The sequence below is a fragment of the Melanotaenia boesemani genome, chromosome 3, assembly GCF_017639745.1.
Source record: "Melanotaenia boesemani isolate fMelBoe1 chromosome 3, fMelBoe1.pri, whole genome shotgun sequence".
Classification (NCBI taxonomy): domain Eukaryota; kingdom Metazoa; phylum Chordata; class Actinopteri; order Atheriniformes; family Melanotaeniidae; genus Melanotaenia; species Melanotaenia boesemani.
This window is the reverse complement of record NC_055684.1, coordinates 39,292,320-39,436,498: the sequence shown is the minus strand read 5'-3', so window position 1 is coordinate 39,436,498 and position 144,179 is coordinate 39,292,320. Positions and strand designations below refer to the sequence as shown.

The following is a 144,179-nucleotide window of genomic DNA, read 5'->3' as shown; positions in this document are numbered from 1 at the left end:
CTACAGACAGAGGTCAATGTCTGCTACCCTGTAATATGATGACCTCTAAAAAAAAGATGCAGCCATTCTTCTTGTGAGCACACTAAAACTAACCTGCTTTGCCGTTTTTTCAAGTCCTATGGTGCCAAACCCATGCTATGAAAGTTAGGATATAGGGGCTAACTCATCTAAATGCCGTCAGGGCTGTTTTTCCACCCGACCATCAGTATGACCTGGCACTTTCTACAAGTTCACTTCTTTAAAAAGCCCCATTGAACTGAGCATTGCTGACATGAACTAGTTAAACCTCGACTCCAGATCACACAATGTGACCTGTCCTGCACATTACTTAATCCACCGGTGACTCTAAATGCAAAGTGTGCATTTGTAGGTTTTGGGACCCCCTTATGTTGTCTTTTATCCCTTTTTTATCCTTAACATACCATCGTTAAGCTTGCGGTAAAGTTTCTCTACATCTGTTTCTTATTCCTTGGAGGGAAGTAAGGAAAATAAATGAATCTCTATCAGTAAAGATTTAGAGGGAAGTGGTAATTGAGATATAAGGATTTTGGTATCAAGTTACTCCAGTAAAGGCGTTTATTACAAGGAAGAGTAATGGCTACCTTCAGCACATTTACTTCAAATTTAGATATATGTACGATGTTCAAGTTAATTTCTTTCAGTTGTTATTTGCTTAAATTTCTGGTTCTAGCCGTCATACTTTGCAAGTATTTCTTATGCTTTAATTTTGGATATTGTATGTTTTTTAAAATGATAAATAACCACAGTAGTCAAATATCTCAGAAAAGGAACAGTAACATACCAAAAAGAATGGGAGGAGCATTAGTTTTTTATTTGGTAGCTCTGCTACCAGTAGCGTATATTTTTTCCCCCATTTGATGCATTGTGCCAGGGTTAGGGTTAGAGGGTTAGTGCACATTTTAATGTGCCGTCCTGTAACATGAAGTTACGTGTGTAGATTTTGCTATGTGTACTTTAGCTTAGCTTTAGCACCTGTATAGAGATAGCTATGTTTTGGCCAAAATGATCTCTTCATCTGCAAAATGTGCTAACATATTTACAGCTGGCTGTTATATGAAAAAACTATTCTATTATTGATTGTTTTAGTTTTTTTTTTACTTCTTAGAAATAGATCCATGTTGACGTTGTCAGAGATTAATGAATGATTGAAGACTGAACCAAAACAACAGACTGAGCTAAAGATATAAAAATATTCTGTAAGAATCTGTCATTTTCATTCTAAAAATAAGCCAAAAACATACAATGAGCTGTTTAACATTTACTTATCAGTAGGGCTGTCATATGAATCCAATTTTTAATCAGATTAATCACAGCTTACAAATTAAATAATCATGATTAATCACCATTTGCGTTTTTACTGCAAGCTGATTCTACAAATATTTACTGTTAACTTACCTTCCTTTTCCCAATGGTCAATAAATGCAGCATGTAATGTACTTCTATATGCTGTTCTGTATCATCTCTACCATGTTCTAGATCAGAGGTCACTAACAAGTGGACAGCGGTCTGGATCCGGATCCGGACCCAGAACCTGTCCCATATGAACCCAGAGTTAAGATATAAAATATGACGGGGTGCTTTTACTTTAACTGGTGCAACTTTGGCAGTCTTCACGGTGTCGGTCAGGAAAAAAGAGGGGGGATTTAGGTCATTATTTCTGATCGCCATCAGAATGTGTACCTGCATTGTAATGAACTCAGACTTAAATAAAAGTTTTCAAGACTTCACTTGTCTTCTAAGACGTACACGCAGAGAAATGTGTGCTATCGCCCCCCCTGTGGTCACAGATTCTGATGGGTCACAGATTTAGGTGTAACACCAGCACGCCAATACCCACATGCACGTTCAGCTTCACATGACACAGCAACAGTGACAATGCCTGTGAATAAATAGGAGATGTGTAAATAAAGTAGAAAAGAGAGTGTATTGAAGGGCCCATCATGCAGCCCCTCAACAATACTTCCTATCCGCGAGGCACAAATCAGTTTCACTGTCATAACAACATAAGGAGGAGAAAGTTTTTATTTGTTGTAGGTCTTACCCCAGGTTTTTTAGAGACGAATCATGTATGTCTTATTTTCAGTAAAGTTCAATTTATTCAATGTTTTCATTGTACATACAGTCCTCTACCAGAGGCCTGGGAGCTTGAGGGTTCTGTGCAGTATCTTGGCTGTTCCTAGGACTGCACTCTTCTGGACCGAGATGTCTGAGGTTTGTCCTGGGATCTGCTGTAGCCACTCTTCCAGTTTGGGGGTTCCTGCCCCGAGTGCTCTGATGACCACGGGCACCACTGTTGCCTTCACTTTCCAGGCCTTCTCCAGTTCTTCTTTCAGGCCTTGGTATTTCTCCAGTTTCTCATGTTCCTTTTTCCTGATGTTACAATCGCTTGGTATTGCGATGTCAACCACAACGGCTTTCCTCTGCTGTTTGTCCATCACCACAATGTCCGGCTGGTTTGCCATTACCATTTTGTCGGTCTGGATCTGGAAGTCCCACAGGATCTTAGCTCGGTTATTCTCTACCACCTTCGGAGGTGTTTCCCACCTTGACCTCGGGGCTTCCAGTCTGTACACAGATGTTCCTGTACACTATACCAGCCACTTGGTTATGATGCTCCTTGTAAGCTTTCCCTGCCAGCATCTTACACCCTGCAGTTATGTGCTGGATTGTCTCAGGGGCCTCTTTGCACAGTCTGCACCTGGGGTCTTGTCTTGTTTGGTACATCTGGGTCTCTATTGCTCTGGTGCTCAAGGCCTGCTCCTGTGCAGCTATGATCAGTGCCTCTGTGCTGTCTTTTAGTCCAGCCCTTTCTAGCCATTGGTAGGATTTCTCGATATCAGCCACTTCAGTTATCTGTCGGTGGTATAGCATCTGCTGACACACACACACACACACACACACACACACACACACACACACACACACACACACACCCACACACACACACACACACACACACACACACAAATATGTGTCCTGCCGTCATAACAGAGAAATGACGGATGTATTGGGCTTGTTATGCTGTGCATACGTTAATTGCGTTAAAAATATTAATGTTCACATGTGCATGTACACGTGGAACACACGTGTATTTTCTGTAAGGGTGGTTTGATGCATGAAACAGACTGTGTAGCCTATTGCAAATAGTAGTGTCATAGGCTAGTGGCTGTTATTCACTAAAAGAAGTAGTTGTCCTAACAAGAATCAATTTTAAGGAGGAAAATTCTAGAACATCTGTGTACAAGATATAAATTAGAAAGGAGCACTTCTTAATTTCATCTTTGAGACTATCTGGGATATTGTATCATATCGTACCTCTTCTTTTTTTGACGTTGCTAGTGGTGTGCCCCAGGGTTTGGTCTTAGTACATATTTTATTCTATTTATATAAATAATCTGTGCGACAATTTATCTTTTTTCTCCTTTTTATGCAGATGACACTGTTATTTATTGTTGCTAACATTCACTTACTCAAACCTTGGTTGTATCTGTACAACAAAGGTTGTATCTGGTTCTTGTGTATTATCGGAGAATATCCCATAAACTTTAACGGCTCAGGGCAAAACAGTTGAGCTAGTCCACAGTTATAAATATCTGGGCTAAATGACCATGATCTTTCTTTTAAAGCTCACGTTGCCAACTTAGTCCACAAACTCAGGGTAAAACTCAACTTCTATTATAAAAATAAATCTTGTTTTTCCCTTGGAACTCGGAAACTTCTTGTATCAGCTGTGGGGACTATGGGGAAATCCTGTACATTAACACTTCAATGCAATGTCTCCAGTGAACACTGTTTAGCACTGTGCCCGGAGGTTTGTTGCTGGCTGTGCTCACCTTGCACACCGCTGTGAACTGTATATCAAACCTGGCTGGTCATTTAAGCTCTTTCCTTCAAAGGAAAGAGCTTGAATAAATTATGTTGTTTTTTTTTTCTGTGGAATTGTCCATCTGTCGGTTCCTCGGTTTGGACTGAAGAGGATTTAGTTTTGCTGCCCCAGGTGCCTGGATTACCCTCCAGACTAAATGAAACTTTTGGATATCGTTGGGCTCATGAAATTTTGTTCTATTTTTAAGGAAAGACAAGAATCAGTTGGACAATGTTTGTGTTTTTAATTTGACCTTAACTACTGCACTTTACTTGTCAATCTGCAGTTTTTGGATTACTATTTTTCAGTTCACTGTTTGTAAACTACTTCTTGAATGTGTTTTATTTATTGTGACGATTTTCACCCTTGAAAATGAGAAGTTGATCTCAATGGGACTTTTATCTGGTAAAATAAAGTTTTATATTAACAAAAGTGATCAGAGCTTACAAGGGCTCAACTCAAATAGAAAAGGGGTGTTTGGCTGATGGGACAAGTGTTCCTTTCAGTCAGTGGTGATGTAAAAAGGACCATAACAGACCACATGGAAACTGGTCAGCAGGCATCAGGTTCATGGCAGACCTGGGTTTTAGGGGTGTTGGTTTGTTCCTGGATAATTTCTCCTCAGCTGGCAGTGACAGTATGGATTTTTTCAGACCTTGGCAGTGTTGTTACCCCCCTCCCCTCGTAACTTGTACCTAGCCCACATTTGTAAATTGGGTTTTCTTTTTAAAAAGAATTTTCAGTTAGTGAAAAATGTCTCAAATTCATATTTCTGACCTGTGTTAAATATGATCCTCAGATCTGTAGGGAGCTCCGTGGACTTTCTTGTCTCTGTGTCTTAGTCAAACCATTGCATGTTGTAAAACAAACCCCTTTTTCTGTTGGGAAAGAGAAGCTACCAGCTGCAGCTAATTACGATCACTAGCAGGAATGAGGAGGCCCTGGCTGGCAAGTACCTCTGAATTAAGTGGGTGTATTTAGATTTTCTAATTAATTTTTTTCCCTTGTTTCAGTTTCAGAAAACCCACAACAAAGTCAAACTAATGCAGCAAATTGATGGTTTCTATCTATGATAAATGTTGTACAATCATGGCTTCCAAAACTGAAGAAAAAGAACAGTTTTGCTACTACATTCATGTCTATTAGGAGTGCACGTGAACCCCCTCTGTTTGAGCTTAAACATCCTTTAAACTCCAGACTGAGAGGATTAAGCTCATTATATTGTTCCAATTAATTCTAAAACAAACAGTCAGCAGGAATGAAGACTATGCACATCGTGAATTGCTTGCAGTATGCCAGCTCTTTTCCTTTGACTTCCATCCAGGAACTTGCATGCATGGCTTGCTATGAATTCTTTCTGCATATGCATGCAATCTTAATCTGACACCAATGCAAACATGAAGAAGTAACAAATGAGTGTAAATACTTTCACTGGCTATAGCATAACACCCCAGGTATTTAAACATGGATGTGGATATAGTGCAAAGATTCTTTTTTAAAAGGCACTTTTGTAAACACAATCATTACTTATTCTTCGAAGGTAATTTTAAGGCTCTTATAGTTGGGAAATTAATTTCAGCTTGCTAATTAAACTTCCATGTTAGGTTACTGGTGTGAAATTTGCACCATCAACTGATCAGCAGTAAAGTAATCACCTGCATTTAGCTTTGTTGTTGGGCCACAGAGACGTTTTTATCATTGAATTCAAACCTGGATTGTTTACAAGGATGTAAACGCTTTAACTAATAAAGCAAAGGAAATTGCATTGCTTTATCATTTTGCCAATGAGGCAATGCATATGCAGTGTAACTGCATGTAACTGGAATAAAATCAAAGCATTGTTTTATGAATCCTTTATACTATAAAGGAGTTGTGGTTTTACAGAAGCTAAAATGGTGCATAAATTTAAACAAAACCTGGTCCATGTTTTTAATGTTATCTGAAAGAGAGAAAGCACACCCAGTCCAGTGGAAAGTCGGACTTTGACCCTGAAGATCCCCTGATGACACTGTAACAGCAGTATTCATCTTTAGAGCGAAGATGTGAGGGATTCTCTCTTTTGATGTGTTGAGGGACAGTCGGTCCTTGCAGGCCAAAGTAATTACAGAGCTGCATGAGGAAAGAAGTCAGAGCAAAGTTCCTGGAATGGCTTCAGATTACTGCCTGCAATGTCCTGACTGGTCATACTGGAAGCAGCTCATCAGCAAGTACACCTTTGTTTAATTAAAGTGTCACTCAATCCTGATTATGGTGTGTTATCAGCACTAATTCTGGGATGTCCATTTTGAATCTGCAGAGCTCCACATACAGTCATTACAACAGACTTAAAAAATACAAGTTGGACAACCCAAATGTTGCATGTAGAAAATTGGAAGAACTAGTTCCATCTGCGAGGTGGTGAGTTTAAATTAATTTGCAGTAGTGCATCAGGCTACTGGTAGTGGTGCAGCCAATGAGAAACCACGGCTGTCCAACCAGCCTGCCGGGCAACCTTGATAATCAGTTTTATATTATTTCTCATTTGGAAAAACCTCCGTGTGATTTAGAAAACGTAATCATTAGTTTTGTCTTTACGGAATAATTTGTCAAATTATCTAAGGAGTGTGGCATGCACATTGTGAGGAGATTAACACTTTAATTATGGATTACACCCATTATGGAAGAGATTCTCAGCAAAATGCACAGTTAAAACATTTGTTAGTCATAAAAAATAAGTTAACAAGATTATTAACAGAACCTCATGTTTTTTGAATTAACAGTTTATGAATTAACAATTCAAACAGGATCGTAGAACATCAGGTTATTTGTACAATCCTCAATGTCCACCTTCTACCTTCTACTGTATTTACATCCATTCAATTATTCAGTCAAGACTGCGAACACGCCCACGCCCTCTACAAGAGAACTCCATGGTAGACAGGCCTCCTCACTGAACAATGACCAAAATCTTTCTTAGAAGAAACACATTGACAGGGAATGATTGACATTACACAAATTAGAAAACAAACAGTGGATGATGGGTGCCCATAATTCACCTTTCCACACAAAAGGTAACATAAAACTCAGGAGGGCGCCAGTGCCTCCTAACACCCACCAGTACTTACTTAACTTTACCTTAATTCAGCCGACACCACACCACCCAGGTTTCCATTGTTCCAATTACAATAGAGGGCAACAGAGGCCTCGTTCAGTGTGGGCAGGGCCATCTTAGCAAGGCAGCTAGTAAGTATTATGAGGTAATTTGTTTGCGACACAAACGGAACAACAACAACGTGAGCTGCCATTAACTCCGCCAGTTGCTGGAAAACCTCGTCATTTTGAGTTGCGCCATCCAGCTCTGGAGTTTTTGGCCTCTGTGTTGGCCCATGGTGATTGTTTCTGAAACACCATCTCTGCTGCTGCTGCCAATGTTTCAGGGTTTTAAAGATAGCAGGGTTGGGAGTTGCTCTCATGACTCATCCCATGACGTCAAATTCTGGCCAATAGTGGTCTGCTATCTCAACACATCACGATTTCTGATTTTTCTCATTATTTCTGAAGATTCTGACAGTTTTCCAGCCTTACATTTAGAGGATGCAGCGGGATGATTCATCTGATAAATCACACACTAACCATTGAGTCCACACTCCTTACCAGTGAATGGGATTTATCAGTATTGAGTATCAGCAAATACTCAAATTTAAGTACTTGTACTCGGTTTGAAAAGATGTGGTGCATCCCTATTTTTGAGAAACATCAGGAACCTTTGGAAAAATTAAATGTAACCTAAAAGTGGACTATTTTTAAGGCGTCTCCTCAGAGTATCAGCTGAATGTCTTTAGAGGAGCTTCTCTGCTTTCAGGGGAGCCCAGCTCTCCTTGATTCCTCTGTAATTCCAACCATGTGTTAGCCAATCAAGGCTCAATAAAACTCATAGCTTTGACACTGCTAGCAAAACATGGACAAATTTGTGAACGTACAGAGGGGCAAACGATGATGAATCAACAACAGAGATTTTCAGCTACCAAAACAAGTCTCAATACTGGTCAATGGTGCGTAGTGAAGAGAGACCACAGTGTGCTGTATGTCTCGAAACATTAGCATCTGGAGCCGCCTTTAGCTCATCTGGTTGAGCAGCTGCCCCATTTACACTGTTATCTATGAAAATGGGGTCCTGCAAAAAAGTTTGGAAACCATTTAGTTAACTGAACATTTAAACATGGATGAAAATCTCGTCTGTTGTACGTAAGCACTATTTAAGTAAGTCAACAGAAGATGTAGGCATGCAACACAAATCACATTTACACTATAAACAGAAGTCAGCCAGTTATGTAAATGTTTAATGCATGAATAAAAAAGGTTTTATCCCCCCAACATTTAATGGTTTTAATCAATCAAACTGATTGCAACAATTATGCGAGTAATGCAGATGTTTTTTCAAGAAGGTTTGCACAAAAATGATGAATCTGCTTTTGTGGATCCATTTAACGTCAGAGCTCGACTACTGCTGCTTAGCCAGTTGTTAGTCCCCAGCTGTCCCCCGGCTGGAAGACATCATGATAGAAGACTGTAACGTGTAACATGTATGCCAACTGTGAAGTCAGTGTGTGGGAAAGCATGTCAGGTTGAATGTAACAGGTCATAACTCTGACAAGCCGCATTTTAGCACTTTCATAAATCATTGTTTGATTAATGTTTGTGCACCGTATGTGTATGCATGTATAATCTGAGTTTAAACTGTCTTGGGCTTAAGCAGAAATAAACCCCTTGCAGTTTGAGTAAAATGTCAGCAGTGCAGCTGAGATGTGAGTGACTCTCAACCCCCCTTTCTGCTGCTGTCTGTGTGAAGCTGAGGCACATTAAAGAAACAGTCTGAGATAAAAGGGGATGTCACTCAACAAGGCTGCCCACCTGCTCCAAATACCACACAACCAGAAAGCTAATGAGATACCACACTGGCTATGCAGAGGGATGCTAAAATACAATATTTCATTAAGGGCCACTGCTGGTTGCAGTCCAGCTTTGGTACTGAGCGATGGCAGGATTTGGCTGCAGGACAATGACGTGATTATCTCTCGCTTGATGAAGCTGCCAAATACCAGCGATATCGTGTTGATTGAGCTGCTATCAAATGCCAGGATCTGTGGCTCTGGGGAACAGGTGGTAAATACTTTTCAAACCCTCTGAAGCCCCTCCGCCCCCCAAGTCCACTCTGAAGCTTGATAAAAATCCTTGAAATGGGTCATTTTAGGATCAAAACTACAGGTTTGTAGCATATCCTTAGTTTTCAGGTAGTTCATGTTCCAAACTATGAAATAATTTCTAAAAGTCACATGAAATTCAGCTCTCATGCTGTATCTAGAATCTGGCTCTTTTATTTGAAAACACTTCCGGTACTTTTTTCTCTTCTGTTTAATTTTCAGTTACATAAAAAGGTGAACTGGTGTAGCTTTTACCCATTTTTTTTTCATTTAATTTGATCATACATGAGTGATAGCTTTATTAAGAAACACATAGGTGGGTCTAAAATATCCAGTTTTTACCTGAGAGATCTTACTTTGAATTTGATAGATATTTCTGCCTCATTAAAACTTTACTTTTGTTATATTTACACACCAAAGGCACTTGGTCATGTTAAAAAATACAAAGTATTCTGTTAGGGTTGGAAAACTGCTGTGTGTACCTGCTACCTTCATAGATGCTACAGTCGTGACTGTAAACAAATACACACCAAAAAAAAAAGATAACACGCCAGTGAATGCATCATGTAAGGTATGTATTTGGGTTCTATCACTTCCAACAATATTAGAAATTCTTTACTCGCCAGGCGTTCGAGCTCATCGGCTCCCATTAGCAGCATCACTGGCTGCCACCTGGCTACCTTGGTTGCTATGACGCCTGTAGCACCTGTAGCTAGCTGCTAGTGGCTGCTTGCAGCTAGGAAGGATGGGCCAAGCCACCCCAGATTAGTTCACTTTAGGATAATTAATTTCCTTTCGGACTAAGCCCTTTCCAAAATATTTATTTATTTCGGTGGCAAATGTTTTAAAAATATTATTTAGAGGAACAGATGGGAATTCACAGAATTAATCATTTCTGGGTGGAACTTTAGTTTGTATTTTTTTGCATGCAAAAAGATGTCTGATATGTATGCAGGTCATGTTGTAGCATCTAAGCTAGCAAGCAATATGCAAATTATGCCTTAACTGAGCAGAGTGAATGAATATCTTGCTTCATTATAGGTTTGCATGAAGCTGCCAGGTATTTTCTAATTTCATAGCAATAATTTTTAGTTGCTTTGGGGCACCGCTGTCCAGTCAGCATTGATTAGAATATAATTTGGAGAGAAAAACATTTTGCACAAATAGATGAAAACACAGTACTGACACAGTGATGGCTCAAGTTCACAAGAGGCGCAGCAAAGCATGTAGATATGAACAGGTGCAACAGCTTCCACACAGCCCACACTTCCATGTCTCTGTTCAGTATGTTCACTTAAACCTCAGTGGAGTCATAACTTAGTTTGTCTCAGGCCATGAGGTGCAGTTGTCCACTGTCAGTTCTCATGAAAACAGAACATTTAGACCGAATCACGACGCTGATCAACAACCAGCCGAGAGATGGGGTTAAATACAGATACCTTGGCACAGTTATTGATAATAAACTCATTCAGTCAACAATTTAATTATTGAAAAGTTCTTTTCTTCATTCTTCATTTCTGGCTAGAGATGAACTAGTATAAGTATCTATAAAAGTGTACATATTTTTAATAAGGCTGTCACAACTAACGTGTTAATGGCGGTAACTTAAGTTATGTAATTAATGCACCCTTACCCCCAACACGTTTCCAGGTGAGAGGGTTCAGCACCTGCACCTTTTATTCCAGTATTCTTGTAGTTTTTATAAGTTTTAAATTACGATAATAAGGGTTTGATGGTTTAGTCCACACACTCGCCAGTCCTGAAGTGAAGAAACAGAATCACACACTACCCTTTGTGAGTTATTGGATCCTGTGTGTGTCTGTGTTTGTGATTTAAAGGGCAAGTCTGCTGAAGTGTATCAAATCAGGCATCTTTATGAAGACATTTATAAACACCTGTAAATCCCCTCTACAATTGCCTCTTCATGCCTACAGAGACAGTGATTTTTTTGGAGCAGGTTTGTCTTACTACTACAAGTTTGACTTCTCTGTGAGAAATGGACCATTTTTCTTCTCATTATATTTAAAAATCCAAGTTTGATTCTGTGCTGCCTTGTACCAACACAATCTCTGACAAATTGTAAAATATAAACGTTGGTCTACAAAATGAGTTAGAAAATATTCACTATCTTCATTTTGCTTTCATAATTCTCTACTCCAGTATCTACCATCACACTCCTGTTTCCATACATTCATAATGTGATGCCTTAAAAGCAGCTCAAACACCATCACATGCAAGTCTTTCCTAATTCTGATAGTTACCTACACTATTACATTCTTTTCTACTTCACTCCCACCTGTTAGCTTTTCTACTGTTAGCTTTTCTACTGCCACCAGTACTTTCCTGTACTCATTAATTATTGCAGATATTGCTTAAGTTTGTATCTATCTCTTCAACAAAGGTTCAAATTCTCTTCAGAAACTATCAGCAAGGTGTAGGAAAGTAAGAAGGTAAGCAGGTAGATGGAAATAGACCAGCATTGTTGCCAACTCCTCAGTAAAAAAAGAAGTAGCTATTGGCTGTCCTAAAAATCATCTAATTTGCATGATCGACCTGGTAAAAATAGTTGTAATGGATGCTGCCATAGAGAGGAATGTCGTGGGAAAGGAAAAAATTACTAGAAGACAACCTACAAATATTTAGAAAAGAAAAAAAAAGTAAATAGAAAAAAATAAAATAAAATATTAAAAAAATGAAAATGAATTTATGTTTATGTTTATGTTTACTGAGATCCCCAATAGCATCAGCAGCGTGTTGCATCAGCTGTTCTTCCTGGGGTCAGTTTACAGTAGAAAAAGTGTACAATTCACATTTTTCACAGATTACAAATTAAATATTAAAATAACATTTTGATCAACTTACTTTTTCGACTAATACAATATTAATTTCCATACATTATACATTTCCAATGTAGTCATACTTATCTTATATACTATCATACTAAAATACACTCGCACATTATTCAGTTTAAATCTGATTATTTTTATAGTATATCTTCAGTTGCTTTTTAAAACAATAAGCGCTGCATTGTTGTGTAATATTTTGTGCTTTTGAGTTCTACTCATGCATGGCTCTAAACATAAACGTTGGCTTAAACTGGTTTTACATTTTGGTAGAGTGAAACAGTCCTACCGCGTGCCTTGTCCAGTAATTATGTGTGTTTTTGCTAAATGGAAGTTTCTGGTAAAACATAGATGGTGTTTTTGTCATAATAATATTATTTAAAAAAATGAATCAGTGAATATAACCATCTATCCTTCACCCATAACCAGGAGAGTCAATTGTGCATTTTAGCAGCATTTGTCCTAAAACCACATTTCAGAGCAACACGAGCTGCTTTGTTTTGTACCAACTGTAATTTTCTGATATTCTTTAATGATGTATTTGCCCAAACCACAGAACAATAATCCAGATGAGACAAAACTAGAGTTTGAATGACATATAGGATTGTTTGCTTAGTTAGATATTCTGAGCATCTTTAGATAACAAACTGCTACCCGTTTTAGAAACCACTCTTTGAATGGTTATCCCAGGATAGTTTATTGTCTGTTAGAATTCCCAGCAGCTTCACCTCCTCCACCTGCTTCACAGATATATCTTTTATGTGGAGATCAAGCTGAGGTTTGTCTCTTAAAGAATGATTGGTACCAATGACTCCGCTTGTAGTTTTAGAAACATTTAAAATTAGTTTGTTACTGTCCAACCAGTTGACTATATGTTCAAGTTCTTGTTTAAGGCTTGTTTTTATGTCATTTGTTGACTTTGCTGCAAAGTTTACTGTTGTGTCATCAGCAAACATGGAAATGCTGCTTTTCTTAACACTGATGGTAAATCATTCGTAAATATTGTATACAGAAGAGGGCCGAGACAACCGCCCTGCAGCCTCCATGTTTTACAGTTTTACAGTCGAGTAGCGGCTGTTATAACAGACCAGCTGTTTCAAATAACTACTAATTAACTATAATGCTGATTCCACAAAGCCATAGGACAAAATCTTATGATCAATTATATCAAAGGCAGCTGAAAAGTCAAGTAATACAACTCCAATGATATTATTAAGTTTCATTTCCCAAAACCAGTCATCCGTCATCCCGGTTAAAGCAGTCGCCGTGGAATCATTTTCTCTAGAAGCAGGCTGATAATATGTTAATAAGTTATCTTTAAAATAGGTAATAATCTGTTCATACATAATTTTTTCCATTAATTTACTCAGAATTGGGAGAAAACTAATCAGTCGACAGTTTGTTTCTGTGAATTTCATTTTTTTATTTTTTGATAGAGGTATTACTTTGGATATTTTCCAAGCTGAAATAAATTTATTTTCATTAACACACTGATTGATGAGGTGGGTTACACTCGGAGCCATAACTGAGGCTCTAGGTTTTATCAGTCGTCCATCCAGTTCGTCCACTTCAGGAGGTTTATCCTTGTACGTTAACGATAATAGTTCCACAAGAATCAAGAATCAAGAATCTTTATTGTCATTGTGCAAGGCACAATGAAATTTTGTTTCAGAAGTTCTCGGCTTAAAAGGCACACTGTAACACACGAAGATAAAAAGTATGGAAAGGCAAAAGGGTAAATATATCTTTAGATAAATATATATAAATATATATATATATATATATAATAAAAAAAAAGAGTAAAAGGAATAATGGAATAACAGTGCAAATCAAAACAAGTATTTAAAGTGTTTAAAGTGTTTAAAGTGACTGGCATGGAAGTGATCCACATCACATGGAAGTGCAGTCTGAGTGTGTCTGCCTGTCTGCAGGAGTTTAGTGTTCAGTCTATGGATGGGGGATGGGGGGTGGGGGGAGATGGGGTGATGGATTTCACAGCTCTGGGGAAGAAGCTGTGTTTCAGTCTGTTGGTGTGGGCTTTGATGTTTCTGTATCTCTTTCCAGAGGGAAGAGGTACAAACAGTTCGTGTCCTGGGTGGGTGGGGTCTGCAGCTATACGACTGGCCCTTCTCTGGACCCGGCTGTCGTATATTGAGTCCAGGAGCGGGAGAGGACTCCCTACAATCCCCTGTGCTGTTTTCACCACCCGGGCCAAGACCTTCCTGTCGTGTGCAGTGCAGCTCCCGTACCACACTGTTGCACTCAGACAGAGAATGCTCTCTATGGTGGCTCTGTAGAAGTTCATCAGAAGCTGAGAGGAGAGTCCAGTCCTTTTGAGCTTCCTGAGGAAGAAGAGCCTTTGTTTGGCCCTCTTCACCAGGTGCGATGTGTGTGCAGACCAAGTGAGGTCAGATGTAATGTGGATGCCCAGGAACTTGATGTTGTCCACCCGCTCCACCTCCTTCCTATGGATGAGGACAGGGGTGTGCTCCATCTTCCTGGATCTCCTAAAGTCCACAATGACCTCCTTGGTCTTGCTGGTGTTCAGAACAAGGTTGTTGTCTGAACACCATCCTGTCAGGTGCTGGATCTCCGCTCTGAAGAGGGTCTCATTGTTGTCCGATATGAGACCCACCACGGTGATGTCATCTGCAAACTTCAGAACCATGTTTGTGGGATGGATATTAAAACAGTCATGTGTGAATAGGGTGAAGAGGGCCGGGCTAAGCACACATCCCTGTGGTGTGCCTGTGCTCAGGAACCGTGTGGATGATGTGCAGTCCCCAATCCTCACCACCTGAGGCCTATTAGTGAGGAAGTCCCTGATCCAGAAGCATAGGGGGTTGGACAGTCCGAGGTTGTGGAGTTTCAGTGTCAGCTTGTCCGGGATCACCGTGTTGAAAGCTGAACTGAAGTCCACAAATAACATCCTGACGTAGGTGTTAGGATGCTCCAGGTGGGTCAGAGCCGTGTGCAGTGCCAGTGAGACTGCATCCTCTGTCGATCGGTTCTCCCTGTAGGCGAACTGATATCTGTCCAGAGTAGCAGGAATGACGTCCTTGATGTGACTTAAGACGATCCTCTCAAAGCACTTCATGATTACTGGTGAGAGAGCGACCGGGCGGTAATCATTGAGGTAGGTGACAGCAGATTTTTTCGGCACAGGCACAATGATAGAGGACTTGAGGCACACAGGAACTGAAGCAAGCTGCAAGGACAGGTTGAAAATGTCCAGAAAAACTCCAGCCAGCTGCTGTGCACACAGCTTCAGAACCCGACCTGATACCTCGTCTGGTCCTGCTGCTTTGCTAGTGCTGATCCTCCTCAGGGTGGAGCTTACCTGGTGTTGCTGCAGGACGAGAGGCTGCTCCTCACGCTGTGGAAGATAAACAGTCTCTCTGCTGCCAGGTGTGTCGAAGCGTGCAAAGAAACTGTTTAAGGTGTCAGGTAGGGTGGGGTCATGGCTGATCTGCTGGCTGCTATTCCTGTAGTCTGTTAAGGTTTTGATGCCTCTCCACATTTCACGTGGGTTGTTGTCAGTGAAATGCTCCTCAATGCGCTGTCTGTACCTGTGTTTGGCCTGCTGGATGCCCTTCTTCAGTTCTGACAGGGTCCTGCTGTAGGCCAGCCTGTCACCTGACCTGTAGGCTGCGTCCCGAGCTTTGAGCAGAGACCACACTGTGCTGTCACACCATGGTTTCTGGTTTGGAAACACCTTGATGGACTTTGCGGGTAGAACAGCATCAGTGCAGAACTGAACGTAGTCCAGGACAGATGATGTGTAGGCCTCCAGGTCTGAGTCATCTTTAAACACTTCCCAGTCAGTGAGTTCAAAACAGTCCTGTAGTGCTGAAGAAGCCTCCTCAGTCCATACCTGAACTGTTCTGGTGGTTGGTTTTGTCCTGTAGATCAGAGGTTTATATGTTGGAATCAGCCTCACAGAGATGTGGTCTGACATGCCCAGGTGAGGAGCTGCTGCCGCCTTGTATGCTCCTGGGATGTTGCAATAAACCTGATCCAGTATGTTATTGTCTCTGGTGGGAAAGTGTATGAACTTCTTGAGTTCTGGAAGCACTGCTTTGAGTTCTACGTGATTGAAGTCTCCAGCCACAATCACAGCTGCCTCGGGGTTGGAGTTCATCTGCCTGGTGATCAAACAGTAGAGCTCCTCTAGCGCTAGCTTTGCGTTAGCTCGCGGTGGAATGTAAACAGCTATGATCAAAATGGAGCACAACTCTCTCACCGTCTTGAATGGCCTGCATTTCACAGCCAGATATTCCAGGTCGGGTGTGCAGTGCGTTCCGGGTGTGTGTGGCTGTACACCAGGAGTTATGGATGTAGAGTTCGAGCCCTCCACCTCTGCTTTTAGCCGAGGCTGCAGTCCTGTCTGCTCGGAACAAAGAGCGTCCCGCTAGCTTCACTGCGGTGTTGGGTGTATTGTAGTCCAGCCAGGTTTCCGTAATGATGGCCACACAGCTGTCCATCCTCCGTGAGACAATCCTCAGCCGAATCTCGTCGATTTTGTTGGCTAGTGATCGAGCATTTGTCAGGAAGAGACTGGGAAGAGCTGGTCGGTGTGGGTCGGCTTTAAGCCTAGCACGCGCCCCGCTCCTCTTACCCCGCTTTTGTTTACGTTGTCTCCTCCGTCTCCTAGGCCACAGTGGAGGGATGGTGAAAGCCGTGGTGGTTCGAAGGACCTCTGGTGGTATAAAATCCGGCTCAGGGTGTGCATAAAGTTGGCAGTTTCTTCCGAAGTTTATTAATTCAGCCCTGCCATACTGAATTAATGCCTCCAGCGACTGGAGCAACAACAAAAACACGAACAAAACAAACAAAAGCCGAGAGCCCTGAGCTGCTGCGTGCACACGCGCCGCCATCTGTCTTAACAAGTGACATAATTATATTTTTGAAAGTAAAATTGCATTTTTTATTACTCATCATTTCATTTATTAATTTAAAAGATATATTTTCCTTAGTTAACTTTAAGGTGCTTCTAAAGGAATCAATTTTATTTAAAAAGTAATTGTTTAAATTATTTGCTATATCATAAGATTTTGTTATAAATCTGCGGTTTGTCTCCAAGTAGAAGGATATAGAAGTATAGCCTTTCAGGAGAGAATTTAGAGTTTTCCATAATTGTTTACTATCATTACTAGTTTGTATTTTCTCATTATAATATTTTGTCTTCTGTATTTTGTTTTGTTTAGTTACAGGGTTTCTTAGTTTGCGATATGTAAGCCAGTCTGACTGAAGTCCAGATTTACCTGCAGTCAGCTTAGCTTGATCTCTTTTTAGCATTTGTTGTTTTAAATCATCATCTAACCATGAAGTGTTAAATTACGTACAGTAAACTTCTTTAAAGGTGCATGTTTGTTCAATATCTCTTTTAACAACTTATCAAATATCTGAAAAGCTTCTTCTGGGTCTTTCTCTACAGGAACGTTAGACCAGTTGGCTTTTTTTGTCTCTTCTATATATCTATCTAGATTAAAGTTATTGAATGTTCTTTTTCTCATAATCTTTGGACCAGTTCTTGGAATTTTTGTTTTCCTTACTGTAGTTATTAAATTTTGGTCCCTAAAGCCTGCAGGAGTGGATGAAGAGTCAGTGCAGAGATGTGACATGTTTGTGAAGATATGGTCAGTAGATACTTTAAACTTCTATAACTTACTCTAGTCGGTTCATTTATAGTTTGTGTTAGACCACAAGCAGCAGACACAGTCATAAGTTTTGATTTCATTGGACAGTTAGAAGAATCCCAGTCAATGTTAAAGTCTCCCAATAAATAAACTTCACTGTTTGTGTTAGTGACAAGATCCAGCATCTGACAAATATTTTCTAAGTAATCATTTTTAGTGTTTGCAACAGCCGATGAGTAGTGGCTTAAGGTGTTTTAAATGAAGCTGTATCCAAATGGCTTCGACTGTGTTCTGCATTAGATCTGTTCTTACATTCACTGCTATATTACGTTGAACTCCTCCCCCATTTGCATTTCTATCTTTACGAAATATATCATATCCATTTATTGCTACTGAACTGTCATCAGATGTTGAGTCTAAATGAGTTTCTGAAATTGCCAGCACATGGAATTTATTTAAAGCTATTGTATTTTCTAATTGACATATTTTATTTCTAATACTACAAATATTAGTATGTGCAATTTTTAACTTATTATTTGAAGAATTGTGTGACATCGTATTTGTTGTGTTTTGTTATATTAGACGTCTTTGATTTCATTTTGTTCATTTTAGTTCATATTGTTTGACCAAGCATCTTAACCTCACCTTGTCTGTATTTGTCTAGGTCTTTGAGTTCTCTAATAAACACCACTTTGGTTCCATCATTGGGTTGTATAGTCACCTTACAATTTCTCGTCCATGTTGCCTTGATTTTGTTTTGTTTTTTAAGAGTATGTTTAAGAGTAACTCAGTTTTATGTTTCCTATTCCAGAACTGGACAGTTGTAGCTGGCTTTGCTGTCTCATCCCTTTTAGGAAGGGGGTGACATGCGTCGATGTGACTGCGCTGCATGGCCATGTCCTTACTCTCAAAGAACTTTATGATTTGCTGTTCAAGTGTTTCTAGTTCTTCTACTGGAGCATCCTTTCCCTCCCCCCTATCAGTTGTTACAGCTCTGGCATATGTTCCATGTTTTGTTTCCAGTCCTTGAATAATTAATTCATTCACTCGTGAATATTGTTCCAGATCATCAAGTCTTCTTTTCTAATTTTTCAATTTTTTTGTCTTTTTCTTTAACAATGCTCTCTAGTTCATTAACTTTTTCCATCAGATTTAATAGTTTTTCTTGTGTTGCTACTTTAGTGATCTCACCAGACATGAAGTTTAGTGATTTTTTAATTTCATCCAGTTCCTCCTCAATTTCAGTGTTGTTCTTTTTAGGTGGCATTTTGGAATATTGTAAAACAGTTTAGAGGCTCACAGCAACAATAACACAGCTCTTCTCTCCAGCTCCACTGTAGCAGCAGTAGTGACCCAGCTAGCTACTAGCTAATTCTTCTGTCAATATTTGATTTGTTTTTTCATTAAATTTTATTAAGTGTAGTTTTTTTTTAAGGAGTCTTCAACATGTCACATTTTTTTTTTTACTTTTTCAGTGTTTTTCGCCACACTCTTAGACATTAATATCTGCCCACTGAGCGAAGTGACGTCCATACGACGTCTTTTTAAAGTCATTTTTGGACGTCCATTTTACGTCAACCGAAGGTGCAGACTGTTACTCCAGGCGACGTCTTTTCCCGACGTCTATTGAACGTCCATTTATGACGTCCAAAGTACGTCCATTTAAGAGCAATTTCGCGTCCAAATAGGGTCTTTGTGGACGTTTTTTATACGTCATTTTGCAGAGCCATTTTGACGTCATCTTCGGGGACGTCTTTTGGACATCAAATTGGGACTTATTTTTGACATCGATCGATTTCTGTAGTCTCATCTCAGGTAGGCCATCATTTGCAATAAAGATGGGGAAAAAACGCTAGATTGGATTGATTTATCACCACTGTAGTCTCATGTCCAGAAGGTAGGAACCTGTTTACTTTACCAGTTTATTTTCCTGAAGCTTTATTTGACTCACCAGCAGATGGCCACTTGAATTGTATACCAAGACATACATTTCCATGTTTAATCTGCTGCCGAGCCAAATGAAGCTTCAGTAAAAATTAACTGGTAAAGTAAATAGGTTCCTACCTTCTGGACAAGTGACTAGTCATGATAAATCAATCCAATCTAACTGTTTTTCCCCATCTTTATTGCAAATGATTGCGGATCATTACAAAACATGACCACCAAATGAATACAACAATTCTCAATGCTCTTTATTTATATAAACATGTCAATGGACAAATGACAAATTCCATTAATTAAAAAACAAAAAAAACAAGAACATGTTAAAATATAGCTGACATCTATCGGACAAACGGTCCAAAAGTTATTGGCAAATGTACCTGCAAATTTGACCTGGTTGTGGCGCTAGAGGGTTGGGAACCTGAACTTTCTTGAGAAAAATCTTGACATTTTCCCGTGAACGGTTCTATGGGCTGCCATAGACTTCCAGAGGAGAAGAAAGAAAACCTACCTACGCAGCTTGGCCCCTATTAAAACAAAAACCTACGATTAACTTAAGGTCCCTTCGCTGCTTAGCCCTTAATAAAACAAAAAAAACGAATCACTTTAGGTGCCTTCACAGGTTGTGAAGCCCCCTCCCCCACTCCTTTGCGGTGCATGCTTCAAATGGTCTGAAGCATACATCTTGATGAGCTCCACTGTGGCCGTAGTGTCAAATTGCATGACTCCATCTGTGCAAGCAGAAAAAGATAGATGATAGATGATAGAAGAAATATGCAAATGAAAACTGCGTTGATACACAAAGTCTGCATATCTGTAAGCAAAAATACAGCCTTGGAAGAAATTTACAGACCACTTGGAAATTCATTATTTTCTTAGTTTACTACTGATAGGCATGTGCTTGAGTAAAATGAGCCTTGTTTCATTTTTAAACTACTGACATTTCCTCCGAATTTCAATTAAAACGATTGTCATTTAGCAATTTTATTTGCACCACAAGAAAGGCAAGGAAAACGATAATGTTCCCCTAAACTCCAGGCCCAAACCCTGCTGAAAACCTCAGAAATGTGATCAAGAGGAAGAGGGATAGTCACGAGCCATCAACCAATTCTTGCACCAGGCCTCATCCAAAACAATGTGAAAAATTGATGGAAAGCATACAAAAACAGTAATTAAATAATAAATAAATAAATAAATAAATAAAAATTCCGGCCAATTCCACCAAATATGGATTTCTGAACATTACTATTATGGTTTTTTTTTTTAAGTGAACATCATTTTGTTTTCCTTGGCTTTTGTGATGTCTAAAAACATTGCCTCAGTTTTATTTTGACCATGTCATTATCTGTAAATAAAAGCTCTAAATGAATTGGAAATTCGGATGGAATGTAGTCAGTTGTTCAAAGAATGAAACAATGTTCATTCTACTCAATCAAGCACATGCCTTTAAGTAGTAACCAAACGGTCTTTTAATGTCCTCCAAGGCTGTATGTTGCTCATGGATCAACTAATAAAACAAAACAATCCGCCATTGTAGGCAGTTGGCATTATATTTGAAATGTTAACGGGGAGGAAATGTTTTGTCACAATTTTCAGAGATTAGCAGGACCAAAACCTTCTCTCTTCCAACATAAAATACAGGCTTACCTTGGATTGCTCTGAAAGTCTTGGTCAGTTCCAGGGGTTTTTTGGCCTTTTTCCCCCTTCCCTTCATGTTAAACTGACTCATGAGGGCATTGGTGAAGAGTCTAAAGAGGAATAAATTACATTTATAAATCAATTTGAACAATATACAGTTCAAAACGTATATTTACATACACTGTATGTGAAAAAAACACGTTTCCCTCTCATTCCCTGACTTCAAATCGGACAAAACCTGTTCAGTTTGAAGTCATTTAGAATTTATGCAGTCATTTCCAAATGCCAACATTTCCAGATCAAACAAAAAAAGTTAAAACATTGAAAAGGCACATACTACCCAGATATTACTTTATGTTGAAACATACCCGTCAAGAACTTTGTGGACACAGTCCTTGGTGCTCTTCCCACCGATTTTTGCGATTTTCGCCACCTGTTGAACCAAGTACACAACACAAATTGACTGACGCTCCCCAGAGGAATCCAGCAGTGCGCAAGTGCACTAAATCTGTATTTCCGACTTGTAAAACCTACCAGGGCATCAAAGGCGTCTTTATCACACAGCCGTTGCTCAACGTCCTGGAACTCCTCCATTGAGCCAATCTTCTCGATATGGGCAGAAGAGGTAGTAGGCTGTGCCATTTTATACTGATTTTTAAGGTCAATCAGTAAACCCAACACCCGCTTCTGGTACACTGAAATACATGGGGTCTTGTCATTGATAAAACCAAAGTTTGACATTCAATAGAGCATTTTTGTGTGATTAAAAGCAAAAGTTTTTGCAGCAACTGATCTAGCACAACACAGCTTGCTGCAACGCTAAAAGATAAATCTCTGAAATGTAGGAATCAATCTGGAACTGTAGAGGATAAGAATCACAATTCATACATGAATATATTTTCCCCCTCCCTAGAAGTCACTCATAATAATTGAAAAGCAGTTTAGGGGAACATTATCGTTTACCTTGCCTTTCTTGTGGTGCAAATAAAATTGCTAAATGACAATCGTTTTAATTGAAATTCGGAGGAAATGTCAGTAGTTTAAAAATGAAACAAGGCTCATTTTACTCAAGCACATGCCTATCAGTAGTGAATAGAGGGAGAAGGTGGTAGTTTTGAAAGTGTCTCTAGCTCAGCGTCCTGTCCTTCATATTAGACAACACACTTACCATCCCAAGGCATTGGGAACGTCCATCTTCCACTCCCAGTCCCTGCATCTGCACCACAGAAAGTATGTTTGAGAAATCACCAAATGACAAAACTTAACATATTTGGGACACATTGGAGGAGAAATACTACATCTGTAATATTCTAACCAACAGGAATACAGATGCGCTCAAAATAATTACATTGCATTTATTATATTCCACTTAGCTGACGCTTTCATCCAAAGCAACTTAGTTATTACAGGGTATTGGTTACAACCTGGAGCAATGTGGAGTCTGTGGAGTCAATGTAGGTGCCTTGCTTAAGGGCACTTCAGTCATTACCTACTGGTTAGGGTGGGATTTAACCTGCAACCTTCTGATCCATAGACATTTTAAACATTCTTAATTTTCTGTGAATCAATTATGTTTTCCAACTTTTTTTGCTTTGAAATACATGCAGTGTCCCTAATGCATTAAAGCACAATTTATTTGAAGACTTTTTCCAATTATTCACCTTTTCAAAGACACTGCTATTATTTTGAGCATTACTGTACATCAATGCCACAGAGTGAGGCGTTTTGATAAAAATGGCTGTCTTTGAACAACTCACTCGGGCTTGGTGTGTGATGCAGGGGGCTAAGATAACTCCGGGAGCTGGTGGGTGTCCTGTTGCTGCCGAACCTTTGCCTGTCTCTTGAGGACTCCCTCTCACTGCCAAATCTGTGGCGATCACTGTGGCGATCACTGGGGCTGTCAGATGTATGGCTATACCGAATGTAGTCCCTGTTGCCAAGATAACTCCGGGAGCTAGTGGGTGTCCTGTTGCTGCCGAATCTTTGCCTGTCTCTTGAGGACTCCCTCTCACTGCCAGATCGGTGTTGATAATCGCTGTAGCCGCCGGATTGGTTGGGGTGTCTGGCGTCATCACTGCTGCTGCCAGACCTGCGGCGATATCTGGCGCCACTGCTGCTGCCTGGCTTTTGGCCATATCTAGCACCACCACTCTTGCTACCAGATCTGTTGCAACGGCTGGTTGTGTGTGTGCGCTGGGGCGTAGACGTGGACCTGGACCTGGGTTGGGACACACTGTTGCGCTGGTTGTGTGCAATGGTTTCACTTCTGGTCGAGTGTCGAGATCCTGAAAAACAGAGAATGTTCTTCACAAGGCCTAATTAAATAGCAAGGTGATTAGATGAACACTAAAGTTTAAAATGACAGTTCAGACATGGAAAATGATAGAAATGTAAACAAAAAGATGGGCACTAGTTCTAATAAATATTTACCCGGTGTTGTTTCCCTCGTTTCCCTTGATCCACTGGTATCAAACAAGTCTGAAACACATGATTGAGCCCATAACTACCGCCTTGTGTAAATACACTGCTCAAAAAAATAAATGGAACACTAAAACAATACGTCCTAAATGTCAATTAATGAAATGTTCCAGTTGAAAATCTTTATTAATCACATAGTATAAGGTGTTGAGAACAAAATATCTATGTAAATATCTATGTTGAGAACAAAAATTATCTATGTAAAATTAATTTATTAACCCCTGGGGGTCTGGATTTGGAGCCCTACCCAAAATCAAAGTGGAAAATCAGAATACAGGCTGATCCAACTTCATTGGAAATTCCTCAGGACAAGTCAAAATGAGGCTCAGTAGTGTGTGTTGCCCCCTCATGCCTGTATGGCTATGTTCAGACTGGCAACTGAAATCCGATTTTTTTTCGACAGTTAGCATTGCACAAGCAAGTAGTCAAATCCGATCTGCATCTCCACGTTTCATCAATCAAATCCACGTGGGCTACCATAGTAACCAGAAGCACCATGCCCACAAATGGTAAACAAACCGCGGAAGGTATAAAGATGTTTCTTGGTATGTTGATTTTCCACTTTGATTTTGGGTAGGGTTCCAAATCCAGACCCCCAGGGGTCAATAAATTAATTTTACGTAGACAATTTTTATGTTATTTTGTTGTCAACACCTTACACGATGTGATTAATAAAGATTTTCAACTGGAACATTTCATTAATTGACATTTAGGATGTATTGTTTTAGTGTTCTTTATTTTTTTGAGCAGTGTATATGTACAGTGAATATTGCAAAGGGAGAAGTAAATACCCACCAGGACTGGACATTACATCTTTGTCCTGAATGGGCTGCAGCTTTTCTGGTGGAGCAGGGTAGTTGGGTAGCTTGACACCTTGAATTTAGTAGAACAAAAAAGAAAGCATGCTCATGCCAACATTTTCATCATATTGTAAGGGAAATTACGGCACGTATAGACCTATTTTCCATTGCTGGAAATCGTTTAGTATGGTCATGTGTCAAAATGTGAAAAATTGGTACAACCTCGGGCGGAAATGTTTAGAGACCGCATTTTAAGCAGACCAACTTATATTTATCAATTTACTCCTGCTCGCGAAAGCCCTTAACAGTTGAGTGCCGAATCTGTATCCACTCTCGTTTACAAACAGAATGCAGGGATACAATGCAATACCCAATACTAATCCATGGTGTTGGTGCACATGGAGTAAATTGACTAATGGATGTTAGTCCGCTTAAAATGCTGTCTCTAAACATTTCCATTGCACTACTGAGCTAAGGTAAAACTGATCTGATTCAATTTTTGACATATGCCAGTACTACACAGCTTCTGGCCAGGGAATGTAGGTCCATGCGTTCCAGAATTTCCCTGGAAATTCAAAGTCATGGTAGAAAAATATTACCCCCGTCACTATGCCCTTCCTCGTCGGAATCTGATAATTCTGCAAAAACGGTTAGAAACATTGCTGTGTAAAATTAGAGGCCAAAGGTATGTTAACAGATTTTATACAAATGTATTAAATACTTCAGAATGACAAAACATACCATTTCTTACAAAACCATCTGGAAGTTTTTTCTTCATTCGGTTCCTCTTCACCACACCCACACCCTCATCCTCATCCTTATCATCATCCTCTGCCTGACTGGTCAGGTTATAGTTCTCACATTGCCTATGAACATCTGGAAGCAAAATAATTGAAATTCAAAAAGAGATACATTTCAAACTTAAAGTATATTTTGACTTGGACATGCAAGTAATTTTCTATTGATCTAAATCAGTACTTGCCTGATGTAAATTTTATCTTTATTAACGGGAACGTCATCCAGTCATCCTTGGGGTTCATTTTGTCCTTAATAGCTTTTTCTGTTTTGGTGCTGCTCATCCGTGGCCATCTAAGAATTTTTTTGGTCCTGTCGATCCAGTTCTCGGGAACTACGCCCTCCTCCTCGATGTCACCCTCCTTCCACACTGCCCTCGCATACATGACCTGTAAAAGACGGCATACACATGTTAATTTAAGTTACATTGTTACTTAGCCTAAGCATTTTTACTAAGCAGAACAGTGGTTTACAAACGTACACGTATTTGATTCAAACAGTTACATGTTGAGGTTACATTTTCAACCTAGGGGCTGGATTACACATGCAAGATATATATATACCAAGATATATACCAAATGTCATGTTAGAAGACACCCCAGAGCTGGAAGTGGCAGAAATTCATAACTGCCACAATACATATTGGGAAAGGACGGATTACCAACAAGTTAATAGCACCCAGTGAGGTTAGTGGAGTTGAGCTTGAAATGGTTGGTTATGTGTGAAAGAAGGAAGATGGTTAAATTCAGAAATGGATGTTTTGACTAGAGGATAGAGGCCACAGCACGATGCAGTGAGAAAGGACATGCGGATGGGAGGATTACCGAGAATAAAACTAAAAGATGGATGGGATACGGCTTTAAAAAATATAAAAATATAAACCTTTAATATGTATTTTCCGGGCCATGGCGAAGGGGTAAGAGCACAGCACCACCAGATTCTTGTGGGAGGTAGGCCACCTTGCGGTACAGCTCCTTTTCATGCAGCAGCCCATTTTTCATCCTCACCTGACCACTTCCAATGCACACTATATTTAAAAGTGCAGAGCTACATGGTTGCTGAAATAGGGGCGAGGTGTGACGCTGGTGAAGGATTTTACAAGCCAAGGTTCCATCCGCATTTTTTTGTTGCACAAAAGCAAATCTCTCGTCTTTCAACAGAAAACAACTGTCCCTTTCTTTCACAGAAACAATCACTTGGGGGTGAGTTTTGTTCTTTTTCACAATTACATGTTCGCTTTCTGACAAACGTCTTGTCACTTGTTCGAGAGGATTTCTCCCACTTCTCACATGCTTCTTCACCTGTTGCAGATGGTTTTCAAATGGAAAACAGGAGATGTCATTGAGAGAGCAATTGAAGTGGCTGGCATCTTCATGAAGATGAGTAAGTCCGTGTACATTGTACACTGAGAATGTCTTGCCATAGAGGACAGCGCAGCTGGTGATAAAGTGTTTGATGAGGTCATGAGCATAATGAAGATAGGCGTTTCGAATCCTGTCATCGGACTCCAGCAGTATGGACATGGCTACTGATAAGGACAGGAAATGCTTGTACCTTTCAGGGGACATCACAGTTTTTAACACCACAGGTCCTGTGTATAGCAGAAACTGGCGAAATTCAGTGGCTTTCCACCTATCCATTTCATGTAGACCACGTGGTTGCCGAGCAAATTCACTTGGCATTCTCCCTCTCAGTCCAATTAGTTTTTTGGATATTGCATCTTTTTGCCTCACAGATAGTCGACATATTTTCGGGCCACGAGTCAAGTAGATCAACATTCGCCTAACTACACCAAGGCAGACCATATGCATGTAATCCAACACACACGAACTCACACAAGGAATCCCTGCAGCGATGAGGGGGCTAAGACCAGTTTGGTGGTTCCTGTACTCTACTCTAGCAAAGCGGTCATCTGTCCGAGGAGTGCATTCCTGATCACCGAATACCATTCTTCCCTCCACACGAGTACCTTGGATTACACACCTTTCACAACACTCATATGAGGCATGACCCTTAATACATTTCAGATATGCCCTTGCTGGTGCATCACAGATGAGAGCATCAATAGTAACGGTGTAGGTCTGGCCTTTATAAACTATGCCATTATCTTTCAGATATTTGTATTCGGTCAGAAAATCTTTCAAAAAGTCCTCAAGTGGACTGGGCTTACTTTTCCCACTAAACATTGCGGCAATAAAGGGATCAAAATGGCCACACTTCACCAGTATTGGCCAAAATTGCATTCCACTACTTTTGAAAAGTGGGATGCCATCGATGTTTACCGCCAGGTGCACTTCATTACTATCCATAAGTCTTAGGTTTTCACTTATTCCCTTTTCTAAGCCGTAATACTTGTAGTACCCTCCACATTTAGACTCTGTTGTGTTTTGTAGTGGTGTAGCTAGGAGTGTCCGGCAATCGACTGGCAATGGGTGCCCCTGCTTTCTTAAAATGGACAATAACCCGTTAAGTGCCCTGTGTGTCACTTTGTGCTCTGTGGCCCATTGTCTCAGGTCATCTTCAAAACTGCTAATCACTTCACCTTCTTCCTCCCCCTCCCCCTCATCATCATCATGTTCAGAATCAGTAAAGCAAGCCACATCAGTGTCAAAATCAAAACCATAAGATGTCCCAGGAACGCTGTCCCCTGATAATGGGGTTCTAGGCACACTGCTACTCCCAGACTCAACACTGCTATTAATTTCAGTTCTTTGTTCATCTTCGCTGTCAGAATAACATAGAAGTTGATCCATGTCTCGTTTGCGTTTTCGCCATTCTCTCATTTTCATAGCCATCTGTAGACACAGACAGTTCAGTTTTAAAATTTTAGTGTTTACAGTTTATCTGTGTGTGCAAAAGAACATGGAAAAACTGTACCTTGTGACTTGTGTTACTCTTACACACTTTCCAATGATTTTTCACCACCTGATAAAGGGATACAACTGAATTAGAAGCACCAAATCAAAGCTTTACAATACATAGCTAAGTACTCTTATTTGAGGTCCCTTTCAAGGTACTCAAGGAACATCATATGTCTTGTCATTATGCAATTTTACTGTGGCACTATACTTCAGTGACTATTAAAAAAAAAAAAAAAAAAACATTCATCATGGTCATACTGCAACAATGCACAACTGGCTTTTACGTAAGCAGTCAGAAGAGAGCGCAAGGGAAAAAAAAACAATTCCCTCTGATCATGTCGAAGCAATCTCAAGTCGGGGATGTTTGATACAGGGCTCTGACTTGAGCTGGATGGTGTGTGTCTTCTCGTTATCCGCAGGCGAAATCTAGCAAGGGGGTGGGGGGCATGGCAGTTTGAGGGAAGTTCGACCAAACACCACTGCCAAGCCCCCTCCCCCCTGAGCGAAATCCCCCCCATTACTTATTTTGAAATCTGAAAGTTGGCAACCCTAATTGCAGTGCATGCCGCGTGCGTTTTAAAAATAATTACAAATCAACAATGTTGCGGCATGCAACAAATACTGTTAAACGCGATTTAGAACTAGGCTATTTGGAAATGAGGAACAGGCTAGTGCCATGTGTGGTGAGCTAGCGCGATGATAACTTAGCGCTTAGTGCTAGCATGCGGTTAGTGCTAGCATGCGCGCTAACACTTGCTTCCCAGGCTGCTCACCAAAACCACAGCCGGTCTAGCACATCTCTGCCAAACTCTCTACCTTTAAGACTACACAAATTATTAACATCCACGTCGTAACATCGTATGTGTTACCAGCTTTTCGCCGGCTTCGGGTCTTGCAAAAGCACATGCAATGCTATGCCGTAGCAACAACACGTTTGAAGTAGATTAACACACAGCTAAAACGACAACGCTATATTCCAACTTGACTATCGTTGCTATTCATAAATGACGATGAACATAAACTAGGAGGTCTATGGGCAGACCGAACTTACCTGCAATCTAGTAGACAATGACAGTGCAAGAGCTCCGCTCTAGAATCTTTGGTGCAAAGTGCCAAACGATGGAGGTTCTCAGGTATGCAGGCTTGAAGCGGACGATTCAAATGATACTTCCACTGGCTGAGCCAATGGGGGTGGCTCTAGGATACACGTTATGATATGCCACTCTTCTTTTAGAATTTTACATTGTGGAACCCTGTTTTCAAGTAATGAAATATACCTATAACATTGTTCTCCAGAATGCCTTTGTATCTGCAATTAAGATTTATCTCCAAATTCACTCACCACATACTGTTTCCCCCACCCAAGTTCTTGAATTTAACAGCAATTAAATAATTATTATTTCATACATTTAAATCATGTCAATTACCTTAACCTGTTTTAGACGTCCAAAAAAGTGACGTCCAAAAGATGTCCAAAAGACTGACGTCCAAATTTTCAACTTCATTTTGACGTACAAATGGGGTCATTATTAGACGTCCAAATTGTGGACCTAGTTTGGACGTCATTTTGAGGTCCAAAATTGGTCATGGACTGACGGACATGATTTAGACATAATTTCTACGTCTATACGACGTCCAATGTTTAGTGGGTGACGGTAAAGTGACGTGGGATCATCCAGCAACAGCTTTGCACGTTTAATTTAACCTGGTCATGGAGCAGAGCTGAACGACTCCTGCTCTGAATGCAGCTATGAGCTGTTGCTGCTGCTGCTAGCTGTTGCTGCTCCTGCTGCTAGCTGTTGCTGCTCCTGCTGCTAGCTGTTGCTGGTGCTGCTGCTAGCTGTTGCTGCTGCTGCTGCTAGCTGTTGCTCATTAAAAAATTAACTACGTTCTTTCACATCAGTCTCCAAAATCTCCAGTAACACCAGAAAAAGTTGTCAGATTTGTCGCTAGTCGCTTTTGTGAAAAGAAGTCACTGTAGGGGTCTGAAAACATGTAAAATACAGCAACAAAGTTGCTAAGGTGGCAACACTGTAGACCAGCTAACTGAAAAGCTAATAGAAGAAAACCTCCTTCATTAGCTTTTCTACTCCTACTTACTTTTCTACTTCACTCTCACTTGCAAGTGTTCTGCTATTAGCTCAGTAGATAAAAGTTATGGATAGGACTTAGTTAGGTCGTATAGACTAATCTGGTGACTGTATTGGGTGTTGCACCATCTAGTGCCGCTACTATTACTGAATGGGCCAGTCAGTCAGCTTTCCACTGTTCCACTGTTTCCACTATTACTTACTTTTCTACTTTTCTAAATGTGCTAATGGTTACAGTTATTAAAAATATATGGTTAAGTTTGTAGTTAATATACATGGGTAGATTTAGGTGTTTAAAACTACAAATAGGTCCCATTAACTGGGACAACATAGTTCCCCTAAAATGATGTGAGATTGGGTTGTTTACAGTAGTAACAGCAAACATGAAGGTAGAAGTGGCCAAAAATGTTGAATCATTGCTGCATGAAGTGGCTCTCTAGACTGAATACACAGAAGTCTCAGCATCTCAGTCAAAAAATTTGATTAAGAAATATATGTTTAGGGTTCTTTTATGAAATAACAGGAGTTATTTTACATCACAAAAATTCTTTAATCCTGGAAACAACAAGGAAAAAAGCTGCAGCTTTCGTGGCCTGCTGATTTTGGCATCACTCTTTTCAAACAAATTAAAATGAAAAGCCGAGTCTCTTTTTCACAATTACCAGTTGCTATGGGCACCTCACAATTAAACTGAGGATAAGCTGAGGGCCGCTAAAAGTAGCATTAGCATGGCTCTGATGTAGTACATGAAAGCAAGACACAGCAGACGTGCTTCAGCGACTGCAGACACTTAGATGGTCTAGACACACAATGCTGGCAGAGAATCTTTCCCTTTAACTATGGAGTGGTCTCCATGGATACCACACTCAATACCAGTTTCTTTTAGTCTCCACACGGCACAATGTGAAGGCCACACCACCTCAGAAATTCAACACAAAGCATCAGAAATGAAAGCTTTGAATTTTTGCCTGGTGAATATCACAGCATGGAGGTCATGATCAAAGTGACTGTTATTAACCTCATGTTGTCATGACTGAGACATAATTATGGAATATGGTAAAAAACTGGTTTATGACTGGTTTGAATTTGGTTTAATTAGATATTATCAAATCCAGCTTTACTACAATTCAACATACATTCACAGCATCTCTGCTCATAAAGACAATCCTATGCATTACAACTGCAAAATCATTCAATAATTTAAACCCCAAAGTTTCTCTGCCTCTGTCTCCTCAGTGTTTTATCAGATATTCCTTTTGTTTAGTAGCTCTCCTGGGATGAACACTGAAAGGCTGGAGAATTTCAATCTGGTTTATTCATTTTCTTCCCCTTCCATGTCAGCCTTCATAAAACAGCGTCATCTAGTTAGTTCCAAGTCACCTCACTTCTAATAAAGTGTGTGTGTTTATGGATCAGCTGAGAAGGAGGAAACTAGTGGATCATGGTTCACGCCGTCACATATTCACCCCCATATTGGCAGGACTTTCTCTAACACAGTAGCTGGCTGGTGGTAGACAGGGTTTATACTTCAGCTATGCAGGGGCGGGTCTAGAAAAATTCTTATGGGGGTGCCATGTCTTTTTTAAAATAACTAAATAAATGATCCCATTGTCACAAAAAACATGCGAGCATGACTGCTCTTGGCTTCCGTAGAATTTGCCGCTCAAAAACAAACAAAAAAAGCACCATCTGGAACCGCAACCTTTTTAGTTCAACCACATACCAGGCAAGGAGAACCCCACGGGCAGACTATTTTACCAACGAGAGTCCTGAAGAGGGGAAGTGTGTGATGGCCAGCCACACATCCACATCTCACCACCAGCATATATCCACTTTAATTTTATTTGCAGCCAAGTCTAAACACTACAAATTCCATTTCACCTTAATCTTTACTAAATCAATTTCTCATACCATACAATGTTGGCACTGTAAGGTCTAATGTGTTTGCATTAATATTTGTTTTCTTTGAGTTATCAGACTGAAGCAAGGGTCAGACATGGCGTGTCCCTTTCTTGAAGAGCCAGTTGACATTGAAGCACAATGACTCCGCAGATATCTACGTCGGGAAAGGGTGACAGACCCCGCTTGGATGTTTTATCATTCCCTCATGATTTTTTTGTTTGAGCGTTACCGTTTTTCTAAACAATCGATCTTGCATCTGAACAATATTCTCAGCCCTCATATTGGCCATATGACACATTGTGGACTTGCTCTCAGGTCAGAGCAGGTTCTTTGTGTTGCATTTCGTTTTGTTGCCAACGGGAGTTTTCTTTATAACATAGGTGACGCTGAGCATATTCCAAAGGCAACAGTCTGTCGGGATATGGGAACTGTCACTCTTACACTGAAATGTTTGCTCTACACTTTAGTGGTTTTCCCAAGTCACAGACAAACAAGATACATCAAAGAAGAATTCCACAGAATTGCAGGTATTTGTCTAAGCAATAATGAACTTATTTTAAGTGTGGAACACATCAGTTAATCTGATATATTTTAGGCTTTCCAGGTGTGATTGGCTGCATAGATGGGACTCAGATTCCTATCACAGCTCCTTCAGGAGATGAAGGTGATTGTGTGAATAGGAAGTCTTTCCACAGCATTAATGTGCAAGCAAGTAGTAACCTTTAGAATCCCAGATACTTCACATTACAGCTACTGCAGCTAATTACTTTTCTGTACTTTGAAGATCATATGTGATCCAGCCAACATCATCAGTAATGTGGAAGCAAAGTGGCCTGGGTCTGTGACGACTCTCCAGTCTTTCCTGAGTGTACACTGAGCGCTAGATTTGCCCGTGGTGCGTTATATACATTAAAATCAATATTTTGTTTGACCTATCACAACTTGTTACGGCCCCTGCTTGTTGCAGACAGCTGTGGCCATTTGTGCCTCTGATTAGGGACTGCAGAGCGCTGCCTGGAGTGGCTGAAGCCAGCGTCTCTGTCCCCACCCCCTCTGACTGGCATTCCCCTGGACCAGTCAGGCTGCTGCTCGTGTGGAAGCTCTGGCTGAAAAGGCTGCAGCCGAGGCCGGTCTGGAGGGAAGAAGCCAGAAAGGCTCAGGCCGCTTTCCCCCTCACATTGTGCACCGGGTGTGTGCGGGTGTCGCGACAACCTCCTTTGTCACTGTGGGTGCTTTAAGGGTTTGGTTCCTGTGTGATTAAGTTTACTTTTGTGTGATTGTTTTCAGTGCTGGGCTAGGTTAGTGTTTTATTGTGTTGTGACCACGGTCACTTTAGTTTATGGGCCTGCTGCTTTTTGTTTGGTTATAGTTTCCTCACCGAGTTGCGGTTATGTCTTCGTTTGCACTCGGTGAGTGTTGGGTATATGTTTTGGTTTGTTTCTTTCTGCAGGTCCGCTAACCCCAGCACACTTTTACCTTGTGTTACAAGTTTTCATTCACTGTTTCATGGGATTTTGTAATAAATGTGCTTAATTTTAATTCACCACCTGTCCTCACCGTTTTCTTTTGTTACGCCCTTTCATACCCCTGAGTCGGGTCGTAACACAACTAACAAAATGTAATATTGTATCCTGTATTATAGGAGAGTTTGATGGTTACCTGCTGGGTGACAGAGGGTACCCCTGCCAGCCTTAGAGGGGGTCAAGTGCACTTGTGTCATGTGCCGTGGGTCTGGGCTTTACCGCTGTCCTCCACCCCCTCCTCTCATTTACTGCTAGGAATGTGGGGGTGGGTGCCTTCTGGGGTTGGTGGCGGCTCATTGGCTGCAGTCCCTGAATGACCCGGTCGTGGAGGGCCACCTCTCCCGGCCTGTCTTGGCCTGGGGAACCTCCCGGGGAGCGGGGGTGCCTAATGCCACCAGAGGCTCACCACCCAGAGGGAAGCTTGCTTCTCGCCTCTCAGTTTTCATTGCATTTAGACACAAATATCATCTGGGGGCGTGTCATGCAGTGCATGGTGGGCGGGGCAAGTTAGGTGGCTTCACTCCCAGCACAGTTCGGTCACTGCCTCTTAATTTTAATTGCAAACAAAACACACTTCATAAACAGTCAGCAGCGGGGAGGGAGAGGGTAAAGGGGACCCCTCACACCACTGTTCCCCCTGTGTGTTGCCGGAGATGGGTGGGGGGAAGTGGTTGCCCCAGGGACCCAGATCGGCTCCACTAGTGGGCTGCTGGCTCTGGGGGGTACTGGGCCTGCCTCATCTGGGTTTGGGGGGTGGGGTGCTTGGGGTGGTGGTGTGGTCCGTGTTTGAGGCTCGCTGCTCTCTGGTCCGCCTGGGACATCCCCCACGGGGCATGGTGAGTGGGTTATGTGTGACTGGGAGTGCTTGTGGGTACGGCACAGGGGAGGATGTGAGTGTGGGGTTATAAGGGGTGGAGATTGGAGTAGGTGGAGGGTGGGGGGAGGGGTCGATGGCACCCTGGTTCCCGGGGTGTGCTGCTGGAACATTGGGGTGTGTGCTGGCCTACGCCGGGTGGTTGTCTGGGGCGCCTGGTCCTCCTAGGCACGGTGTGGGCCCTCTGCCTTTGGGGGGTGGGGCGGCCGCCTCTGGGCTCCTGGGGCCCTGGGCCCTTTGCTCGGGCCGCCCTGGATGGCCGGTCCCGTTGGCTGCCAATCTTGGCCCACTGGGACATGTGCCCCAAGACCACGGGGGGCTCTTGCTGGGGCTCTCCTCTGCCGCCCTTCGGGTGGGGCTGGGTCGTCTTCTGGGTGGGGTAGCTTGGGTTAGTGCTCCAGGGCTGCTGCTGATGGCCCGGGTCTCTGGGCTGCCCTGGTCTGCCTCTGACCTTCGTAGAGGCGTGGTCGCATTTGCACGATCTCACTCACCATTCTTCATCACTGATCACTCCTCTTCCTCATGCTCTGCGTGCTGATACAGTCACTGAGTTTTCCAGCAGGTTTATATACTAAGAGATAAATTTGTTTTTTTTTCTGTAAGTGTGTATGTAGTACTTCAGTTGTTGTTGTGATGCGTCTTTTTGATTTTTGACCTTCTTAATTCTTAATTAAAAATCAGGCCACAATACAAAAAGAAAAAAAATCCTCTGGTTATCTGTCAAATCTTAAAATTAGGTAAATAGAACTTTAGATGAACAACAGAATACATGTATATATGATGGGTGATCTACAGGTGGATCGGTGCAGCGTCTGCAGTGATGTGGATTCTACATCGGTAAAGAAGGGGCTGAGCTGAAAGGAAATGCTCTGGATTTATCAGTTGATCTAAGTTTCTCACGTGAGGTCACCAGCTGTGGGTAGAGACTGAAATGAGGGTGTCTGGACTCCCTTAGAGATAGGGTGAGAAGCTCAGTCATCCAGGAGGAGATCAGAGTAAAACTGCTGCCCCTCCACATCCAGAGGAACCAGATGGATGTCCCACTGGGACAAGGCCCCAGGGTAGACTCAGGACACGATGGAGGGATTATGTCTCCCAGTGGGTGTGGTAACTTCTCAGGATTCCCCTGGGGGAGCTTGAAGAAGTGGCCACGGAGAGGGAAGTCTGGGTTGCTCAGCTTAGGCTACTGCCCCCATGACCTGACCTCCAGATAAGGGATGGATGGATGGATGGATGGATGAGTTGGTGGATGGATGGATGGATGGATGGATGGATGGATGGATGGATGATGGATGTGTGGGTGGGTGTGCGTTGAATGGATGGATGGATGATGGATGGATGTGTGGGTGGGTGTGCGTTGAATGGATGGATGGATGGATGGATGGATGTGTGGGTGGGTGTGCGTTGAATGGATGGATGGATGGATGGATACCCAGGTGTCCAGGTACCGTGGCTGCAAAACAAGCCCAAATCATCATTCCTGCACCACTGTGCTTCACAGTTGCTCTGAGGTGTTTTTGCTGATATGCTGTATTTGGTTTTCATCAAACACGGTGCTGTTCATTATGGCCAAAAACCTCCACTCTCATCTTGTATTTCCAAAGGACATTGTTCCAGAAGTTTTTTCCTGGAACCCTTCCAAGCAAGTCCCAACTAACCGAGGCCTGTAGGTATATAATTCTCCGATAACTGCTGTTTTTACTCTATGTTAACACATACATAGACCAGCAAACTACATGAGTTGTATTTCATCTGAGGTTGTAATTACATATCTTAAGACCTGGAAGACCTTAAGACACCCTAATTAAAAGAGGGTGTTCTTTCTTATTCAGTAGCATAAGTTTACCAAATTTCTCATGTTAATGAACCTCAATAGTTTGACATACCTAAAGCTAAATAATTGTGCATTTTTTGAGAGCAAAGATTCTTATCAAGAAAGTTTTGTGTTGTCACATTAACATAATTAACAGAATTAAGGAAGTGAAGACTTAAAACATCAATAAAAAGTTATTTAATCAAAGTTTACAGATCAGTTTCAGCTGGTTAAAATGCTTAACTAAAACAGTCAGCAAAGGTTCAGTGACTAACTGGCTGTACCAGCCAGCTTAAGTTGTTTTTCTCAGCATGTTGCATTTAAAACAGCCTCATAAAACTACTGCCATGGCTATTTACTTCTAGTCTTGTGTACATACTTTTCATTATCCCATTATCACATCTATCAATAAAACACACACTCATGCACAGTCTCAAATTTGAACTGGATCAGTGCATTACATAAAATTGCAGCCATTCGTTTTCTGGCTATAAAACTACTTCTACCAACCATGTAGTGATTTACGTGTGATGACAGGAAAACAACATGTGTTGCTTTATGTCAGCGTACGTCTTCCTCGTCCTCTCGTGACACAGAATGTTTAATCTCCTCTATCTCTCCTCGCTCATCGCTGAGCTGTGTCACCATCCAGACCTCCATCAAAGAGGCGCTTGCTAATACATGAGTGTACGGTCGGGCTGCTCTGCTGGGATAGGGGGATTATCTGATCACCTGTTCCTCGCTCTATCTGACAGAGCTGCAGGTTGTAGTTACAGGTGTTGTTTTTTTTCTCCTCAATCCTCCCTCCCTCCTATTTCCTTCATTCCCTTTTGCTGCCTGCTTAAGTGGTGACAATTTCCCAAATTCTTACCATTACGGGTCACAATTGATAGAAATTTCCATGAACCCCTGCAGGTATTTCTCTCGAGAAAACTTTGTATGCAAAAGAAAGATGTCCCTACATGGGCAGAATTGTTACCTCCATACCCAGCAGAAGAGCCTTTCATCCTTTCTAATGCATGAGGAAAACAGTCCGTGTGCCCTGGGGGTAACTGCTATATGTTGGGTCATTTCCTGATGCAGTTAAGATGAGCTTGTGTTGTAAAAGTTTAAGACAGATGGCACAATGTTCTATTAGAACTACAACAATAGAACTGTCCTTTATTTCTCTGTAGAATATTTCAAAGTGCTATTCTGTGCATTGCTGTTGAAGCTGCTGGTCTCTGCAACACCTCAGGGCACACAAACGATGATCCAGCTCCCCATCAATGACAACCAGGCCAGCGTTCACTGGCTCAAGCTGTGCTGCTGTGCACTGCTCATCCATCACACTGAACTCTGGGATCAGAATACTCTCCAAACACACTGGATTTATTTATTTATTTATTTTTAAGAAAGCATTTGTGAAGTGAGCTTACCTTGTCATAAATATCTCCTGGAGAGAACCAACAACAGCAGATCCACATTTGGAAATAACTTTTTCTTTTTTGTTTAATGACTTGACTTTGCTCTCACTATATGCTGCATAATATAGAAACTCCTGAGGCAGTTGCATTTTTTCTTTTCTCCATGCAAAACAAAAGAAGTGGCTTTGAAGTTAGTCAGTATTTTCTAACTGGGTGAAAGGGTGATTGTTTTTGTGAGTCCTAGCCATGTTGCCAAAAGCTAATTTCATGCCTTGAGCTAATGTTTGATGCCAGGGAGCAGATCTTTGCTGGAAAATCCTCTTAAGGTGACACTTCCAATGGGTCGTATAAAGAGAGCGAATAGGGTTTAAGGGGAAGGATGGAAATCCAGCCAGGACTACAAGCCAAAACAGTTCAGTGGTTCAGAAGGTTCATGTAGAGGGCTGTTCGATAAAGTCTCCTGCTTTAGTACAAAGGGAATAAAAAACAGGATAATTTCCAACAGCATTACCGGCAGGACAAAATTCTGATTTAAAAACTGCTAAAAGACATGACAAATGCTATTTAAGTGAGTGGTTAGCACAGGGACTTCACATTCCCTGCTCATATGTCATCCTGGTAGAGTGCGATGCATGGTGGCACTCATCGCCACCAATAAGTAGAAGAGTATAAAACTTGATGACTCGGTCACCTGGAGACATGGGTATAACATCGGTACAGTACGAGCAGTGGATGACATCTGATCATGATGACTTTTACAGCCGTCTGCTGGGTCTTCGGCTCATATCTGAACAGGTTCTCAGCAGCTCTTTGTTATTGCTGCACATGCATTTCTGCCCCAAAAACTCTGGTTTGTTTTTGGAGTCCTTGACGCAACTGTTTTACTCTTTGTAATTGAATCTGAGAGATTCCTGCAGACACCCCATTAAAATACAGTTACACTGCATTTTGTGCATTTCATTTGGCCCATTCTCAGCATGCTAATAAGAACAATATGCAGGCAGCACTTATTTTTATCAATACATTACACACATGAAATTAATTCAACAGATCAGGTGGAGATTTGGTGGGTTTTTATTGTGAAGGCAACTTCACTTTAAGCAAGGCAAGTTTATTTGTAACACAATTCATCAACGATTCAAAGAGCTTTACAGAATACAAGAAGCATAATTTTAAATTAAACGAAAAGGGAAAAGAAAGAATATTAGATGAAAACAGTATTAAAACTTGATCAAGTTTAAAATTTCCAGCTTAAAATAAACAGATGCATAAAAACTTCTTTTTAAAAACTTTTGATGTAGTTGCACAGACGTTGCTGTTCCGGTGGTCCCTGCAGCTGTACAGCACATTGCAGCAGCCTCCTCCTCTCCCCTCCCTCTCCTGCTGTGAATCATGACGGCTGCCGGTGATCAGCTGATCGGCTTTTCTCTCTTGTTGTGTTTATGGATCAGCTGAGAAGGAGGAAACTAGCGGTTCATGGTTCACACCGTCACATATTTACCCCACAGTGATGTTGTTGGCAGGACCTTCTCTAACACAATAGCTGGCTGGTGGTAGGCAGGGTTTATACCTCTGCTATGCAGGGGCGGGTCTAGAAAAGTTCTGATAGGGGGCCAGGCCAGGTCAGAGAATTTACAATGTAAGTTTGAAAAGTATTGTTGTTAAATTGCAGCTAAATTCATAGATGCAGTGTTTTATTTTTACAACTGACCCTCTGCCAGTCTGACTTCTGAGAGACTCTCTCTCTTTAAGGTGCTCTTTTCATTCTTGGTTGTTCCACTTATTAAACATTTGTATCATGTTACCATCCATGTTACTTTTCCAGCTTTTTGCTGCCCCAAGTCTCTTGTGACATGTTGCTTCTATCAAATTCAAGTAGGACCAATATTTTTCATGGAATAACATGTCTTGCTTTCAACATCTGATGGGTCAACATTTCTGTGTTTTATTGTGTATGAAATATTGGTTTGTGTGATTTAGAAATCCTTTCATTCTGTTTGTATGGAAATTTAACAGCATTCCAACTTATTTGGAATTGAATTTGTAAAGTTAAAACTCACAGATGACTCATATACGACTCTAGTTGCCTGCATTTCGTGGTTGTTATTATTTCAAGAGTATGCTATTTTTGGCCTGATTATCTCTTCGTATTTGCCACATTACCAAACTGAGAAAGTGTTGTTTTAGACATTCAGAGGCACACAATGTTCAGCACAGCAGCCACTCCTATGACATCATGCAATCCCAGCGTTCACACCCAAGCACGGTTTGGATTTGCTATGTTTGTAAAAGCCCATTTTACTGATTAGACCCAAGCTTGAAACTTCTGAAGTATGTGTCACTTAATGATGCTGACATTGTTACTCAGTTCCCAAAGAAATTAATTGAATCCAGGCTTTGGCATTTAGCGCTATTGGCAATGTGTAGTCTGCAAACTGAAGTTGATCAGCCCAGACATGCAAGGCCCACAGCCCCTCAAGCATTATGGCAGACAACACAAGTTTCTCACATAGAGACCAACAGCTTTCACAGCATTTTAAACACAAGGTTACACAGTCTCCTGTCAGCCTCAGATCTCCCATGCAGGCCCTGATGTGCGCTTCAAGAAATGGGGGGTCATTGTGCTGTACTTAAACCGAAGGACATCAGAGTGTGCATGCATCCTGAAATGCTACAGTTACTGATGCTTTTTTCAGATAAAATTAAGCATTGCTTTGCATATCTGTCCTTTCAGTTTTTATTGGAATCTTGCTAAGATATTTGTAGGTGATAAAGCACAGGTATGTGTGTGTTTCCTCAGGCTCACACTGCATGGCAGTTACAGTAGCACAGGCACAGAGTCATAACATGAATCAGCGTGCATGGATCTGGCACAGAGGAGAGCAACAGGTTTCAGGATGCAGTGTCACAACAACTTAGCCCCTTTGTAATAAAAATGGAGGATGGCGTGCATCCACATGGTGTAAAAGGCACACCTGGCAGCACTGAAACCGTATCCATGGCAGTGGCTTCCTGTGAGCTGGTAAAGCCAGAAAACATAACCAGGGAAGAGGGAAAAAGAGGGGTGTTTTTGCTTTACTTAACATCTTTTCAGAAGCGTTGATGATGCAAAGATTTTTGCATCATTATACTTGATCCTGGATCTACAAGATGGAAGTCTCATAACTTTTTGTTTCATTACTCCTTCTGGTGATTCCCTGACCAATCAATGCTCTGCAGGCTTTCAGTGTCGATACTGGCAGGCAGGGAGCCACAGCTGAGTTAATGCCGAAAATTGTATAGGATGGTATCAGTTCGACACAAGGAAAACCAAAATAAGTGTGTCAAACTGATGAATGAGACCATGTGAAAAAAGTTCCATAATCAGGGAGTTCTTTATGTTAAAGTTCACTTAAAATAACTAAGAAATACCATAGACTGTACATAAAAGGTGGAAGGAGCCTCCGTGATGTCATCCATAGGTTTCTGAAGAGCAAAAATGAAACTCTTTAGGTGTTCCCAACGTCGCCATCTTGGCAGTGTCACACGTGTCGTTAGGCTGGAAAATCCAAAAATGGGCAAAGAGGTGGAACTGAGAGGGGGACTGTGAAGGTGGGCGTGGATGATTGACAATGATCAAACTCCGAGCTACCTGTAGCTAAGAGCTAACTGAGCTAACCCCAAGCAACGATAGCTAACCAGCTAACGGAGGTAGGCGAGCCAAAGCTAAAGCGCGCTGTCAGTCGGCTAAAAACCGTGGTTGTGCTGCACTCTCCCTTCTTGCCGCGGATATTAAATACCTGTCAGTCAAAAGGACACGCCCCTAATTATGCAGAATTTCAAGATTAAATAACATCCAAACGGATGGGTTAGAAAAAAATTCACCCCCCTCACAGTTGTCATGAAGGTGAACTTGACCTGTTAATCCTAAAATGGATTTTTGTACCAGGCTTTAAACATGTTTTTTTTCTGCTGTAAAGTTGGTCTTTTTAACATGGGAGTCTATGGGGATTTGCTCTGTTTTGGAGCCCCTAGTGGACGAGGGGGGAACTGCAGTTTTTTGTACTTCCACGTAGGCTTCACATTTTACAGGCAGAGGTTGCTGCTTGAGAAATACACACATCCTAGAAGCTGGTTTTGACTTGTAATCATGGCTGATCATTAAATGGGTAAAAGTAATGTTGCTGCAGCTCTGCTGCCTTGTTCCAACTTCCGCTGGTGGCTTTCATGTTTTTTGTGTGCCTAGATGAGTTTATTATGAATACTTCAGTTTCTTCCTTGTAGGTCAAAAGCACTCATGTAATGTTAGCTGGTTTAAAAATTAACTTTTGGTATGAGCTTGAATGTAAACAGTCCTTATGTTAGCTGTGTGGGGAAAAGCTTCAGCCCACTGATAGACTCAACAAGCTGAAGCAGAACTGGGTGGATAAATTGTAAGTCAAAGAAACATGACTAATTTGGTTTTTTCCTCCACAGATCCACGGGCACTTCCTCAGCAGAGGGTGTTTAGTATAATTTGCTAGCTCCTGGCAAAACCCATTTTAGATCTCAGTTGCAGCTAAATTTCTCCACTGATTACAGTAATGAGCGAGGCCAGACTTATATTATCAGGAAAACAGAAAATGATGTGGATGCAACATTTTGTTCTTATGAAAATTGCAAAAACAGATAATTATCTAATTCCATATCTCTTCCTTGGGTGTTGCCTTTTCTTTTTTACTCTAGATCAATGGTTCCCAGCCTAGGGTCCCTGGATCTTCAAGGGGGTCCCCCAAGGAGCACAGGGGGCTTTGACTGTTCAGAGCCAGAGTGATTTAAATGAAGTCCATGTCCACACAGAGACGAGTTGAGGTGTATTCACTTACAGATCACGTACAGTGGTGTCCTGCAGCCTAAACACCAGAGATAAAATAGAAAATTAACAGCCTTTCCAAAAGTTTGAAGCTGTTTCTTTGCCAACTTTTGTTAAATTATGAGGAAAATATTTTTTATATTCCAATGTGGATTGTTAGTTATTAAAATGAGTTTCAGTAGATGAATGTCAGCAGGCAGTAGCACATACGAAGTAAGATTTACCACCACAGTAAGGTGATGCCACGAGATGGTGAAACACATCTGCTGGATTTGTCTATAGCTCCTTGTCGTTGTTCTGTTGGTGGCAATGGAGATTAAACTTCTGTCCTGGTGGTTAGAGCAAGTATCCAGCATGTCCCACAGAGTTTCAGTGTTTGTGGTCTCCCATCTCTCTTCTTAGAGATAAGACAGTTCTCTTCACTCTTAGAAATAAGGGTTCCAAAAGGATTGTCAGTGAAGGGCAGAGGCTCTACCCAGAACCATTTGTGTCTGAAAATCCCCTTTTCATTGAAAGGTTCTATCACGGGTTCTTCAAGGGTTCTCTGTAAGAATTAGGGTTGCTATAGGAATCCCTTTAATGCAGAGAACCCTAGTGAAAGTATAGGTGTTAGGAGATCATCCCCCTCAAATATTCATGTTTTTAAAAGTATGTTTAATGCATGGATGCACAACGAAGCTCACCCAGAAAGCAGAATTTTAGGGGTTTGCTTCTGCCAGTTAGCCTGCAGTTTAGCTGCTCTCTTAGCCCAGATTTTATTTGAACATAAACTTTTTAGTATTGATTAATTAGCATTTTATGTTTTATATAAAATGTGTCTCATTACTAACACAAATAAGTTGTTTCTAATATTTTCTATGTCGTGCAGTGTAATAATAATGATTAGCAAAGAAAACTGAACATGTTACTTTTCTGTCAGAAAGGCCGGGACTACTTTCAAAACCCAACATATCTGGACCACAAAGGCTCATGGGAAATGCCAATTCAGCTGAAATTGAACTTTTTCAATTGCTCTTCTATACATTTGAGTTCTGTGCTTTAATTCCTGTGCTATGTTAACCATTAGACAATGTTAGAAAGTTCTGAACTGCTTGAATTTTAAAGTTGGTACCATGAGTTAAATGGACAGTACAGGAAAAGAAACCACCACCAATGACATGCTGATTGTATTGCAAATTGTATCATGGGTAAAAAGGTGGTGGTTACTGACATAACATAACCTACTGTTACCTTTTCCTTTTCCTTGGTAGTTCTGCAGTTAGCAGTGTCTGCACAACTCAAATCGACTTAAGCAGCTTAAAATGCGGAAAGTGCTTTTAACATCATGGGCGAGGGTGTGGGAGAGGAAGGGAGCATCCTGTCTCTGCTAAAACAATAGTGGTACAGGGCAGTATGGAGAGTTTTCCAGAATAGTTTGATTAGAAACTTCGTGATAGCATTTCAGTTCTGGTGGTTGCAGCTCCCAATTCCTCAGCCAGGCTAGTTTACATGGCCGGCATGGAAAGAGGAGAGAAGAAATGTGGCACCACTATTATGATTGCAGTGGGTGGGTTAATTCCACTGATTGTTGTCACCTTACATTTACTCAGCTTCACTTTGTGTAGGAGGATGTTAATGTAGTTATTTTGGAGCTGAAATTCATGCATAAAACTGATCTGAACACTGAGGCTGTTTCTTCCTTCAAACTGTGTAATCATGCATATTTATTTAGACTTTTTAAATCTGGATTATATATTTTTGTACCCTGCATCTAAATGTTTTGATTTTTGCTGAATGATGTTCACATTTTTGCAAATTCCTTTGTCTTCGCTGATTATATCTACAATCAGATCATGACATGCAACAAGGGTGAAACTCATCCAGCAGGTTTGAAAAGTTATTTTTGCCCTCTGTTGAAAACATAAGAAGAGTTCAGGCATCTCAGTCAAACCTGAATGGGTTCAGTAGATGAGGTCAGGACCTCAGTGTCCTATCGAAAGGCAGAAAAGATTCCAGAGGAAGTATTGCACTCTTACCCAAAGGTCCCATGACATCCTCAGGAAGCATCCTTTGTGCAATGCAGTGCCAAGTCAACAGCGCCATAGATAGCAAGCAATCCAGAGAGATTGTTCTTCATATCACTGGTTTCTTCCACTGTTACCACTGATGCTGGGAACTCACTGCATCTGTTATCTTTTTGGCCAGATTACCTTAGTTAAGGGAAGGCTCCCCGAATGGACCATCCAAAAGTCTCAGTTGTTGACATAGTCTAAAAGACTGCAGAATGTAGTTTTACAGAAAGAGAGAAAAAGTTAAACATCTCTTTTTCATGGATTATGATTCAACCTAAACTTAAACTAATAAGTTAAATGAAAAGTGATCTTTTTAGAGTTGGAATCCCGTCTGATACCCAACGAAGACTCTAAGACATCAGCTTTTCTTTTAGTAAATCAGTTAATCACATACAGATTCTGCTGTTTTGGTGGAAATTAAATGATCAAGCGAGTTTAAGAAGTCCTACATTGTAAAAAGTGAATAACTGAACCAACTTAAATTATTTGTTTAGATTAGTAACACATGGTTGAATTAAGTTTATCCAAATCAACAGTTTTAGATCAGACCTAGGATGGATTTATATTAATGTGTCGTCTGCGTATGGTAGGGCCAGCATCTGCGTACATTATGGCTGCCGTCTGTGCACAGTAGGGTCGGCGTCTGCGTAAGGTATTGCCAGCATCTGCGTACAGTAGGGTCTGTGTCTGCATACAGTAGGGTCGGGATCTGTGTACGGTAGGGTCGGCGTCTGCGTATGTTAAGGCTGGCGTCTGCGTACGGTAGGGTTGGCATCTGCGTACGGTAGAGTCTGTGTCTGCATACAGTAGGGTCGGGATCTGCGTACGGTAGGGTCGCCGTCTGCGTACATTATGGCTGGCGTCTGCGTATGGTAGGGCCAGCGTCTGCGTACATTATGGCTGGCGTCTGTGCACGGTAGTGTCGGCGTCTGCGTAAGGTATTACCAGCATCTGCGTACAGTAGGGTTGGCGTCTGCGTACGGTAGGGTCGGCGTCTGCTTATGTTATGGCTGGCATCTGCGTACAGTAGGGTCGGCGTCTGTGTCTGTGTACGGTAGGGTCGGCGTCAGCGTACGGTAGGGTAGGGTCGGGATCTGCGTACGGTAGGGTCGGCGTCTGCGTATGTTATGGCTGGCGTCTGTGTAAGGTAGGGCCGGCGTCTGTGTCTGTGTACGGTAGGGTCGGCTTCAGCGTATGGTAGGGTCTGTGTACGGTAGGGTCGGGATCTGCATACAGTAGGGTCGGGATCTGCGTATGGCAGGGTCTGTGTCTGTGTACAGTAGGGTCGGGATCTGCGTACAGTAGGGTTGAGATCTGCGTACGGTAGGGTCTGTGTCTGCATACAGTAGGGTCGGGATCTGCGTACAGTAGGGTCGAGATCTGCGTACGGTAGGGTCTGTGTCTGCATACAATAGGGTCGGGATCTGCGTACAGTACGGTCGAGATCTGCGTACGGTAGGGTCTGTGTCTGCATACAGTAGGGTCGAGATCTGCGTACGGTAGGGTCTGTGTCTGCATACAGTAGGGTCGGGATCTGTGTACAGTAGGGTCGAGATCTGCGTACGGTAGGGTCTGTGTCTGCATACAGTAGGGTCGAGATCTGCGTACGGTAGGGTCTGTGTCTGCATACAGTAGGGTTGGGATCTGCATACGGTAGGGTCTGTGTCTGCGTACGGTAGGGTCTGTGTCTGTGTATGGTAGGGTCGGGATCTGTGTACGGTAGGGCCAGGGTAGCTGACGCTGGTAAAATGTGCTCTCGCACTCGAGTGCAGGGTATTATGTTGCAGGTTCTCTTCTGCGGTTGCCACACAAATTCAGCAAGAAGCTCCAGAATTCCAGGAACACATAAACACAAACGGTCCTATCACGATACGTTATGTTGCAGTTTCTCGTCCAAACCTGAAAGTGGCGTACTTCAGTTCGTGGAGGCATTTCCTCTTTTAGAACAACAGCTGACCACCATGCTCTTTACATAAAAGCACAAATATTTGTCAGAGTGAAGCTATTCTATTAAAGGTCTACTGTACAGGAGGTAGTGACATCTAGGGGTTGCAAGCAACTAAATTTGTGATTGGGCTCACATATTTTATACCAAATAGTTTTATTTGTGAATAAGGCAGATCAAATCCAAACCAATCAAAATTTGGTTGGATAGTAAGTCAGGTAATGGTTTTCTCTTTATTCTTCTTGAGAAGCTTTTTGATTATCATATTACTAGAAAATTACTCTTCTTAAAACTTTCTGGAGACCGGATCCCCTTTCAGACATGCAACACTCATGTCTGAAAGGGGATCTTGGTGATGCTTTTCTGCTTTTCTGCATCTACAAACTGTCGGGTTTGGAAATGGCCACTTCCAACACAACAGAAGTCTGAACTGCAGGCTGTCACATTAACAGATAGGCATGCATTGGTAATGTCGGGGTCAACCTGTAACCCGTGGGTCAGGGAGTTCAGGTCAAATAGTGACAAAGCAGGGTGACAAATAGCCTAACTTATAGAAACACTGAGGGTGACAGCATACCTCACACTTTCACTTCTCCTACAAGGGCCAAAATGCAACTGCCTTGACTTTAAATTAATCTACATTACTGACTTATAAAGTCATCTTTTCCTGCAACTGCTTCATGTCTCTCTGCACCTGGAAAGTTAATAAAACATCATGAAAGTAATCAAGCTGGATAAAATGCAGCACCATCATAATAACAACTTTACTCTCAACAAGTGGCTGGAGGAGAAACACTTATTATTCTAAGTGCAATAAAACCTCAGTGACTGAAAAGCAAAACAAGCAACCAACTCTACAACATGCGTAAGCATTTAGAAAAACTATATTTTCTACTGATCCTGATTGTAAATTGAGTTTAGGAGGGAGAGCGATGCATGATTGTCTTGTTTTTCTCTGTGTTAGCCTTGTGATGAACTGGTGACCTGAACACGGACCACAACAGATCTGATGGAGGGCTGGATCCTCCCCAGTATCCCCACCTCAACAGGCCTGATGGAGGGATGGATCCTCCCCTTCCATCCATCCATCCATCCATCCATCCATCCATCCATGTTTCAATAAAACAATCATCCTACTACATGCATGTCTAAATGCTTGTTCAGTATTCAGTGATGTAATCCAGGTTTTACTTCTCCCAAGTCTCAAAGCTACACAACATTAACTTTGTCCTGGTACCTCCCAGAAAGTTGGTGTTAAAAGGAAGTATGACACATGCTGGGCATGAATCATATATGACCCACCTCAAGAACATGGTTGAGTTCCTTTAAACAAAATAAAAAATCAGAGCGGTTCCTTTACTGACTGAAATTCCCATTCAGACTTTAGTGGATGTAGTATTTGTTCAGATTTTGTCACTCAGCATTACAGTGACAGCCAGAAAATACCTCAGACAGCCACTTCTGGAGAACAGGGGTGCATTGAGAATCTGCTAGTGGGTTGGAAATTTCTTACCAGACTGATGTTGCGGTTTGTGATTTTATTCAATTACAGAGTATTTACCTTTCACATAATTTCAGCACTGATGCAGAGCAGGGGAGGGGTAGAAATGAACTCACCTTTTCCTTGACACATGCAGGTTCAGCTGAAATAAATGCACATGCACGCTGTGGTATGAGCTTCTTTATGGAGCTCGGTCAATACCAGGTCCCTCGTCCCATTTGATGTGTGAAAAGTGGAAGGAAATCAAAGCTGTTTCCTTCTCTCTGGCTGTGGTTGGTTGTGGTTCCCTTGGGTCGGGGGTGGGGGGGCAGTAAAGTATTGCTCAGCCTTCAGAGTCTGGGAAGTGGATGGAGCTCCTCATGCTGCCATAAACAGAGACCCCCAACCACAGGTAGGAGCCAAAAAAAAACAAAAAAAAAAAACAACCAGAAAACACTCGGCTGTAATCTTTGTTTCAAGTCACATCCTTCCATTCAGAGTCTTGTTTTAGTGACTCTAACTCCCTCACACTCAATCTCTCACCTCAGGAGATGAGAAAAGTTTGTCCTAAACACTCTTAAAGTGTTAAACAAGTTTTCCACTTGCAAACAGTAGTTCTGTGATCTTGATATGACACTTTTCTTTTCTCATTTAAATGCTAATGACTTGGAGGACATCTTGTAGAGAAAGTGCTGGGAGCAAAGTGTTTCTCCTATCTGGCCTCAGCACCAGGTGACTGCATGTCTGCTAAATGCTTGTGTATTTTAAGTCCTAGTGTGTGGTTAGTGTGTGTGAGTGCCTGTTAGCAGCAGGAATCAGGTTCAAGCCTGGCAGTGATGTAACGAAGCCCGTGTGAAACAAAGAGCACATTGTGATTTAAACACCCCACGTTTTTATGTCTGTGATGGAAACGGCTTTTATAATGACAGAATATGTGTTTAGTAACAACCGTTTTTAAAATATTTGAGGTCAGCTTGTATTGGCAGAAATTTGATGAAACCTCTGAACTGATTTACCATTTAAATCAAGTCAATTATGCATCATTTAGACATGAGAGGAAAATGGGCTCACTGTTGTGTTCAGAACTTTGTAAAAGTACACCACGATATTAATCTAGAATATAGATTTTATAATGAGTGAATAAAATACTAAATTAATTACTTAGGTTATTACGTTCATCTCGCTAGTACCGGGTCAGACCCCCTTTTTATTTTTTAGTGTGATAGATTCAACAATGTGCTGTAAACATTCCTCAGATATTTTGCTCCATATTGAAGTGATCAGGGGTCTCCAAGCCCGGTCCCTGCAACACTCCTACAACTTTTACATGTCATTCAGCCCTGCAGAGGCTGCAAACCAGACTTTCATTTGATTCAGGTGATGGAGAACAGATGCATCCAAAAGTTGCAGGTTAGGAGCTCTTGAGGACTGGACTTGGTCACCCCTGGACATGACAGCATCACACAGTTGCTGCAGGTTTGTCGGCTGCATCCATGATGAGAATCTCTCGTTCCACCACATCCCAAAGCTGCTCTACTGGACTGAGATCTGGTGGCTGTGGAGGCCGTTGGAGTCCAGTGAACTCATCGTCATGTTCTAGAAAGCAGGTGGAGATGATCTGAGCTTTGTGACATGGTGCATTATCCTGCTGGAAGTAGCATCAGAAGATGCTCCACTGTGGTCATAAAGGGATGGACATGGTCAGCAACAATACTCAGGTAGGCTGTGCTGGTTAAACCAGGACACGTTGGTACTAAGGAGCCCAAAGTGGACCAAGAAAATCTCCCCCCACCATTACACCAGCAGCAGCCTGAAGCGTTGATCCAAGGCAGGATGGATCCATGTTTTCATGATGTTTCCAGCAGATTCTGAGCCGAGCATCTGAATGTGGAGCTGAAATGGAGACTCATCAGACCAGCAACGTTTCTCCATCTTCTATTGTCCAGTGTTGGTGAGTGTGTGTGAATTGTAGCCTCAGTTTCCTGTTCTTAGCTGGCAGGAGGCACCCGGTGTGTCTTCTGCTGCATCCTGGTCCAGACAACTGCTGCTCTGGATATTTTTATTGGCTGTTTTCAAAAATCCGTTTATATTTGGGATTTCTGATAATTACATGATTTCTGCCATTTTTGCAGCAGGTGTTGATCTTAAGGATTTATGAGATGCAACTGCATCCCAGCAATTAATAAGCCTAAAGTTATAAGTTACACAATACACCTCTGAAATGCAACATAGCAATAAAATGTGTAATCATGAAAATCGAGTAATGTGTAATAATGAAATAAAAGAAAATAAATAAAAGATCATTAAATCTGAAGCGAAATAAAAGTAATGCAAAAAGCTTTAAGAAGAAATTATGATTTTAGATTTTAGAGAGGTACAGAACAGCATTCACATATCATAAATGTGAAATCAAAACAGTAATGTATTTTTCTCCCATTTATATCCACAGCTGGTTCGCTTCGTCTCAGCCATGTTGCTCTGGAACATTTCTACTGTAGGCCAGAATGAAACCAGCTAAGCAGTAAGAGTGCATTTCATTTCCTAAACAACCTTCATAGCTTGTCCTTCACTGTCAGAATGGGCGGGTCAGGAGGTGGTGTTGGTTGTAATCCACAACTTTACCACTAGATGTCGCTATGTCCATCATAGTGGTCCTTTAAAAGAAAATGGCACAAAACTAAAGTAGACTCAGAATTCTGATAATATGGTAACAATAATTACAAATAACTCCTGTTTGTTATGTTTTTTCTTTTTCTTCTTCTTTTTTTTTTTTTTTTTGTCCTGCAGATGAGCTGACAGCTGTGTACAATCTGCAAGGTGGTCGCGTCTTAAATAAAATCCCAGGTCTTCTGAAATGGTGGTAAATATCTGAGTTTCTAAATAATTTTATCAGTATTCCAGTAAAAGACTAATACTTGAGTGAATAATATTGTAATTTTCTGTTGAATGTGACTTATACAAGAGATATTCAAAACCAAAACATACGATTTCCCCAGAAAATCTTTTTGTTTTGCTCTGTTGTGGATTAAACGACTCCAAATTTACACAAAGCTCACTTAGTTTGACCTTTCCATTTTACAGATTTATAATTAATTCATTTCATTTGCAATTTTATTATAGATTTTATGCCTTTAAACCTCTAATCTGCTTAACATGTCCTTTTACTTTCATGTTGCATCATTTATTTGCCAAAACTTCTTATGATTATCTTGTTACTTTTACTGGAAGTAAATAAGTTGAATACTAAATATATATTTTCACCTTCACAATATCAACCCCCTCCGCCCCTCCCTCACCCTTCACACCGCCGCCATACTCGTTCACAGTCTTGCCACCTCCCGTCTCGACTACTGTAACTCCCTTCTGTTCGGTCTTCCCAAAAAACGCTTCATTAACTTCAACTGGTTCAGAATGCAGCAGCCCGGGTCATCACAAGAACCGCCTCCACCCATCACATCACCCCTGTCCTGCAGCAGCTCCACCGGCTCCCCGTCACCTACCGCATCCACTACAAAATCCTGCTGTTCACCCACAAGGCCATCCATCACCTCGCTCCTCCCTACCTTTCTGATCTCCTCCATGTCTCCATACCAGTCCGTTCCCTCAGATCCTCCTCCTCCATCCACCTCATCGTCCCCCCGCCCGCCTTGTTACTGTGGGGAGCAGAGCTTTCAGCTGCTCTGCTCCTCATCTCTGGAACTCCCTCCCCCCAGACCTCCGTAACTCTGATTCTATATAACTGTTCAAATCCAAACTCAAAACACATCTGTTCAAACTGGCATCCTCACTGTAATATTTCACACTACTTTTATTATTGTTTTATGCATCCTTTAATTTATCAGTGTATTTATTGATTTGTTTTATTCTTGTCGGGGCGGCAGTGGATCAGGCGGTAGAGCAGGTCGTCCAATGATCGGAAGGTCGGCGGTTCGATTCCCGCTCCCGCAGTCATCTGTCGTTGTGTCCTTGGGCAAGACACTTAACCCTCCTTGCCTCCAGTGTTGGCATCGCTGGTGGATGAATGTTCGGTGATGGTCGGAGAGGCCGTAGGCGCAGACTGGCAGCCACGTTTCCGTCAGCTTGCCCCAGGGCAGCTGTGGCTACACACGTAGCTTACCATCACCAGGTATGAGTGAGGAGTGGATGAATAATGGATTCACACAATGTAAAGCGCTTTGGGTGCCTTGAAAAGCGCTATATAAATCTAATCCATTATTATTATTATTGTGTTTTATCCTGTAAGGTGACCTTGAGTGTCAAGAAAGGCGCCCACAAATAAAATGTATTATTATTATTATTATTATTATACTAAATATAAAGCTGTAAGACACCTATGAGTCAAACAGAGCAACACACGCTGCAGAAGCACGGAGTTCTAATCGGAAGTGAGGGGGGATGATCCTGAAGTTGTGAAATTGAAGACACAGAATCACTTCATACCTACCTTGTGCTGAAACTCAGATTGTTTTCCAGTTCAGTGCAACAGAAAGTCACAAAGCATGCAGCGTGACGCATCTCTCCACACACTGAAACTTGTTTTTTTTCGTCGCAGATGATCTCTTGCACTTTATAAGGATCACAAATGCTGATATGACACCTGGCATCTATTCAGAGCCCTGCAGGCAGAGCCACAGAGAGGAGAGTTCACACCCCAGCTGGAATGCAGGTTCCTCTGCAGAACAATGAAAAAGCTTTAAAAGCCGCTTCGATGGACGTTATGAGAAAGAGGTTCTCCTCTGTAATGCACTTCACGTTCTCATGAAGCAGAAAAACATATGCACAGATGGAGCAAATGCAATCAGGGCTGACAACAGGTTGTTCTCTTCCTTTCAGAAAAGTAACAGGAAGGCCCTGACTCTCAGAAAATCAGCCGTGTCTTATCTGAATGGACAAGTCATCCCAAAGAGGAAGATGTCTGCTCGGACTCATCACACTGACGGTTTTCCATTTGTCCTCTGCCAGGTCACTTTTAAAAGACAAACCTTTATGTCAAGTCAGGCTGCAGAGCGCCAACCCTGATGGCTTCACATGGAAGCAAAGTCGAGCTGGACAGCTTCTTTTGACCCCACTGAGCCGACGACTGAACACCTCAAACTTCCCCTCCAGTTTCCTGACAGGCTTAATTGTGTTTCCCCATTAAAGCTCCACAGTGAATGAAAGGCAGATAATGCAGGTGTGAAAGGAAACTGAATAGAATGTGATTAAATTGTTTCATTTTCTCAATGAGCTTTAGAAACTCTTCCCAGGCAGAAAACTGGGACTTTGAAGTATCTAATCAGTGTTTGAATAGGGGAGCAAATTAAGCATTTTCATGTCATTTCCCATGCAGCATCAAATGAATTACATTTCTTATCCTTTTTGTAAAAAAATAAAAGAAAATCACTGAGTACATAAGCAAGATAACACTTTTAATTTATGATAAGTCGGGCCAACAATGTCAATATTCTAAGTCACTTAATTGAACTTTAAAGGTCAAATATACACAAGCAGAAGAATTCAATGTGATGCTGTGCATGGACATTTTGAGTTTATAAAAGTTATTCTTTATCTCTTTAATATACTTTTAAAGTAGAACTTATGTAAGTAAATGTGAAAATGTCAACGTGTGAAGGGCATGAGAATGATTTCATTTAAATCCATTCACTTGTTGAGAAAAGGAACACATGCAGCCACCATTTAAGCCAGTAACTGTTGAAAATCTTTCCTCCACACCTCATGTGTGGGTGGCAGATGGTGGCTGGCTGGTTGTCACAGAGATAGACGATGACAACCCATTTAAAGCGAGCAACTCTGTGAACGACTGCTGCATTATAGCAGTTGCAGAAAGGGTGGGAGACCTTTGCACACAGATGATTAATGTGTACATCCACACATCGGCGGCTTTCTGTCGCCTGACATCAAAACACAAACAACCTCATGTTATAAGCAGACATGACTTAAAGACGTTTTATATCATGTCAGTTAAAAATGAGATATTTTGGTCCTGATCAGCTTTTCAAACAATATAAATACAACCTGAAATGAACAACACATGACATATACTATGTAAGCCGAGCTGCAGAAGTAGTGTGTGAACAACTGGGTTATAGTTTTGTTGTAATTGTGTAATTAAGATAAATAGAAGCCAAATGCTTGTAATTAGATAAACTTCAAAAACTGCTCATCAGTGTGTCTGAGCATCACAGCAGAAGTCTAGAGCATTCGTGTCTGCGCCAAGGAGGAAAGACATCAGCAATGACGTTAGAGAGGCAGCAGGTGCTGTCCATCAGTCTGGGAAGGATTAGAAGCACATTTCCAAACGGGTTCATCATTCTGCAGTTAGAAAGATTATTCCCAAGTGGAAAACATTCACCAGCCCAGGAATGGACATCCCAGCAAATTCAGCTCAAGCTCGGATCATGCCATGCTCTGGAAACGGAAAAAACAAAGAAACAAAGGCTGCTCTAAGAGATACAGCCCAGACTCTACAGGCCTCAGAGTGACTGTACAGCCAGAAAAACGTGTCCTCTTATTTATGTTCTCATACATTAAACCTCATATTATTCTGATGTTATCCATACCTGCATGGCTTCTTTGTGCTGGTTCCATTATCTTTTTTTTCCTCTTGTTTCTTTTTATTTTTTATTTAACCAGGAAAATCCTCATTGAGATTAAGAATCTCGTTTACAAGAGTGTCCTAACCAAGACAATCAAAACCACCAATAAAATTACAAACATGCATCAACTCTTCAAGTTACAAAATAATCAAATAGTCAAATAGTCAATAGTCTGGTAAGTCAATAGTAAATAGTCAAAACATTTACAACCTAAAGACTCATCATTTAATGCTCTTAACTTACTTTTAAAAAGGTGTAAGGAGACCAGTTCCCCCAGACATAGCTTATCCTGCAGCAAATCATTATCATCATCATCATCATCATCATCATCATCATCATCATCATCATCATCATCATCTTTATCATCATCATCATCATCATCCTTCTGCTGAATTAAGACACAGTTGTGTATCATTAAATATGACATAACCATGTTTTTATTATGTAGCTTTAAAGATAAATGCATTTAATGAGAAAACAAGAAAACATTTTCCAAACCATCACAGTAATAAGCAAAGATCTCCAAACAAACGCTTCCAAGAACAAACCTGCTAAATTATGAGAACGCTGTCGCTTTTACTTCCTCATAACATCCAGCACTTCTGCAGGCTCATTAAACAAACAAACAAACAAACAAATAAACAAACAAACAAACAACCATTATAGTTAACCCTTTAAAGACTGACCCAAGACTGACATATCTGTCTTTATTTCGCCCTTTAATAACAATATTAATAATATTAATAATAATAATATTGTAATCACATGTTTATAACTGTGTGATGTTAAAATGATTGTAGTACAAAAGGTGTCCACTAGGAGTATCAGATTACTCAGTTTTTACCACACAGTGATGTAAAAGGTCTCAGAAACTTTATGTTTCAGACATGATACATACAGGATTAAGGGTTAAAGTTTTCCTTCCAGGTAAGCTGATTTTCTAAATGTTTAAGCATGATGCAGCGCTGCTTTTACAAAAATGATCTTCAGTTTATTTTTCCACTCCGGTCCAGGTCATTTATAAAGCACATTTAAAACAAACAACATTGTACCAAAGTGCCATCCAAATTTAAGCAAACAATGGAAAGTTAAACCTAAAAAGTAAAATAAGTAAAATAAAAAGCTAAATGAGTTTGAAATTGCAGTTTCCCTCTGGAATTATTCAAATATTTTCATTTCGTTTCCGTTGCATAATGCTTCAAAGCTTCTGTAATTATGATCAACTTTAAGGATCATCATGATTTAAGTGAACAAAGTCCGAGGAAAAGCTGTTAAAAGCCACTTTCTGCTCAGAAATGCTGAACAAACCACTCACCTATACCTTTAAGTTTGAGAAACAGACTCTTGGCTGGATAGAAAAGTGCAGGTGACAGTAAAATCTTTACCTGCAAACTAGAAAAAATTAACGGCTTAAACCCAAATAAAAGTTGAATCAAAGTTAATCTCTGTTATTATTATTATTATTGTGTTGCTGTTGTGCTAAGTCCTGGCCCCCCGCTGGCTGCGTGGCGCGGCGCGGCGCGGCGCGGCGCGGCGCGGCGCGGCTCGCTCCTGCCCGCCCTGTGGGTGTGTTTTACTCCGCGTCTCCATCCACCTGCTGACGTCCTGACTCTTCAGTCAGGAGCTGCAACTTTCCAGCGGAGCACGCGTCTCGCGCCTGGACCTCCTCACGCCTCGCGGGGAATTTCTTTCTTTCTTTTTTCTTTAACCCTCGAGATGTTGACTGCGCTCGTGCGACGACAGCGTCCACTCTCCACGCTCTCGCGCACAGTGTTGAATTAGAGAAGCATTTTCTACATTCTGTAATTTCCTCACAACTCCGGGCCCCACACACACTCACACACACAGACGCACGCGGCGCGCTCAGGTACGGACGACCCCTGCACCCCACCCTGAACGCAACACGCCGCCGCCGGATTTTCTACTATTATTGATCTCAAGTTGGACCGGCAGTGATCGATCTGTTGGAATTGGCTGTTCTGAGGTTTGGATCAGAACTTGTGTTCTGAGAAGGATCCGGTGAGCCTGGTTTCATTGTTTCTGTCTCTTTATTGATTTAAAAGAACCTGCTTTAGTTTGGAGATGAAAGCATGAACCCTTCTTTCTCTTCTCGTTTCTCCACGCGTCTTCACTGCCCGCGTTATCTTGTAAACAGCAGATCCAGTAACAGTCATTTCTGAGCAGTTTCCTATTGATCCCACCTGCTTTTTTCAGCGTGAACGGGGTAAAAATGCCGTTTCTGTGAGCTGTAATACCACCAGACTGTTTACAGTTCTGTCTTCTATGTGGAGCCAAGGCTGCCAGGCTGGTAGATTACAGCAAGTCTCAGCAACATTCACATTTTCTGCGTTTTTCATCGTTTATTTGAGGTTTTTGTGTTAAATGTCATATTTCCACTCTTCAGTCTGAGACTTTTTTCTTTATTGTTGTAGAAAGCAAATATATTTGTATTAAATTCTGTCTGTAGATGAAACTTTGCCCTTTAACAAACGTATGTTTTTTTCTTATTTTTGCCCATGAATGATCAAATTATTTACCAACCATGTATCAGTTAATACTTCAGAGCATGGCTGACTTGTTTAGACTACTTGGATTAATGCGATAAAGTCTGGTTGTTAGAGGGTTCTGCCTTCCCTTTTGTTAACTTTATATCATCAGGCTAAATATATCGACTCCCTGTGAGGCATGTTGAATACGAAGGCTTAATGTGTTTCACAATCCTTGTATGTGTGAGTTGCTCCTTGTTTGGTTTCATGGGCTTGTGTGAAGGACTTGGCCTCTGTCTCAGAATAAACAGCTGGATGCTTAACAAATTGTCAGTAAACAGTGTGAGGTTTAAACAGCTGCAGCATGCTCGTAAATGGGCTCCAGCCTTCGGGTCGAAGACTCGGTGGCTCTGTCGAGGTCTCCAAAGGTCCATCCAGTGTTGGGAAGAAAAGCCTGTGAGGCCAGTCAGTAGGTAAAGGTGAAAATGAGTTTGATTAGGCAGACTGACGGCGAATCATCGGTTGCTCCCTGATTTCTGTTTTTTATGAACTCGAGACTTATTTAATGGCCACGACTGAAATGTTTTGGGAGCCTGTAAATCTCCAGTCATCATTTACTGAAAACTTCCCCGATTGCACCAATCACATCGTTATTTTTAAGGATGTGTAATCTAGATGGAGGTGGTGTAAGCTGGTATTAGCAAACCTGTAATTACAGATCAGGACTGTACACATGTGTCGTCATGAAGCAGGAATGAGCTCTGGATGCGGAGGAGAGCTCCTCATCGCCATCTTCCCATCACACTGAAAAACAAAGCTGGAAGCGTGCATCACCAACAGCTTGGCTCATCACTTTTTACGATGCTTCTAGAAATCTGGGTGTAATCTCTACACCTCAGTCACAGTCATGGGGCCCCTGGGAGCCCCTGACTTGACATGTCACATAAAATGAGAAACAAAAACAGACCTAGTTTTGTATTTTTAGTAAAACAAACAAAAAAAGACGGTGCAGCATCTTCTCACATTTCTGGTTTTTCCCCTGCAGGTATAGAGGAAGTTAGACCCCTGTGTGGGTGCTACTGGAGGCTGGTCCGCCATGCAGCTGGACGGTCTGTGGACGCTCCACGCCCTCCTGGCGATTGCCAGCGTGGCTCTGGGGAATCAAATCAGCACTGACCCTCTCGCTGCACCCCGAGTCTTCATCTCCTTCAAAGGTAAGAATCCAGGCTTCTCCCTCCCTGCTGGTCCTCACTCCTTTGTCCCATTGTTGGTTTTTATTTCCATGTTTGGGCTCAGCGCTGGCCTCTCGGACCCCTGCCACGTGTTCGCTCGCTGAGCGACGGATGCATGATGCTTGTGTAACTGCTGCCATTGCAGCTTTGATTTGATCACCAGAACCAAACTGAGAAGACCACAAACAAATGATGGGATTCTCCTTTACTGCCCCCTCCCTCCTCATCTCAGGCCTCCAGGCTCTTTGATAACCACCAGATGCTTCCAGTGATTGAGCAGATACAATGAAGATCCTCTTCACCCTCAAAGTGATGGAATATACATCCAGGATTGTTGTTTTAAATGAATGCAGCATCTTTATCTTCAGGCGTCTTGATAACAGACTGCAGTAAGGGGCATGGAGCTGCGTGGTCATTATGCCATCATCCCCTGTTGAGCCACATGTGTACTTTAGGGAGATGCAATTGTGGGTTTTGCCAGCTGTACGGGATCTCTGGGGGAGCAGAAAGAGGCAGAGATATTATGGAGAGCAAATTGCCAGGATGAGGCGAGCAGAGCGACGTCCCCGGGGCCCGTCCTGCACCCAGATTCAGTCTTTGATTAGCATCCAGAGAGAAGCAGGAGCGAGCGGGCAGCAGCTCCTCTGTTTGCTTTGCTTTCCGTCTCCCAGCTCCTGCTCGCTGAAGTTGACTTCATTAAGTGGACGGGCGCTGCGTTTTCCTGCTTTAATCAAGTGGGATTTTACACATCAGTGAGTTTACATCCAGAGCTCAGCAGTTCTTCCATTTTCCAGATATCATTTTAAAGGCTGTGTTGATTTTGGAGAAATTGTGTGGGTGTATATTTTTTATTCTCTTTAAGTGAATCTAAAAGCTCTTTGATTAGAACAACTTGCAGGAGATGTCTGATCTCATCTGAAATGTGAAAACAGAGAAACACTCCTTTGGCTGATGAGGAAAGAAGCTGCTTACCTGTGTGTGTTTGCCTCTCTAGTCAATACGAATTTCACAGTCTGCTGCTGCTGCCTCTCTCAGAGGAATGCCCCCCCCTCCATTCAATACTATGGCTCTCTCTGCCTTAATTGCTTTTTGAGAGGCCCATGTAGTCCTTACCTCGGCAGCTCGCTGCACTTCCCCTGATGCACCCGCGATGTGTTAAGTTTATTTTCTTCCTTTTTTTTTTTTTCCTGGAGCTGTTTGGAAAGACAGTTTGTTTGGAGCTGCAGCTTTAACTGAACACAGCCTGAAGACCAGCACAGACAAAAAGCAGGAAAACTGCAGAAAGGAATGTTTTCTCATCAGGCTGAGGTCCATAATTGTTGTTTAGTCACAATGAATAAAGCCTGAAAAACCCAAACTGCATGTTAGTGTTGAACCAAGCACATGTTCCAAACTGATTAACTCAGTAGCTGAGGAGTGAGGTTAAGAACCATGACCTCCATCTGGGAGGCCCTCACTTCCCTATTAAAGCAGGTAGAGTGAATCATGAGACCTAATTACTCTGCTTTTGCTCCATGTTGTCTGCACAGCGTTTATGATGGGAAACCACTCGCTCTGGTATATAGTAGAGAATCCATCACTGCTGGGATACTCAGAAAGTCTTTATTTACACGGATTTTAATGAGGATTAGTGTTTGTAAGGAGCTGCAGATGAAACTTGGAAGTAGACTTTGTTCAGGCTTATCACGTCGTCTGTGTTGGTGAGCTGAGAGGAAAGGCCAGCGGAGGGAGGCGGGCGCTGTTTAAACAACAAGCAGCTGTAACGATGAGGAAGCCGAGTCCTTTTTAAAGAAAGGCTGGAAGGAGTGAAGCAGATGCACCGTATATAATCAGCTGACCCATAAGTGTGAGGGGCGGGTGTCAGACGGTCTAGCTGACGCTGATGAGGAGGAAGTTTGTTTGGTGGAGTTGTTTGCGTTTGAGTTGCAGGTATTTTCTTGTGCATGAGGAGATTTAGCACCAGCAGTAATAGTTGTCATATTATTGTGTTTTCTCTCGCTGGAAACTGGGATGGAGACCTGCTGTATTCAGCTCTGCAAGCCCCCCCTGGAGCCACGTAAATGTGTTGTGCAATGGATCAGAGTCATAGCGCAGTAAAGACCTCACTCTTGATTTAATTCTCTCTAAACCTTGCACCACCAGATTGCTCCATTTTGGTGAAGCTGCCGTCACTCCATTAACATGTGAAAGGCTCGTCCGGCCTCTCTGGGATTTCAGAGTCGTGTGAGTGCTGTTGTGGCATCAGTCCATTCCAGGCTCGACTGATTTGTGCACTTTTTCTTTCCTTCTGTCTTCTTTTTCTTTACGTTCCTTTTGGCTCACATGGCGAGGCAGAGAAAACACAATATTTTCTAGATGGACTAAACACCCCTGGGAAGTTGTTGCTATGTTTTGTGAAGTGTAACGTTCCAGATATGACATATGTGACTTCATGCATTCTGCAGATACAAATCTAAATCCATTATTATGGTTTTGATATTTCGAGCGTCGTACCTCACATGAACCTCGGCCTCATCTGGAGCCCTGTGACTTCACCCAAACATCTCTTGGCCTGTGCCATGTTCACTCTGCAGTGGTTTACGGGGAGGGTGTGGCTGCCTTTTCACACTTTGTTCAGAGTAAACAGAGCAACAGGGTCAAGAAAACTGTAAATGTTCCCTCAGAAAAGCCATGCTGAGGGTGGAGCCGTGTGTGAGCATGGGTGAATTTAAATGGAGCACCTCTCACCTTTCCTTAGTGTTAATGAAACCTGAAACGGCTCTGACATCCACAGCAATGGCATTATGGTGCGTCAGTACAAAGGAAAAGTCCTTTAAATGTCATCGTAAGGATTACAGCATGCTCCCTCCTCCTCCTCCACCCAGAGTGTAAGGCCAAATCCACCGGGATGACACAAGAATGTGGGTCAGCTTCACTACGATATGCTGGCAGGCTGCAGGCGGTGCAGGTGGCAGGCAGAGAAAGCAGCTTTGGCCCCTCATTCTAAATATTTCTCATCTGCATGCCCTCTGTGAATGGCTGCAGACTATTTTTACTCCTTTGCAAAGTCTTCAATCTATATCGGGTGTGTTTGGGTGGGTGGGCGGCAGCATAGAAGCTTAGAAACTCCCCTTTGGGGTTTAAATGACAGGCATTCCAATATGAGCTGGATGCTGCTGTGCTGTCGTTTTTCACAAGTTTATTTATGTATTTGGTCTTAAAATTCTGAAGTACAACCACAGAGGAGGAAGTCATGAAATATGATTTAAAAAGCAACCCTGCACGGGGAGACTTGTTGATAAATCAGCTCTGGGTCAGCTCTTTTACTGCCACTCTGTCACACCAGTAAATGTTTAAACTGGTATTACTGTTGCTCACAGCCCAGTTTTTTCTTTGTCTTTATGCAGAGGTGAACATTAGTGCTCAGGACTGCATTAGTTTCTTGTTGACCTGATTGCCTCTGACAGCCAGAGCCTTGAATGTTTGCACAGTATTGACTGAATGAGAAACCCAACTTTGTATCTGTTTTTTTTTCTTTTCCTTCAGATTTCTTTTTCTTTTTTTTTTTAATCTACCTCCTCAAATACAAACATGATTATGAAACCTCTCAGCTCAGCCTTCCCCTCTGTTTTGTGTTGCATGTGTAATTTACAAACCCCACATCTAGAAAGTTTGGACATTTTCTAAAATGCAGTTTAATGCAAAATGTTTTAATCATGTAGGAAGTGCCTGCAGATAACTTGTTACTCGAGTCTTTTAATCTCTTTCAGTTCTTCCTGAAATAGAAGATTTCAGCTGTTCAGCTACTCGCAATGCATGGGGCGTGTTCAGTAGGAGACAGATCTGACTGCAGGAAGACCAGTCCGACACACACACTGTGTCTATGAAGTCATGCAGACTGAGGTCTGACATTGTCCTGCTAAAATAACCAATGACTTTCCAAGGACGGGTGTTACCTTGATGGTGTTAAATGTCCCTTTAAAATGTCTTCATCCAGCTCTGCATCATTGATACTGACCACGCTGCAGTATGTAAGCCTTGCCAACACAGATGCACAGCCTAGGCGGTCTTTCTTTTAGCATGTACAGATGATGCAGAGCCAGATTCTTTAGATCCTAAATAGCAGCTGAAACATGGACTCATCTGGCTGCAGAGAGTACCGTCTTTCTGCCCACCTGAGATGAGCTTGTGCTCAGTGAACTCCGTGATGCTCTTGTACAAAGTTGATATGCGGCTTCTTTGTGTACAGTTTGCATTTCTGGATGCAGCAATGGAACATGTATGGATCTTAGTGGCTTGGTGATTTATTATGGTCAACAGTGGTTTCTGTTCCTGACCTTTACTCGCCGAGACTCTGTTTGCTCTCTAGATGCTGAAATACCAAACTTCTTTTTAATCATGCATGGAGATTTTTTTCTCTTACATGTTGATTCTCTGGTTACCAATCCTTGCTTGGAAAGACTTAAGTCTTGGATGGATGCTCCTTTTATACCAAACGCTGGCACCCTCATCTGTCAGCCGTTAATTTGGTGATTGTAGAAGTTTTAACAACAGTTTTGCTTTTTCTATAACTTATTTTATAAACTTTTTTATTTTCTTTGTGTTTTCCGTTCTTTGGAGGCATGTCTGTTAGATTTAAGTTCAGATAAATTTACAAATGACTGATTTGAATTTTTATTGGATTTTAAAAAATTTCCCAGTGTGTGTAAATGGCTTGTGTAGCGCTAGCAGACTGGCAGACCTTCGCTCTAGCTGAGATTTTTCAGCTTGTAGAAGCCGTGAAACCACTGGCCCGGCAGTCTGGCACTGGTGCTGATGTTTGGCTGGGATCTCTAATTACTCGTTGAGAGGACTGAGCCCATATATCCCCACAGTAGGAGAGTAATGACTGAAAGCTTTGAAAACCACCGTTCCTTTGGCCATGTCCCAGACCTCAGCTTGTCTCCACAGTGGCTGAGCCCAGTTCTTCACCCCCCAGCAGGCAGACACAAGTCCTTTGGAGCGCAGTGGTTGACGGCTGAACGCAGTCGGCAGGGTGGTGATGGTGGTTAAGATGCACATGCAGCTCGGTCTGGAGCGGCTTGCACTCTGCTGTGACCCAGCTGCCTTAATTGTGAGGTCCTGGTTGGAAAGAAGCCATTCTTTAACTGTGCAAAGCATTTTACATTAGAGTGGGTGTAGAGGGGAGTGCACATAAAGCTCAGAGTTTATCCTTCCAGGTAGAGCACATGACTGGAAAATAGTCTTTTCTGTGGAGGTGAATTAATTACATGTTAAATTCTTGTCGGGATGAGATGCCACCAATTTAAAGTGCATTCTTCTCTCTGAGCACATTGTGGAATATTTTCAAATAAATAAATGTGATTTTTGGGCATTTCTCACCACAGTAAAAGCATGGGTTATTCTCCAGTCACAGAGTCCGAGGTAATCTCTGAACGGTACACAGTACACGAGCAGTCGCCTCAGACCGCCGGCTCAGTAATCAGGATTGATTTGCTGTCTGTCTCTGAGCCCCGTAACCTTAACTTTGGCCCTTATTTGGTAGGAAACTGATAAGATTCTGATTACATTTTATATCCAGACCAGTAAGTAAATTGTCTGGATGGGAAAGAAGGACAAATGAAAATGAGCAATGTTTTAATGAGGTGATCACTGAAATAGCATTTCTGTGCATCTGTATGTTTTCTGTAAACCTTTATTCGTTGCTTGTGGGTAGGTTTGACACTTCTTACCTCTCACCAGTAATTGGAAGTCATGTAGAGTTTAAGCATGAAAGAAGCTGTATCTGAACGTCACGGCTGCCGCTCATGTCTGTGTGGGACAGGTGATGTTCCCTGAAGGGATGGGCATGTTGTGCCTTTCAGCACATCGTCTCTTTTATGGTCTCGAATGGTGCCAATGTCTTTCAGGGAATAAAAATCCCAGTCATGGTGTCATCTCATAGCCAACCATTAGCACCGTCTGCGCCTCCCACCTGCTGCTCCTGGAAGATCTATTTTACTCTGTCCCTTCATTGGTCATTCAGTGAACTCAAGCTTTTCTTTATGATGGTCCATGAACTGAGTCATTGTGTTTTAGTGTTATAGAATATAACCACTTGGCACGTTGTGCCGCTTCATTCCCATGCCATATGGTGGAAAAGTTGTAAAGTGTATCAGTGACTGCTTGGGTGGTCCCAGTGATTGATAAAAGAGGAAGTTGTATCATTGCTTGGATTTTGTTTCCCCTGCATACGGACAACTGTTGCTCAGTATATTGGATGTGCTTGTGCAGGGGCAGAAGTGTTCGGAGACAACAAAGTACTTTCACATCTCCAGGGAACTAGCATAGCCAGGGTGAAACTGGAGGTGAGAGCGGTTTGATATAGTTTAATTACCAAAGGGCTGCAGCTACCGTCTTTTCTACCACTAATCTGATGATTATTTAACATAGAAAATGTTAAATATGAATAGCAAAACTTCTTTGTAGCAACCAGTAATGTAATGCCAGCCAATAATGTAATCCTACCTGTTTTTGATCAGCAAACTGCACAAACACCTCTAAAAAAACGTGATGTATTTGTGATAAATGCAGTTTTGTTTATGCATTATTACATTATTGGCTGCAGTTTTTACATTTGCAGGATTTTTCATGCTAGCCCAAAAATAAACCAAAAGTAACCTTTTACATTTTTTGATTAAATGATTAAACTGGAAACCTATTACATTATTGACTCTGTTACATTTACCATGGCCAAAATGAATTCATGGTTGGCCATTATTACATTACTGGTTGCTACGACAACTTTAGAAACTCCCAGAACCCCAGAAGGTCATGATGGCACCAAAGTCCAAAGATATTCAGATTTTTGTCAGATATGAGAGAAGATGGACCCAAAACAATATTACAATGACTTGATCTGTAAAATAAATATGGATTCATTCAACAAATGAATTAAAAGGCTGATAATTGTTGCTTGGACGTGAAACCAGATGTTTCAGCAGTAGAAGCACAGAGTGTTTGGGATTCCCAGCATGGCAGCTATCTGCAGGAGGTGGGATCTGCTGCGTTGAGAGTGTGATGTTCCATGTTGGGTGAGGTCTTCACCCGTGGAACAGCCTCCTGAGTCAGGTTACTGCTCTGTTGGTGTCTCGCCGGCCAAACCAAGATCATCTCTCAAAAAGACAGAAGCGCCAGCGTTGTCAGTCCGTCTTGTCTTTCACTGACATGTTGTTGCATCTGTTGCCCCCTCCCTCCTTCCCTGAAGTCCTCTCACGCACCAGACTGGAATATACCAGCCAGATTGTTCAAACACTGAATCAGTTTCCATCCACCAGTGCTGCATCGTTTCCACATTTGGATTTTTGTCTGAAGCAACAGTTATGTTTCTCCATCTGCATGTTGCTGCAAAGCTGCAGCATTGTAAGTAAACAGGAAGTGAAACTGATGGGCTCAAGGTCCAGAATACAAACATGTTGGAGCATTTAATGAAGCCACATGCTATAACCAAGTCAAAACCCAAAGTTTTATTTCCTGTAATCCAGCTGCCAGGGTTTGCTTTTCTCTGTGTGGTAGCTGGAAACTTTGTCTGTCACATCACAGAATCTCCATTTCGTCTGATTAAGCTTGAAAAAAGTTCTCAGTAACGTCCCTTGTTATCCAACTCCTTCGTCTTTGTTCAGGAAGCTGTTAACAGATAATTCTGCAGCCTTCTCAGGCTCGAGTATCGGCAGCCGATCGGCATGTAGCACGGGTTTAAGGCAGGTCCTTTTTCTTGGTGGCATAATTAAGACTTCCTGTGGGACTTTGTGTCTTTTTTCTCACCTGTGAAAACAGGGCATTAGTACAGACTGGATGAACTGGTTGAGGACTCAGACTAGCTTTGTCCCTGCACTGCCGCTGGGGTTTAACATTGTATATTTTAAGCAGTAGTGTTTCTCTTGTGGCAGATTAAGGTGTCAGGTAGAATAATGGCCCAGGCGGATTAATGTAGATGAGTTACTGGATCCAGTTCAAACCTAAACCCATGTTTCTCACAGTGTTTATGCTTCAGGAAGCTGTTTTGTGTGATTTCTTGCACAGAAGTGCCCCTCCAGAGAAACAGGATGAATTAGTGGAAAAGAAAGGCAGCAGTTCATGAATAACTCTAAATTGGGGCCCCTGTTATGCAACGTGTCCTAAGATGAATCATTTTATGTTAGATGGTTAGAAAAGGGAATTGCTCTTGCTTTTTGGTAGATCAGATTGTGGATGATTCTCTAGTTTAAATCATCTTGCTGCACACATTGATTGAATCAACCTGTCATGGCACTCCTTTCGATCCCGGCACAGCTCATCTGGCTTACAGCAAACCTCCTTGTCTTCAGCCTCCTCAGTTTCTCCCCTCTGACCTCCCTCTCTTCACTGGCTGTCTGTATCGTATTTACAGCCCAGAGCAGCCAGGCTAGCTTTGAAGGTGGATACCTCGTACCTCCAGGCCTGTAGCTTCAGCCCTACTCTCTGTTAAGGTAAAAAATATTCTTGGCTCATGCGTTCCTACCAATATCCAAGTCTTCACTTGTTCGCTCTTGTTCTTCCCGTTCAGCGCACATATGGTTTAAACCTCGCTCCAGCCTGAACAGTACAGACACTCCCTTTCTGCAGTTTGAGAGAAGTATACACAGAAAACTACGGTTTGCAACGTATACTTCTCTCTCTCAATCACATCCATGCAATACTTTTATTACTTTTAGATTGGATTTAACTCAGGAGGAAGAAAAGCTTCTGCACCTGAATGAGGACATTAGTACGAGGAAACTTGCTGTAGTCACCAAAACTTCAGCAAACATTAACACACTACTTTGTTTAATCTAAACTTTTAATTAAATAGAACATAACAGTCTGAAAACAAGGAGTTTGTGACGGTGATTGAACTGACTTTGTTTTGCAGCCAGACTGGGTACATTATTGTCCAAATGAAGGCATGTTGCCTGGGGATTGTGTGCTTCCTGGTTAGTGGAGGTGCTTGTGAAGGTTTGTTTAAGGCCCGTCTCCATGCATGCGTAGATCCCTGAAGACATTTAGTAGATGAGAGTTTCTCTGAAAGGTCAAGTGGGAGGGCATGAGCCTGACTGGGGAGGTCAAGGCCACTGCCCCCCTCTCTCTTCCAACCTCAAAGTAATTTCTCACCCTCTGTCACTAAGAGATTGAGTTTCAGATGCGTCTCGCTGCCTACACCGCTCAGACTCGTACACACTGGTATGGCCTCTTGTATTTAAAGCTGATAAGAAATACACTGATCAAAAATCTGCACAGTCTGCAGTGGTTTTACAGAGATATTCATCTACAACAAGTTGGCTGCTCACAATTTACCATCTAATTTTCATTGAGATAATTATGATCCTGTTTGCACAATCATCATCATCATCCTCATTCAGCTGCTTTTAAACAACTGGATTATATAAAATAAATGTCATATTTCCACTTTGGGTTTCATGCTTTTTATAGAGTTGACTGGATAATAGTTATTGTTGGAAATTATACACCACCTTACCAAAACAACAAGGTCATCCACTCTAACATCTGGTTGGACCTCCTTTATCTCTGATTCCAGCAGCTTCTCTGTGGCATCGTCTCTAGAAGCTTCTGCAATGTCACCACATTTATTTCCATCCAGTGTTGCATTAGTTTTTCTCCAAGATCTTGTATTGATGATGGAGAGTCCGACCACTGCACAAAGTCTTCTCCAGCACATCCCAGAGATCGTCCATGGGGTTCAGGTCTGGACTCTGTGGTGGCCGATCCATGTGTGAACATGATGTCTCCTGTTCCCTGAACCACTCTTTCACAATCTGAGCCCCATGAATCCTGGCACTGAGCATTGAGAAGAAGGAATAACTTGCTCATTCAGTATATTCAGGTGTCAGCTGACTTCATTCTTTGGACACATTATGTTGCTGAACCCAGAACTGAACCTAGAACTGAACCTAGAACTGAAGCTAGACCTGAAGCTAGACCTGACCAACTGCAGCAACTCCAGATCATAGACTGCCCCCACAGGCTTGTACAGTAGCGCTAGGCATGATGCTGCATCCCTTCATCCTCCTCTCTTCTTACCCTGATGCTCCACCACTCTGGACCAGAGTAGATCTGGACTCACATGACCTTCTCCCATGGCTCCAGAGTCCAGTCTTTATGCTCCCTAGCAACCTGAAGCCTTTTTCTCCTGTTAGCCTCACTGGTTAGTGGTTTTCTTCTGGCTCCACAGCTGTTCAGTCCCTTGAGTTCCTTCACATTGTTCACGTTGAAATGTTCTAACTTTCACTAATAAACATCGTCCTGAGTTCTACTGCTGTTTTTCTTACATCTGGTTCCATCAAACCTTTGAGTGATCACCAATCCCCATCATTCAGGATGTTTTTCTGACTACGTTTCTTCCTGGAAGACGATGGTTCCCACCATCCTTCCAGTTTTTAATAATTTGGTGGACACTTCTGAACCCAGTTCTAGTAGTTTCTGCTTCTCCTGAGATGTTTTGTCTGCTTGATGATCTGACCCTTCTGGAACAGACCAACATATTTTCTTCTTATTAAAATAACATTTAAATAACAACTTACCATTGCAGTTGATCAAGGTGGAGTACTTTTTAGTTGTGTTTTGCTGATTCATTCAGTCATTCATTTTCTGAACTGCTTAGTCCATTAAGGGTCGTGGGTGAGCTGGAGCCTATCCCAGCATTAACAGGTGAGAGGCAGGTACACCTGAACAGGTCACCAGTCCATCGCAGGGCCAACACATAGGGGACAAACAACCATTCACACTCGCACACACTCTCAACTAACCTAACATCATGTCTTTGGACGGTGGGAGGAAGCCGAAGTACCCGGAGGGAACCCACGCATACACGGGGAGAACATGCAAACTCCACACAGAAAGGCCACCACCCTCAAGGTTCGAACCCCCCCCAGCCGAGATTTGAACCGGCGACCTTCTTGCTGTGAGGCTGCGGTGCTAACCACCTGGGTACTCCGGCTTCCTCCCGCCATCCAAAGACATGCATGTTAGTAGCAGTATATTATTTAGTTTGAAATGATGTTTGGTTTGTTTGGTTAATGCTCAACACAAAAGTCCTCGTTAGGAAAAGCTGAAAACTGAATTATCAACAAATCTACAGATCTGTACTAAAGCATTATTTAGCATAATTAAAAATAGGTTTTGTTTGCAAATGACTGAAAATGAAAGTAACTACAATCTTAAGTTATCAAAGATATAGAGGTAAAAAATAAATTTCCATCAGTACACGTATAACATGCAAATTCCAGTGTAGTTGGATTAGTTTGAGTCAGTGGAATGTCAAGGTTTTATTTGGATGAAATGCATTGTTAAATAAATTGCATGCAGTTCACAACCACTTAATCTTTGTCACGATAATCTTGATAAGAGTTTCCGAAAATGCTGATTACAGAAGTTAAACAAACATTATGTCATAGCAGCGTTGGTGAGGTAATAGATTACTCTGGAACGGCTGAGTGTGTTCAGAACATAAAGCTACAGCTTCGTGCATAAATAAGCTTTCCGTCTGCAGCTTTTGCTCCGTGTTCGGGGGATCTGGCTGCTGTTAATCAGCACGGTCGGTAACATTGATTAGGCTGGATAAGGTATCAGATAAAAAGGTGAAACTGAGTCAGACCTGATGTAATCCAGCTTTCTGTTGCAGATTTAGAAAATTCTTAGCTGTGTGATTAAATACAAATAGAGCAGTGATGGACTTCCTTCATTATAAGTTTCTCTTTTATGTTTTAGATAAAAGATTTTTTGATGGAAAGCAGTTTGCAGTTAAAGTTTAAGACTCAGACTTTGCACCAGTTTCCCACCTCGGTCATACACTCTTCCACTTGGGTGAGGGGAAACGATGCTGTTTACCCCCTTAAGAGCACTCCTGCATCATACAATGCATGCACTTTGAGGCCTTTGTAGTGGTGTGGTTTTGAAATGCTGATTTGGATATTCTTCTTGTTGGTAGAGTAGGTGTTAATTGTAGAATGGGGAGATGGATTCACCCACCGAGGCCCAGCCGAGGTCAGTGCTGACCCCCCAGTGGGCTGTTTTTTTGTCAACAACCCATCCTTTCAGCACCCTCCTGTGGCGGAGCCTCCTCCTGATTGGTGAAGAGGTGAAAAAAGAGGGGGACCCTGGCATGCAATGCAGTTCCTCCTGTTGTTGTTGTTTTTTGGTGTCGCCCACACACTCTTGCCCCGTTAGGGTCCTATAGCTACAGGGGCGTTTGTGTAGGTTTGCCTCCTATTCACAGAAGTTCATTCACATTCTGGGAGATCTGGGGGTGGGCGTCAAACTGGCATCAGGCTTTTTTCTGTCAGTGAATGCAGCACACAGCGTCCCGCTGGCTGTTCTCTGTGCTGCCTATAGATTCCTGGCCCAGGTCTGAGAAGCACCGCTGTGGAGCTGCAAAGGGAGGACAGAGGTTTAGAGAAGAGGTGAGAAATGAGGTCCTCAGATAGAAGGAGTTAGGGATGAACGTAAAGAGGAGCAAAGAGGACTGTTTACATCCTCAGGTCCAGGCTGGCATGCTGCCAAACCAAGAGTGGGTGATGTGTTGCAAAATGAAAGCAGGGAGGATTACGAGTATTAGCGGGATGTTTGTCAAACTATTTGCTAATGCCCTGTTGCTCTGGCTCACATTGTTCAGTCACTCACTTCCTTTTTGTTGATTCTCTGATCTCCCTGCTTGTCTGAGCAAGATGTACATGCTGTGGAGCTCTCTGAGTGTCTCATTGTTCTGTAAATCTTCAGATGAGAGGACGGGGCTGTTGGTGTGTGTGCTAAGCCCCTGTTTGACTTCTTAACATAGTTGCTTGTTTTCCTGCTTCAGTAGAGGGTTAATGAATACTTTATTGCCACTTTACTGTGTAGATCTTAGTGGCCTTATTTAATTTCCCCCCCCAGAGACGTCCTGTGGCGTTTCCCAGAGATTCGAAGCGGCCTACTTTGCATTTCTTTTCTGTTAGAAGACAAACAGGCGTAGAGTCCAAGATGAAGCATTCTGATGGAGGGAGGGCAGGACAGAGAAAAGAGCACTGAGAGGACGGAGCGCAGGCTAGGTTTATACTCCTACTTATTTCCCTCCGAGCTGTGAAAGTCTCTCTCGTGGGTTCACGTTTTACTTTTAAGTTTTGACAAGCTTGGTTACCCAGGTTGGAAATAAATGACGGACAGCGAGGGGGCACAGGATAAGAGCTATCAGGGTAGAAAGCAAAGTTGTGAACAGAAATTTCTGCAACTGTAACTGAAGCCTGTTGGACACATTTATATTCTGTCATTTAGCTGCAGTTCAGCTCCAGTAGTGTGTCATCAGGCAGCCATCCATGCATTTATCATCGTTGTGGTTTTAAACGTCCCAACTCTACCTCAGGTGCTTCATGACTGATACCGTCACCCACCTTTTAAAAGTGTTTCGTCTCTGCTGCTCATAACTCTGTCAGACAGATCTCAGAGCTGCAGCTCGGCCGTGACCATTGTTTGCTGTTTTAAAACCTGTAATTAAGTCAGTTAACCTCCCCTTTTTCCGTCCTGGTGCCCAACCAGAGAGGGGTTCCAGAGGGTCCCTGCGCCTACCTCTGTCACAAGCTGGACCCCATGGTGAGCGATGGCTTTTTAATGGAAGCCTCCCAGCAGAAAAAAAGGGCTAGTGGAAGCAACCCGAGGGAGTATTTAAAAGACCGGCAAAAAGAGCAGTAATGAATAAGCAGCCCTTCCTGTTTTCTTTAACGAGGAAGCAGCATTGAGTAAAGGTAATTGATCGGAACTAATTAGCGGTGGAGAGATAAACGATGCTTAGGTGAGATGCAGGGCTTTAATGACACACTATGGAGATGAAAAGTGGAATTAACTCTTAAGTTATTGTGTTGAAGCTGCGAGCCGGTCATAAAGCTCAGCCGTGGGTTTGTGTTTGATGCTGAGTCCTAGGCGCACCCTAGGGCCCAAGCACATGGGAGGTTTTTTTTCTAAGCAACTAAAAACTTTAATTGATTTTGTAGTTTCAAGCAGTTTTTGAACATTTTTGTGTAGTATTGCACAGGAAATGGAGAAAAAATGCTCGGACAGAGCTTGGAATTGAATATAATCTGAGCCGGTGCTCTCAGTTTAAAGTGAAGTTGGCAGGCTAACAGTTCCAGTAGAGCAAACACGTACCGAGAACTTGATTTCAACAGTTATGCCCATATGTGAACTCCAGAAGAGCTGCAAACTCAGAATGACTGTATTAATAACACACATGTTCTCCACACAGGAGTTTTGATGCCCAAGAGGTTGAAAATGTAAATGCACAAGCACATGACAGCCTTGTACTTAAGAGTCAGATACATATATGTGTATACACATACAAAGTTCAAGAATTGAGAGAAATATGGTGCATCAGAGAGAAATTAATTAAGGGTGTAATTAACATATTTTCTTGTTTCTTGTGTTTCTTTCCCCCCATGAGAGGATGGATGGGCTATGCATGTCTAATCAGCAAGGAATTATTTTAGTTTTTCCATTACAAAATCAGAGACTGAAGACACTGTCAGAGGTAATTATATGATGGCTCCATATAATATGATCTGCGTGGCTGCAGGGAAAGCAGGAGTGCCTTGTGGCTGGGGCTGAAGCAACAGTACAGGTAAGCTCCACGAAATAAAATCAACACAGGAGCATGAGACCATGGGTTTTTAAAATAATACTAAATTTGAGTGTATAATCTTTGCTTGCTGTTTTCACCTTGTCAAAACACGACAGAAAGAAAAGAACATTGTGTAGAATCCAGCAACCAGGTCGTGTCAAGTTCTGACAAAGCTTTTTAAGTTGCTGATAGATGAGTCTTCTCCCAGCTGGGGCCAACCTCTGCTTCCTCAGCCTTCCAGGTTTAACACGTCCCCAATTTTCTCTGCAAGCCACAAACTTCAGCTGCTTGGCAATGGCTGTGTCTTAAGATGTCAAAAAAAATTCACTTTCATCTGTTAAATTAGGGGAGGGAAGTCTGAGCTAGTCCTGAAAAGAACTGTCATGACCCCAGACAAGCAGTGAGACACCTGATAGTTTACTCATCAAAGAGTTTCCTTTCCTTTCTAATTTTCCTGAATAATTTCAGTTTAATGGATGCTTTTATGTGATATTAAATGCCTGTGGATGTTATTACTGTCAAAGGTCTGCAGCGTGCAATTCCTAACAAGGCAATCTACATTTAATTAAATGTTATGTGAAAAAAAACTCCAACACTATAGCAGTGTACCTTCATTCGGCTAGTCTCTTTAATGTGGCAAACAACAGCTTTAATCCAAGATGGAGGCAAAAGTCTGTAGCAGATGCTTAACTGCTTCACATCAGTTAAATTTGGTTCTGACTCAAGCTTGTTAGGAAATTAAAAGGCCTTGAAGCTTATTATGATAAATATGTGAAAAATGTGTCCTTGCCAGCAATACATCACTGTTAACCTGACTGGGCTGCAGAGGGAGCAGATATTTATAGCTTATCTCTGTTCTGTCAGGAAAACCACTTGGAAAAAATGATGCTAGAATATTTATGTTCCGGCTTACCTTGGGAACATAAAGTCAGATGAAATGCAATAATGCCATTAGTTTTAACTTGTCTACGTTCCAACATGACAAGTGTTCTTCGAGCTCCTCGGTAGCACGTAGCAGCTCACCCACATTTCATCGCCGCCAAACCAACTGTGGTCTGGAGAAACAGAGAAAGGGAAAATCTGCTAAGGATGCAGAATATTGGATCTTTGCTGATGTCCGATATGGTGTTATTTTCCAATTCATTTTGTGTGATTGCAAATGTGAATTCACTCATGAATTCCTTTTGAGACCAAGATTACAGGCCTACATACAACCCTTGTAGTTGTGAAGAATTAGGCCATGTCCACATGGCACCGAAGCCGGTTCAGGTGTGAAAACGGTGGCCAAAAACTAGTAAAAAGGCTTCAACATCCCCACGACACTGCTGTAGTACATACTACAGGCTGTGGGGGCGCTAAAGAGTAACAATCCAAAACGGTAGAGGACTCAAACCGATCCACTCTGGTACCTGCTTCAGACCTGGTCGTTTCGTGGAGGCTAATTCCTGCTTCGCGGCGATGAAAGGTGGTTTGCTAAAATACTTTTGTGGTTGTGCTGCAATCCGGCGTCGTGGGAACGGCCCCTTACTGGATTTATTTTGGGAATGTCATCTCAGACAGAAGGTAGAAAAATAAGTAGAAATATGCATTTAGAAATTTAGAAATATGCATTTCTAAAATACATGAATGTTTTTAGTGTCATGGAGAAAATATTTGTTGGTAATGCTCTTGAATGCCGGCTTTTTCTTCTTTTTTGTTCTTGTGTGGTAACCAGTGTGACAGCAAAGAAAGAATGTCTTTGTACAGGGAAACATGTTTCCTTACTGTTCATGTGACAATCACCTTGATACTGAAACTAGATAAAAATTCCAGTATTGCTCATGGCTGTGTCATTGTTTCCGACATTGTTCAGTTTTCTTGCTGGCAGACTTTCTGAATATCTGTATCCTAAAACGAATTTCTCCAGATCAACTTTCAGCCACCGAGATCTTTGTTTACATGTGAATGAAAAACAAAAATACATAAAGACAGTCATTTCTTATTAAAAAAAAGACTTATTTTAAGTATAAGCTCTTATTTACATCCCTGTACACCTGTTGTGTGTCCAAGGGAAGAGTTTTTATTAAGAAAGAAAGAGAATGAGAGAGAAAAAGGTTGAAGAGACAAGAGAAAAAAGAGAGAAAAAAAAGACATGGATATACCAGAAATAAGGTAACAACATCAGCTGTTCAATCTTAGTAGAAAAAAACACCCAACTGCTACACCTGCAAGGAAACAACAACAACAAAACACCTGCAACATGTTAAAAAAACAAACTGAAAACCATCAGAAGCCCCTAAAAAAGACAAGCTGTAGAAAAAAAATCAGCAACACAAAGAAAACGTGAACCCACAACACTGATGTTAAAAAAACATTGATGAAAACCTTGTGAGAAAATAAAGAAAAAAATAAGAAAGGCATAAAAATAAGTAAATCAGTCATCTGTTTGTAATTATTTGTGTTAAATTAATCCACAACATACAGTATGAGCAAAAAACAGAAAAAAGGGCTTGACTCTGTAAAGATACACACCAATTAATTTTCTGCTGCTCCCAGTGCTAATTTACTGAAGTTAATCACACATTATTTCCAGATATTTTCTCTCTCTGGCTCAGACACAAGTTATACATCTCGGATGAATGCTCCACATTCTCAGGTTTAACTTGCCCGGGGAAAGTAGCCTGTAATGCATCCCCATCACACCGAAGCTCCAGAGGAGCGCTGTTTAGACTCGTCCTGCTTAATTGCCATGTCAATTAAGATGTTTTTCAGAAACATGGTGGAGGGCAGGGATTTGCAAGTTCAATGGCTTGTTCACAGCTCTGTGTTGCCCGGCTGTGATGATGAAGAGAAAGTAGGAGAATGTATAGTTCAGCAGTTGAGGAGCTAAAATGTTGATCAGCCAAGCAGGTATGAGGTGGGAGGTGCCTGGGACTGTTATAGTAAAGTGGGCACCGCTATAAGTTTTTGCATTTTCTCCAGATTACGGTTGCGGGGGGTGCTGGAGCCCATCCCAGGTGGGATACACCCTGGACGGATCACCAGTCAATCACAGGGACAGAGACAAACACTCCAGCATGTGTGAATTTGAGCCGTTTTACGGTGAATTAGAGCTTCTTGATAGATGTATAACAGATTCCAAGAAGATAATATCAAGATTTTACATAACTTTCAGTTTCCAACAATAACACAACAAATTAAAAACCCACGCTGGAGCTCAGTGTGGTTCTCTTTGGTGATGTAGAATCCATACATGTGGTCTCTCTTGGGACACATTAACCCCCCGTATCATCAATGAATATCTAATTGATGGTTAGCTGCCAGGCCAAGACAGGGTTTAACCAGGCTGCATTTCCAAAAAGAGCAACATTATCAGGACATCATTTGAAATAGAGCAACAAAGAATTTCTATTTCTATTTCTATTCTTATTTATGTGTGCTTAAGCCGAGAGACTCCTCAGAATATTGTTATGCTTGCATAGTGACAATAAAGATCTTAAAGGTCCCATATTATACACTTTATTCCCAATCTGAGACCATTCATTAATATCTAAATGAAATATTTCCGCCATGGTATGGACAAATCGACCCTCAGTTTGAGTGCAGCGGCTTCTCTTCACCTCCCTCTTTTTAGCAGCTTCAGAAATGTGCCGTTTATGGTGGGCGGAACCCTGGTGGAGCAGCTCAGCTGTTGGCTCCGCCCATCGCATCGCCCGTCATGAGGTGATTGACAGGTTAGGCCTTAGCGGTAACTAGACGCTGATTACAGCGTAGTGAAGGATAAACAAACGCCGGAACACCGGAACCCATTCCTGAAGCCCCCATTACCGACCCAAACCGTGACGCACGGAGAACACAGCTAGCTACGCTCACCAATCTGATGCACAATGGCACCGGATACAAACAGTAGAAACAGTTACTTGGCTACATTTACAACAGTGCTAATATATTTTCAAGCTATCAGACTAATAAGGCCGAAACGATAAAATAACTGCCAGCTCTTACCTCTCCAGCTGTGTCACGGACAGTTGGTATTGAACCTGGCTTCAGCTTCAAACGGTTGGCGAAGCCTGCTTTCCATGCCCCCATGTTGTGGAAACAGTCCTCTTTGAAATGCTGGCCACAGACATGCAAAACCTTTGGAAGTTTTCCGGGTACATTTCCTCCAAAAATAAAATTAATCCACTCAGTCCTCGTGGGTTCAGTGGATGGAAGTAAAAAAACGTTTTCGTGTTCATTTATGCAGCCACAAACAGAACAGTGCTTCTGTCGCTTAGCCATGTCCGCTAACGAGGGTTGCCGAAGAGGGAAAAACACTGGGCGCTAGGTGATTTTTAGAGGGCGGGCTTTGAGAGCCGGTAAGCGGGTCCGTCGCTCTGTGGGGAGTGGTTATTGTCCCTTATGACGTCATAACGTACACGCTTTCAAACTCTCTCAATTCAGCGCTTACTTCCCTAGAGGTGGAGCAGGGGGGAGAGAGAGCGCCTGAAAGAGTTTCACACTTACGGGTCTCCTACACATGCGGGGGGACCAGTATGACTGTTCCAAAACCATTAAAAAGTGAATTTTGCATAATATGGGACCTTTAAATCTTGAAAGTCAAGTTTCTCTTTAATGACCAGGTTAAATTAGCATGTAGAGGAGGTCAGGGTGGACGAACAGGCCACGATCTGGATGCAAAAGGAGTCTTGTTTCAAGTTGAGAAGTCAGAACTGTATTTTCTTAGTTTGACTGGAACCGTTCCTTAACCTTCCCACATGTTGATTATAATCTTGCAAGAGAATGACTTTCCCCAAACTTTAAAGACTTTTTGGCTGTTGCTTGTCCTGGATTGTCTTTTATTCTAACAATGTGCTCTTCAGTCGGAATGGTAGCTTTTAACCTCATGAAAAGTTGTAAACATTGCGTTTGTAAGTTTGCTAACATTATTTTTAGCTCTCTAGCAAGCAGCTAAACCTCTACAGTGTGCTTTGTTGGCTCTGATCAAGCTATCAGTTCTTTTGCAAGTTTTACAAAGCCTAATATTAAGCAAGGTCAACAACAAAACCAAAGTTCAACAGGAAGGGAGGCATGCCAGTGACAGTTTTTTATTTTAAAGTAAAGCTAATGGCTAAACGGCTGTACTACATTTATTCTCCTCCAGCTTTTTGTGTAGTCACTGTTCATTTCTTTGATCAGCTACTTGTTTGGTCCTCTTTGGCTCTATAACAGGGATCACCAACTCCAGACCTTTTGGGTCAGTGTCCTGCAGGGGTCACACCTGATTCAAAATAATGGGACACCAGGAGGCCTGTGCAGAACTTGACAAGCTGTTGAAGAACCTGTGATTTGAATCAGGTGTGTTACATCAGGAAAACATTTAAAAACTATAGGACACTGTGAGCAGTGTTTGTTAATCAGCCTGTCCTGCATGTTTTAGATGTTTCCAACTCCAGCACAACTGATTCAGATGAACTGAACTGCTTCCTAGTAAACCTGCAGATGAGCCATTCATTTCATTCAGGTGTGTTAAAGTATGGAAAAATCTAAAACATGCAGGACAGGTGGTCTAGAGGACCAGGACTGAGAAACACCGACTGAGAGTGTTGGAGCTAACTGGCTGAAGAACCAGAGTTTTTTTTCTTTTCTAATAAACTTTTTCCATTTTCCTCTTTCAACCCTGAATTAGTCTGTTTGTGCCTAAACAGCTGGTGCCTCAATAAATTATTTCCTGAGTTGTTCGGCCTTGTTTCTGTCTGGCGATCAATTTTCTGCTTCTCAGTGAGTGAAAACAAATGTTTGGACATGGGCTGCCTCCTCCCCTCTTGTTTCTTGTCTCAACCATCTAGGAATTCACTCTGAACAAAAGCTGTATTTTAGCCACTTTGCAATCCATACTTCCGACTCTCCTGTAGCTCATTAACTTCTGCCAGAAGTTCCCAGGAGGAAGTCTGCAGGGTCAGAGAGTGGAATATCCTGCCTGTCAGTCAAACGTCAAAGCTGTCAAGTGTGTCAGATTTAAACCCAAGTGGAGAGACTGACTGGTCATTAAAAATCTCCCATGGAGGTGGAGAGTGCCTGGTGTCACAGCTGTCAAGGTGTCTGTACATCTGCTGCCATGTTTGAATGTCACCTCAGGCATGGCTGAGTCCAGAGAGACAGGTTTCCTCCAGATTAATGAGGAATAATGATGGAGTCACAGAGACGTGGAGCTTTTTTTTCTCTGTCCTTTTTGGTAAACTTTAGTGGACTTGTGTCAGTCCCAGCACTAATTTTTAACATATAAGACACTTAAAGTGTCTGTGGTTGGATACAGAGACATTTAAGGACATTCGGAGGAGATACACCACAAGATTTGGAGTGGCAGCAAAGGAAATTCATTCAGGGTTGTTATCAGTCAAGAGATGCAGAAAGAGCATGGTACGGAACAAAAAGAAGTGAGTAATTCAAAGGATTTGTGTAATATTTCTGACAGACTAGTCAGTCAGTCATTATCTGTACTGCTTTGTCCAGTCAAGGGTCGCAGGGAAGCTGGAGCCTAACCCAGCATTTAGCAGGTGAGAGGCAGGTACCCCCTGGACTGGTCACCACTCCATCGCAGGGCTCAGACAGAGCAGTTTCATCTAAAAAGTGTTTTTATTTGTGTTTGCCAAGTGGGAAAACAGCCAAACCAAGCTTTCCAAAGGATGTGTGAAGTTGTTTCCTCCATTCAGGCCTCCCCTCCTCATCCTCCTCCTGCCTGCTGTGTGTCTGCTGTCAGCCTCAAACGTTATAAACCCCGGTGGATTTGGAAGGCTTTTCAGGGGGTTTGTGATGGAGTCCCTTTTGTAAAGCTTCAGATGTTTGGGGTCAACTCCGGGCTATCATGCACCCAGAAGAATTATGGACCTGCAAAGTGTGAGTTTGTTATTGAAATGATAAAAGAAGTCCTGTAGGGATAGTATATCACAGATACCGCTCCACAGAAAGCTAAAGAATGTTTCTTAAAGGTGAGAGTGGACTCCAGATACAGCTCTTTTCTTCTTTTGTTTTTGGACCTGCTTACAGTGGTGAATAGCACCGCTGGCCTCTAACTGCACTCAGTGGTGAAAGCCTGACAGCCCAGGATGCCACCCCATCATCACAGACAAGGATTCAGAGAAGCTAGAGATCAATGAGTCATTACGGAGAGCGCAGACTGGGAAGCTTCCAGTCATGGCTTAGCTGCAACGCCGCCTAGCGATCCCTCAGCTGCTACCCTCCAACCCGCAGTGATAATAGAAAAAAGCCCTAGTGGGATTTTCTCTGGATTAACCGTTGAGTCCATGTCAAATATACTGTGCAGGAATAATGAGACGGGGCATCAAGCATCTTACCTGACACTTGGTGGGTTTATACGCTGCGCTTGGTTTACTTTCTATTTGTGGACTCTGCTTTTTGCTGGAATGTAGTCGTTGCTCATCAGGACTGGCGGCCTCCTTCGCTCCAAGGTCTCAGGTGTTCATTCGTGTGAAAAGGATTCAGCTTCCACAGAAAAGAAAACTGGCTACTGAATAAAAGATGCTTAACATGTGATTAACCTGGCTGAGGACCTTCTAAAAAGATTTTGTGGGATAATTCCTGTAATTCATGTTTGGCTCCTTTTTCTGTTAAACGCTGAGATTTTGAGAAAAGATTTGGGAAAAAAATGACACCTGTTCAGGTTTTAAAGTTTTATATGGACTCGTGTCTAAGGTATAAACTATTTCACAGAATAAATAAAACACATTTCATAGATTTGTGAGGCTGCTTGTGTTTATTTTCCTCTCTATCGTCTCAACAAATTTTAATTCATGAGCATAAATTAAACATTTTTTACAAAACTAGAACAGGCTGCTCTGATTGGTCAGTATCTTTGGCCACACCCACCATTTAATTTCATTAGCTAGATGCTGTGTCCCAATTCAGGGTCTGCACACTTCGTAGTGTCGATTCATCGGTTACATACGCCATCGTGGCGCCAAGCACTGTCCCGATTAGAAGGTTTGACCTCAAACGAGGGCGGCTGGTGATGCTTCCTCACGACCTCTTTTCTCCCAGAATTCATTCAGATCAGAAGTACATTTTTTTAACTACACTTTAATAGAAATGTGACAAAACCAAGTACATTAAAAACATGTTTGTTAAATGGTGGCATTAAAATTCTGTAATATTTGCTATTCGTGGATTTTAAGGGGTTATTGAAGAGTGTACCGGCTGGAAAACAGCAGCAGAGCTTCAGCAGAGACATTTTCTTTTTTTAACATTACTATTTATGTGTCCTATGATGCAAACAATAATTATAATGATTCAGCGTCCTGTGTTTTGTGAAATTTGGTGTTTTGTGTTTGGAGACCATTGCTGGTCCCATTCTGCTGCATACCCTGTCGGTCCTGAGGCATAGTGTTTCCTTAATAGGTACTCCTGTGTGTGTCCCGGACTACTTTTTGGTTGATATTGATCAAACCTGAAAGGGGAGCCCCTAAGTGAAAGTGCAAAACATCCCAGTAATCAATGATTGACAGTTATTATTTCTCTCATTGAGGTCACCTTGCCAATTTCAGCCTGTAGCAGAGCTGCAGGACAATCAAGCAATATGCTGGGAAGAGTGTGTTTAGTCTCCTCCTCAGATTTGTCTGGACCATGATACATACCTGGATATCTTGTGCTTATCCTGCTTTACTGTTGGTGTTGTATTGCTGATGGTACCCAAATTTCCTTGAGGACTCTCCAAAGGGATTAATAAAGTATTTCTATTTTATTCTATTCTATTCTATACAAGAGGGAGGTAAAGGTGTAAGAACATATTTCAGGCTCAGCGGAACTTCAGCTTCTAGAGGATGAAGGAACCAGCATCTCCTGATGGCCAGACACGATGCTGCGGGGATATTTTAGCTACAGTTGGGACACAAGTGCAGGACTATCTTGGACTTACATTCAGTCTGAGTTAGTACTTTACACTTTGAGTATGTTTTTCATGGTCATTTGAGTCATTGTTGAAAGAAGATGTATATCTGTAGTCAGAGTTCAGCCAAAATAACCTGCAGGCTTGAATTTTTACCTCAGAAGTTGCTCAATGTCACTGTTTGACCTGGGTGCTCCTGAACACCAAATACAGTTTGACATGCACATTTCCTTGAACGTATTTGAATAAAATCTAGTTGCTAAATGAGGTTCTGCTGGGTGGAGAGTGAAATGTGAGACCCATCAAGTTCAGCTTTTATGAGCTCCACACCAGTAGAGGTTTGTTCATAAACATTCCAGTTCTTTAGATTAATTCTGCTTGGCTGGGAATGTGAGAAGAACAGGAGAGGATTCTGATGATTTAGAAAACACATTTCCTGAGTTGGGAAAGAAATGAAGTGTTTACGGTGGGGGTGAGTAAAAGCTGTGCTGGGGGGTTATGGAGGAAGACATCGGGGATACTTTGGCTGCATATCTTTACTTTTTTTCCTGCGAGGGCCGAGGTTTTGGCCGACACTGCCAAATCAAACACTTCCATACGGCACTTTGGAGGAACCAATGCAAACCTTTCACACGCTTCTTTCTTTCACCCTTTCTCCTCCGTCTGGAGTTGCCTCATTTCTGGTTCATCTGCTTGTAGAGGCGCTGCTGTCATGTCCACGTGCTGCATCCGGAGTCTGGTCCATCATGGGTGACACTCATGAACAAGACGCATTTACTTGGGCATGGGGATATCATGATTATAGTTTCTTAGTATGATTTTTGTCAAAAAAATAAAAGTGATTTTGCTATTATCATGATTATTGTGCGTTTCTTCCACAACATTATAAATGTGTAAAATTAGATGAACAGGTTCTAATTATTTTTAACTTTTCATGCCAACATAAAATAATATAGAAGCAAAGTAAACTAACATAAACGTCCTCTGCTGTGTGCAGAATAAATAACATATTAACTGTGGATTTCTCTCAGAGAGGGCAGATGAAAGGCTAAAACAGCTCTACCAGGACTTGGGAGGTTCTTTCTGGAAACTACATTGTAAAAATACTTTTGAACATTTCTTTAGAAAGCAGGAAAACATCCAGCTTTGACTTCCAGCTGCTGTTTGACACACAAATAAGTGGAACAGTGGAAATAAAGAAACTAAACCACATATCTGGAATTAAATATGCTTCATGGGTGTTTAACTTTGGTCCTTGAAGGTGTCTATCCTGTAGGTTTTAGTTGTTTTGCTGCTCCAACACACCTGATTCAAATCAAATTGATCCAACAACTTCTTGTCAACTTTTTCACAATGACCCATTGATTTCAGTCAGGTGTGTTGGAGCAGGGAAACAATGAAAACATGCAGGATAGCAGCCCTTCAGAACCAGAGTTTAACCTTTGTTTTAGTGTATTTAAGTCTTATTTTCCTTATATTTATTTATGTATTTTTATGTCTTTTGTTTTTGTTCCTTGTTTTTTTGTGTGTATTATCGTCATTTTAGTCACAGACTAAAACCAAAGCATCAACCTGTTTGAGTCTGTCCTGGCAGCTACTAGGTGTGAAGCAGGGTACGCAGGTCGCCAGTCCTTCTCAGGGTGAAACATACTCCACCCATTTCTTCCTTTCACTGCATCTTTTTAAAGGCTCATTTTTTCTACAACTAAAACAAAACCAGGATGACTTAATCCATTTGTTTGGAGGGAATAACGCTTCCTCAACCATAGTTTCCCACTCCGTTGAGGGATGTTTACGATTACTTAATCATGGCATTTAATACCATAATTAATTGTGAAAGAAATGAAATGATGACATCCCTACTTGTGTGTGTGTGTGTGTGTGTGTTATCAGACATGTCGGTCTGCTTCTTCTCTGTTCTCCCCTGCAGCCATCAGGATGGTTTTATCACCCTGTTAGCTGCAGGGAGATTACCAGTGACAAACTGGGATGGCTAAATCGGCTTGGTAAACTCAGTGACCCTGCTAACCGCCACCCATCCCCTGAGCCTTTATATCTCCTTAACACCACCTTACATGGGCATAGCATGTGGTCTTTCAAAAACAGCATTAACACAGATAAAGCTGAGGTTGTGTGGAGGTGTGGACTGCACAGGAAGAAATATTTAAACATAAGTTTTCACTTATACAATGCAAACAAGATCACATTATGGAAATAAGAAAGGACTAAAAGACAGGAGCTAAAGTTCTTTTCCTTTTTTTCTTTGTTTTTTATGTTTTTTTTTAAACAAGCTTTTTAACGGAACATCTGATGAGCCCTAAACCTTAAATTGGTCAGTTGGGGACAACCTTCCCCAGCAGATGGGATTCCACGGTTCTTATGGGAACCTATTATCTCGTTCTGACTCAGAATGAGGATAAGATTGCAGAGCCTACGGATGCCCTTTAAAGCGACCGCAGTTTACAGACAGCAGGCTTATAGCGTCAGAGGTCGTGATGGAACCTGTAATTTTCTGAACTTGTTCAGAGCAGAATTAGTTGAGTTTAGAAAGGGAAGATGGTCATGTGGTTCTCATGGGTGCATGTGTCCGGGGTGCTGCTTGTTACGGGCTTATCACGGTAGACGGCCCAGCTAGGCGGTGTTGACAAAAGGGTAATCGTCTTTGTTTCAGATGAACGCCCCGACAATAGAGAAAACAAGAGATGAGGCAAAGTGAACATATGCATGAAAAAATGGGGGTTTGTTTTCTAATCCCATTTCCTCTGCCTGAGGCCTGGGAATCAGGGACGCATCGGAACTCAGCTGATCATCGGCAGTTTTCAAAGAGGGTCTCTGTCAACAAAATCTGCCTCCTGTTTTATTTAATCTCCATTTAACCAGAAAAATTAACTCATTGAGGTTAAAAATCTTTTTTACCAAACTCGACAATGAAGCTTTTCTTGCCTGCAACTTCTCCTCCACCCTGCCCACCCATGAAACAGGAAGACGAGTGCTGAGGTGGTACCATCCACTCCTATCCAGGATGAGGGAGCTGTGGGAGACTGGTGGGAGGAAGAGACCTGGAGCTGAGCCACAATGGCTGCTGTCACAATCTGTCGTGCCTCTCAGGAAGGGGCTGGACTCCTACAATGTGACCCCCACACCAGTTAAACAAATAAGGCATTCTTAACCATGATAGTAGCCCACTGGTGTCATCTACATGTGGTTGCTATATCCTGTGTCTTTCCACTGACCTGTTGGGAGGCACCTGAGAGATGTATTGTTGCTCTGAGACATTTTCCTTTCTTGGTTGTCTCAGTGGTGGACTCGCCCTGCAAAGAAAGCCCCTTTTTACTAAATATACTGAACATGTTTACCCACTGATGCTTATAAAATCAGCCATTACTGAGTGGAAACGGTGAGACTGCAGAGGAAAATATTCACTTCATCCAAGCCATGAAGTTCCCATCATTTAAAAGAACCTCATGTCAGCTGAAATTGGCTCTCTGATGCAGCTGTTTGTGTCTGACAAAGAGGGAATATTACAAAGATAACAATTAATAACATTCATGGGGTGCTGAGCATTTCTGGGATCCCTGAGCAGATTTTCACATCGGTGACAGATCCACAGTAGTTTCAGCTATTTAAAAATGGCTTTGTTCTGTAATTTGACACCAGCTTTGAACCTGGAGGGGATTTAATGAGCTTCTGTCACCTTCATTGTCATGACACCCACAGACAAGTTTCTGTCGCCATTTTGCTTTATGATTACTTACAAAATAAGGTGAATGGAATATAATAAAAAAAAAACACTCAATTGCATCTGAGTTTATTACACACTTGAGGTGCTGTGCTGTTTCTGGTATGAGGTGAGAAACATTAAACTCCAGACATGTCCGGAGGGGAAGGACATTTCTGAAATGTAGCTCATGTGGATTTTAACTGAATCTGTTTGCCTGTTTGTTTGTTTTTTTTACCCTATAAGTTTTTTTTTCTTTTAATGCACAAAAGCATCTTGCTGCTGCAACTTTTCTGACTGTCTTGGGTTATAGAGATGTTCTGTACCCGTGTTATCCCTGAGGTTTAGTACAAACTCACAGCTGTGAATATGTCTCTGTGATTTGTACTCTCGGGTGGGGCGTCCTGCTCTGGCCACCTGAAGTCATTGTTAGAATTTCATATATAAGGCAAGGAAGGTGTTTTTTTGTTTTTTTTTGCCCTGTCCTCTCCAGCATGGTAGCAGCAGAATGATGGTCTGGTTGGTCTGTTGTACCAAACAAGTTAGATTTGCCAAGAGGAGCTTTATGGGTATAGGGTTCCTCTTGACTGTCTGATTTTTTCTTTTTATTTATTTCTGTTAAATTATGGACTTTATGGAATCTTGATGGACCTGACCGGAGAAGACGGAAAAAAGAGAATGAACAGAAGTAAAAAGGATAGTAGAAAAACGGAAGAGGAGACAAAGATCCAGCAGAAAGAAGCAACGAGCGTCAATCCAACCTAACAGCAGACAAGCAGCTGCTACACCTGTACAGAAACACAACAGAGAATTTCCTACAGCTTTTACAGGTAAACTAAGCAGACAATCATCAAGAGTTCCTAAAAAATAACCAAGACAGCAACAACAACATGTATCACAACAACAACCAAAGAACCAGAAACACACACACCTGACCCAAAGCATCTCTTAGTGTGTAAACCTACTGGACACCTCAGTGCTGAGTCAGCATGCAGAGGATGAGGAATGAGGAGGATCAGAGATGAGTGTGATCCTGCAGATGTGACCACGCTAGAAAGGTCCCAGCCAGAGCCCCACGCGGTCACAGGGCACAGGCCCCATTGGGGCAAGATCGGTCATCCAGCGCAGGGTCCAGGGCCCCAAGAGTCCAGAAGCCATCCCTTGGTCCTGGGGCAGCAACCAGGCACCAGGGCATGCACCAACCCACCCCATGGTGGCACATCTGGGCAGACCCAGACCCCCCCAGCACTGACCAACCCCCCCATCTCCAAGAGACTGGGCCAGCCCTGGCCACCAGAGCCCTTGCCCAGCCCGGCCACCTGGCTCAGAGCTGGGCATCACTGACCCAGGCCCAGGGTTAGGGTCAGTGTGAAATTTGAAGCTTGTCTGTGGTAATACAGACTAATTTCTTTCCACCAGGTCCCCACAGCTGTTGTTTGTCTCAGACTAGCAGCAACGTTCTGCCCGGTGTGATCTGGAAAGAATGAGTCTGAAGACATTTCGTTTTCACGTTGAAATCCGAGTCGATAAAATGTAGCGCGACATTTCTATGCTGCTCTATGATACGGCTTCACCACAGGTCTGCAGCGCTGGCGAAACATTGGACTGTAGCCACGTCCTTCATGATACCCTCACCACACTCATCATCCAGAGCAGGGAGAGACACTCCACTAACATGGAGATGAGATGGCAGTGATGCCGTTTGTCCAACGAGTTGATGAGTTTCGGGTTTAAATCCGGGTTGTTCACGGTGTTAACTGAGAAAAAGTTCTGTTTGTTTATAACTTTTATCTCTGTGTCTTTAGATTATTTAGTCGCGACTCACATTTTTCTATTTTCTTGTGTCGCGTTGCAAGCCCCCGTGTGCACGTCTGCGTGAACGAGCGCAACATTTCACATGTACGAATGTCGCTTGGCTGGAGGAGGGCAGCGATTTCCGCCTCATCGAGCAAGTTCGATAGAAAATGAATGGAGAAGGAGCGACGTCGCCTCCCGTGTGTCCAGCCCACTGGCGAGGTGTTTGCAACTCACGCTGAATAAAACTAAAACAGACGGGGCTGTGGGAGGAGTCTGCAGCTGTGGGAGGAGTCTGCAGCTGTGGGAGGAGTCTGCACCAGAGCGCTGCAATGCCTGCTGCACTCGATTTGCAACTGAAAACAGCAGAAGAAGAAACTGCGAAGGACATAAATAATTGGATCCTTTCATTTTTATGATTGTTGAAAACCCAGATCATAATTGCTATTAAAATTCGATTAATCACCCAGCCCTAGTGTGAGTCCAGTGACTTAAACCAGTTTTAGGATGGTTTAGTGGGTATCACTGAAAACGGAAGCTTGGAGAAGTCTGATCATTGGTCTTCACAAATGCATTTGGGTTGTTATATAATATTTTTATTCAGTCTATGAAAGATGACAAATTTGTTTGATGTTGAAATTTTTAATAAGTTTACTTGGTCAAATGCTTTTTCTGCATCTAAGGGCATCTAAGGAAATGAGTGTGGATTCCAGATTATGTAGAGTAGAATAATCTATTATGTTCATTAACCTTTAATAAAGCCTGTTTGGTCAGGATGTATTATTAGAGGGGTTATTTTTTCTATCCTCATTTTAAATTGGACGGTAACTGGATGGAAGTGTCGGGTCTTTTCCTGGTTTTAATAGTAGAGTAATATTAACTAGGTTCATATTTTTTGTGGGCGGTCCTGAGTTCTGACGTCGGTTTCAAACAATATCAAACATGGCAATGGTGCTGAAGATGATAATAATGCACGCTCTCAGAAAGAAGTATAAAAAGAGTGATTAGGTGCTGGTGGCCTGTGCAGCCATGCTGGAGCTATACTGCCCCCACAGTTTCCAGCGGTGCTGCTCCATTGGCTCCACCTGGGTGCGCATCTGCAAGTGCTCTGAAAATGGACTGAAACACATATATAGAAGGTGGACAGGAGACTCAGTCTAACGTAGATGATGAAAAAAAATGCAAAGACCAAAGCTGGAAGCTTCTCTGATGGAAAGTGTTTGTTCTGCTGCCGCGGCAACTGGCTCCGCTTGTTGTAGTTTGTTGTTCTGAGCAACTGATCCAGAGATGGCAGTGTGTCTCTACATGTGAGTGCGTCCAGTATGTGGGGATTATAGTCTGACATTTAGCCAAGACATGCCAGGTTAAGATAAGGGGACTAAAGGTACTACAGCTCTTTGAGCCAGGGTTTTATGTTTAGTCTTTGTAGCTGTTACTCTTTCTTTGTGGTATGCAGACTCTTCTGGGCTCCGGATAAAATTAAATTTAGCATACTAAATGTTCTCAGGAAACCAGAAGGTATGCATATAACTGTGGCTAGACAGATACTGTACACTGGTGCTTGACCGGGTCATGGGGTGTTGTAATTCACAGTCTGAATGCATGCAGAACTCCGCTGAGCTGGAACTCTGTGATGACGTAAAACAAGCTAACAACCTGTCAGCCATATTGGATGTTCACTCTCAGGCCCATTGCAATTCTGGACCAACCATCCAGTAATGCCACTTTACCCCAGGCAATCCCTGTTTCCTGATTCCACTCAGACCCAGGAGAGATAACCCTGACTCTGAGCTAATCCCAGATTAAACGAGAACATAAAGCACTGCCACCGCTGACCAATGACCTGTGATCTCTTCGTGTCTCCTGGCTCACGTATGAGCAGCCCTGCTGATCATCCAGAGAAGTAAACATCCAATTGTGACATTTTCTGAAGACCCCAGGCCAATTCAGACAGCAGATTGACTGGGAAGGATTTGTAGGAACATACATGTGGGATGGGAATGAGGCAAGCCGTGTCACTGTTGAGATGCAGACTGTTAATAAAAAGCATGTCCATTAAAACAGAGCCATGTTTGTGCAGATGTGTGCTATTAGATCAAAACTCTCAAGGGAGGATTTCCTGCCCTACCAGTTCTCACATCCTCCACAGCTGGACCTCTGCTTTTATATGTTTCTAGCAGACTGAGAGAGAAGGCCGTTCATTTGCTTTGACAGAGGCTGCAGTGCCAACAGCACGTTATTGACCTAAAATTAGTTCTATTTTGGATACGATGCAGGGCTGTTAGAGGTGATAAACTTTCTATTGTGTATTATTTTTTTTTACCAAAGCACACACACACACACACACACACACACACACCACCACCACCACCACCATGCCTGCCCATCAGCTTGCTGGACTCGGTAGACAACAGGAGAGGGGCTTAGCTGATGGGAGCCAGAGGCTCCGGTGATAAGGCCATCTCTCCGCATGAGTGCTCATCAGAGCTGACAGTGAATACAAATTGCTGCCATTAGCGAGGAGGGGCAGTAGATGCAAGCAGGGTAGGGCACAACAGTGACTCCTAATTATAGTGCTGGTGAGCCCCCCCAGGTTGGTAGTGGGGGCGCTTGGTGCAGCAGTAACGAGGCGGCGGCGGTAGTAAACGATGAGGTGTCACATCGCCCTCTAACACAAAGCATCTCAGATGCTGTGAGGACGAATGTGCTGGTTAATGATGTGTGATATGGGATGCTTTTAGTGCCTTTCTGACATGACCGTTTACATTTAACGCAAGTTGAGACAAGAGGGGGTCACACCTTCCCCCCGAGAGGGAACACGCAGCAACAGAGCACACATGGCAAGTCATGAATAGTTAAGTAGCTTCATTTTTCTTATGATGTAGCATCAACACGTTTATTTCTGGCTATAAAGATGTCTTTTTCCCTGAAACAAAGGCAGTCATTAGACAACTAAAGGCTGCCATGTGCATGAGATTCAGCGATTTTGTTTGTATTCAATGGTCCTAAAAGACTTTTCCCACCCCAGTCTGTGGTTCTTTCAGCCTGAAAACTAAAACAGAGACTCATGAGGAGCTTTTATTCTCACTCCATAAGGCCCTTTAACCAGAACGTGCCCTACCACCATGTCACTGTGTCACTTATGTAGCTTCGTGGTTTTGTTTACTACATTCATTTACTCCTGAACATTCTGAAAATAATGAACTGCTGTTTTCATATTTAGCATGCTTACTCTCATTCCTATTTGAACTTTTTCTTATTGCTGCTTTGCTATTCTTAAACTTATATTTCCATTCTGGATCTGATTGCGTTTACATTTCACTGCGTATTGAGTGTGTGAAATAGAGCAAGTGACAAGCATCTTGAATCTGAAAGCATCTACACTTTTTTAAAACCTGTTAGGACCAGGAAAATGTTTTATTATTTTATTTTTTAATTTAACATCTTTAAAGTCATAATGTTGAGCAGGGCTCTAAAAAAACTTTTCTGATCACTATCAAGTGGCTGGTAGCTTCCTAAAGTTACCGGCCAATCAGACTTTGGGGTAAATGAAGCCAGATTAGCAGCACCCTCACTCAGAATGTGACAAATCTGAGTGATGCTCTAGTCAAAGACTTTGCAGATGTAAATGAATATTTTCAAATAAATTCACAGTTTGTGTTTGTAGATCAAGTTTGTCATCCTGCAAAAAATAAGGAATGCGGAAGGACAGGAAGTTGCCTGTTCTCTGATTGGACAGTTTGTTTGGTCACTATCCAATCAGACTGACGTTAAAGACGGACAAAGTTTGAGTTCTACACACAGTTTAGTCCTTCACATCTGTGGACAGGATGTTTGCAGTGGACTTCTTTTATTTTTATTACTTTTTTTTACAACCATGCAAATCCTTTTTGGGCATTTTTTTTTTTTTTTTTTTTTTTTTTTTTGCAGGATGATAAACTTGATCTACAAACACAGACTGAATTTTACAGCTGTCATTTCCAGCTGTAACATCTTTATGACTTTATATTTGGCCCCTACTAGCTGATGTGACGCTATGACCGAGCATGGCGCTTTTTGACCTCACAGAGACGAAGGCGAGGCGAGCAGCCGCTGCGTTCTCACATCGTTATTGTTTCTTCGTATTTAGCAGCAAAGCTAAAGCTCACACATCATTCTGTAGCAACACCGTCACTCAGCTGGCTTTGAAACGTAAAGCTTCCACAAACCCAAATAACTCATGTAAATGTTTGACACGAGCACAAGTTGTGTTGAAAAAAGCTGTTTAATGAGTGAAGGAAGGCGCGGTGGGTCCCGGAAGTCGTGAGAGCAGGTGGTAGCCCAGGCCTCCAGTGGCCGCACGCTGGGCCACAAGCACGAGAGCTTTCCTTAATCTCCATCTGCATGTCTGTGTGCTTAGTAATTGCCCCATATCAGGTGTTTCCTTGTCCCGCTGATAGTTGTGCTTGATTAAATGATAAGAGAGAAAATAACAGCCACTGTCAGATAGTGGTGCTTGGATATGAGCTAGTACCATTCCTACTCTGTAAACACAGCAAATTCATGTCTTTTAAGTTTTATAAATGAAGTGTAAATGTGCTTTTTCTTAATTCTTTTGTTTTCTTTTTTCTTATATGTGTGTGTGAATGAGATTATTATGATGTGTTTTTTTAAATTGCTATACACAATTATACTGCTATTATATGCTATACACTTTAGTTTTATTATGTAAAGAACTTTGTGTTGCTGTGTTGAAAAGCATGTTATAAGTTTGATTTGATTTGAAATGGGCTTACAAAAAACTCACCTGAAAACACATCAGCAAACATCCATTCAAGTTCTCACTAAACAACTGTTTTTAGAAAATATCAACAAATCCTTTTTTGTCATTAATATTTAATTATTACAATTTAATTTTTGAGAGGTGAAGCTGTTACCATTAGCATTTTTTTTCAGAGGATTTTGTCTATTTTTGGGGCCAGAACAAGATTTTAGCTGCTCAGCAATCAGTGGCTGTTGTTTTAATAGTCATCCTTCCAGTATAGTTCACACACTCTGTCACTAAAGTGACAGGCAACATGAAAATTACGATCTGGCTCTGTGGTGCAGATGTAACCACTGACCTCCCATGAGGAGTTCTTAATGGTTGCCTATGCTTACTGATTTGATGTTTTATTTGTTGTCATTTTATCTGTACAGCACTTTGGGTACCCTGGGGTATAGAAATAAAGGTTGATTGATTAATGCATCAGTGGTACTTTCAGAGACCTGCAGGTCAGTAGGTCTGTGCATCTTCACTGGTCTCACGATTCGATTAGATTTGATTCATCACTATCTATCGCACCCTCAGTTTTCTTTATCACTGCATGTTGCTTCTTTCTTCATCAATGAATACAAGTAGTCAGCTGAGAAGAGAGTCCCTTCCTCTTCACCTTCCCGAGGAAGAAGAGCTGTTGTTGGGCCTTCTTCATCAGGTCAGAAGTGTTCACAGTCCAGGAGACGTCAGAGGAAATGTGGACGTCCAGGAACTTCATGATGTCCACACGCTCCACTGCCTGCCGAGAGGAGCGTGCTCAGTCTTCCTGGACCTCCTGGAATCTACTAGGACCTCCCTGGTCTTGTTGATGTGAAGAACCATATTGTTCTTGGAACACCATTTTGTGAGACTCTGGACCTCTTCTCTGTAGTGGGGCTCATTGTTGGATATGAGACCCACCAGTGGGATCATCCACAGACTTCCCAGCCATGGTGGTGGGGTGGATGGCTGAGCAGTCCTGTGTGAAGAGTCTTTCCATAGTTCAGACAGAATTTGGCCTGAAAACATTTGCCTGTAGGTATTCTAGTCAAATTGTTACTGAACACAGAGAATATTGTTGAAGTAAACATTTGTTGATGGACAAAGTTGTTGAAATTCCTTAAATCCCTTAGTCCATGCTAACTGCTAGCTTTCCAGTGGTATTTTCCGTTAGTCTTAAGCTAACTTGTCAGTTTTTATACATTTTTATGTGTAATCTTGCACAAGTTCCTGAGACAATGAATGTATTTCCAGTGAGATACTGATGTATTTTCTGTATGCTTGCTTAGTTTTTAGTTTTCCTAAGTAAAGTTTTCAAAATGAATTCAGCCTCAGATCTGCGAGCTGTTGCAGGAGCCACATCACGCCACACATAGCAGACAGCTGAATATATACATTACATTATTATAATTGATTATGTTCTGTTGCTGCATCGTTGCACAATTGTCCACAGCGGCATCCCGATCAAATTCAACACCCCTACAGGTCGCCCATGGCATGAGCACCAACTCCCCCTGATGCCATCATAGGTGCTGGCTCTGCCACCTTTTGCTGATAACAGCCTAGATGGTTATTTTGATCTTTGAAAGATAAAATCACATTTAATTCTTTTACTGAGATGAAATGTAGACTCATCTGATCACAGAACATATCTTCTTTCTTCCTGTCCGTCTGATATTGAACTCAGCACTGTTTCTGCACAAAGTTGATCTGCAACTTCCCTCTTTTCAGGTTACATGTCTGAATGCATCAACAGACTGGACTGAAAATGATTTTCCAGGTTTCTCCTGAGCTCAGGTGGCTGAATTGATCATGATGGCATGCCAGTTTCTCATGCAGTGTTGCCTTTGGGCTCAAAGGTCTCACACATCCAGTATTGGTTTCATGGTGTTTACACACTGAGATTTCCCCAGACTCCCAGATTTATTTCAGAATATTATGTACCATAAATGTTGAAAGACCCAAGTTTTTTTGATCATTTTCCATTGGGAAATGGCCATAGTTGCTTTCTGGAAAGAGTTTGGCGCAAAGTAATTTTTTCTTGGAAAGACTAAACCTTTGGTGAATGTTCCTTTTATATCCAATAATGGCACCCTCACCTGTCATCATTTAACATGCTGATTGTAAAGCGGTTACTACTTTATTCTGTAAACTATTCTTTCTTCGTTTACCTCTCAGCTCTTTTTGAGTATGTTGCTGGCATTAAATTTTCTAATTACATTAGGTCAGTCAAAGAAGATTAATTTATCCACTCAATCATTTTCTTACCGCTTCGTCCAATTAAGGGTTTGCTGGGAAGCTGGAGTCTGTCCCAGCTATTAACAGGTGAAACGCAGGTACACCTGGACAGGTCGCCAGTCCGTCGCAGGGCCACACAGAGAGACAAACAACCACTCACACTCACTCCTACATGATGTTTGCTTGAAACTTGAAACTTGCCTTGCCGCTTATTCTCAGCATTTCTGGGAAGGATGTTTGCTAATTGTGAGCTTTTTTGGCCTTGTCAAGATACTTGGTAAGAAAGTGCAAAATCTTCAGTCACCCAGCAGTGAAATCCCACACTGCCATTAAAATTTAAACATTTATGCTGGATCTAAGGAGTGATGCTCAAATAAAATGAACTTTGCTTGTACCGATTAGCAATTTCATAAGCAAATTTAAATGAGACCAAAGTGCCGCCTGCAGAAACAGCCTAGAATTCTTCAGACAGGGAAGAGTATTGTGTCGGGTACAAATATAAGAGCATAAATGCAGCTTTGTGCAGGTTGATGTGCAGCAGATATGAATATTTCAGTGACTGAGGTTCACACAAAGTAATGAGGATTGTGTCACGCCTAACGAGTCTCAAACCTGTGGCACTGTCGCTGGTGGCATCTCCACTCATTACTCCACCTCATTAAAAGTTGACCCAACTGCCAAGTGCATCAGCCTCAAAAACCATCTCTAAAGCTATTTTATGCTGCTGCACCAGTGCCCTTGCAGTGAGGTGAGACTATAGGCCTACAGAGAAGCAATAAGTCTCTCTTAACTGGAGTTTTGCTTCTTTGCATTGACAGCATTCCAAATATTTGGCGAGGGTTCCTGACAAGTGCTGCCTTTGATGTGTGAGAGCATGTCACCTCTCCGCCTTCTCTTAAACACCCAAATTATCACTCCTGCCACTCTGGTGTGTGTGTGTGAAGTAACACACCTCTTTCTGACAGGTTGGAAAGTGCCTCAGGCCGCTGCGCAGGTAGAGCAGCTTGTTTGTGATGTGCCACAGGCTAACAGGGTATTTTTGTCTCTTTATTACACGACCTAAGAACGTTGAGTCTACCCTTATTTAGCAGAAACACCCTTTAATTTAAAGCTGCTTCAGATAAAAAGATCCTGTTTTGCTTTGGTCTGGGCAGGACAGACCGATGCAGGCGGCAGCTGTGAGCTGAGAAGACTTCAATTCCTGCTCATCCATATTGTTCACTGCTCCTTTCCTGCTGAGGATCAATGAAACCGACCCCAAACTTCTGCCCTCCCCCACCTCATCCTACCCCTCTCTTCTCCACAGGGAGCATTGCAGGCTTCAAGCAGGGGCATGCTCTGCACCGACCTTGCCTGCACTTTTAATTTACCCAATTTGATACCAGAGAAATATGCAGCGGGGTGGAACACCCATATCAGTGTCATGTAACAAGCGAACACCAGGCTGTCAGATGCCAGGATGCTTATCCCCCCCGATTCTCTCCCTGTCAGCCTTCCTTGTTCATACACTTTAATGTCACAAAGTAGATGCCCCTGTGAGATTACCGTTGCTTGCCTGGTTTGAACATCATCGATTCAGTGACTACAAATGTGAGGACACGCACCCCCCCCCCCCCCCCCACCCCCCCATTTTTTTTTTTGTGATTTGAAGTTGGTGAGATAAAGGTGTAGCATGTTGTAAAAGTCTAAAAAGTTTCACAGTCCAACCACTAATGCCATGATTCCTGAGAATTTGCTCAGAGTTACAGTATGAGTTGAAGGGGCTGTGTACTGTTCAGCCATGCTGGATGCAATAATCTGTCCATAATTAGAGGAAATTCTTCTATAACCGATACACACTGAGGAGCAGGATGCATTAACAGCAGAATCTGATCCATAACATTCAGCCTCCTCTTTCCCTTGTGTAATGACATGGTGGGAAATCTTCTCGTATAAGACTGCAGCACAGTGCACCTTCTTATTTCTCTGCTCTTACTCTGTGCCAGTAAACTCTTCCTGTCCAAACATATTTCCAAAGTAAACTCGGTCCGTTGGCTATTAATTTAAGATGGAGAGATATGCTATAACATGCAGGCCTGCAGCCTCAGAGATCATCGTCAGCAGCCAAGTATTCTCTCAGGAGGCGGAGGAGGGGAGGCTGGCTCATTCTGACAGTGAAACATGTCTCCTCTATGTTTCCATACCTCATTTAAAGTCAAAAGAGTACTAAAATACATGCTTGTAACAGTATGAGGGAATTCATCCAACACCCTCCAGTTCTACAACTGCATTGTGGTGCAACTCTGGCAGCATGCAGACAGCCTGCAACTGATTGCATATAGAAAGACGAAGGTTTGGTTTCCACTGCTGTTTTTAAATCACATTTAGAAGATGCAGAATAAAAAAAAATGTGTAAATAAAAACACTATTATCCCCACTCTAAGTCTCCAGAACGATAAAGAAACTTGCATGAGCAGCACATGGCAGCAGTGCACAGCCACAGGCTGACTCGGGGCATAAAGACTGATGTTGCAGCAGAATGTGTATTTATTTGTGTGCATCTTGTAGTGAGCTTATGTGCGGGGTATGTACTGTGTTAAACTATTTGACGGCTTTGGGTAAAGACTTTGGGCTTTGCACATTTTTAAGTTGACCAATGAATGAAAACAAGAAAATGGGAATTTATTTCCTTTAACACTCCACTATACAGGCCTACAAATTTCACAGGTAATAATGATCAGAGATCATTTAGAATGACTTCTAGAAGTAACCCTGAGACGTCCGTAACATCCTGTTTGAGAAGGTAGATTAGTTTTTTAAAGATTTGCTTTGGTAGAAAATGGAAAATGAATTATTGTTGTACTTAACCGTCTAGTCTCTAAATGAAGGAGGAGCTTGGGAATTTAATTCTGAAATAATAATAGTTTCAGAAATAATTGCAATGCATGCAATTTAATGAAATAAGATAAAACAAACCACAGTGTTCTTTTTGCTGGTTGTCAGCGCTAGCCCAGCTTTGCTGCTACAGGATGCAACAAATCTGTTCATATTTAGCAGAAATGCATTCAAGCCCAGAAATGATATAAAGTTCCTTCCAGCCTCTTCTCTGTGACTTGGGCTTGTGATTATTTGTGAGAAGTTTAGGAGCTTTTTAAAGGTTAAACTTGTTGGAGAGAGACTTATTAAGACGTCTCAAATTGCAAAGACCATGAAAAGATTGACGATCTAAAAGCAAAAAGTCTCAAACCTTAAATATTAGTGATGTTGGCGAAGTGTGACTGAATGAAGAACATTTCCTCAACAAGGGAGTCAAAATCATATGAAAATACAGTAAATATTATTTCCAAGAGCTGGAGCTGCTTCATCTCTGCCGGTCTCTTGGCCGGTGTGTTATCTGCAGCTCTGCACAGCTCTGGCCTGGAAGCAGTAGCCCAGTTCTCTGCTCTCAAACATCAGCGGACACCTTTCTTGCGAGCGGCGCGTTGAGCTGTGAGAGCAGGCAGGAGGCTGATGGTGGGAGAGGAGAGGATTGTGTGTGTTCAGCAGACTGAGGACGGCGTCACCAGTCTTCATCTTTAACTTCCTCTGCATGGATTCACCTGCATTACTTTACACAAAATGAACACAACAAATTTCATTAGAAAACAAAACAATGATGTTTTCTTTTGCTGTTTTGTTACTTTTACAGCCTCAGTGAATAAAAAAAGGTGAATGAGTAAAGTTGGAGACTCGGTGAGTGTGGGGATCATGTTCCCTCGACGACTCACTTTCACCTCTAATAGAGCCATTGCCATTCCCCAGGGGGAGGAAGCAACGTGTTCCTGAAACAAAGCCCCCGCTGTGTGTGTGTGCAGACCCCCCAGAGTGAACCTACACACAGTAATGGGCTACTTTAAGAGTTTATCTGGCTTTAATAGACACACTGGTACTCTGCCTCCAGGTTTTAAATCTGCAGGATAAGTCTGTGTGCTGTAATGTGGCTGAGCAGCTCAGCCTCTCCGAGCCCGTCCTACAAATGTAATCTGCTGCTGCAGGTTAGCTGATGAGGCTGGGGAACACTGCAGTCTAATATGTTGAGCTTAATAAAATGTGACTGGCTGATAAGATCAGAGACCATTTCCAAATTTGATTTACCTGCCAGCATGTCAGCGTCTGGGAATAACAACATGCTTTCCTCTCATCTTTCCAAGCTGTCGGGACTCAGACCCATTTACACGACGACTCTGACACAGAAAACGCAATGGTTTTGATCGCTTTTGGCCCGTTCGTTTCCACAGTTTCTCTATACTCTAAGATGGTCCACTAGCAGTGAGTGATTTGGGACCGAGCCATGCGTTTGCCTGGCATCGGCTTCAGCCTGGAGACGAGCTGGGCGGGCTGACCTCCAGAACAGAGCAACAGCTGAGCTCAGTCTGCTGGCATTATACATCTTTAGTCAACATTTCAAACAAGCACAATACCCAGTGGCCCCGCCTGAGGCGAAGGTTGACTTTGGGGTTGAGCTGAGAAAAGACTGAGAGAATAGGGAATGACGTGTAATAGTTAAAATGACTTCACTCTGTTTGGACCGCCTTCATGGAGAGGGTTGGACAGCTTAATTCTCACGGTATTAGAAATAGCATGACTGACTAATTCGAGGAGGATGAGCTGTGAGGAAATTCCATTATTCATGTTTTAGCAGTGACAGGATTCAGACGTAATGCAGAGTGCACTTAGACCAAAATGTCTGGTTATCAGATGACTTTGAGATTAAATTACACGTTTGTTTCTTAATGCGTGGCTCTCTATATGGTGTGTTCCCATCGCCTCCTCAGCTGACAGATGGCCCCATCCAGCTTCCCTCTGACAACAAACACTGAGGAGTCGCTGACAACCTGCTTCAGGAAGGGCTTCCACAGGGCCTCGGGAAGCTTGTGCATGTACAATTCGTTCTTATTTGTGCACACAGACACACAGGGGCTCATCATTCAACCTGAGACTCCCAACACAAATAATCACAGGATCCAACCACATGTTGCAGAACTGTGACAGCTGCCAATCACTCTGCTGGCCTGTAAACATCCCCTCAGCAGACACAATTATTAAATCAACCTATACAAATATAGAAAATCTAATGCTATTAATCTCTGCTTATTGATGTAACCCCGTGTTAAATTTAGAAATCTGGCTGGAAAGATATCAGATTCCATAGGGAGTCTGTTTAAAAAGCGCTGGAGAAGGTGTTTATTTTAAGGCCCAATGTCGGAAATGTTGATGGCTTGGCATGCCTGAATGTCCAGACCTCTTCTTCAGAAACACCTAACAGTCTCACAGGAAGCCAGAAATTCTGCCCTGTAACATTTTAGAATCTGGAAATAACTCCTATGAGCCCAACTCCGGAGTGGCGTGCTTCAGGCCCCACACTGACTACATTTCCTGCTTTAATTATACACTAGCAGCCCTCTGTTCGGATGCACATGCAACAGTCAAACAAGGCTAACAGTATTTGACAGTTTATTCTCTGGTTTCTTTGCACCACATTTTGGCTGCATAATCAGCACAAAAGAACTCTGAGTAACCTCAAAGTGTGGTTCCGTCCTAGTTGAGAGAAAAACGGGACTTTCCTGCTCTTCTGAGTTAATGCTCTGTTTGTCCAACAGTACTTGAATGCCTCCCGTTAATGCTTCTCCCTTATAGATTGCGAAGGAGTGTGTTTGTCTATGGTGGGGCATGTGACCTTTGCTGTGGGAGCTGTGGCCTCTCCACTCTGCCCCTGCACATAGTCGCTGAACTGAGAACATATCAAACAAACACTCCAACATGGAGCTGACAAGAGACTGGATTACTCTTAGCATGTGAAGACATGTCAGCAGCATTGTGTTACCAAAGGCACAAAACTCCTCTGACCTTTTAGAATCTGGTGTCTAAGCAGGGAATAGAAGAGTTTAAACCCATCAAAACTGTGTGAATAAGCTTCATATGACTTAAACTACCGTGTCCTTGTTTCCTGACCTCCCACTGAAAGTCACAGCGAAGAGAGACCCTCTGGCTCCTTTTCATCCACTGAGGAGGTATTAGGCCATCAACACAGTGTGGCAGAGACTCAGTAGCACTTGTCTTTGAAGTGTGGTGTTAAGTTGCAGCAGTGTTGGTGGAAAACCATTAGATAAATCCAGGCAGAGATGCAGGAGTGGCATGAAGAATATGCCAGTTGGTTATGTGTGTGTATGTGTGTGTGAAAAGTGCAGCTGTCATTATCGGATTCGTTTCTGTCTCCACGCAGAGCTGAGATCTACCGGTACCGCTCATCACTTCGCCTACCTGCTCAACACATCTGACTACCGCATCCTTCGCATGGACGAGGACCACGATCGCATGTATGTTGGCAGCAAGGACCACATCCTGTCCCTGGACCTCCATGACATCAACAGGAGCCCCCACATTGTAAGATTCCTCTCTTCGCTTTGACTCTGTTACACTGGGGTAAAGCAGAAGTCTTTAGCTCAGCACCCCCGGAGCGAAGCGTTCTGTTCTGCTGCCCCGGCAACAACCTTTGTCTTTGTCAGTTGACGTGTAGTTCCTGGTGTCGGCTCATTAAAACACTGGAACTATGACAATCCCAAAAGGACTAATATTTGTCTGGGTGGATATTTCTTTCACAGGTTAACCCCCAAAACCCAACGTTTGCCACTGATGTATAGCAGGTTGGATCATAGTAATAAAAAGTTTTCTGCCCCCCCCCCTTTTTTTTTTCCAGATCCACTGGCCGGTGTCCGAACGGAGAAGGATGGAATGCCTTGTGAGTGGGAAAGATGCCAATGTAAGTATGCGTGAAGACAACGTTTATAACCTCAGCAGGGTCGTTCAGCTGCGGTGATTTCCATCGACTTGATGGGCACAATTAAAACGGCACAATTCCCTCCATTGTTCCCTTTGGTTTTAACGTGGACAACCTGTTCAAATAGCAGTCACCTGTAGGTTTTGGATTTGGCTCCATAAAACACTGGTTCCCTCCTGTCTAGCCAAGGAGACAGGAGTAGACAGGAGCAGGGGAACCTAGTCAGCCTCACCATCCTCCTGGTCTGACTGGCTGATATTTTGCTAAAGCAGCACGCTATTTTTAAATTAGAGTCACTCCATATTCTTTAAATCTGCCAGAGGGGCTCCAGTAAAATAAGGCAACACATTTCTTTTTATTTGGACGTAAACTGCATTTTTATTGACTTCAGTCTTTGTGCTTCCAGGAGGAGTGTGCAAACTTCATCCGTCTGATCGAGCCGTGGAACAGAACCCAACTGTATGTCTGTGGAACTGGAGCTTACAATCCAGTCTGCACCTTTGTCAACCGCGGACGCAGACCTCAGGTTAGAAAATACAGCCTGAAGAATGTAAAGGCCAAGTAGGTGATCTCAACAGCAAACTGTTCCCACCTGCACCATTAACGGCAAAGCTTGCCTTTCCTTTTTTCTTACCCTCCATCTTTACATTAGCCTCCCTTTATGATGGTGGCTTTCCTCCATCATTAAACCTGCTTGTGGTACCATGTGTCCTCATGTGGCAAAGCAGCCACACCACCATACAGCTGTTGTCCCCAGTGAGCCTCTAATGCTACTCTGTTTAGTCTCAACTTTTAATGGCACCTCTAAACCAAGCCAGGCAAAACTACCTTGCCACACTCTCCTTTAACATGTTGCTCTTCTTTAAATACAACACTTGTTCCCTAATTACAATCAGGGGGCTTTTATAAAAAGCAATAAATAAGAAGTTAATATTCCTTTGTCACTCTCCCTTGAGATGATAGAACGACTGCAAAGTCAAGCACTGCTTGTACAAGCCCCTTGTTGCATACTGTTCCTCTAAAGAAGGGCTTCCATCCAGCTTTCACTCGCCTATCCATCCTCCCCTTCATGCATACATCCAGGCCACCCGCCAGACTCTACCATGTCAGACGTTAGCTAATTGGAAGAGGGAGCTCCCATTATGGGGTGCAAGAGGAATGTTCCAGTTCTAGTCCATTAGTGAGAAGGCTGTTTTCTCTGCAACACTGAACAGGCAGGTCCAAGCTGTACCACCGATAACACCTCTGCCAGGAAGGCTGGGGGTTGAACTACGAGTCAAAAAACACGAAATGTGAAGCTGCACACTGATACATAAACACACAGCTGGTCACTTTTATTTAATTACAGCAGGATACATTAGTGCTTTTTGTAAACTTTACCAGTAAAATGTTTCGCTTTGGCAGCAGATTTTAGGGCTGCGTTCAGTAAAGCAACACACTGTGACAGCCGTTATTGACTTAACAGCAGGTTGGAGGACTATTATTGCCTTTTCCACCATCTGGTCAAATAAAGCGGCACACGTTCCCAGCGTAATATTCCATACACACACATCTATATTCAAATCCCAGTTTTAGAAAATTTAGGTAAATTGTTACAAATGCAATTGTTAAACTTTATCAAGCATGAGTTTGAATAAATACTTTTCGGCATTTTCACTGACCTAAATATTTGCATTTAGAAAATATAAACAAATTCAAAAATTTTATGCCAGCAAAAGAAACTCAAAAGAAACTGGGTGATAGGTTAAAAAAGACAGAAATTTGAGGAATATAGAAGTAAAAGTGTTCTGGAAGATTAAATAATCAGCAGATTCATCTGTGTTGGGTGAGGGTGCCAAGATTTGGTATAAAAGGAGCATTCACCAAAGGCTTAGTCTTTTTAAGAAAAGATGGGTCATGGTTCACTACTTTGTGTCACAGAATCATCAGTAAGCTCCAACAAATATTTCTTAATACAAAATTGATTTTTTTAACATTAACACAAGAAAAAAAATTATTTATTAACTGTAGAAACAGAGCTTAATTCTCCAATCACAACTTCATCACAGAAAAACAGACGACACCTGCTCTGATATCCTGAGTCTTCTTCCCAGCTGCTTGTGGGAAAATAAAACATCTGTTTCTTTATATATGAAACAACACCCCCCCCCCCCCCCCCCCCCCCCCCCCCACCAAATGTACGAATCCGTCCCAATACAGCGATATTTTCTCGAAAGCTCTGTAAAAGTCCGGAAGTCTGAAACTACTGAACCTGCAGCAGATAACAGTTTAGCATCCGTACATGTGTTGGTGGGCGTGGTTTTAATGCCTGCAAGGTATAGTATAGGTGGTTTATAGCTCAAAACACACACTTTAGGGTGCACTACCCCTTCAAAAGGAAGAGTGATTTGTTGCTGGTATTAGATTTTAATTTTGGTCATACTTTCTAAATGCAATTACATTAATCTGTATAGACACAACAAATCATTTATTTGGATTTTTGTCTGTTTAACAAAGGTTCAAACTAACAAACAGACAAACTTTCCTCATTTACTTTACTTTTTCCTCATGTACTTCAGGAGTTTTTGACCATGTGTGGGGATCAGACCAGGGTCAGGAAGGGTCTTGTTCCTTCATCAGTAGCATAACATCCAGACTGTATTGCTGTTTCCCGTTTTAGACGTCCATGTATCTTCAGATGGCCAGAGGAAGGGCTAGCCGCGCGGCTGAACCCAGTGCGGTGCACGAGACACTTGGATTGAAGGTGCGATGTGGACCCTGTCTGCACCGCAGCCCTGCATTCTGGCTGGGCTCGTGGTCACCAGCAGCATGCTCTCGTTCTTTATGTCTGAGCACATTGTGTCAACTCCATCTTTAATTAGAGCATCATTCGTTTATCTCTGTAACATTTGGCATGCATCCTTTTCAGTCTGTGCACAATCTGACATAAACTGAAACACGTTTCCTTCATACAATACTTTTAAAATTTTTTTCCCATGTTTCATTCTTATTTTCTTTGTGTAATCCTCGTGGTCTGAGCACCCTGTCTTATTCCCCATTGTCTTTTGGTGCTTTGTATCTGTGCTAAATGCCATGTTTTGCATGAAAGCTGGGTAATCCTGTGGAAAGGCCATTACAGGCTGCTTAAAAAAGATCATTAAATTAGAAATGCATGACATATTAATTTTCATTTAGCATATATTTAGCTGCACCATGATAATATAATCATTCATCTTGCTTATCAGAGTCAATGCAGCTTGTCCCACCCGTCAGTCCGTCATCGCACAGACCCCCCCCCCCACCCCCCCCCCCCCCCCCCCCCCCCTTCAGGAATGTGGTACAGACTCTCCCACAGAGGCAGGACTAGTCAGCATCAGACCCACACCCACAGCAGGTTCTGTTAGCCCAGAGCAAACATCAGCCATCTGTAGCCAACTAGCTATGTAGGAAAGGAAATAAAAGAGCCACATATTTGAACATGTCTTCACTGTTTGAGCACTCTGAAACCCAGAAAGCAACTTTGGAAGGATGTTAGGACTTTTTTTATGTCATTTTTCTCCCTGCAAAATTCAACTTTTCTGAAGGGGCCATATTTTCTGGCAGGGTCATAACAGCACATTTAGAGGACAGTTTCCCTCCAGTACACATAAAATGTGTTGCTGTCTAGCATGGCTTTGAGTCAACTGTCAGCACCTTCTTATTTAAACAAGGGGTGATTTTAATCAAAGATGAGTAGGGAAGGACTGTGTGTGTGTGATCCAGTGAAGTGAGTGTGGCAGAGTGCCATAGTCTCTCTTGCTTTAGTGCTGATGGACAGTGACAGAGATGTCTCCATCTCTGTCTCCCCTGGGAATGAAAAACAAGGATTGGACATGCTCTGGTTTTTGAGGCAGGACCACAGGACATGTCATCGCATGCCACTGTTTCATTTTCCCAACTCATACGCAAATTCCTGCCAATGCTTGTAAGCGAGGATGCCATGAGCAGAGAGCATCAGTCATCCAGCCTCCATCCTTGGCTTGTTTTTGCTTTGCTGGATTACAGGTGTCAGCAGTAAGCCTGCACACCCACTGGCACCAAGAAGCTGAGAAAAATTTGGCCCACAGCTTATTATTCAGAGACGCAGCCAATGACACATTGTTTCCTGAAGTAGAGTGGCATGGAGATGGATTAGAAATCCCCTACTTTCCCTGCATGCATTTTTCTGTATGAACATGCGCTCATTATTCTAATACTTCATCCCCCTCAGGCCCCGTAGGTCCCACAGGAGTTAGAGACAGTGCATGTGCTGCCTCATTTTCCCTGCACAAGGGAATCACAGTGACATGATGAAGAGTGCTGACTTCATCGCCATCTCCATATGACTTTTCCATTTCAGGAAGATATATTCCATTTGGAACCAGGCAAAGTGGAATCTGGGAAGGGAAAGTGCTCCTATGACCCGAAGCTCAACAGCGTGTCGGCTTTGATCAGTGAGTATTGTACAGTTTGGTCATGTGAGTGTAGACATGGCACAGTCCATCCCACATCCATGTTTTTCTTTATATGCTCTTCTCCTCTGGCAGTTTTTATTTCTGGCATATTTTTTTTTAAAAGGCTGCATTTATTTATCTTCACCCTGTGACGCTCATCACATACTGACTCTTGATCTAAATCTGACATCTTAACACACTGGCTGCACCTAAACCATAAGTGCAGGAGCTATTTGAAGACTTAGAGATTGATTTTAGTATTTAAATTCAATTACATGACTTCTACTTAGCAGATCTATTGAACAGAAAATTTGCTAACTCACATGTGTCAAACTCAAGGCCTGCGGTCCACATCAGGATCATATCTAATCACTATTAGAGCCGGCCTGCTGATAGAGTGCATGCACCACTATAATACAACAAGTCCCACAATGCACTGCCAGTGCGTTGGTGCGTCAGTCGCATACCTTGCTTGTTTTCTAGCAGCCTGATGGAGTTGCTCACCTTTGTCAACAACCCCTCTCCCCAAAAAATGGCTAAAGGAAAAGTGGACTTTGAAAACAGAGGAAATGTTTCAGATGTAAAGCTGCGTGTCTGTGTGGACACACTTTGAAACCAAGCATCTGGACCGGAAACAAAGGAGCGGTAGAAGAGTTATTTACCCTTTAGGCTCCAGACTTTTAAAAGTTTTTAAGGAAAATGGTAAGTGAGAAAAACATTGAATATGAACCAACTTTATGGTGGCAGTAAAATTACTCATCTAAGTTCATGATGTGGTTCAGGCTGGCAGCCGTATTAGATTCCATAACTTTCACTTTGAACTATAACACACAAACACACACACACACACACATATATATATATATATATATATATATATTTTTTTTTTTTTTTCATTTATTTATTTAATGATTAATGTTGTTTTACAGTAACTAACAGGCTCTGTTAGTTCCAGGTTGTGTACAATAAGATCATTTTAAAAAAGGTTTTAATATTTTAATAAACATGGAACCAATACGACCCTCAGCTTGTTCCAGTTTCGTCGTTTTGGCCCGCTGTGTATTTGAGTTTGACATCCCTGTCCTAACTGGTTGCACCAGTACTTATTGTACTTATTGCTCTGTATATAGTAGACACTACTATACAAGAGTCTGTTTTATCTATTACCTGCTACTTATTTTATTCTTTTACTTAGTTTATTACTTTTTATTTATCCTAATATTTCCACTAGATTGACAGCAAAAATTTCCTTGCATGTGTTCAAACTTGGCGAATAAAGCTGATTCTGATCTGAGGCTGAATCCCAGTTCCCCTCCTTGGCCCTTCCTCTTCATTGTGCAGAGGCATGTTGGCTGCTTTTTCTAGGAAGTCTTATGGACTTGAGCCCTTTAGCGAGAGTGCTGTGAGCCATTTGGACCACAAGATGGAAACTACTCCTTGAACCTTTAAAAGAGCTGAATATCTGCAAAACAGATGTTTTGTTAACTTTTGTTGTCTCATTAAGTTTACAAACAGAACTAGGTTCAGGAAGACATTATGGTTGTGGCTGATCTTACTTCATTGTACTCCAGTGGTTTTCAAAGTGATGTGTCCAGGCGATCAGCACATCACGTGTGCCACCAGAGGGAATAACATCTTGGGCCACAAAGCGGTGTCTTTGCCTCTTTTGAAAATCGGACCACAAGCCATTTTCCTTGTGCCAAAGTACAAAGAAAGGATGGCGCAGGAGGAGGTCTCCACGAGGCAGGTGAGGCACTGGAACGACCAGTCGGAGGCTACGCTGCAGGACACCCTGTCGGACATTGACTGGGACATGTTCTAGTCCAGCTCGTGGGATGTCAGCGACTTTACGGAGGTGACAACAGACCTCATTGCTAAGCTGGTAGATGATGTCATTCCCATGACGACTGTCGGGTTTTTCCAGAAGTTGAAAAATCTCTCTGCAAAGCACTGAGGGAACATGCTGCCGCCTACAACTCTGGACTTCTCACCCAGCAAGATGGAGGACTACAAAGTGACCTCATACAGACTGCGACGCACGGCGAAGGATGCTAAGCAGAGGTACAGAGACAGAGTGGAGTCAGTTTTTCCACCATCACGGGTCCAGGAGTCTGTGGCAGAGGTTGCAAAGTATAACGGACTACAGGAGGACAGCCCTGCTCTGGTGGCTGCAGACGCTGGTCTGGCTGAGAACCTGAATAGTTTTTAAGCATGGTATGAGGCTGGTTCTAGCTCTGCTGGTGTTTGCATGCTAACTGCTGCAGCTGTCAGAACTCCTTCTGTCGGAGCAGTACAAGCACTCACCCTGACAGAGCATGATGTGAGGAGAACACTGAGGAGAACAGCTGCAGGAAGGTTAGGTTAGGTGGATTGCAGGGCCGTTGCCTTCCTTTTGCTGTCTTCTTTTTCTGTCCCCTCTGGTCAGGTCCAGCAAGATTGCACAGGTTCCATAATTCAAAGTAAGTAAATAACAGTAAATAAATGAATCAGATTATCAAGAGGAGCTTTATATCCTTAAACCTCCCCATGGCAGAGCAAATTTTTTTCAGCACACACAACAACCAGACTATCAATCGACTCGCTAAGATGCTGGACAGGATGGGTAAAAAAAAAAAAGCCATCACCATCCCTGTGCTGAAGAACGCTGACTGGTCAGGGGGCATATCAGTGCCTCCCTGAGTCTCTTCAGTTTGCTTATCATCCAAACAAATCCATGGACGAGGCCATCTTCCAGGTACTGCACACCACCCTCAGCCACCTTGTCAAGAGCACAGGGGACTCTGTAAGGATGCTGTTTACACTGACTCTAGTTCAGCTTTTAGCATTATAGCTCCACCACGCTCCACCCCAAGCTGCTCAGTCTGGAGCTGAACTCCACCTTGTGTGCCTGGATAATGGTCGTCCTGTCAAACAGAACCCTCAACACTGGCGCTCTCCATAGGGCTGCGTCCTCAGCCCTCTGCTCTTCTCCCTGTACACTCATGACTGTGCAGCCATGGACAGCTCCAGCACCATACTGAGGTTCGTGGACAACAATGTGGCAGCTGGTTGCATCAACAACAATTATGAGAGGGCGGATACAGGGGGGGTGGAGCAACTGGCAGAGTGGTGCCATGCTAACACCCTCCTACTAAATGTAGACACAACTAAGGAGAAGATTGTTGACTGACAGGAGACAGCAGAGGAACTACACCCCTCTGAGGATTAATGGGTTTCTGGAGGAGAGGGGGTCCAGGTTCCAGTACCTGGGTGTGCACATCAGCGAGGATCTATCCTGGACTCTGCACATAGACAGCCAGGTGAAGAAGGCGAGGCAGCGACACCTGAGGAAGTTCAGAGTCTCTCTGAGGATCATGAGGATGTTCTACACTGGAGTGGTGGAGCGAGTTCTAGTAACACCACCCAGTGGTACGGGATCAGGACTGGTCAGGACCAGAGGGCCCTGTAGAGGGTGCTGAGGTCAGCAGAGCGTACCATGGTACAACCTCATTTCAACTAAATTTCACTGTGAGCTTGTATGTGCATGTGACAAATAACTGGAAACTTGAAAAATACGTCACTAGCAGAAAACCACCCAGCAAGTCAACGATAACTCCAGATGTTGAATAAAAACGGGCCACCGTGGACGAGTTGGAAGTGAGAATGGATTGATTCCCTGCAGTGAGCTCCAGATGAGCCTGCTCATCCTAAATCCAAAGGAGTTTGTCTTTATTATGTTGGTAATGGGTCAATAATATGTACCTATTAAAATGGGAATCCTGCACTGGGGAGTTGGTGGGTTGAAAATACTGACAAGAGTTCAAATTTCTGGGAGCTAAAGCTGTTTTACCTGAGCTTGATTGTACAGCGGATTATACACAACAGTTTATAAAGCTGTTTCTTTATTCATGAGCCGGCCCTTAAGTTGCTGTAAATGTGTACTGCTGTTCAGTCTGGATGCTGCATCTCATCATCTGCCATAGCGCTCATAAAGTCGGTGTCCTCTGTCCTTTGGACCAAGGTCTCTTAGTCAGGATCAGGCCACACAGTTGCCACTAGTGAAAGGCGATCTTCTCTCAGCGGGGTGGGACAGCGGGTGTAAATCAATGGCACCGCTTTCCCACATTAGCGCTGTGCCAGCTGACCAGTGTGGAATCAGGACTGTCATCCAAGATGGATTTACCTCCCACTTCCATCAGTTAGCATTATCCAAAGGACACTGTTGTTAGTAATGATAAGGATTAAGAATCCTGTACAACAACAAAAGATTTAGCTTTGACCACAGACTGCTCAGCTTCTCACCACATTAGACATCCAATCATCCGTGGACATTTTAATGATGTGTCATCAATCTCCCGTAGCTCTGCCGGGGACCGTGACATTGAGTGTAATGGTGGTAAAGAAGTGTTTCTTGTCCCTGCTGTCTCCATGCTCGGAGACTCACACCTGCTGTCTAGTGGGCCCCATACAGCAGCTGGAAGGCTAACACCTTGTCTTCCTGTGGCTTAACAAGGCTTTTATTTATTTTTTTCAGGCTGCACACATGGATGTGTTCATATTTTATATCTTTATGAAGTGCATGAACTTTTTAAGTGTTCTGTAATTCCTTAAAGACTTTTTAATAGGAGGCTTGCTGGAGCACTGATTGTTCTGAACCAGTGCAGTCTAGATGTGTGTTTTTTTTTTTTTTAAGGATTTAAAAATAAGAGGTGTTGTTGGGTTGGATGGAGTTTATGCCACTTTTGATATTCACATGAATTTCTTTGAACTGATTAGGGTAATGTAGGTAAGGCAGTTGAAAAGAAGTGCTGTAAATACTGATTTATTTAGCCTGAATGTTGTAAAGAGGGTGGCACTACATGTTGATCTGTGTTAATCAGCATTATATCTTTTTGAACTTAAATGATGAGGCCGGCCAACTATTGTCTCCTCTAATTCAGTACCATCGAATTTATGGGAAAAGCTCAGTGCAGTATAAACCCCTGGGTGATTAACAGTTATCAGTGTCCAGCTGTTTCAGTAAATTAATTAGCCTTTTCTGATAATTAAACTAATCCGCACCTGTTTTTAAAGACATTGGTAATGTTTAGGACAGCCTCTCCCAGTACGTTCACACAGCCTCGTTTATCCACTGCATCGTGGAAACAGGTAGAATTCCCCTTTTTTTCATCCAACTTTCCAAGACTTTCCTTTGGATTTGCTTTCATAATAAATGGAAATGTGGCTTTTGACATCTAATTGTCACATGCATGTAGCAGTAATATTGAGACAGTATGATCTGATTGGGAAAAGGACCATCTGTATGACTTGTTTTCTTATTTATATTTCTTCAAATTTACACTTTGTCAACATGATCCATCAGTATACTCTATAGGCAAGAATGTAGTTATAAAACAGAAATTTCTACATGTAATATGTATACACACATCAAGAGGAGGTCAGCTGAGTTTATAAAGCTCACTAAGTCAGTATGAAATGCTCTGACTCTGCTGTTCATGTAAAAACAGGTTATTTCCAGAGATAAGATGTCCCAGATGTCCCCTGGACCCAAGAAGACATAATAACACAGAGAAAATTAAACATATCTAAACATCTTTAATGAGACGTAGTTGAAATTGTGTTTAAGCTTTAAAGTCTACAGTGTAGAAGTTTTAATATTAGTGTTGACGTCGCAACATATTTTACAAATTAAGTCATTTAAAATGCAGTTAGTTCCATTTTTATGAAGTATTCATGTTTTGTTTCCTTGAATGAAGACAAATGTGATTTTTTTTTTCTAAGTCGCTGTACTGTGAAGGAAAGAACCCTTAGGTGGTTCTAAACATACTTTTTGACACAAAAGCCTGTTTTTAGTGCCAGAGGTGGTGGATGAGTTATGTCAGAGTGAAAGAATTTAACTGGACTGTTTTCTTTCCTTCTCAGATGGTGAACTGTATGCTGGGGTCTATGTTGACTTCATGGGAACAGACTCGGCCATTTTCCGAACTTTAGGGACAAAGACTGCCATGCGAACCGATCAGTACAACTCCAGATGGCTGAACGGTACGCTCCGATGCCTCTGAATTTTATCATTAATATGCAACTCCTTTGCATCAATTGTCAAAACACACACACACACACACACCAAAACAAATAAACAAAAGGAATAAAACTATGTAACATGGCTGAAATCTATTCTGGTGCTTTTATGTGTTAGAATCAACCAGCAGGAGAGAAACAGGAAAGGCTGAGGCTTAGAAAAGATCATGCTCCCCCATCTAAACATCTCTTCTCTTCACAGACCCCACGTTCGTCCATGTGCACCTCATCCCCGACAGCTCAGAGAGAAATGATGACAAGCTGTATTTCTTCTTCCGGGAGAAGTCCTCAGAGATGGGCCAAAGTCCTGTGACCCAGTCCCGTATTGGACGCATCTGCCTGGTGTGTACACAGTGACGAGTGTTTTTGCTTTGTTTAATGAAGGGAAAGCCTGCATCTATACGAGGCAAGTCACTTACAATGGGCCCGGGACTTGTAGCTGACGCTAACATGCTAGAATCCACATGTGTCTTTAACCTTCCGGTCCACAATGCGTCTCTCTGTTTGTCAGGCTTCTCTCTGACCTCTGACCCTGTGATCTCTCGGCCCTGTCTCCTTGTCTGACGTTACTAGAAGCTTTTGGTGTACATTGTGGCTAGAAAGCAACTACCTTTGTCCAAAAACATCCCTCTTAGTGAAATTAGACTTCCTACACAGACGCCTGTGCACCTCAGAATTCTAAAGTAAACTGAGCCAGAAAATAAATCATAATAAATGTCTCCAGAAAGCTGGTGGGCCATCTTTCTGGGCTGATGGGCTTTGTTCATCACGCGTGTGTGTTCTCCCTGCAGGTTTGCGTGCTCGTTGATACAAGAATGGCCATGAGTGAGAAATGTGGCGTACGTGTGCTTGTCGTCTCAGCTGTTCTCAGTTGTATTTATTTGAGGGGGTCAGGCGGTGACCCGGCACACAAACACTCATCCCCCTCCCAGCGGAGTCCGGCGTGGTCCTCCAGAGACGCGGTCCTGTCATTCCTACTTCACCGCACATCTGGATGCTCTTATAGTCGTTCTTTACCACCAAAAATATACTCAGTGTAATTACCCCGAAAACATTTCGACTCCCCGAACGGGACTGCACGAAGAATGTGAAGACCACCAGAAATGAAGATGCTGGTTAAGGAGAAGAACAAGCTGGTCCTGTACTGGGATGGATTCTGGCTTTTCTCCATCACAGATGGATGTTAGGTTGTTTATCAGCCACATCCCCACCCCTTCTTTAGCTTCCTAGCTTTGCAAATCTGCATGCACTCTGCACACGTGTGTAAATGTGTGTTTTTCATAAGGGAGGATTAAGGAGGATGCAGCTGATGGAGAAATTTTCTCTCAAAAACAGAACGATGACGGAGGCCACTGCTGTCTGGTGAACAAGTGGAGCACCTTCCTGAAGGCCAGGCTCATCTGCTCGGTGCCCGGGGCCGACGGCATGGAGACGCACTTTGACGAGCTCCGTAAGTAGAACTTCACATCTGCAGACTAAAACCCAGCTGTGATTGCTTGCAGTGTTCTCAATTGATGTGGCAAGGTGGAGGTTACTTGTTGGGGGCAGGGTGGTGTTTTATAGACATGCTTGTCAATCCAAAAAGCTGCTAAGAGGTCTGATGCTTTGTCTGTGGGTGGTGCATCACCACTAAGCTAAGTCTTTTTTTTTTCTTTTGCAGTGAGTCATAATCACAGAAAAGGGGAAGGTCTGGATTTATTTCAGACATTTTTATTTTCATTTTTCTTTCATGCATGATCTCATCTTAAATATAATGCAGAGAACAAATGACTGCAGCACCTGCAATGAATAAACACACACACACGAAGCTCAATCCCTCCTATCATATGGCTCGTGCACCCTACTGTATGGTAATGTGAAGGACAGTCATGATCCCAGCACTGCAGATGTCTTTGTCTTTCAAGATGCCTTAAACAAAAAGTCTGTTTCCTTTCCTCTGTGTGTGAGTGTGTAAGGAGGCGGCCTGATGGTGGAAGGATCAGATCTCTGAGGCAGAGTTCTTTCCTCGTCTGTCTCCACCAGTTTAAAATAGAGCCAAAATGTGATAGAGGGCTGATGCATGAGGCTCCTGTTGCTCTTGTCTAATCTCAAGAATGAAAAGTGTCTTTCCATGATAGATTTTTTGTCTCAGTGACACAGTGACTCCTTACTTTTTCTGCACCTGCCTGCACCCCTAAAAGCACCACTTTGTTAGGATATGCATTTTGAACAAGAAGGAAAGTGGTTCAGACTTCAGATATATGTTCTCTGTTTTATGTGCAGCCCATTTAAATGACTGGGAATAGGCTGGCTTTGGTTTTTACAGGGGACGGTTCTGTCTGTGCTGGTTAGGTCAGTGGTGACATTGAAACACCAGAGCGGGGTGATTTAGTTGTCAGCATTTGGCACTAAGAATGAATTTTAGGATATTGCTTGAAGAAGCTGTAAATATGTAGTGGAACAGGCTGGTGAATGAAAAAGGACGGGGTGGGGGGGCTGCAAATCACACCAATCAAAGTGGTTTGATTGATTTTAACGTTGATGGCCTCATATTTACTGGTTTGTTTGTTAAGAGTTTGATGCTACTGAAAAACTGGATAGACTATTTCACATCAAATGGTAGCCAACAGGAAACTAAGGCTATGTCCACCCGGCACCAAATCCGGTTCAGGTGGTGAAAACTAGGAGAAAGGCCTCACCATCCCTACAAAACAGCTGTAGTACATACTACAATGCTGTGGGGGGCGCTATGGGGATTAAAGAGTAACACTCCAAAGCTAGAACAAGACGTAGCGTGTACACAGAAAGGCTCACTGCGTGTTGCAGGAAGTTCACATTGGAAGACGAGGAGAGAAGATGGCTGAGGATTCAGTGCGAGACAAAAGAGAAACATTTGGACTGATGAAGAAGTCGAGCTTCTTCTTCGAGGACTACAAATCAAAAAAAGTTGAGGAAGGCGTGGATTGGGACTCTGTTGTGTTGTTTTTGGTCGTTGTGTTTGGCGCGTGTTCGCCACACTGACGTCATATCCTGCAGTTGTGCGGCTATGCTGTCCTGACGGAACACGGATGGTAGAGGTTTCGAACTGATCCACCTTGGTACCTGGTTTCAGACATGATCGGTTTCATGGAAGCTAATCTCTGGTTTCGTGGGGATGAAACGGCGTATTGCTAAAATACTTTTGTGGTTTTACTGCAATTCAGCTCCGTGGGGACGGGCCCTAAAGTAAATCCCAAAGGACAGATATATAATAGCAGATGCAAATCATCCACGACTGTCTATGTCAGAGTAATGAAGCTACAGCTTAGCTTAGCATAACCTAGTATAGGTTAGCTTAGTGTAGAGACTGTACAGCTAAGAAAAAGCTAGTCTGGTAATCCAGTGTGTCTACCAGCTCTAGTGGAGTTCATAATCTATGGTGCCGTTTTGTTCCCTGGTCCACTGCCATATTTCTCCTCGGGAGGACTTTATTGCGCATATGCAACTCTGAACAGAGATAGGGAAGAAGACAATGTCTCACTCTGTAGGTTTTTTTTTTTTGCCGACAATAGTCGACGGTTAAATTTGTTCTCGACTGTTTTCACTGACAACTATTGTCGACAATGTCAACTCATCGTTGCAGCCCTAGTTGATATATGTTTATTTTTTATTGCTTTATAAAGGGACAAATGTTGAAGAGAAAGAATGAACACACAGTCAAAAGTTATCTTCCTAAAGCACCACACCACACCATCACTTTATTTAACCTTTAAAAGAAAAGGGAGGCAATATAGATTCAGTAAAAAGTTCAAGGGTTCAGTGCAGAGTAGGCCCATTGGCCACATGTTCTTAAAGCTTATTATCACACTAAAAAGCCTTAGCTATGGACATATTTATCTGTATTCACACGGTCATGGTGCCACATGTGATGCAGTTCACCAGAGGTCCTCAATCCTGGTCCATTAGGGCCAGTGTCCAGCAGGTTTTAGAGCTTTTCCTGCTGTAACACACCAGATTCAGACTTGTGCAGAGCTTGATGTCAAGAAAAACTTCTAAAACCTGCAGGACACTAGGCCACAAGGACCAGGACAGAGGATGGCTAGTGTTGAGTTTGACAACAAGCTGTTGGATCCATTTAAATGTGTCATGGAGCAGGGCAACACCTAAAACCTGCAGGGCTGTGGCTTGCAGGACCTGCAGTGTGAGACCCCTGTTCTAGGGCTTTATTTCTGCTGTGTAGTGGTGTCATTTTCTCAGTGGCGACACCTATTGTTCAGGACTAAGACTGCAGTTAGGGGAGTGTGCTTCAAACACCGGAATAAAAGATATGACCGTGTCCTGATGTAACACTTTGCTTGTGCAATGATCAATCCAGCAACCGTGATCAAAGATTTACCCTTTTACCATGGAGCTGTCCTTTTGTAATGCATGTAAACTGCAGTTTGACTTAGGTTTTGGTGAAATAAGCAATGCCTTCCTTGGTGTGCAGCTGAGTTACCAATGCATCATGAACTAATGAACCAGTCTTCCATCACAGTTTCTGACTTTTGCACTCAAACTGGATGATTCCTGTGTTTTTAGGGAAATTTGAACTACTTCTGAACTCTGTGCTCAAAGTTGGTGTGGTGAACCCCTCCCCATCTTTACAACTAAAAAACTCACCTGTTGCTAATAAACTGGATTTGTTATGAATATCTCAGGGGGAAAGGGGTTGCACATACAGCACTGTGTAAACATTAAAAGAGTTACTCTAGATGCTTTACTCTGTGCAGCTAAAGATTGTTTCAAGCCCAGACGTGTATTCAGAGCCGTATTTGGAGGAGTCATAAATCTTCTCCCCGTTTTGTAAGAGGTTTAAATGAACGACTCTACAGGTCACTTCTGAGAGCTTTGTTGAAATGTCCAGACTAGATGTAGTCTTTCCTAGAAAGTCATGCCAAAGCAAGCCTGAGACCTGGAAAAGTTTTAGTTGGATATGTGGTGTCGGCTCTGTCTAAATTTTAATCAGAAAAAACATGTATGTACAATACCAAATGAAAGGACTTAGTTTTATATGAGGAATACAAAATAAAAATATTTTGTTTAATGATCAGGGCAATAGAAAAAAGAAAGAGAACAATGCCAAATAGACTATAAGACAGGGAGAAAGGGACTAATCTAATACCCAAAGACTGATGAAGCAGAAAATTATGTTTTTTGGAGGAATTGGGATGTTTGGTAGCCAAGATTTCGTTGCCATAAAAGCGATAGAACGATAGTTGTGGAATCGGGATCCCCTCCTAGTTCTTACTGGCGTGAGAGTTCCCCAGAACAAACCCATCATTGTCTCATCACAATATCTTTTATTGTAGATCATCAGCTTTTTCCCACCCTGAGATCTGGATCCATTTCTCTCCTCAGATGGATCTGTCTGCACTTGTGTTGTCCTGCGTGCAAATGTCTCATATCTGCTGTACAGCAGCTGTATGTGACGTCATGTTGGGGGTCATGTGTTGGGTGACATCCATGGCAGCCCATCGGGCTGAGGCCATGCTAACCCATGCCCGTCCCACTGCTTTGTGGCAGCTGAGGGAGATGGCATGTTGGGGTGTGAACCTGGGACAATGTGCCTGCTCTCTCTGAGCTGTACCGGCTCTCCTGGGATGAGCTCAAGACTCTAGACAGGTCCTGGAGAAAGACTACACAGGATCCTAACCCAGCAGTTTAGAATCAGAGGACTCTCACACCAACCATGTATCATACTATCTGCATAGCAACCTGACAGCTAATTTCTCGTCTATATGAGCCCATAAATCTCACTCTTTTTTAGCATTTGATCAGTTCACCTTTTGTTCCACACTTTCCGAGCTCTAATTGTGTATTTTTAGCTTTTCTTTCTCCATCGCTCACTTCTTGACTCTCTCACCAGTCGCCCTTTTCCTCCTGGTCATTTCCCTGCACAACTAGGTCTGTTTCATGCTGATGGCCCTTGTCTAGGTGTAGGCAGTGAACATGTTTTCTGGGACTAGAAATGAGGTCAGGTACAGCAGAGAAAGACTTATCAACCAAAGGATCATCTAAAATCTGGAGTGTCAGTGTTAGAGCCTTGCAGGACAACTAGGTGTTTGTGATTTAATGACCGCCCTGCCTGCCTTAAAGGTATATGACACTGTTCTCTGGGAGAGAAGAGATATTTCTCAGTATATGTTCATTATAAAGTCTGTGTGTACTGAGCATCCACAGTTAGAAAAAAGAACTACATGAGGAGTGATCTACTAACATGAGACCTGCCAGATTGTAGCACTGTAAATAACTGTAATTGCATGAAGTGATGTAAGTTTTTCTACGGTTTAGCTAATCCAATCCACTTTATTTATGAAGCACATTTTAAAACACATGGCTGCCGATGTGCTGTCCATAAAAAATATAATTGTTGAAACACAGATGTTCCACATAGCCAGAAAATCTGCACCTTAAAAAGACTTGAGAAACAAAATTCAATAATCTAAATTATACCAAATGAATCTAAAAACTACAAACTAAAAACTTTAAAAGAAGAAATGACGGTGTGAGTCACTCAGTCTCCGTCTTATTGCTGCTTATTATGATCCAGCTGAAGTCAAATTCACACAAAACCTGATAATCAACACAAAACCTTCTCACATCAACCCTGACTGTAGTTTTTAAGAGGGAATTATGGTTATCAGGGACCTCACAAGAATAGGAAAACTCATTATTCAGACACACTAGTGTGTACCATGTGAGTCTTTTGTGTGTGTATGTTTCAGTTTTTCCAGGGAAAATGATGCATCTTTCACCTTTTCTGTCTTACAGGAGATGTTTACATTCAGCCAAGTCAGGATATAAAAAATCCTGTCATATATGGCGTTTTCTCCGTCTCTGGGTATGCTCACTCCAAACGTCCTCGCTGTTCGCTGTTTCTGCCGTCGTATCTCCCAGATAAATTTACCCCCCTTTTTTTTACATTTATCCTATAGATCTGTGTTTAAAGGCTCAGCGGTGTGTGTGTACTCGATGGCTGACATCCGCATGGTCTTCAATGGACCTTTTGCCCACAAAGAGGGTCCCAACTACCAGTGGGTGGCCTACACTGGGAAGATCCCCTACCCTCGACCCGGCACGGTGAGCCTCACCCCGCTTTGACCCTGTGCATGAATCGCACAGAAAGCTGACAAAACAGGGGCTTCTCCCCGAAGTCAACCTCAAACAGAAACCACCTGAACGAGATTCAGGCATCAGCATAAGCAGCTCAAAATCTTACTGCAAGACTTTTATGTGCTCAGAATGTTAATGTTTCCCTCCCAGTGCCCTGGAGGTACCTTCACCCCCAACATGAAGTCCACAAAGGACTATCCAGATGAAGTAATTAACTTCATGAGGAATCACCCTGCCATGCACAATGCAGTGTATCCAGTACACAAGCGCCCCCTGGTGGTTCGGACAAACGTGGACTATGAGTTCACCGCCATCTCAGTGGACCAGGTGACTGCTGCAGACGGCAACTATGAGGTGCTCTTCTTAGGAACTGGTAAGTATTTAGCTTTCAATGTGATTTTGTTTTCATTTAGCCTTTAAATCTTCGCAGAGTTGTTGGTTATTTTTACTCTAACAGAGGTGAGTAAAGGTAGTCAGTCTAGACCCTTGAACCTTTTGATCAGAGTGGACATGCTGAGCGACAGTGTCAGTGGGGAGCTGAATAATGGAGAACAGAATCCCCCTGTGGAAATAAATCCCATGTAAGTGGGGGACTTGTCTCCTCTGCAATCATTTATCATTAGGAGAAAAGCATTCTTGCCTATTGTGCTCGAGTGGAAATTTAACCAATCAAAGGGTTTGTACCTCACTCTGCTACCATGAAGCAAACAACAGGAGACTTGTACCTGGAGGGCAGGGGTGGATCAGCAGCAGGAGGGAGAGAAGAGAAGCGGTGGAGGAGGAAGGAGGGTTGTAGTTAGCATATCCATCACCTTAATCTTGCCACTGGTGTAGGAGAGACTATCTGTTTGCCTGCATGCCTTCAGCCTTTAATGAGGCCTCCGTCTGACGGTAACCACCACACAGGATGCTGCCCTCACATGTTGCGTATGACGCCTTTGAAGTGGCTTCTTTGTTGGTTACGGAGAGGAGTCTGATGAGCTTGTGTGCGATGGCGGCCACCGTGGAGGAATGTGTGTCCTTTCAGCTGCTGTCAGAGACGGTTATTCAACCCCTCACCAGGGCACAATTCAGAGGAAATAATAAATCTCAGGTATCCAGCTCGCAGGAATTCTTTACAGAAATCTCAGGGAGAAGCCAGAGAATGTCTCATAGCGTCCAAACTAATAGGTCAAGGCAAGAGTGACGGAAATGGTTTGTCATGGGGGACTGTGGCAGATCCTCACGTCTTTGAGTAAAGGTTAAACTGGAGGGAAGCATCAGACAGAGAAGCAAACTGTGCAGGATTATCCTTATTTGATCCAGGGAGCTGTTGACAAGCAGAGGGGGTGTGTGGCTGCAGGTGTGTAGCTGACAGGTGTGTGTTATGGCCCACAGACAAGGGCTCTGTTCAGAAAGTGATCGTGCTGCCCAAAGACGACCTGCAGACTGAGGAGCTGGTCCTGGAGGAGGTGGAGGTTTTCAAGGTTAGTCTGTTTTACTCTCCACACACCTCCTCCTTTCTAATGTGTCTATTGCACTTTCTTTGGCTTTAAAGTTAACTTCCTGTCCTCACCATGATTATTTTCTCCCCCAAGGTCCCCACTCCTATAACAACGATGAAGATCTCCTCCAAAAGGGTAAGCATGTTTGCACAAGACATTTTCTTAACCTTTGCTCACACAAGCAGGAAGAAAACCTCCCTCCAAAGAATTCATGATAAAGTTTGGAAAAGGTCACAAGCTGTCTGTGCACAGCTGTATTTTCCTGCTGCCTCCTTCCTCATAATTCATAGAAAAGCCATAAGTCGAAGAGACAATGAAGAAAGAAATATGGAAAAGACATCAAAAGTTCAGTGTCCTCTTTCAAAGTGATTAAAATACTTGGCCTCCTCTGCACGTCATGACATCAGTCTGCAGACAGTTCGGATTACACTCAACCTGCCAGATTGATGAATTTCAAACAGCTGATCATGAAATTATGAACCCAACCTCCATAAGAGATCAGTGTTATCCCAGATGATCCACAGCTTGCTGCTGTTTCTGAGCACAACTCACTCAGTTTCATACTTACCTCATCATCAGTTATCTCATACCCACAGAATGTGGATCAAATCTTTGCATGAAGGACTTCACAAGCTACTGATGATCCTCGTGTGAAACTCCAGTCATAAACATCGCTTGGCCAAAGAAAAAGTTGCCACCAAATTAAATTAATCAAAAAGGTCCCACTCTCTAATCTTTAGCTTTTATTCCAGCAGCATAAGTTCATTTATCCAGTTGTGCTCAGCAAACATCTCTTTCCTTTGTTTCACTGTCATCATCAAAATGCTGCCAAACGTTGCATTTAAGTCTATTTTTCTGCTTGTCTTAAAACAGCAACAGCTATATGTGTCGTCTGCAGTGGGGCTGACGCAGTTGGCTCTGCACCGCTGTGACATGTACGGCGAGGCCTGCGCCGACTGCTGCCTGGCCAGAGATCCTTACTGTGCCTGGGACGGCAAGTCCTGCTCCCGGTACTCATCCTCACAGAAGAGGTAAGCACCAGCAGCAATGTTAGCATGAGCATTGCTAACGCTGGCTAACAGCTTGCTGTCTAGTTGACTGGTTTGCAGATCAAACTGCCTGAATGGCTGAATGGCTGTTTGAATGTTGTTGTAAATCAGGTGAATTCACCGCCATCTTTGGATGAACGGCGCTTAATGCCCCAACTAAATTACATATTAACTAGTAAATGATGTCAAACTACAGGATACAGTGACATAAAATAACATGATGGTGGTTTGTTATGTGGCTTTTTGTATTACTGAATGGCTTTGAATGGCTTGCGGTTGCTTTATGATGTTTTTCTCTCCTTATTTGGCAACACTGGTCTGACCCCTTTAGACGTAGCCGGAGGCAGGACGTTAAGTACGGGAACCCCATCCGACAGTGCAGAGGCTTCAACTCCAACGGTAACCGAGCTTATGAACTGAGACCGTTTGCACGCGTGTCTTTGTTTCTGCTTCAGAATCATTCAAGCTTTAATCTGCAACAACCACTTCGCAAAATACTCATTGTCATTAGCCAGAAAGGAGATTTTGGTTCTAAGGAGCCTTGTGGCAATGAGTGTTTTTGTTGCTATGGAAATCTCTGTCTCTGCCCTGCAGCCAATAAGAACACTCTGGAGATGGTGCAGTATGGGGTGGAGGGAAGCAGCACCTTCCTGGAGTGTCAGGCCCGATCTCCACATGCTGTCGTCAAATGGCATCTGCAAAGAGACAACAGCGACCGCAGGAAAGAGGTGAGGGAATGTCTCACTTTTAAAGGCATGTTGGCTGTGAAGTAGTTTACTCTGATGGATATAAATGATGCATTAACTTCTTAATGTATTGAGTTTACATTACAAACAGGTAAACTCTTCCTCTGGACATCCACCGCATGATTTCACTGCATTTAGTTCCTGTTGTTGCAGAGAGATGGGGATATATTTCCCAGTGCAATTCACTCCTGATTATCTGTTTGTGTGATTAAGGGATTCCTGCTCTGACTGAATGATGAGACAATTGTCTCGCAGGCCCAAAGAAACGACAAATAAAGCGGAGCTGCTCTGATATACAACCCTAAAGCACTAGTTAAAGTTTTATTGTGAGGCGATGTAACACTGCTGCCTCTCTTTTATTGACTGTTCTGTTGGATGGTCTCTTATTCCCACAGGCAAAGCCAACTTTGCTGCTGGATTCTGGAAAGGAAAAAAAAACAGATCTAATCATATTTATAGAAGTACAGAAACTAGGAGGTCTGCTGTACAGGTCTCTTTAAAAACCCGACCAGTCATTTTAGTGATTTTTCTTTTAAAGAAAATACCAAGAGTAATCTTATGTCTCATGATCTTATTTTAACCTGGACTACCACCTGTAACATATGTAATGATTTTAAAGAGCGGTGTATTTATAATGCTAGAGAAATATATTTTTACATGTCCCTGTTTCTTTAAGACCCACCTTCAAGACTCGATCTGCTGTGATTGGTCAGTTAACTGGTTAGGAATGGTGCAGGTGTGAAGCTGCTTATTTTGTAGCTCCTTTAAGACCTGCAGTACTTACCTTTCATGTTTCCTCCTGCTGAGACTTTTCTGTAACTCTGCTGCAACACATCGCTTTCACCACAGCGCAACTTCTTCTGCACTGCAGCAGTTATTCACAAATAAGAACACTCACCTGAGTTCAGTTTCTTTGCCTTATGAGCAGAAGTTAAGACGAAACCAGCAGATAGTGGTCTTAAAGACCATTGTGTTCCATGAAGACCAGTAGCTGCAAGCAACCCCCTCCCGCTGGCAAAACCATAGCAGGCTGGCCCTGAAACCTCCTCCCCGTCCTGGGGGGAAAGCCAGTGGTTGCCTGGAGTCTGTAGCTGTGCCTAGAAACAGTATACCTCAGCAAGGATTTCCTCCTGGTGAGGCAAAGACTCAAGTTCTTGGTCCTTTATAAAGTTTATTTCTATTTCTACAGTCACTTAGCAGATGCCTTTTTCCGTCTGAAGTGATAGTATTAAGGGTTAAGTGTCTTGCCTAAGGACCTTGGTGTGTTGAGGGTCTTGTTAACATTTGTCCGCTGGGGGACTTGAACTGGGGTTTCCCATATGGCAGACGGATGCCATATGGGAAACCCAAGTATGGGACCGAGTAAGTCTGCCCAAGTATGGGACTCATTAATCTGACTCATGTGCTGAAGCAGGAAACAACCAAAACCTGCAGGACAGCCGCCCTCCAGGACCAACTTTGGACACCCCTGATTTAATGTATCATCAAAAACTGTGTTTTTATTGTTATCTAATCAGTTATCTAAAAAGTTTTTATTCTCTTAGAATAAAGCATTTCTATCTACTCGCTGTGGGTCCACATACATGGCAGCTGCCACCATTTTACTACGGTGTCTCTAAAAGGACAAACGAGCTTTAAAACTGCAGTAGCGGCTTTGTTTGATAGAAACTGGAGCTCTGTTTGGGATGAGTAACACCTTAAAAGCACCATAGAAGAAGACAGTACGCCTATAGTTACCTGTAGTGCAGTCATGGCTGCACCTGAGGCCGCTGGATCCACTCACACACATCTTTTTGACTGAAAGAAGTTTGGCCACTGACGGTCACCGTACATTCACAATTGTGCTTCACCCATCTTTACCACTAGAGGGCAGTAATTCTACACGCTGGACCTTTAAGGTCTTGTGTAAGCGTGTAGTTTTTATTGAGCCTGTTTTCATTGAGCTGATATTGTACCTAATCTGTTCTAGTAAAATTACTTTTCATTAAATAAACATGGTTTACCCCGGTAGAAAGAACATTAACAAAGAAAATTCAACCAAATTAAACTAAATATTTATTTCTTCGTACAGATGTAAAGAAATTAAAATGTGACCCTAAAAGTTGCTCAGCAGCTGTTTTTCTGTGTGCAGGTGCGCACTGATGGGAGGATTTTAAAGGCAGAGCAGGGTCTGCTGTTGCGGTCTCTGCAGCCTTCAGACTCGGGCATGTATCAGTGCACGGCCACGGAGAAGAACTTCAAACACACGCTGGTCAAGCTGCAGCTGGTGGTGCTGTCGGGCCGAGCCGTCAACAACGCCTTGGTGGATGGTGGTGGAGGAGGGCTGGTGCCGTCGTCTCTGCACGCCAGCGGCACCCAGTGGACCCCCAGCGCAGGACAGTACAAGGACTTGCTGACCATCCTGAGCCAGCCAGAGATGAGCCTGATCAATCAGTACTGCCAGGACTACTGGCAGTTCGGAGATCCTCTGCTGGGGGCCCTCAAGGGCAAAGACCTGAAGGAGCTCAAGGAGCAGAAGAAGCCTCGAAACCGCCGGCATCACGGGGACAGAGAGGAGGAAGACGAGCAGATGGGAGCAGAGACATGAGGAGGTTCAACCTCAAATCATCCCCACGAAAACTGGGAGAGACTTGATGAGAGTAGGAACATAAAAAAACAAGATATGAATAAAAAGTAAAAAAAAATAAAATCCAAAACCCAGAAAAAGAGAACTGTGAGAAAAAAGCTTACAAACAAAATTCCACATAAAACCCCTCAAACAGCAAAATATATGAAACACAGTATTTATTGTAGGTTGTATATAGTATCATTCTGTGGATTTCTTTGTACTCATAGAAAAAAGAAAACAAGCTTTTTGTGTATAAGTACTTTTGGGGCAAATATTGCTGTTGTTAAATTTATTGTTGCTGTTAACGTTATGTCAGCATCATGTGAAATGTTTGGGATGTGTTGTGAGGCATGTAAGCTGGAAGAAGTGAGCTACGAGAAGCCTTCTGTACCAGGGTGATGGGATCTTCATTCGTTTTCTTCTGTTCTTTTGCCTGGACGACAGACCTGGAGGACAGACTCGTAAACACTGCCGGAGCACCTGTGCTGCAACCGCCTCATGGCTGCAGACAGAGTTTGTGTTGCAAAAGGACCATTTGACAAAATGGTCTCAGTTATTGTGGCAAAACAGCCCTTTCTTCGTGGAAAACCTTGTTTTTTGACATCCATGCTGATTGGAGAACTTATTATAAAACGGTCACTTCATGCCAGCCCAGACATTAATAACAATCAGTGAGAAATGAGAAATTCTCAAACTGCTCCCCGTCATTAACCTGCAGCATCTTCTGGCCTTTAGCCCAAACTAAAAAGCACAACTTAACAGTAATTTAGGATCAAAGCAAGCGTCGACTCTATAAAGAAATAAAGCCGTTGGTTCACTTTGAAATGAGACTGAGGTGCAGCAGTGGTCAAGGATTTGCACACAAGGGCATTATTCTTTTGTTTTCAAGGGGTCATTGGCAGGGGCCCAAAGCAACAAGCAAGCTTGGACAAGGTTCTAGTGGATTTCTGTGAAACAAAACCAATTTACAGTGAAAGAGTTGTTTGCAGTCTGACCACACATGATGCATATGTTTTTATTTCCTGTTGGACTTTCATGTGAGGGAAAGAGAAAAAAAAGCCCACATTTACAACAGCATTGTAAGAATACCGTGGCACTAACCAAAATATTGAGTATCAGGAAGCTGGCTTTCATTGTGTGCATGAATCTGTATTTGTACTGTTAATCTAATAGTGCGTGGTAGTTTTTATTTCTCCTGTTTTTCATCTCTGTGGATGTACAGTATGATCTGATGTACTTTCTTATTACAGAGAAAACAAATGCTTTAAAACGCTGTCATTTGGAATATCTCCTGTATAAAGCATGATGCATCTTTTCATTGACATAAATCTAGATTTGTGTCAAAGTAAAAAGTGAAATTATTTTGCTTTTGTGTTCGGATCGGAGAGAATGTCTGTAGGGCTGCTCTAATTGGGATTTTTTTTTACTCCCTTTTTAGTAAACCAAGCTAATAGCAGAGTCACACAAAGTAAAATTAACTTTATTAAAACAAATGTAAGGATGTGTGACAGAAAGCAAACCTGATTTCCTTTCATCTAACTTTCAAGTGAAGGGGCTTTAAATGCACCAGAATCGACCTCTGTGAAGATGCATCTATATTTCATGCAGGGGTGTTTGCATCTGCTGCTCCGTATGGAATTTCTCTGCATTCCCACATTCAAACAAGTCTGTTAATGGTCTTGTTCAAAGAGACAAGGAGCAAAAAAAAAAAAAGCACAGAAAGGTTGTAAAATTTATTTTTTAAAAAAGCGTGTCAGTTAAATGTTTTGTACTTTTCTTTTCGTTAAAAAATGCACAGCGGTGATGCTATTGTAATGACTTGTGTAAATTACTTCATCTTCCCTTTCCATTGTTGTTGCTAACTAAAAAATTAAAGCTCTATATTTTATAAGAATGGAATGCTCCCCCTTCATTGCTGGATGTTTTCCATTTCTGCCTGAAAAACTTCTGGATCCTTGGAATAAAGTTGTACCTGTTAAAGACATGTATGCACATTTTTATAAAAGAAGCACACCACATTTTAGATGGAAACTACTGTGATGCATGCAGATTGAAAAGAAATAGATTTGCTCTGTTCATTTCAGATCATGCGGGCACTTCACATTACCTGATGTGGTTGCCTAAATGTGGGATTCGGTGCTCAGGCCCACTGTCCTGCAGACTTTTCATGTTTTCCTGCTTCAACACACCTGAATCAAATGAATTGATCAACAGCAGACTGTTGCAGAGCTTTTCAGAGATCCATTTCATTTGAATCAGGTGTGTCGCTGCAGAGAGACACCTAATACCTTGAGGATCAGGGTTGGGTTCACTTCTCTAAATAAATGACAGAGATTCCAGCTGTGGCAGGCGAGTCATCAGCAGCAGATCCAGTTGAGACCGGGTCCTCCTGAGCCATCTTCAGAAGATCAGACAGCCATCCAGGATCCGTCTTTAGGAAACCAATCTGTTGTGCAGCATCAAAAAATATGGACATTCACTCAAGAGTATGTGGGGCTAGATGTATCGTTTGTAGGCAAAATACACTCACCGGCCACTTTGTTAGGTACACCTGTTCAACAACTTAACACAGATGTCCAACCAGCCAATCACACGGCAGCATGTAGACATGTAGACGTGGTGAAGACGACTTGCTGGAGTTCAAACTGAGCATCAGAATGAGGAATAAAGAGGATTTAAGAGACTTTGAACGTGGGGTGGTTGCTGGTCTTCCTTTTTGTGCCATAAACGCCGCCTGTAGTTTGCTTTGCTACACACAGTTTGATAAATGAGGCCCCTGAACTGCTCAGAAGGACTCACCACACTGAGCATCCAGAAAGGCTCTAATGACTCAATGTTTGTATTCTGAGCAGCTCATCTAAAAAGGGACCAAATCTTTGTGATGATGCCAGAACAGCAGGTGTGATAAGACAAAGCAAAGAAGTAAACAAGCAGCATCTATAAAGGAGTTGAAGCCCTTTTAACTTAAAGTGTGACCTTAGATGTTATAAAACTACAAAGAAAATCTATTTCATTTACATGGTATACTAGTACATTGGCTTATGGAAGTATTTATGCATGTTTTCATAACTAAATCTATATATGAACATGTTTTTGTACATCTGTGTACTATCATTAATTCTGCTGTAAATATAGTCTATAAAACCATTTGGAAGCATTTGTCTCTTTTTCTTTTAGTGTTTGGCCAAATCTCCAGATAGAAGCTCAGAGCGAGGCCTGCAATATTATAGATGTCTTCATGTTTGGAGCCATACAGTCGATAAACACTCATTAAAGAGTTACAGCACAGTATCTTCATACGTACATATTCAAATTATATTGCAATGGCACTTGTTGGTACTAAGTAAACGTATAAACACTGCAGTGACACTCATGCACTGGATGTGCTGGCGCTGCTGGAAGATTATGCCAATGGCAGGATCAGGATGGAGAGAGTTTTTAGAGAGCATGAAGATTTCCTGGCCCATGATGATGACTGGGTAATATACTGATTTAGATTCCCTGGAGCAGCTATGCGCTGAACTGGGCCCAGTGTTAGATCAACCGACCTGCCAGAACTTTGCAATCCCGATGCATCTGCAGCTGACCTCTGTTATGTTTCTGGCAACCAGCTCTTTCCGGTGGGAAAAGACAGACAGGTAGACTGTGTGTTTGATATGATCATTTTCATTTTCGCATATGATCACGCGCTGGGGGCACACTTGTGCTCGGGCAGGCCATCCCTGCAGCTGCATTTTGACTTGTGGCACAAACCTCTCCATCACACACATTTACCTCTGCAGGAACGTGCTGCTACTCTGCAGTCTTTTGTTTATTTGTGATTCCACTACTGTGACCCCTCAAATAAAACATTATTGTGAGCTTTGACTTCACCTACAAGCACCTCGACTTCATACCCATGAAATTATGTTTTTTTCATTCTCAGTTCCCATGATTAAGCTTAAAATGCCACAGATCGGCTGGCTTATTTATATGCTTAAGGTACGACTTATGATAGAATATGGGTGTATAGGGCCGGGATATGAGCCAAGTTCACCTGCGCAAACTTCCAGGAAGAGTGTGATTTATAAAGGGAAATTGCCTGCACATGTGCATACATAAGGTTTTATACATTTTTTGGCACACACAAACTTTGGGTTTTGAGTGCAGGTACACTTTTAGAAAGTATCCTATGCACAGTTTTACAAATGAAGCCCAAGCTCCTTCACGCTTGGGATGCAGCAGTCTGTCCCTGAAGGAGCTCTGCAGTGCTGCTAGTGTTCGGGTGTGGGGCGGTGGGAGAACTCCAAAGAAAATGTTGGTTTGAAAGACAGCTGATTCTCATTTAATATGCAAAAGAGATGAGGAAATTTACCTCTGTCATAAATTCTGATTCATATTCAACATTTTTCTCATTGACACAACATATTTATCTCTAACCACTTCCAGGCCACAGACTTTTTAGTTCTTTATCAAAATTTAACATTTTCTTTGAAAACTCCAGAGACTGAAGGGTTGAAATGGCTATGTGTATGAAGCTTCTTGTATGAAATGCTGCAGGTGTGGGACAGTGTTTGTGGCATTAAAATGTAAAGTGTAATATGTTATTGGAACAAAAAATGTCACTTAAAGCAGTAAATATTAATTATTGGGACAGCAGTCGTGTTATTTAAATGGTAGAAAAAATTACTAGATGTCCAAGATTTCTAAGTAATTGAGTATTCGAGGTATAAAGTGTTTTTTTGGACACAGCTAAGAATTTAAACTAATTAAGATGAACCATGTGGAATTGCCTTAGGACAGATGAGAACGAGGATATCGCCACCACAAGATTAGTAAACCCTTTTTGAGTATTCTGCATGATGGACCTAAAAGACCCCAGTAATTTGATGTACACTACCTGGCCAAAAGAACGTGTCCACCTGAGTTTAACCAAGCTAACATGTCGGAGCCTCCTACTGGATCATTCCTGCAGGGTGATCATCTTCCAGCTGCAACTAGTTATTTAACCCCAACTGATTCAACGAGCAGCATCCCATGTGGAAAGACACATCCGTGGTCACGGTTCTCTATGAAGCCACACCTCCAAAGTACAGAAACTCGCACTGCTTGTTCCCGAGGGTTCGAGAGTGCTGGGCAGCATCGATTTGCTAACGCTGCTCTTGGTCCGCTCTCCCTCAGCGTTTTTCTTGGAAGAAGCCTTTTCCAAAACAGCTTTTCTTTTCCGACTCGATATCGGCACCTTTTCTGCCATAACATCCCTCACGTTTATGTGTGTACCGTATTTTGATGTAGTAAGCTAGCCAAGCTCTGGCTCTCGCTTTGTTGCCTCTACAAGTGATCCAAGCCTCTGAGAGTGCAAGATACGTGCACAAAGAGGGCCACGCACAGAGGGTCGAGTTTAATATACACATCACCAACCAATTTTTTAAGAACAGGTCGATTAAAATTATTTAAATGATTGGACTGGATTGTTGACTCAGTTCTGTCTGTTCCACAGGTGACTCAAGTTTTTTATTTTCGTGTTAGAGCATTTAATTAATTGGCTGCAATCAGGATGTAAAGGGGATTTTTAAGCAATATAGTAAAAAAAATGCTCCTGAACAACATCTCCAACCCTACTTTTAAATGTTTGGTGGAACCAGGTGGAAGAAAAACAGCAGTAGAACTCAGGACGATGTTTATTAGTGAAAGTTAGAACATTTCAACGTGAACAATGTGAAGGAACTCAAGGGACTGAACAGCTGTGGAGCCAGAAGAAAACCACTAACCAGTGAGGCTAAACGGAGAAAAAGGCTTCAGGTTGCCAGGGAGCATAAAGACTGGACTCTGGAGCCATGGAAGAAGGTCATGTGGTCTGATGAGTCCAGATCTACTCTGGTCCAGAGTGATGGAGCATCAGGGTAAGAAGAGAGGAGGATGAAGAGATGCAGCTTCATGCCTAGTGCTGCTGTACAAGCCTGTGGGGGCAGTCTATGATCTGGAGTTGCTGCAGTTGGTCAGGTCTAGGTTCAGGTCTAGGTTTAGTTCTGGGTTCAGGTCTAAGTTCAGGTCTAGGTTCAGGTCTAGGTTCAGCAATATTATGTGTGCAGAGAATGAGGTCAGCTGATACCTGAATATCCTGAATGAGCAAGTTATTCCATCTTCCCTGATGGCTTAGTGCCAGGATTCATGGGGCTCAGACTGTGAAAGAGTGGTTCAGGGAACAGGAGACATCATTTTCATACATGGATTGGACACCACAGAGTCCAGACCTGAGCCCCATGGAGAATTTTTGGATGTGCTGAAGAAGGCTTTGTGCAGTGGTCGGACTCTATTCTACTTTTCCAATCTACAATAATTTAGTGTTTGATACAAACGGTATCAGTTTCCTTCACTGCTGCAGCAACACAAATAACATAAAACAAATCCAGATTTCTATCAGAATTATTGCTTGGAATTTCTCTTTTATGTCTAAATCATCAGAACTAAATTTAAAATTTTGCCTGAATGAGTCGATCTTGTAACAAAGCTGAGAGACAAGATGGCGAATTGGTAGAGGGAAGCAGGCATGTCGACAGTCTGCCATCTCTCTGGTGAGATCAAAGCCTGAGATATACACTGCTACTGATGGCAAGATAGTTGTGGAGGATGAGTTTTTAAACTTTTTAGTCATTAAAATGAAGACAATGGCCCAGGACGATTTGGTGTTACTGGCCACAAGACATTTCTCGTCTGAGTGGATTGCGACCTCAAGAAAAGTCTTATTTGAACTTTGCCCTGGATCTACACAGAGTTTAATCCACCACAGAGGGGAACAAAAAGATAACTAATGGACTACTAAACGAGCTCGGGCATAAAATCCCTTGTTTTGTATCACGTCATCTTGATGAACTCCCGCCAGTGTCCTTTAACAGCAGTGACGTTTATTTGCTCAGCTTGAGAGGCTAAAGTGCGGACATATCTGCTGTTAAGCAGGGGATTAATGTGCAGGTGAAAGTGTCAACCGATCTTTTTGCATCAACAGAGGACCTAAAACACTTGAAATAGCTTGAAAATCCAGGCCCCAAACCAAAATAATGACGAAGAAAAAGATGAAGAGGACATGCATGTGTAACACTTACTCTTGTTACTGTGGAGTTATCCACTAGGTTAAATTCCACCAAGGATTAAGGAACCTAGATGACTTTTGGGCCAGAGGTTCGACTACTTAGAGGAGGAGCAAAAAGAATGAGACTCGTACACAGGCTTAAATTTAAATTCCCGGGTTGTATTATTTTAACAGAAAAATAGAAAATTTGCAATAAGAAAACAAAGGGGGAAAGGAAAAATAAATAAAATAGTTTCAAGTCAAAATCCTTTTTGGTACCAATAGTCAATAATCAACTCTTTCACAGTCAAGGAGTGACTGTAAAATTCTACCAGGGTGCACCCATCTAGTTGTACAGATCCAGCTTAATCCAAAAGAACAGTTTCAACTGTAATGATATTCTTCACAGAACATGAATCATAGCATTTCAGTGCCACACAACCCTTGTTTGAAATATGTCTTTCACTATCCCGCACCGAATCCACTTCCTTTGGGTGAAAGTGTGTATAGTCAGCAAAAGTCTTTAAGGCCTTCAAATAAATGTCCAAAAGTCTCAGTGGAAGATGTGTGTATGTGCAAGAAGGGGGGGGTCTTTCCTTTTTTTGTTGCAATTGCCCTACCACACTGCGCTGTGTGGAAGAGGAAAATGTCATCCGGTTCATCCAAGGAGTTGGCTCGCCATCAACATCGATCCACCCGATAAGGGAAGGAAAGGATGGAAAAAAAACCTGACCTGTAAACAACAGTGTTATAAACACACTAAGGCTGAATCCCATTTCCCCTCCGTTTTGCGCGTTCACGTGTAGGGGTAGGGGTGTCCCAATTCCTTTTAGGACAGAGGGGTAGGGGTAAGGGGTAGGGCTATATATCCCTTCAAACGAAGATTTTTCAGAGGCCCACTTGAAACGGAGGGGTATGAAAAATTTCCTGTTCTATATGAGAAAGCAAGTGTTTCTGCGCACATCACGCTTTCTTGAGGTGCAGGGCAACACACACTCGCACAAAAAAAAAAAAAAAGCCACAGAGAAAAAGAGAGTATACCAGCACACACAATTAATTTTAATTGCATGCAAAATTCGTACATTACGTCCCACATATGCCTGTCGATAAGCAATAAGTCAATTAATTGCACTGTAACAAAAAAATGAGCGCAACAAGTTTGCCGCCGCGATAGTTTTTATTAGCCCCCCCCCCCATCTTACTTCACCATAGACTGTGTATGACAACAGGATTTGCTATGCAGTATCTCGACTCAACGCTCTTGCGGATTGATCTCTCTCATGTCATATTTGACAGCAGCACTAACCTGTGCGAGCCGGTACGCTGCGTTTGTTTACAGGGCCACTGTCACGCATCGGCCGTGAGACTCATGCATTTGAGTGGCTTCTTACGCTCTCACGCTAAACCTCTGATTTCTCACGCTGGAATACACATCAAGAGCAATGCCGGCTAATGGAGAGGTTCTAGAGGATTCCCAGTGGGCTGCATTACTTTTGTACCGGTGTCCCGGCGTATATGTCAAAAAGACGCAGCGTCGAGTAGCAGCAGCAGTTCGCTCACTGCTCATAGATCAGACTGACACGCAGTGATGAGGGAGATATTTCAGCTTCACAAACAGCAACGATGCACAATATAGTTTTTCCTAGATTTTTTAAATACAGCCGGCAGTTTTGCTGGTTTTTCCTGTTTGAGCCCATGTTTAATATTTTTTAATATAGCCTATTTATTGTTTTTTTTTTTTTATTTAGTTTCTTCCAGTTCCTGTGTAAAATGTTCTTTAGTGACTACTGATGACGTATGTGACTGTTGAAGGGGTGTCCCAATTCGTAGGGGTTGACTTTTCAGCCCTACCCCTTCTAGCTCCGTTTTAAGGGGTAGGGCCAAGGGGTGAAATGGGATTGGGCCAAAGTGTTCTAATTACATTTCACAACTTATCATATAAAACACTTCTTGTAACATTTGACATGTTGACAATAAAAAAATTGTGCAAAATCTAAAATATGCATTGTCTCATGCACATTTTTCTTCTCAACACCATCTAAATGTTGGCATATTATCAAAACAGCAAAAACAAAGTATTTCTTTCAACAAACACGGTAAATCTTTTCAACCGTTTTTTTTACAGTTATGTGTTTCACAGTTTACATTAACATCACAATTGTACAAAAACTGTATAAACCACAAACATATGAATTAAAGTGCTCACCAATCTCACAGGAAGACAACACAGAAGCACAAAATGGCACAGCCTGGAACCTTTGAATTCCTCTGATTAAAAGTACAGAAAGAACCAAAGCTAATGAATATTTTTCAACTAATTGCATCCGTTTTTGTTGTAAGAGGTTTTAAACATAATCCAACATCAGCAAATGACTCTTAACTCTTCACTGAACATCATTTTGTACCTTTTTTCTGTGAATCTCCGTCTCTGTGTTTAGCCAGCTTAGAGTTCGTGGCAGGAAGAAGGCCAACACTCCCAGACGGAAGTGGTAGGCGGGACAATGCGCCGTTTTACAGCATCTCATTGGTCAAGAATTTATATGCTCTTCCAGAAGAATTAACCCTTCAATTGCTGACAATTTATTTACCAGAAAAAAACACAACTGCCCAAATGGAAATTTCAACACATTTGTGGAAGCTTTTATACCGTTTATCACGGCCACATTTACATGGGGGTTACACCCTCCCCACATTGAGGGTATGCACGTCCCTGTGCATCTAAACGGTTAAACTGTTGCATAGAGCTTGTAACAGCTTCATTTAGACTGTTAAATACTACATTAACAACATACAATAGGGGATTTCCCAATGTTGAATTTTGCAACTGTTGTGGTCTCTCATGTGACCTTTGAGACCTACAAGGGACATGTTGACTTTCTTGAGAGGTGTTCTGCGGATCAAGGGAACTCAGCTGCTCAGTTATAACGGTTTCTTGCTCAGTAGGACACTTTGACAACGTCACCTCATCACTAAGCAACATTTGTTCAGTAGTATGACAACTTTCTTTCACGGACTCATCAGCATTAATGTCATGGACTCAGGTGAGTACTCAAGATCGTGTAGGTTCACGCTTTCTGTAATTTCCTCTTTCCAGTGAATTGTCACATTCAGTAGGGTTGTCATTTTTGGTAGAAGGATCTAGTACAGATTGGCTAACTTGTCCAGTTCAGTTGACTTGTTTGGTGTTAGTACAAGATGAAGAAGGTCCTTGCACACCTTCAGCACTAGGCACAAAGAGAGCTGGCATTCCCTGTGGTTTGTCAAAAATGGAAGAGGACAAGTGTGTCCAGGTAGGTATAGGTAAGTACTCAGACTCAGAGTAATAGTCATTGTCACTGTCATCTCCCTGAACAACGCTTTGCTTCGTCTTCCGCGTAGTCTGAGGTTTTTGAGAAGTTTTTTCCACTGGGTCTGTGGTAGGTATGAAATTACAGGGGAGGAGTAAGTCTCGGTGTAATGTTTGGACTGGTCTCTCCTTCCTTTCCGGTCCAACAGTATAGACCGGTAGTTCACCTGCTTTCTTCACAACCACATAGACATCATTTTCCCATCTGTTTGACAACTTGTGCTTTTCCCTTAGTCTGACATTCCGTACGAGGACTCTGTTGCCAGCATTGAGGGTTGAGTCAACCACTTGTTTGTCAAAACGGGTCTTATTGTGTTCAGCACTCTTTTGTGCGTTTGAGGCTGCAGTCCTGAAACAGTTTATCTGGGATACCGTAATGAACAGTAAGGTTTTCCCAGAGGGCCTTTGCAACAGTACAAGCTCGTTGGTTGGGTGTAGGGACAGCCACCACAAACTTCGTAAAGTGATCAGTCATGACAAATACATCTTTTGTGTTAGACTGATCTGGCTCAATAAATAGGCCGACCTTGCTAAGCTTGCCAATCACGGGGTGTTAGCAAGCTTAGCAAGGTCGGCTAACCCCCCGGTCAAGCTCAACAACTCCACTGTTCACTTCGGTCTGCTCAACATCCGTTCTCTCACGAACAAGGGTCATCTCATCCAGGATCTCCTCACAGACCATAAGCTTGACTTTCTTTGCTTGACAGAAACTTGGCAGGGGGTTTGTTTACATCGGTCATCCTTGTAGTTGTGGGCGTGGCGGTGGTCTCACGGTACTTCACCGCGAGAACTGGAAAGTCATGCCAGTCTCGGTACCAGTTTTCAGCTCCTTCGAGTGTACTGTTTTCACTCTCCCTGGACCGACCCCCACCACCATCGCCACAATATATCGCCCCCCAAAGCCGCATAAGGACTTTCTGGATAATTTCACCATGCTACTCACTCAGCTTTCCACTCTCTCCCCAAACATAATGCTCCTGGGGGATTTCAACATTCATGTTGACAATATCAATCTTCCCCTCACTCGGGATTTCCTCTCATGCCTGGACAGTTTTGGACTACAACAACACATCCCCTTCCCAACACACACAAAAGGACACACTCTGGATTTACTCATCTGCTCTGGCATCTCCCCCTCCAACCTCTCATCCACTGTTGTCCTTGAAACCGATCATTTACTGCTCACTTTTGACACTGCCCTCACTCTCACTTCTGTAAAATCCCCTCGCCTCATTTCATTTAGGAATGTAAAGGACATTAATATTGACACAATCTGTTCAAAAGTTGACAGCATCTCTCTCCCGGACAATCTTCACGACTCCAACGCACTACTTGAGCATTACAAGAAATGCATAATCACCATTCTAAACTCTCTTGCCTCCCTCAAAACCCAGACAGTCTCCTTCGCATCCTCTGCCCCCTGGTACACTCCTGAACTCCAGTCTTTAAAAGCCAAAGGACGTCAACTGGAACGGCTATACAAGAAAACTGGACTTATCATTCACAAAGAACTGTACATCACTCACAACTCTCTATACGGACTCCATTTCAAAAAGGAAATCTGTTTATTACTCTGGACTCATCTCACTGAATGAAGGAAATTCTAAAACCCTTTTCTCTCTTCTGCACAACATTTTTCAACCCCCCCACTCTCTGCCGCCCCATCTCTACTCCACTGACACTTGCAATTCTCTGTTGTTATTCTTCACCCAGAAAATCTTCAACATCCACCAACACCTCTGCTCTGACTCTATATCTCCTCACACACCTGGCCCTGTTATGCAGACTGTACTTTTTTCTCATTTTCAACTCCCTGATCCATCTGAGATTACAGGCCTCATCCAAAAATCTAAGCCCTCTACAGGCCACCTTGATCCCATGCCCACACTTCTTGTCAAATCCTCACTCCCCTCTCTGCTTCCCCTCATAACTGTCATTATTCACTCCTCACTTTCTACTGGTGTTGTTCCATCTTCCTATAAAACTGCTTTAATCACTCCCATTCTGAAAAAATCTGGGTTAGATCCCAATGACTTCAATAACCTCCGTCCTATCTCCAATCTGCCCTTTCTGTCTAAGATCCTGGAAAAAACAGTCACTTCTCAACTTCATTCCCATTTATCCAATAATAATCTCTAAGAGCCTTTTCAATCTGGTTTTCGCCCCCGTCACAGCACCGAAACAGTTCTCATTAAAATAACTTTTTCCTTGCAGCTGACTCTGGTTTTCTTTCCATTCTCATTCTCCTTGACTTAAGTGCTGCTTTTGACACCATATCCCATTCCATACTCAACAGTAGAATCTCCTCACTTGGTGTCACTTCTACTCCCCTTCTCTGGTTCCAGTCTTATCTCAATGGCCGCACTCAGTTCATCAAACTCAAATCTTTCACTTCCGATCCCTCCCCAGTCTCCACTGGTGTGCCCCAAGGTTCTGTCCTGGGGCCTCTTCTATTCATCACCTATCTCCTCCCCCTTGGTCTCATCTTCCATAAATTCAATATCTATTTCCACTGTTACGCGGATGACACTCAGCTCTACCTGTCCTGTAAACCAAATTCCACGCTCCCACCCACCTCCCTCTCTGCCTGTCTCCTGGAAATAAAATCCTGGTTCACCACCAACTTCCTAAAACAGAACAGTAATAAAACTGAAATTCTCCTCATTGGCACCAAATCCACCCTTTCGAAAGTTAACAGTTTCTCCCTCACCATCAACAGCGCCTCAGTTTCCCCTCAGGTCAAGAGTCTGGGTGTCATCCTCGACAGCACCTTATCATTCACCTCAGACATCAATAACATCACCCTCTCAGCCTATTTCCATCTGCGCAATATCAACCGTCTTCGCGCCTCCCTCACCCCCCACACTACCTCTATCCTGGTGCACAGCCTTGTCACCTCCCGCCTGGATTACTGTAACTCTCTCCTCTTTGGCCTCCCACAAAAATCCCTTCAGAAACTCCAAATGGTTCAGAACTCTGCTGCCCGCATCATCACCCGAACTCCTTCCTTTCATCACATCACTCCCATCCTGCAAGAACTCCACTGGCTTCCCATCAAGTACAGGATAGAATACAAGATCCTCCTCCATACATACAAATCCATACATAAACTCTCACCCCCTTACCTCTCAGACCTTCTCCACATAGTCACCCCTTCCAGATGTCTTTGCTCCTCCTCTTCTATCCATCTCTCTGTTCCTCCTGCCCGTCTCAGCTCCCCAGCTCTCGAATGCACTTCCTCCTGACCTCTGCAATACTGACTCTCTCCTCACCTTCATCTCCAAACTCAAAACTCATCTTTTCAGAGCAGCATACTGTCTGTAACATTATTTTCAATCACATCCTCGCCACTCTGCCTTTTATGTTTAGGTTTTTAGATTGTGTTGTATATGTGTGCCTTTCCTGTACTCTTAATGTTTTATTATTTGTTTGTACAGCGTCCTTGGGTGCCCTGAAAGGCGCTTTAAATAAAATGTATTATTTATTATTATTATTATTATTATTATTATTATAACTGGAGGGGCCTGCTTGTCTGGATGTTCATGAGAGGGCTGCCATCTCAGGTCTACACTTCCGGCAAAAACAGCGCTCACACGTACTGACCATTTTCTCTACTGACACATGCATCTAGCCCAGACTAAATCGATGGTGCAATCAACTCCTAAATGCCCCATGTTATTGTGGAGGTGTCGGAGGGCCAGTGATCTTAACCATTCAGGGAGCACGAGTTGGAGGGTGATATCCGGACAGGTTTGTCTCCTACGATAGAGGACTCCATTTTGAAGTTTGAAACGATTCAGTTCGCAGAGCAACAAAAGGAGCTCAGTTAGTTCTGCTCTAAGACTGGGAGGTGGAGTCTGACCAGTCTCTAGCTGAATGATTACAGCATTAAGAGCAGGATCTAACCTCTGCTTCTCTCTGAGCTCGTCCTCTGTAACAGACGGGGCAGTAGGAAAACCATATACTTGTTCCACCTCAAAGCTTTCAGGAATAGCAGTGGCATGTAGAGTTAGAGACTCGACCAAGGCTAAGCCTGGACAGGTAAGCGACTCTGGATCTTGATTTACAGTGTGCTTGTCACAGATAGCCTGTATGACTTCCCTAGGGATTGTGTCTATTTCAGCATCGCTAAGGGGGGTAAGGACAAACTGTTTGATTCTTTCACTTTCTTTCTGCGAAGCAGAGTCATCAACAGGACTACCATGAGGGCGTCAGGATAATGCGACATTAGCAGGTATGTTACGGGATTACTGTCCGTTACTACTGTAAAATCAGTGCCATATAGGTATGAGAACGTATGAGAACCTTTTGGTGATGGTCCACTTTAGGGCTAAGAATTCCAGCTTGTGGGCCGGATATTTCATTTCGCTTTTTGAAAGTCCTCTGCTAGTGAATGCTATGGCCCTCAACTGTATTGAAGAAAGTGAACATACTTTTATGTAATGGGGGATTTTAATGTAGATGTTTCTGATGTGAAGTCCTTATTTGGTCAACACTTGTCTCAGTTCTGCCAAGACAACAATTTAACCATGTCTAGTAAAGTTCTCCTGCCAACTGATAGCTTTACATATGTTAGTGAGGCCTGGAATACAACATCTTGGCTTGATCACTGCATATGTACGGCAGATGATCATGGAAGTATAGAGGATATTGAGATTTTGTATGGGATGGTAACAACAGATCACGTGCCTGTCTCTGTGATTTTGAATGTAGAGTCATTGCCTGAGCTAACCATGAAGGATACTCACCCTTATGTTGGTAAAGTAAAATTGTCCAAGCTCACATAGTGGAATCTGCAGCATTATCATAGATTGACCGAAACGAATCCAGGGAAAATTCAAATTCCATATGATGCTATATTGCAGGTGTGTTGGTGCAGGGATACATGGAAAACCTGCTGGATTGCGGCCCTCGGAGGACCGAATTGAGTAGCCCTGCTATATTGTGTGGCAATATCAATTGTGCTAACCCGGACCATAACAATGATTTATGTGCTATGTATGATAAAACTGTGACTGCTTTAAATAATGCAAGCAAATCATTTCATAACAACGGTGCTAAACATCAAAATCTCAGACCAGGATGGAATGAGCATGTGAGTGAACTTCATCAGCAAGCTAGAGAGGCCTTCAAAAACTGGGTCGCCTCAGGCAAACCAAGGTCTGGCCCTGCATGTGAGTTTAAAAAACTAGCCACTTCACAGTTTAAGTATGCTATGCGATTCATCAAAAAGAGGGAGCACACCTTGAGAGCTAATTCTCTGGCCCAGAAGTTGTTGCAAAAGAATATGAAGGATTTCTGGAAAGAAGTCAAGGGTGTGAACGCCAGTAAAATGCCTCTGCCCTCTAGTATTGAAGGGGTTACTGGGGCTGCAAATATTGTTGGGCTTTGTAGAAAGCATTACAGTGATCTATTTAACTGTGTAAAAAGTGAGGATTTTAGTATTGCTGTTGTTTCCCATGACAAAGTGGTTATCAGGACTGATTAGGTCAGTTGTGTGATCAAAGAATTAGCTCTAGGTAAGTCATGTGGTCCTGATCAGATCACAGTAGAACATTTGAAGTTTGCTAGTCATAGACTGGTAATATTGCTTGCCTTATGTATCTAGTGACATTGTAGAAGCTTCTAGAGACGATGCCCCAGAGAAGCTGCTGGAATCAGAGATAAAGGAGGTCCAACCAAATGTTAGCGTGGGTGAGTTTTTTTTTTTTTTTTTGATCATGCATTTTTCTTTGGTCAGGCAGTGTATCATCAGGCTTTACCCCTTCATCCCTGCAGGAGGTCGCTGTCATCTCTAAACTCAGTTTTAGACACCTGAATTTCATGTGTGCCACCCAGTCAAAATCCCTGTCTGCTGAACTATATTTCACCTTCTAGAACCCTTTTCAGCTTATTCTGCACCATAATTCCCATCATATCATGACTCAGATGCGGTGGGGGATGGACGTTTAGGAAGGCCAGCTCCAACCAGCACTGAAGGGAAACAGGCTGTAATCTGGTCAGTGTCATTTAAACCCATCGTGAGTCAACACCTCATAAAAACCTTGATGGTAGTGTTAAATCCTGATCCCTGGTCAGCTTAAGAGTGAGTCACTTTCTCCCTCAACTATCTAGGTCAGGAGTAAAAGTGGCCAAAAGAAAAACAAAGTGAGAGAGAGAGAGAGGGGGGGGGGGGGGGGATAAAACACTAGAGGGGCAGGGTAGGACTGTATATAATGCAGCACTATAAGAGGATACTCTATGTATGGGCCCAGGAACTGAATACAGTCTGTCATATTAATTATACAAGTCAAAATAACAAAATGCAAAGTCATCATGTTTGGTAAGTGATAGAAAAAACATGCATGCCTCAAAGGATGTGCATGAGTCTATCCCAGCTTGTCCCTGCAGAAGAACTAAATCTTCAAAAATTAATTTTAATTTCAAAAATAAATTATACTGCCTGTGATGGACTGGTGACCTGTCCAGGTGTACCAGGTGTAACTTTTGCATTTAGCATCCCTTCTAAAACAAAAATAAGTGTTAGACAAAGTCAACCTGGTTCTCTGGAAACATGTTAAAGTAAAGGTGTGATAAAGTACTGACACCTCTAAAACATGGACCACCACCTTCCACCCTTTCTCCCCATCTGTCCTTCCATCATCTTCCTCATCCATCTTTCTTTACCTCCTCCCTCTTCATGTCATTCATTTGTTTCTTGTTTTCTAGATACCATCCAGAGGGTCCTATGTTGGCTTGAGCCACTGACATTCTTAGCTGGAACCCCAATACTGAGTCTCCTCTTTCCAGCCTTGATGCACCCTAGAAATACATAAATAATTATTCTGAAATAATTATTTGTAACCATATGGTTGGGGAAAGTGTATAATCTCAATAGTAGCAATGGCTATCTAAGTGAGGAGACTGTATCTCTATTTGCCACTCAGCTGCATCGTATACACACAGGGAATGATTCCACCTTAATCATTTGAAGTACACAGGATGCTGTCGTTGCATGCACATGTGGCTTGTGCAGACATTCAATTGCATGGTCACTCGTTTTTTCCTGAATGTCACCAGCTCATGAGATGAAGAGAAAATATTTGCTTAGTTTTGTAAGTTAATTTGTTATACTGTGGCCCACTATGGACAAAGAGGAGACCTTTTCTGCCTCCATTCTCCTTCCACTCTCAGGGAAAAGCAGGGGTAAAGCTTAATTATCTTACAGAGTTGTAAATGTAAGAAAACCATGAGGAGTAAAGCCAGGTTAGGATGCAGCATCCTCTCCTTTGTCCTCCAGTCTAAACAACCAAATTGTTCTCTTCACTGACAGCCATTCCAGGACTCACCTAATGAGAGAGGGGTGAAAAGAGCCCCTCAGGTCTGAGAAAGCAGTGTTATCCTCCATAGTACACTATATTTCAGCAGTGGAGTGTTTGAGCTTTGTCGGCCTAGTTTGGGCCTGACAGCCCACAATCCTCTGCAAGAACAGTGGAAAAAACACATGAAAAGACGCTTTGAGCCGGGTGGTGGGTCTTGGTATTTACAGAGGAAAGGGTTGTCCCTTCTAAAAGAGAAGAACTGAAACAGTAGAGACAAAAAACAATATACCTTCGCTGTCCTACAGCAATGCCATAATCCATGCTTTAAGACCCTCCTTTTCTCTAAAGTTAAAGCATTTCCTGAAGGTATGAAGAGATAGCCAGAGTAGATGTTTTTGAAGGGAAAAACCCAAGTCATAGTGGAAATGACTCAAGGATTTACCCCCACAGTGTATTTTATATACTTTAATGAGAAGAAATTGAACATCAAGTAAGGATACACAAGAACATCAATGTTTTTCTTGTATTTAATGTAAGAAGAATTTCTGGCCCTCAAACTCTAAGAAAACTCAAAATCTTCATAATTCAAGAATAAAAATCTGTGACGTAAAACAAGTTGCATCCTTGTTTTAAGCTGATTAAATTATTAATGAAGAAGAGATCAGAGAACAGATAAGCCTACAGCATGCCTTCATTTAAGCTGGACTGTACTTGATGTGGTTACAAAGGGATTCTAGACCTTTCAATGAGATTCTTATCGTCGAGTTTGGACCGAATGAGTCATTTTACAGCCAGTGAGAACGTGTCTGCAGACCAGCGTGGATTTGTTTAATTCATGATGACGTGAAGGTTTGTTAGACAGTTTGGGAAATCATCACATGGCCTCCACACTGTTACAGCTGAGCTTTGTCATCTTTTTTTAGTTCCTTTCCATCGACTAAACTCTGTTATCTGATTCCTACAGGACAAGGGTCAGGGTGGGAAACTGACCGCCCGTGATGACCATCATCATCATACAGATCACAGCCATGTCTCCCTATGAATAAGAAACCAGAAAGCACATCCACTTCTCAGAAATTCCAAACTACCCACAACAGAGGCCGACCCGTCCCAATCTGATCGGACATTTCTGAGCAGCACAGATGAAAAGTGTTACAGCAGATTATGCCCACGCTGGCATGTCGCATAACAACACGCCTCACTGTGGCATCATCACTGGGTTTTATCACAGAGTCCAATCTGGTGTTCAGAGGCAGGGAGGCCACTCTGTGGCTCTCTGCTGTCAGACAGAGGCCACGTTGTTGGAGCAAAGAGAGAGAGAAGTTGGCCGGTGAAAGGCAAACGCTTGATATGAAGTCATTTCTGTTCAGAGGCCACTTTCAGACCTGGTCTGTGTTAAAAACTCAAGTCAGTCCAGGCGAGAGACGATGAACTGCAAAAACTGACCATCGAACCAAGTCTTACATCTTATATCCAGCCAAACAGTCTGTATCATCTTGTTTTAAGAGTTTATGTGTTTTATTTCTTACTTAGTAACTGAATCTGAAAATTGGTTATTTTACATGCATATTAAGTTAAATCATCTCACTGAGACAGAGCTTTAATAGCAATCTAGTTTTAAGACATTTTCTCTTAAAATGAGAAACAACACTGGAAAAGAAACATTAACAGGCCATTTTTCTTAATGTTTCTTCAATTCAATGAGACTTTAAATGAGTTTTTCACTCTAAATATTTTTACTTGTTTCAGGAAATCTGACCAAGTGGAATAATTTTCCTGCATGTACAAGAATGAATTTTGTCAGTGTCACCATGCTAGCATGAATTTTCTTAATTTAAGTGTTTTTTATTTATTTATTTTTACTTATTAGCTCATTTTCGCAGTGTGGTGCT

The 144,179-nt window shown here is 42.4% G+C and overlaps 3 protein-coding genes across 4 annotated transcripts; 1 reads left to right on the top strand and 2 right to left on the bottom strand.

Moving 5' to 3' along the window:
• Positions 1-20,089: 20,089 nt before the first annotated feature.
• Positions 20,090-25,586, bottom strand: LOC121636989. Its single transcript, XM_041980852.1, has 11 exons — positions 25,388-25,586; positions 25,147-25,281; positions 25,005-25,043; positions 24,401-24,478; positions 23,558-23,605; positions 22,885-23,412; positions 22,296-22,343; positions 21,662-21,822; positions 21,496-21,560; positions 21,137-21,237; positions 20,090-20,220 (listed from the first exon to the last, which is right to left on the bottom strand). The coding sequence occupies exons 1-11, from the start codon at positions 25,584-25,586 to the stop codon at positions 20,096-20,098; spliced, it is 1,527 nt and encodes a 508-aa protein (XP_041836786.1). The 3' UTR covers positions 20,090-20,095.
• On the bottom strand, positions 25,260-27,166 carry LOC121636267. Its single transcript, XM_041979648.1, has 3 exons — positions 26,083-27,166; positions 25,384-25,589; positions 25,260-25,281 (listed from the first exon to the last, which is right to left on the bottom strand). Exon 1 carries the CDS (start codon positions 27,147-27,149, stop codon positions 26,085-26,087), a length of 1,065 nt encoding a protein of 354 aa, XP_041835582.1. The 5' UTR covers positions 27,150-27,166; the 3' UTR covers positions 25,260-25,281; positions 25,384-25,589; positions 26,083-26,084.
• A 29,003-nt stretch (positions 27,167-56,169) lies between these two features.
• Positions 56,170-126,486, top strand: sema3fb (sema domain, immunoglobulin domain (Ig), short basic domain, secreted, (semaphorin) 3Fb). 2 transcript variants are annotated; one of them, XM_041979637.1, is made up of 19 exons: positions 56,170-56,591; positions 58,104-58,272; positions 100,530-100,690; positions 101,004-101,066; positions 101,491-101,610; positions 103,744-103,827; positions 105,442-105,535; positions 111,437-111,556; positions 111,795-111,934; positions 112,928-113,042; positions 118,364-118,433; positions 118,528-118,672; positions 118,856-119,078; positions 120,083-120,171; positions 120,283-120,324; positions 121,063-121,220; positions 121,570-121,637; positions 121,833-121,966; positions 124,116-126,486. In XM_041979637.1, the coding sequence occupies exons 2-19, from the start codon at positions 58,155-58,157 to the stop codon at positions 124,569-124,571; spliced, it is 2,400 nt and encodes a 799-aa protein (XP_041835571.1). In that variant the 5' UTR covers positions 56,170-56,591; positions 58,104-58,154; the 3' UTR covers positions 124,572-126,486. The 2 variants fall into 2 exon arrangements, with proteins under 2 accessions (XP_041835571.1, XP_041835569.1); XM_041979635.1 differs by having other exon boundaries at positions 56,171-56,591; positions 121,546-121,637.
• Positions 126,487-144,179: the final 17,693 nt, after the last annotated feature.

Excerpts from the sequence above, each read along its gene's own strand:
- LOC121636989 (XM_041980852.1), bottom strand. The coding sequence starts at position 25,586 with ATGTATGCGAGGGCAGTGTGGAAGGAGGGTGACATCGAGGAGGAGGGC. Across the intron at positions 25,282-25,387 it reads AAAGATAAAATTTACATCAG|ATGTTCATAGGCAATGTGAG; the intron begins GCAAGTACTGAT and ends TTTTGCTTCCAG. Across the intron at positions 23,413-23,557 it reads AACGAGGGAAACAACACCGG|GATCTCGACACTCGACCAGA; the intron begins GTAAATATTTAT and ends TCTGTTTTTCAG.
- LOC121636267 (XM_041979648.1), bottom strand. The coding sequence starts at position 27,149 with ATGGTATTCGGTGATCAGGAATGCACTCCTCGGACAGATGACCGCTTT.
- sema3fb (XM_041979635.1), top strand. The coding sequence starts at position 58,155 with ATGCAGCTGGACGGTCTGTGGACGCTCCACGCCCTCCTGGCGATTGCC. Across the intron at positions 118,673-118,855 it reads CCTACCCTCGACCCGGCACG|TGCCCTGGAGGTACCTTCAC; the intron begins GTGAGCCTCACC and ends TTTCCCTCCCAG. Across the intron at positions 121,638-121,832 it reads CAGAGGCTTCAACTCCAACG|CCAATAAGAACACTCTGGAG; the intron begins GTAACCGAGCTT and ends TCTGCCCTGCAG.